The sequence below is a fragment of the Rhamphochromis longiceps genome, linkage group LG23 (assembly GCF_057381845.1).
Source record: "Rhamphochromis longiceps isolate RC_006_pf linkage group LG23, R_longiceps_female_GT1.1, whole genome shotgun sequence".
NCBI lineage: Eukaryota > Metazoa > Chordata > Actinopteri > Cichliformes > Cichlidae > Rhamphochromis > Rhamphochromis longiceps.
In genome coordinates, this window is record NC_140578.1 from 42,378,303 (window position 1) to 42,522,481 (window position 144,179).

Sequence of the window (144,179 nt, forward strand, 5' to 3'; positions counted from 1 at the left end):
TTGAGTTTTGGCCAATATTATGAAAACTCACCCTCCAGACGCCCTCGAGTCAAGATAATAAACCGAGCGGTGGGTTTTTTCCAACCCACCGCTGAGATCTGAACAGTATCCAGGATAATGAGGATGTGTTAGGTGGAAAGACTGAATGGTGATGCTTCTATGACAGGGGTGGGCAATTCCAGGCCTCGAGGGCCGGTGTCCTGCAGGTTTTAGATCTCACCTTGGGTCAACACACCTGAATCACATGATTAGTTCGTTACCAGGCCTCTGGAGAACTTCAGGACATGTTGAGGAGCTAATTTAGCCATTTAAATCAGCTGTGTTGGTTCGAGGACACATCTAAAACCTGCAGGGACACCGGCCCTCGAGGCCTGGAGTTGCCCACCCCTGCTCTATGAGATATTAACCTTTTGATCAATACAAGTGAACGAAGACAAAATGAAGGTTCACTGGTAAACATCCCAGCATCCGATAGATGGATGGATATGGATAGATAGAGTGTGCAAATCAGAAGTAGAGTGTGGTTTGTGCTTCCTCTCCCTGCACAGTGGGAAGTCATTATACATTTTAGCTGTAGTGGGTTGGAAAGAATTTCTATATCAGAGCAAGTTTACAGCAGAAGTAAAGGAGCCTCCTACTGAAAAGACTGCAGCTATTTGACTAGTAGGTCATGCAGGGGATTTGATGTGTTGTCTATTACGCTGTAGCATCCTTCCATGAGTAAGTAAGCCTAAAGGCTCTGGGGCAGTCACCAGAGCAGAGCCAGACTTCCTAATCAGCATGCAGAGCATCCTAGTGTCACTGGATATGATGCTGCTACTTCAACACATGGCTGCAAAGAAAAATGCACCAGCAACAACACGCTTGATAAAAAATGTGCAACAATTTGCTCACACGTACTCGTTCCTCCATAAAGATGACATCTGATGACCTCCCCTCGTCCCTTAATGATGAGTTTTGACACAACAGTATTTATCAATACAGACATGGTTTTTCCAAGGGTAGCTGCACAATCAGAGACAACTCTGTCTTCTGATGCACACTCAGACATTTTATTCTATGAGCAGGCCTGAAACAGGCGTACTGGGGTTAGTCCTAGTAGGCACAGTGCTGTATATGATTTTAAGATCTTTTTTTCTATAGATTTTTGCAATAATATATTATCATGATTGTCTGATGCTGCGACAGCCCTACTAGTACTTATAGCTTGAACAATAAAAGTTGCCATGCCGATATCAGCGCTTGTCTAGGATTGGTCAAAAATCAAACTAAAGCAAATGAAGATGCAAGTGAAATGTAAGAAAATGACTGCAAGGCTACAAGGAAATGCATCACTGAATGCATTTCCTTGTAGGCTTGTGGTTTCAGATTTAATCCGTCTATTTGATCTAATTCGCTTTTTATTTGTTTTCTTTACTTGAAAGCTAGCATTTATTAGGAGGTGTCTGCTTTGACATAATCAGTCCTTTCACATCTAAAGCTCCCATCATTTGGTGTAATCATTTTATTTATAATACACATCCACTTTCTCTGTGTGGACTGCATCTAATATTCAAACAGAGAATAAGAATGACCCAAGAAACTATGAAAAGCATGTTTGATCAAAGCTCTTCACATATGCTTTCCTGAAAGCCAGCTCCAGATCATCAGTGCTGCACTTACACTACATGAATTGTTCTGGAATAAGATTTCATGTCTGTGGAAAAAGTTCCCAGTAATCAACATGAAAACTGAAATACCCAAACAAACCATGAAACGAGATCAGTTGCCACATATAGTTCAATCTGACCTCAACCAGTAAAACCGCAGCACACCAGAAAACTCCTCAACAGCAACGATGGTAACAGAATTATACTCTCCAGGAGAAATAAGTTGTTAAAACCTTGATTTTTTAAATGATATGAGTTCATACATGCAGTTTATATGCCCTGGTGCACAGTGTTAAAGTTAATTTAGATGCTGCTTCAAATAAGTGCCCCAAGAAGTTACCATTTCAGCTGACAGTGCTGAAACTTGCTTTTGGAAAGAGTCGGCATGATAATTATAAATGTAAAAAGTAAAATATAATGAATAATAAACTTTTTAACATTTTGGATTGACACTGATGGCATTTACACCTCTTGCCTGACCACCCCTTCTTTCCTGTGTACCTGATTAATTGATGATTGATTAAAGGCACAGGGAAGAAGTGTGAAAGTAATTCTTGACAATAAACACGACCATTGACACAACCACCATCCTGCTTCTTTTTTCACCCGTCTTTATCCAATTAAGCTGCGCTGGAGCCTTTCCCAGCTGTCATAGGACAGGAGACACTGGGTGTAATTTTTCACGATGTCTGAACATTGGCCGAACTGATCCTTTAATAATAATATCAACAATAACAGCAACAGCGTCGCAGTTCACACGAGCCGCCGACAGATGTCAGTGCAGGATTAGTGACAGCCTGCGCTTCTCGAGAGTGACGTAATCCAGTGAAGCCTAAATGAAATCCAAAGGCATCTCCCTCCCCCCTTGGGCTTAAAGTTGTAAAAGCAAGAGAGTAAATTTTTTATGCTTCAGCCTATATATACCTAACAGGAAAAACAGCTGTTTCAGAACAACAGTAATAAAATTTATAAAATACTAAAAATAGACGTTAAAACCCGGAATGAGGAGGAAGAACTGTATTACAGCTTGGACTGATGGAAAGATAGAAGAGAAAAGTCACACAAGCCACTCACAGCTGCATTAAAGGGTAAACCAATCGGACCTGAGCGCGTGCTACTGGGGTGAGCATCTGGCGCGCGTCTCCGTCACTCTCCTCATCTCGAGCGCTCGCGCCCGCGGTGCTGGAGGATGCGTTGCCGCGGAACGGTCTCGCGCTCCGCCGCTCCAGCTCTCCGTCCTCCGTCACAGAAACCGACAGAATAACCGCACAAGCCGCAACCACGGGACGATGTGAGGCGCAGCGGAGGCCACTTCCATTTTATCTGACTTCGCGGCGTCGCGTGTGGGTTTGTTCCCGGTGAAAATGGCGACGGGGGCAGGCTGGCAGCCTCCGTACAACACCTCGACTAGCAGCACCAAATATCCCCCCTGCACAACCTCCAGCATGCTCTACGACGGGAGCCTAACGCTGGAATACACTCAAGACCTGCATTTGAAGATGAGCAAGAAGATAGCACAGCTGACCAAGGTGCGTGGACGTGAGTGAGTGAAGCTCCGTGGAGTGGTTCAGTCATTTAGAGCATGTAAATGAAGTATAACTGTGTAATAACTGTGCTGGTGCTGCATGCCATTTGTAAACATTGCGCTCATTTTTCCTGTATTTTTCATTGACTTTGGTGTGTTGGCATTTTGAAGCAGGTGCTCTGCACGCCTGCAGGGTTCAGAGGTCACCATTAAATACCCAGGCTGGGTAGTTGATAATCAGTGGCTGTGATTGCTGTGCAGTACTTACACACTTCCCCGTGCATGCCGGTAGTATACCTTACTCTGTGGCCAGGCTGTTTTTCCTATGGGTGTTGATAGCTAAGAGCTTTCCAAATGCCCAGAGGAATGTGTTAATGTGCATCCAGCCTCTCCCCACCACAGTTTAACTGTTTTCTGCCACCACTGGGCTGCCTCTGGTACCCAAGGACTGAGAGAAGTTATGTAATCTCGGAAGGATGCAGAGGTTTTTGCTTTCTTTGTAGTCCACCTGACACCAGGGTAGGATTCAGGGATACTATGCCCTGCAGTTGTAGGAGATTTAAAGTTGCAGCTACATTTTTAGAGCATTTAGGTTTTTGTCAGAGTGGAGCTGAGGATGTAATGTAAACAAAGCTGTTTATGCAGATCAAGGAGAGACAAAAGCAGGAGTAGATGACAGAAGATTTTACATAATACTCGCGGGGAATTAGACACTCTGTAGGGTTGGATAAGCTGTGCAGATATCCACAGTATATCGGGCAGATTGGAAATGTGGACATCCAGGATTAAAATTCAGTGTTTCAGTGGTTGATTAAAATGTATTTGGCGAGAGAGCAGCGGCAGCATTAAGGTCCACATTTTGTCAGCAATCCAACTGCGTGTTTGAACCCGGGGACTTTTTCTCTGTTTATTCTTCACCATGTTTCCCCCTCATGTTTGGTGTTTGTTTATGCGGTTTCAGGTTGTTTCCTGCTCCTCACCCCACTTTAAAAAAAACAAACAGCCACAAGCCACAATCATTGATCCAAATGAAAATGAAAATGAAAGATTCACCTCGCCGGCTGAATTACGAAGAAGATTTAGGACCTGCAATCAATCCCAAACTGGCTGAGGGATGTTTTACTTCACAACTCTAACTTGCAGATTGGATCTTTAAATACTTTGCCTAGTTTTTTGGAAAACAGCAGCTTGGCAAAATCTGTCATCTGCATGCCTCTCAGGCTTTTAAAGTATTTTGTGTAATCGATGTAAAATGTTTGCAGCCAAGCCAGCGGTGGTTTAACTTTTTCAGCAACTTCCAAATGAGCCTATTTTTGAAAAAAAAAAAAAGATTGTGTTGATGGAGTTCCTTAGATCTAATAGCTACACAAATTGGGAAGCAATGCTGCATAATTAGATTGGAGTATGTGTAAAGCGGCATGTTGTGTGAGCAGGATCTGAAGCCGGAACAGTTTGTTGTATTAATAGATTTAACCAGCATAGCTGGTTAAACACTTTCAAGAAGATATGGTGAAAGAGATACTCGGCATTTTCTCCAGCGCAGCATCTGCCATGTAGAAAAACAAGCAAACATAAAAATAATAGTGAGCCGCAGCTTCAGTGCCAGTCAGATTTGTCCTAAGGAGATCTCAGAAATCCCTCTGTGTTTAACTTGGATTTTAACACAGATTTAGAGCTTGTTTTGTTGCATCGTCCGTCCTCCCTTAAAGCAAATAGCACCTTCCTCTGCTGTGAATCCATGTGTCTTTCGTTTTTAAAAATTGAAAGCGTCATGGCAGATTTATGCGTCTCTATTTTGTTTGTGTGAGTGCGTAAGTGTGTGTTTATCTGCAGGCTACCGGTATCTGTGGCACATGTGTTACTCTTCTTTGGAAACATTTTAATTTCAGATGAGTGAGTCAGACATTCCCAGCATTTCTATTCATGTGTTGTTCGTCCACGTAGTAAATCCGAGCTCTCAGCAGTGCTGTTGTGTGTATTTCGGTCATTCTGCCTCTGCCCACAGGACTGCCCACGTCTTTGCAATTGTGCTTCTTTGTTAAATTCACAGGTGCTGCATTGCCTTACCTTTTCATGAGGGTCATGCAGCAGCAGTGTTAGACGAGGAAAGTGGGCCATTTTCAGGCTGCAGCATATTTCTCAAAAAGATCGAACACCCGGTACCATCAGCAAAGAGATCAATGAAATGAAATTAAAATGATACCAAATTACCAAAAATTCATCATCAATCATCCACTGTATAATCCAGGATGAGGTTGTGTTACAGTAGATATGCTGCTGTGCTCTGATTCAGTGCAGTGCTCTGACATGCTTGATTTTTGCCCTAACATTACATCATCTTCACTGAAGAGACGATACAGTGACACGCAGAGCACTAAACTTACTTTCAAGAGCTTACAGCAACAGCTTTGAATAGCTGTATTAAACCAGTCTAATCCTATTGTGAACCTCAAGGTGGAACTGTTTTTATCAGCGAGAATGAGAAATGTCACTTTTACCTGACATTTAAGATGTTAAATCCAGCCTCATAATCAGAGTTGTTGATGCAGTGAACACAAAATTTGCTTTGACCCTAAAAGTCTAAAGGTGATTTAAAAAATCATCACCAAATTAGTGGAAAGTATTGATCATCTTGATGTGAGCAGCATCGCTAACAGCTCACGTTTCAGTGCAAAATCATTTCAGCTGTGTCCTCAGTGCTTAAACATCTGGCCGTGCATATAACCTATTATAAAAGGATTTTTCTGGGAGTACAGCGTTGATTAAATTGAAGGCTGCACTACAATGTCATATGTTACATTAGTTTTATTCTTTAACACTCCAATCTGTTTTAAACATAAGAATTTATTGTAAAGACTCTGTTTGAAACACCTGCTCTACATTCATTTGCTTTCTACTGCTTATCTGGAACCTGGTGGAGAAGGAGATGCCAACATCTCTCTCTCACCAGCTGCCGCCTCCAGCTCTTCTGGGGGAATACTCCCAAGTCATCCAAGAAACATAATCTCCAGCAAGTCCTGGGTCTGCCCGAGGGTTTCCTCCTGATATTTCCAAAACACCTCTCCTGTCCCCGCTTGTCTATTTCTCCCCTATCCATCCGAAACTAATGCTTCATCCCAAAATACAGACACATTTTCAGTTACACTGTAGCCTAGAGAGACTGACAAAACCCACAAATGAGGGATATCGTGATGGTTGGGCCTTAAGAGTCATAAAATGTGGTCAACAGACACACCTGATCTCTTCTGTTTGTATTAATATATGAATTACATATATGCCTTTTGAAGTGTGAAAAAACCTTTACATATTAGGAACCAAAGGTACACAGAGGCAACAGAATTGAAAGTTTGTCCAGTGGAAAAAACATTAAACCTAACTTTACGTTCTGGCAGTCCAATTTACAACAGCTATTGGATTTCAGCTGTTGCAAAGGTAATTTATGCTTCAAAATAAATTATTTGTTGTGTTTAAAATGCCATAGAGCAGCGGTCTCCAAGCTTTTTTGCGCCACGGACCGGTTTATGCCCGACAATATTTTCACGGACCGGCCTTTAACGTGTCGCGGATAAATACAACAGAATAAAACTAGCAGAAGAGAAGATTTATTCATAACAAACATGAAAAGACCCAGGAAAACCGAGTTAACGATAAAAACGATAACAAAATAACGCTGAAAACCGATAAAACCTCTGAAAACCATACATTTCACACTTGAACCTCAACTCTCGCGGCCCGGTACCAAACGACTCACGGACCGGTACCGGTCCGAGGCCCGGGGGTTGGGGACCGCTGCCATAGAGGAATCGGTAAATGACCGAAGGCTGGCTGATAAGACTGCTGGTTGATGTTTATGCCTGGCAGACACTAATGATTCATAACTCTGAAGCTTAGACATTAGTTTGATTGAGTGACCACTTATTAGAAATCCATAATTGCCCGTCTGGGTTTGGCTAATATGCTTTGCAATAACTCTTGCAAACGTAAGTCCGTATTGAAAGATTTATCTAGCCTGAGTTTACAAAAACTAGCTGACAGCAGTGAAAGTGTCAGAATTGAGGACTAATTAGCTAATTAGAGTTTGAATTGATCTGCACATTTGGCTGAAACTCTCAAAACTCTTATCGTCCACCAGGACACTAGCAAACCATCCAGGGTTAGGATTAGGTTTGGGTTTTGTTTTAGCCACATGCTAAATAGGTACGTGTTCAGAAACGTCACGTAATTGCTTTTTAGTCTCATTAAGTCCTCCCAGAATACTCCACCCGACTGTATCCTCAGTTGACGTCAATGATGTCCCACTTGCACTATACATCACATTATTAGAGCGCTGCTTTGCCATAATCCCTCTGAGGCAGTCCAAAAGTCTTTTTCCATGGCCTCACCGAACTCCTCCCACAGCTGACTGGGACCACAGTAGCGGTGATTAGGATGCTCTACAGGTCTGTCATGGAGAAGCGAGAGCTGAATATGAAGCACAGTAGGGCTGGGCGATATGGCCTAAAATCCATATCGCGGTATAATTGGAAGCATGTGCGGTAACGATATATATCGCGATATATTCTTTTCTTTTGTATAACGTATTTCCCACACTATAAGGCACACTTAAAATCCTTTAATTTTCTCAAAAATCAAGAGTGTGCCTTATGTATGAATTCTGGTTATGACCTCGAATCGATTTTGGCGTGCAGAAATCTGTTAAAAAATGTTTTAGTACAACTTTGGTAAGCCGCACTGCTTGATGGATTGTCAGAGCAACTACTGCCGTGGTGAGGAGCTTCGCGGAGTAATCTGGGTCCAAAACTCCGTCACTTCAGGTCCCAAAGTCAAACAAAGACTGAGAGTTAAAAACGGTCTAAATTCTTTCGTCTTTAATAAAATCATCAGCATTGCTGCTTTACCAGGTGTAACAATTAAGTTTAACATCCATGCATCCATGAAAACAGAATTTATTAAATTTAATTTAACAGTTAGAAGTCGCTAGTTTCAACCTAAACATTTCATAGCATGTTCTGACTGAGAGATTTTTGAAACTAATTAAAACGTACAGCTCTGCTACCACTTCCAACATAAATGAAGACAGAAAACTAAACAGCAGTGGCGTTTGAGGGGTTACTGAAGTTGGACTAGCTGGTATATAATGTTGTGCTACGTGATTGCTAGCGACACAGCTATGTTAGCATAACATTAGCACAGTGAAGCTGGAGGATGAAAGCTAAATTTTTTCCCACTCGATAAAAGTTAACGTGAGGGATTCTGGTGGTCAGGGACAAATGCAATTGCATAGCAGGATGCTATACACGGGGCAAACTTCAGTCAGGAGAACAACTAAGATTATTCATCCACAATACAAGATTAGTTGTTAATATACTGCAACAACATGGGAATCGAACAGCTGCGAGAGAATTCAACATTAATGAATCAATGTTACGGAAGTGGAGGAAGCGCAGTTTTTGGCTTTTCCCATATTTCAAAAGTGCTTCATCTCTTTGCTATATAATTATTATGCTATATAATAATATAATGGTTTTAGCCGCTGCGATGCTTTCAACCAAAACAGGCGCAGCTTGATGACATCATCAACATTCACTATCACGATAGAGCGGTATAGTCAAAATCTCTATCGTTTCTATCGTATATCGTTTATATCGCCCACCCCTAAAGCATAGCTGTCCATTTTTCAGTTGGTCTTCGATTGATCTACGACCCCACCCTCCAAAGCTATTCATGTGTTGTTATTCCATGTATTAAATCCCATTTCAGGCACTATCTAAAGCTCTGGTCATAATCTAATCTAAGAATTAGATTATGGATACAAGCGGCTGGAATGAGCTTTCTCAGCTCCACTCTCTCTGAGGATGGCTGGCTTCTCCCTTAGTGAGAGGATGAAGAGTACAGTCATTTGAGGGAGACTCAGAGTAGTGCCGCTGCTCTTCCACATTCAGAGGAGCTAGTTTGGGTGGTTTGGGCATCCGCCTCCTGGGTGAGGTATTCCAAGTAAGAGGAGGCACCGTGGTCGACCCAGGACACACTGGAGAGATTACAGTCCTTGGCTGGCCCAGGAAGCCTTGATGTTCCCCCAGATAAGCTGGAGGAGGAGGCTAAAGAGGGAGGGATCTCTGCTTAGCCTGCTGCCCCCTGCAACCCCGCCCTGGATAAGAAAGAGAAAATGGATGGATGGATGGAGTGCATTCAAAATGTAAAAGATACCTGGATCAGTCCACAGACAGCAGGATCAGTCGAGGCTTACTTTTAGGTTGTAACATGCTGTTATGGCTGTCACAGAAACATTTTTCTGTCAAAGACACAGTGTGCCTTTGTTCTTGCTTTCTGTTTCTGAGGTTGTGATGTAGCCTAGTGATGCTCAGGGAGGAAAAGTGTGCGTGAGCTGAGTGTCCTTGGAGCGCCTGAGCTTCGAAATGAAAACTGAAGGAACAGATGCGAAGTGTCTTTAAACCAGGAAAAAGTAAATGCGCAGTGCTCGTCGGCTAATTGGTAACAGAGCCTGTGTTGCCACTTCATGGCGCGTCTGGTGAAGGAAAACATTGGACTAAAAGCTCAAATGTCGAGGTATCCCATTAAGACTACAGCGCATCTGAGAGCCAGGCTTTCATTAATCCTTTAATTAGTGCATATGATGGTAATCCTCTGAAAATGACAAGAGCAGAGCAACAGAGTTTTGTCAAAGCCAAATGCTGCAGTTGTTCCTCTCCAGGCTTTAGTGACCTTTCTACCGCGGTTTGATCAATAGTGATCGACTTCAGCCTCAGAGAGATCCCTCCTGGGTGCCCCCACTGTCATTTTTAGCATCATCCCTTATCCATCCTGCACACAGAAGCTCTACATTTGAGGCCTCGGTGATAGAGGACTCCGACTGTAAATCCTGTGCATTACTGTTCGGAGGAGAATTTGCTGTTAAACAGTCTGTAATGATAGATGTGGTTCAGTTTGATTGATTTAACGCGTGCTGCGTGGATTTCAGCTGATCGACTTTAATGATACTCTTCTATGATGCTTTAATAGGTGTAAATTTTATACCACTCCGAGAGGAGTAAAAGGACGCAGCAGGAAATAGAGCTGGGCGATAGAACGATAACGATATATATCGCGATATAACTTTTACTCGATAGAGAAATTAAGCTATCGCGATAGACCTCGCCGCTCTTGTCCTCTTAAAAAAAAAAAAAAAAAAAAAAAGGTCAGCCAATCCAAATTAAGTAGCGCAGAGCCGAACCAATCACAGCCGCAGCGTCACGTCGCGTGACTTGTTACGTACAGCACAAGTGCCAAGCCGCACGTGTGTTTGTTTGGGAAGCAGCCAGCGGGTAATGGAGCCAGCGCGTAATGGAGGAAATGAGTGTGCCGACTAGAAAAATCAACCGAGCGTGACCGAAGAGAAAACAGATGACGGTTCCAATGCCGGAGAGATTGTCGAACGGAAGAGCCATAGAAGTTCCGTAGTGTGAAGGTATTTCGGCTATTTCAAGTCTGACAAAAAACAGAGTAGCGTGCACTGTAAATTGTGCCGAAAGCAAGTCTGGAAATACAATAAACTGGTGCATGCGTCACACTGTGCGCCACGTTATTGTTTCGGTGAAATGACTTTCTACAATACTGTTACTGTTAATTCTACTCTCTGCAGTGTTTAAATGCTTACATATACACACAGTTACTGTCCGTCCACACATACGACTCGGTTCTGCTTCTATGCCCCAGCTTTGTTTACTTTTTCCCACCGAGGCTTCTAGACTTCTGATTGGCCAACATTTCTGCACGGTTAGGAATCTAGCGCCACCTGCTGCTTTGGCATGTTCATAGCAGCGTTTTCCTTCATTTCTGCCTTTATGTGTGGACGGGATTATTTTTTAAAACGAAAAAGGAAAATCTCCGTTTTCAAAAATACCCGTGTACGTGTGGACGTAGCCTCAGTCTCTGACTGGAAGCGCTAATTCGTCATTCGGCTTTTGTCAGACTAAAGTAACTGTTAAAACTGTTTGAAAAGCTCAGCTATACAACAAGGAGAGATTGAGAATTTCCTTTTAGTTCTCAGTTTATTTGATATTGACAAAAGTTAGTCAGTTTTGTCTGTTCTTCTGTAAAACAAACTAAGATTTATTTTTAGAATTTCTATTTTGTTTCTAAGTGGAATTGACAATTTAGTCTGTTTCGTTTGTTCTATTTTGAAACTTAAACGCTTTAGCGGCTGCCTTTTGTGTAGTTTGCAATATTTGCCTTTATTTATCTGAAAAAGTCTCATGTTCCTTAAGTACATCTACCCTGTTGAACTTATTATGGGAAATAAATATTTAAATATAAACAAGCTGCTGATTATTTCACATTTTACTTGTGAGCAACGGAACATTTAAATCTTACAAATATAGTTATTTGGCTTATATCGTGATAGATATCGTTATCGCCTGAAATGAAAAAAACATATCGTGATATGAAAAAATCTCATATCGCCCAGCTCTAGCAGGAAACTTTTTTAATCTATTCACACCTAACTCAAAATTATTTTAAGATAATACTCTGAAATTTTGGCTTGCAGAGGGCAAAAAGTGGTGTTAACAAGCTTCTGTAGTTCCCTTTTCCTGTCCAGCTAGTCGATCAGCTTGAGCCTGGATGATTGAAAGTGAGACTTTGGTCAACAACGTCTAGAACAGGGCTGCCCAATCCCAGTCCTCGAGAGCTACTATCCTGCAGCTTTTAGATGCATCCCTACTCCAACACAGCTGAATCAAATGTACCTCTTCAGCATTCCATCATGTTTGGCAAAGGCCTGATAACAAGCCATTCATTTGATTCGGGTGTGTGGGAACAAGGATGCATCTAAAAGCTGCAGGACGGTAGCTCTCGAGGACCGGGATTGGGCACCCCTGGTCTAGAAGAAGTAAAGATCATAGAAGGCTTCTGTAGGTGAACCCCCTTGAAGATTAATTAATGGTTTGCTTCCAAGGCTCTACTTTTGGAAGCACTACCAAGGTGTTGCTCTCCATCACACTCCCAGGTTTCCTCGGGTTCACAGACAACCTGCGGTGGAGGCTGCAGAGCCATTAACAGGGGTTAGGTGTTGCCTTTGAAAGATGAGCTTTTTCACTGTGTTATGAATAATTATGTTAAAATATCAAGGCTAAACTAGAACTAGCATGGTAGGTCATGTTCTTCTCTGCATCTCATGTGCTTTTTGCAGTTTAGTCCACCTGTTGGGTTAATGGGAGATAAATACACTGTGTATCTATCTAGCTGTTCTTGAAGCACACTGTAGTTTTTTATTCCTAATGCCAGTAGAGTGAGATGAGCAACAGTAAAAGTGGTACAAAAAGGTGTTTCATGATGTTTTTGTGTGTTTTTTTTCCAGCACTGAATAACTGTGTGTAGCTGCAGGCTGTTGTATTGCCTTTAGGCTTGTTTTGATTGGAGCTTCGGGACAGAAAATGTTCCTGTGAGACCTCCAGCAGAGAAGAAAAGAAGAAACTATTGGCTGTCGTTCTCTTCCTTTTGTTGTCAAACTTGTCATATTCAGCAGTGGACGTGTGCATGCTCTGCTTCACTTTCATGCATTTCTCTTTGGGAACCTGTTAGGTAAAAATAACACGGAACAAGTGCCGGTGCATGAACTCCACAACCCCCTCCTAATGGCTACATTAAACATATACAGATAAATAGATAGTTGTTATGTATTCAGCTGTGTGTGTTGCTTAAAATCACACAGTCGTGCTACATTTATCATGGCTGGAAGTTCCTCATTTTCTGCTGCTGCAAACATTAATCAGCTTGTTATGGCGTGTCAGGTTGCATCTGTGTGGTAGACAGATGCCAGTGAAGTCTGTTTATTCTGTAGTGCTCTGAGAGTGACACATATCACACCGTGTTTGCTTTTTTCACCCTAAAATCTGAGCCAAGCAAGTTTTACAGTCTGCTTCTATGCAACCACGCACAACATGTTTATCACCTTTGTAAATCTGAACTGCTGCAGATTTGTTTAATGTGGAAAAATTCAGAACAGCTACAGTAAAAATCTTAGGTCTTTTTAAAGCGTAAGAGCAGGCAGTCAAATAGTTTCACGTCATATCAACTATTAGAGCCTTACTGATATATCGGCAGCATTAATATATCAGTATCAACACATATATTGTAAAAAAGCAAATAATAGAAGGAAGAACCACCATGTAATCATGTTATGTGTTGATGTTGATGATGTAGTTTGTCCACCAGAGGACACTTAGATTACACTTAAAATGTCACGAGTAATCCACGACTTGTTGTAACACAACAGTTACATTTTTTTTAACCCGCATTGTCGTATTATATTTAGAGATGGACCGATCCGATATTACGTATCGGTATCGGTCCGATACTGACCTAAATTACTGGATCGGATATCGGAGAAAAATAAAAAATGTAATCCGATCCATTAAATATCACGAAAGCACCTCACAAAACTTGCAACACCCCGTAACTCACCTCAGAACTTTAGCACGTCGAATGTTTGTAAAGCATTCCTGCGTTAAGCTTAACAAGCCACTGCCTCTTCTTGCTGCTACTTCAATCATGAAACTGCTTAACGATCAGCTGATCGGCTTTTCTGTCGCGAGTCCGTCTCTCTTGTTTGCTTTTGGCCCACTTTGTACCAGAAAGAGGAAACCAGCGGCTGAACAACAGCAGCACGTTTAAGCTTGATCAGCTGTTGTTAGAATGTATTTAATATTACTTTCTACTCGAGGATCTTTTTCTACGTAGCTGACGCTGGTAACTGTGCAGGGGCGGATCTAGCAAAGTTTAGCCAGGGGGGCCGATAGGGCATTAACAGGGAAAAGGGGGCACAAAGACATACTTTTCTTTCTTATTCTCATTTAAAATGTCTAGCTTTTAATAAATAATTATCTGACACCCAAAGTTTTAATTTGATGTAAAATGAATAGAAGTCAATTACTGCATATAGTAACTATTAAGTCTAATATATATACCCTAGTAAGCTATAGTACTTTTTCCTTTGGGAAGGTACCATCTGTGCAGTCTGCAGTTCTGTTGAAGAAAGATGTTGAATCTATTTAATATTTCTTGAGAAATAATTGATTTCTGTGCATTTTTTTTCACACTGCATCAAATTAAGGTTGATTACGTCGATTAAGCATCATGAGGTGGAGCGTGAGGGGTGGTTCCCTATTTTTTATTTTTTTATTTTTGTTGTTGCTGGGAGTTGGAATCCTATTAGTTAGGTTGCTTAATATTTACGCTAAGTACTCTTTAAAATACCAGAATAGGGAGGATGGTGTAGGTTTAAGTTTATTAGATTGATCAGTATTGCTGAACTATGAAATATTTTTTTTTGCATACAGGTATAACAGAATAGCTTTAGTGTAGTTGTTGTTTTAAACTTGAGTATGAACTTATACAAAATGCAGCAAGATATTTAAAAAACAGTTTTGTTGAGTTAAAAACACTATATCGGATTCATATCGGTATCGGTAGATATCCAAATTTATGATATCGGTATCGGACATAAAAAAGTGGTATCGTGCCATCTCGAATTATATTAGCAAGGATTTGTCAGATTTTTTAAATTGCCAAATATTGGCTTTGGTCTTGAAAATCCTGTATTGGTCCCGCTCCATGATCGATATCAGATTTAGATACTACTATAGAATAAAGGGCAAAAGTTTAGGTTGGGCAGTTTTACATATTTTTTAATCCACTCTCACATTTAGAAACGCTTGTGTAAATTGAAGCTTTCTTTTAATTCTGGCTGGATGTCTCAAAGATGTTGCACTGAATAAATACATCCTATAATCGCAGAAAATGCTACAAAGCTCATCACAGACTGTCTTCTTATTGGTAATGTTCGCTGGCTAACCTCAAAACCAAAATAATTTTTTATCAGTGTTTCCCAGTGTACTATGTGACCAATAAATTAATGGCCGATATGTGCAGCTGCCTCTTCAGTAAGATTCTTGTCTTGTAGATGAGCTCTAACTCCACTTTCATGGACAGCAGGTAAGTGCAGTAGTCGTTGCTCTGTTCTGCAGCCTCACTGAGCTCAACATAGCAGCTTGTTAACAACCTCTCCACCTCAAATCAAATCAAATCACTTTTATTGTCACATCACATGTGCAGGTACACTGGTACAGTACATGCGAGTGAAATTCTTGTGTGCGAGCTTCACAAGCAACAGAGTTGTGCAAAAAAATAAATAAAGTAAAAGTAAACACAGAAAACAGCTGTTGCTTGGGGGAGCTCGTGACGAGGCTGCCATACTCGGCGCCATCTTATCCGTAACCATCCATCCAGCCACCTGTCACAGGCTCTTTTTACACCTAATTTATACTAAGGTGTAGTCTACACAAGTAGCAGCCACCGTTGCCAGCATTTATACCTGCACATCATCATGTGCAGTTACATTTTTAGGTAGCTTTAAGTCAGATTACGGCATATGTTATGGTAGAGGGTTTCAGAAAGGTATGCGGTCTAAGTTTAAGTATTTAAGTATAAATCCCCTGTTAGAGTAGCCATCCAGTTCACAGAGTGTCTTAAGAGCTGAGCAAGAACTGTCATCACCACAGTAGTTCGAGAAGAGTCTACAACAGAAGAAGAGCCTCTCTAGAGGGGCAGCTGAATGATATCGAGGGCTGCCACAACAGCGACCTGATACATCTGCTGATAGGAAAATAGAAGATGGGCTGGGGCTAGTTGGTTAGAAGTATCCATCCATCCATCCATCCATCATCCATCCATCTTCTTCTGCTTATCCTAATTCCATTTGTCAGCTGAGCAGTATCTTCCAAGCCTCCTTGAGTGGCCAATTATACTTTTCCCACAGTTAATACACCTGGGCAGCGCTCCCAAATAAAGTCTATGAGTAGGAAACACTGTCATCTATTTCATGGTGACACCAAACATTGAAAAGCTGCAAATCATTAAATCTGAAAAGCCGTAATCAGAGAGTGTTTGACAGCTTTGCTAAATGATTTATGTAGCTGAAAAGCTTTGTTGACTTTTCTTTTTCATCAGTAAATTCATCACTCATTAACAGTCCAAGTCAATAACACTATCTAATTACCAAGTAAGGTTTTATCAGTGGTTAATCACAGCAGAATTTCCTTTCCAGCTGGGTTACTTTGACACAATTGCTCCGTGAGAAATTATTTATGGAACTCAAGTCTCACTTTTATACCATAGATACAAATAGAGATGTTAGGTATCTTCATCCCTGCGAGATGGTGAGACAAAGAAGAAAGTGTAAGAGAGAAGGGAGAGAAGAGAGGAGGAGAGATAAAGAACAAAAAAGGGAGATGAAAGGATGGGAGCAAAGAGAGAGGAGGGAAAGAAGGAGATGAAAGCAGCAGGCACAGCAACGTCATTAAAATAATCATGTATAATTGAAGGAACAGTTCCACGGCAGACTTACTGCTGGGAATCAAGGCTCATTCTCAAAGAGAGTGGAGGGTTGAAATCCACCTTCCTCTCACTGATTTTGCTCCCAGCTTAAAAACATAAAATAACCAATGACAAAATTTCAGTTTAGCACCAATAAAAACATTCAGGCGGGATTGTTGTAAAGTGGAAAAACACAAATGAGCAGATGGTATGTCACTCTTTTAGAATACAGTTGTAAAGGATACCAGGCAGTGGTTAAAGGGAAGAGAAATCAATTCTTTTAATTTCATTTTATTTCAGATTAATTCAGATTCAAGGCTTTTTGTTTTATTTTGCAATTCCTCGGCTGCAAGTGTGGGTCCACCCCTTCGCACTATGGCGAGTCAACCATTTTGTAGTGCAGCTCAAAGTCTCAGCTGCAAATTGCATTTATATGGGCTCAAATTGTGGTCATAAATATTTTGTACCTGTAAATCAGTTTTGTATGTGTAAAAAAGATTTGTGTGTGGACTTAGCCAAAAAATACATGTGAAACTCTGCACTCAACTTTCAAGCTTCAAGTACGAATTTTGATCCTACTTTTCTTCCTTTCATCTGATTGGCCAATGTCATGTCAATCACAAATTTAACTATCCAATCAGAGAACAGATGGGTTTGGCTATTGGAGGGGTGCTTTATGGAGCTTCAGGTCCTTGAAGGGAATAAATGTCCTTTTACATGCCAGCCCAGCGTTTTCCTTCATCACCAGGAAGGAAAACAGTCTGTGGTGTCTCAGTTTGGTGATTTTTGTGTCACAGGTTTATGTGCTTAATACAGGGACCTCCAGAGCCTTTTCAACAGCGCTGCGGACCTCGGGGGGGGGGGGGGCAGTGTTGTGGAAATGACAATCTTCACCAGTACAATCAGACCACTACATTTGGCAACAAGTGTGCTTGTAGCTTAAAATACAATGAGGTACAATTATCCTATTTTACCTCAGACACGCAGCTAGATGTTGCTCCAGGTCAGTTGGCTCACTGAAATGATTTCTCTGCCTCCCACGTGGTCCCATGTCAACTTATTTTTTCTTCACGGTGCATTTTTGAGGATGCAACACATTCAGTGTACATACTTTAGACGGCAAGTTTGAAAAATCAAAATAATGCTGCTTTTAAAGGCACTAGGAGATCAAGTGTAATATAGAATATTAAACAGCTGTTATATTGAGTTGCTGTGATACAGTATGTATCACAGCAGTGGTTTTAGTATTTCTTGCTGAGTACAGGGAAGTTTAATAAAGTTGCAAATACCCTGCAGTGATGATTACTCAATTGTTGATCCCAGTGGTCTTTAAAACGTCAGCAGTGTTGCCCATAAAGGATAAATATCCCCCACCACTATACCTTTATGCCCACTTCTTGCTGTAGATTTGTATGTAACCTTTTCCTCTCACCTGTAAATGGAGCAAAAGGTGGACCCGTTCGTCTCGATGCCAGCGGGGCTGTAATTCAGCTGACCGTGACTGAATATTAGCTGCTCTCCCTGCAGGCTTCAATTTGCTGAAGCTTAAGCTTTTTTCTTTTTTTTGCATATCATTTACCTCCAGCACTTGTAAAACCTACTTATATTCCTGGTAGAGAGAGAGCAAGCATGACTGACGAGATGTTATTCACTTAGGCTTGTGCAATGTGCAGCAACCAGTAGAGGGCTTTCCTGTGACCACAGGAACGTCTGTGCTTACTGTGAAATGTTCACTTATCTCCTTTGCACCAAATTTATTATCGAACACCCGACCCCTCGCCCCCCCACCTCCCTTTGTGGGACTTTTGTTGTGTTTTGTGTGTAGCGTAGTCCTGGCTCAGTGTGTGACTGTCTTTAATCAGAACACGAAACATAATTCTCTCCTTTCCTGATGCTGTTGGTATTGATTTTGTTGCACTCTCGATGCAGAGCTGAGCTTAGTCTTCACTTCTATTGATCTGATATTGAAACAGTTAATAAGAGCTTTCTTTCCTGTCTTCTGGCTCAAGAGTTGGGAGTTCGCCTTGTAATTGGAAGGTTGCCGGTTCGAGCCCCGGCTTGGACAGTCTCGGTCGTTGTGTCCTTGGGCAAGACACTTCACCCGTTGCCTACTGGTGGTGGTCAGAGGGCCCGGTGGCGCCAGTGTCCGGTAGCCTCGCCTCTGTCAGTGCGCCCCAGGGTGGCTGTGGCTACAATGTAACTGCCATCACCAGTGTGTGAATGGGTGGATGACTGGTTGTGTAAAGCGCTATACAAATACAGGCCATTTACCATTTTCTTTCTGTGATCTAATTCTGCTCATTTCTCCAGGTAATTTATGCTCTCAACACCAAGAACGATGAGCACGAAGAAGAAATCGAGTCCCTGAAAGAAGCTCACGAGGACGAGGTACAGACACCGAACACCCTGTTATTATGTGGTGGAAAATACTCTGTGATTGATAAACAGCCGTGTGGTTTGTCACTTTTGTGGTGTCAAACTGCTGTGGGAATGAAAGTGTGTTTAAATGGTGTTATTTCATTTACATTATAAAAGTGTGGTGAAGCAGAATTCTCCTTAGTGAGGTTTCCCCATCTTCTGTTTGGTATTTTAGTCACTGGAGAGGAGAGGAGCAAATTCAGTGGCAAACTGCAGTTTTGTTATCAAGGCTAACCATGGTTTTGCTGTCTGCCGCCCTCCTGCAGCGAGCAGGTCAGCACTGCAGACAGGGTTTAATTTGACTGAGGGGTGATTAGGAAAGTTAAACTAAAGATGAACTTAAATCTTAAGAGCATCTGTTACCCACAGCTGTTTCCAGATGCAAAGTTCTGACTTCTCAGCTGATTAATTCGCTTAACAGCTAAATCACCATGGCAGGTACAGATGTTTCCAGTGGTTTGTGGTATAGCTTCCTAAGGGCTGATGATGCTCACTGTTAAACACTTGACTCCAAAAATCTCCCAGAGGTATTAATCTGGGTCAAATCTGTGAAGAAGTCATATTTTACACTCCCTGTTCCCTGATGTCTATAGAAACATCCACATTTATTGGGTTTCTTCGTAATGTGTTCAGCCGTAATGTGCCACAGGTATTGTGAAATTACGTGATTAATCACATCACCAGTACTTTTTATCCCAACCTCACATACAAGAACATAACAGAAGCACAGCACAGCAGAGTTCCCCCAGATTGTCCACTTAATTCAAAGGGTTCAGCTGATTCAGTGTAAGCGGTGTGGATGTTTACTACCAGCTGCCTTATGTTCTAAATGTTACGATTTTCTGAACTGGTTTCAAAGACACAGAACAAGTCTGGCACCAAATCAAAACCCATTATATTCAGTGGTGGGCAGAGTTTATTTGAGGACGTGAACTTGGCCTTTACAAAAGTGGTTTAAACCTACTTAATTTCACTGGTATTTCTTTTAGAGGGAAGCTCTTGTGCACTGTAGTCTGCAAGATTGTTAATTAAATGAGTGTTTCTTTCAAGTTAAATTTTTAAAGTGAGAGTTTTCTCCCCCTGCCAACATTTCTTGGAGTCCACGGTGTTGTGCTGGCACCTTTTTCTTATTTATTTTCACATATTTCTCCTCAGGTCTTATTTCCTGCTACTCTGGTTGTAAATTTATGATATTTTTCCACTTTGGAAAAGAACAAAAAAGTTTTAATCTTGCTCATAATCATCTTAATCGTAATTGCCTAAACCTGAGCTGAACTTTGTTTTAAATTCTGTTTTAAATTTAAGTTCTGTTCTGTTTTAAAGCACTGGCTGCTTTCTTTCCTCTTGCTCAGGTCCAACACATTGTGACAGAAACCAGAGACAAGATCATGCAGTACAAGACTAAAATGGCGGACGAGGTGGATCTGAGGCGGCGGCTTGCCAGTCTGGAGGAATCTGTAGAGCTCCACGAACACATGAAGAGACAGGTCATTCAGCGCTGCCGGGCACCACGTGGCTTCATTTAGTTTGGTTGTATCGAGCCAGGCTTTGCTTAGTTTGTGTATTGCTTCACATATTCCTACGTTGTCATCTTTAAGCAATAGTATGTTTTAATGTTGTAGCCTTTTAATATGGATTATTTAGGTGTAAAAAAACTGGATAGTATCAACTTAACATATAATACAGGAGTGGGTGTGTTATATTGCAGTTGTATGTTTCCATATTTGTCTTTATGTAACACTGTTGTGCTTGTTGTCTTCAGGCTCTAGCAGAGTTCGAGATGTACAGACAGAGGATGGAGGACTCGCAGCTGTGCACAGAGGCCCAGCACACGCAGAGGGTGGTTTCTATGAGCAGAGAGGTAAGGTTGGGCTCATAACAAAAGTAATACCTGATTGTTAACTTTCATGCATGAACCCAATTATGAAAGGTGTTGGGATGCTGTGTAAAATGTAAATGTAATCACACATACACATGCAGAACATGCAAAACTTAGTGAGAAGATGCTGACTGTATGTGATTCTTGTTGTCATTTTTTTTGCTTCATGATACTCCAAATGTTTCACATGCAAGGTCTTACCTGAAAAAGATTGGAGCATATGTTGCTCTAAATCTGTATATAACTTTCAGCATTGCTGGTGCCCTTCCAGATGTGCAAACTGCCAGTCCCCGAGGCACCTATCCACTTACACCTTAAGACATAAGAGAGTTTTGGCCTGAGTGCAAATAGTTCATTTCTCCTTGAGGATAAAGAATCCACTTTTTCAGATGTGAATTCTTCTGACCACAGAACAGTTTTGCAACTCGCCTCAGTCCACTTTAGACCGTTTGCTCAGAGGATCAGCACCCAGGGGACGATAGCGCTCCAGGATCATGTTAACATATGGCTTCTTCTTTGCATATAGAGCTTTAACCGGGTGGCACAGTGAACAGTGGGAGTGTTCCTGAGTCCATGCAGTGATTTCCATGACAGAATCACGTCTGCTTTTAATGCATGCTGCCCGAGGGCCTGATGATCGCGGGCATCCAGTATTGATTTTTGGACATTGGAGATTTCTCCAGATCCTTGGAATCTTGTGATGATGTCATGTACTGGATATAAAAATCCTTTTGCAGTTTCTCTTCTGTTTTCTATTTTGAACAAAAGATGAGTTTATTATATTTGCAAATCTTTTCCTTGTGTGTTTAATTACATATCACACAGCATCCCAATGTTTTTGTATTCGGGCTGTAATTGTAAAAATGTAAAGTGTGTTATGCTCTAAATGCACAACAGGAATGGTTTATTTGTGCTGAATGCAGATTAATCAATCAAACAAGACTGATACAAGCATTAGTGAGTAATACTACTTCACACCACAGACTTTATACCTTAATAGGTTATAACTGGCACATATGATAAAATTGATCAAATATGTTATATTATTGTTTAATTTATAAACTGAAAGACAACTTAAATTGACATCAATTAGATGTTGATGCAGGTAAAGGACGCTCGCTGTCATCAGGCTGTAACGACGGCATCAAAATAATTTAAAAATCTATAATAATGAAGCCCACCGAATTAATTCTGAAGGTGTGTGCTTCAGTCACGTCTTGATTGAAAATAGATTTTTTTTTATATCATTGTCCAAATACTTATGGCCCTAATTTAATATGCACTGTGTAATGCTACAGCCACATTTGGGAAAACAGCCGGTGGAGACTGTGGTGTGACCTGAAAAAGATGTATTGGAAAAATAATTATAACTTTTAAAACTGGGAGCCCGTTTGTGACCACTTGCAGTTAGCTGCCATCTTTAAAGCAACTTCAGTGCATCAAGACAGTCATAAAAGTCTGCAGTCAGTTTGCAATTAAATGGAGTCAAGTTGGCAATTATGTGTAATCTGTTTGTGATTGACTGAGACAAATCTGTTGGCATCTGTTTTAAATATTTTGCTGTCCAAACACACAGAAGTTCACATTAACTCCTTACATCCACAGTTCAGCCAGAATCTCACAGATCTGAAGCAGAAATTTCTCCACATATAGTAGCTGAGGGACATGGCACCCAGCTGAGTTTAGTCCCCGACTGCAGAGAGACGAGTTGCAGACAGGTTGCAGTCATCAGCATAGAAAGACATGCTGGCTGTCCTTATTTTTAAATTAGACAGCAATTATTTGCAAACCTTCATCATCTGAGAGTGATTGCAGTCAGTCTGAGTCAGACCGTGATTGTTTGGAGACAGGTTGCCTCCCACCAGGTAATCTGTGCAGACAGCGTGGAACACCCACAACCTCTGTGTCATTTAGCGCTACCAGTTTCACTATTTTAATTTAACATGTGGTACTAGCAGTCAGAAATGATGAGTTGGAGGGGATAGGTATGAACTCCTCTCTTAGATCAGAAAAATCAGATGCATGTCACGCATACTAGGAGACTGGATCTGTCTGTCGGTGTCTCTCTAGTGGTACAGTGTAGAAATAACAATTGAACAAAGGAAATACTGACAGTGTACATTACATACATAAGGCTATCTTTTACTGACAAAATATTATGTCTTACATACAGACAGATACACACACACACAGTTATGCTTGTAGAGTAGCAGCAACATGTTTTTAGTAATCCAGCATATGACACTAAAACAAGGGTGACACACCAGTCACATGGGCAGGAGCATCTGCCAGTGACACACGAGTGGTAAGCTGTTTACGAGCTGCACACAGCAGGGGGGATGTCATAATCGTTACTGGCATATGCTGATAATGAATACGAATTTAACTTTTAGTGCCACAAACGCGCTCTTCACTGCTGCACTCTTCTTTTGTACGCACCTCGCTCCCAAAATTAAAATTACACTCAGAATGAAGTGCTACTTGGCACGTTTGATTAGGAGAAGGCGGTAGATTGCTTATTTATACAGTAAGTGTTCACTTCATTATAAGGAAGTATGATTTCTACTTGTTATAGTCTGCTGTTACTTCAGTATTGCACAGATTATGTTATGCTACAATAAGATAGATAGAAGATAGAATAATCCTTTAATTGTCCCACAAGGGGAAATTTGTTGTAACAGCAGCCAGAAAGACACATATACAACAAACAGTACACAGAACAGAAACATACACAATTCTTCTTACATATTTACATTAAGGACAGTGGTTACTATAAACAGAGTGCTGTACAGTTATTCAATTAAAAAAATAGATATTAATCTAATATTGTTACATGTATCATGTCATCTGTCATGTCATACGATCATGTGACACAGTTTCATATGCACTGATGAATGTGGGCACAAAGGAACATCTCAGCCCTACTTAGATGTAAAGAGCTGGTGGGTAAATAAACTCAGCTCTTTATCTCTTACATTTGGATTGTTGTGTGTTATCTTTGGACTTTAAATGCTTTCACAGTGTCTGCTTCCAGCTTGAACAAAAAGATCTTTACCAGCACTAACAGTTCGCATTACATGACATATGACATCACATCACACGCTACATGTTTCTACATTTTCTTTTGAACTGTTTCAGATCTTGCGCTGCAAAGAACACTTTGCTCTGCTTAGAGGTGTACATAGAGAAGATTCAAGCTTTTATTTTGGTAATAACAAACAAGTGCTGAAAGGCTTAAGATGCTAGAACTGAATGTTTTGTGCCTCCCTCATTGTTACGGGAGGATTTTGAGGCGATGCTGCGATCAGTTAGCGTGACACCATTAGCGACTGGGCTAGCAGTAACACAAAAACAGAATAGAACATATTCCGTGGTTTCAATAGGTGGAGGAGATGCGTCGGGATTTTGAGGAGAAGCTGCGCTCGTTCAGCCAGGCTCAGGCACAGTTTGAGGCTGAGAAGCGGCGAGCGCTGGAGGAGCTGAGGACCACCCACCGCCAGGAGGTGGAGGAGCTCCTCAACAACCAGCGGAACCAAAGCGCCTCCTCCACAGAAGACCAGGAGAAGCTGGCTGAGCTTCATAGACAAGAGGTGGGCGGAGCTCGATTGAGCGAGGGAGATAGATGAGGTTTGGATCGGAGTGATGCATGTTGGGATTTTTGTAGAAAGTTGATAAAGCAAGTTTCTTTCGAGGGTAACTGCTGTTTTTTAAGGCTTATCAATGAAATGAAAGGATGTAGTGTGTTGTAGTGCAGTTAGCTTATGAGCACAATATAAACCCGGAGTGATAATAATTTGGCTATAGAGATTTGTTGCATGTCATTTTCTTATTTTTCTCCCATTTTTCTTTTCTCTCAACAATAAAAAGACTTAAAACTAACTTAAGACTAAACATAATGTGGTTTAGGGGCTTGATCTATTCAAGACTTGTTGTTTTTAAAAAAGGATTTTGGAATGTGTCTTGACAAGCTCTCTGTTTATCCATCTCTTGGCGTAGGTGGAGGCATTGATGGAGAGGGTGGAGGAGCTAACAAAGGATAAGGTCCGCCTGGTGGAGGAGTATGAGGCCAAGCTGGCCAAGGCTCAGGAGTATTATGAGAGAGAGCTGGAGGCCATGAGGAGAACACACCAGCTCACCACTGAGAACCTGCTGGCCTGGAAGAGGACGGAGGTAAAAGCTTATTCCTCTCCTTTTTATGACAGAGAAGAAGAAAAGCAGAAACCACATTTTAAGTACTAAACTCAGGCATTTAATTTGTTTTCATTTGTTAGGAGTACTGTACCGCTTTATTAAACAGAGTCCGAAACATGGTGTTCTGTATCAGGCCTGTAGCTGTTTATGTTCCTGAGAGAGACACAGTGCTCTCTTTATTAACAGGTGTTGTGTGTCTTAAGACAATTATTCCGTTGCAGTACAGCTACAGGCAATAAAATGTGTTGAAACAAACAGGCTTGTATAAAATTCTTGAAAAAAGTCAAGAAATTGGTCTAGAATAAAGCCGTCAAATAGTGCCGAGGGCTTTATTTCTCTCAATTTTAGTAGGTAGAAGCCCTTTATTGAAACAGTTTTATATTAGATGTGAGACCTTTTCTAATTCCCTCTGTTTGTTAAGTATAATATGTTGCATTAGTACAGTTTCCGCTGCAGGAACAGCTTCATTTTTGGGTCTGTTAATACAAAATCAGCACCTCCTGAATGCATTTCTCGTCATTGCTTAATATGATTTTAATTGTAAATACCATATGTAAGAACAGGCAGATGGTGTTAAAGTTAATAAATCAAACATAAGAGCAGCTGTTGAAAACAGCAGGGTGATATTGTTGTCTTGTAGATGTACTTTTGTGATTAGCTCACTCGCACACTTACACGACCGACGCCATGATGGTGTTTTTGTTTTGATTTTTTTTCTTGCTCATTATTTGGTACATATTCGCTGCTATTTTTCTCAAGCTGCGTAGAGCAGTCTCTCCCAACTTTTGGAGCCAGCGCGTATATATTATTATATTTCACATTAGAAAAATCACACGGCACACCACCAAACTAAAATGCAGTTTTCCCCGCACACCGGGTATAGCAATCGGCTCGGTTTGTCCTCAGTGTACCTTTTTTGCTTTCTTGTGACCACTACTCACGCTAGGGCCTTCATCTGGGTTGAAATGTTCCCCGGGACCCAGGTCAGATTGACTACTTTTTCTTGTCAAATATTTATCTATTTCTAATACACGCTGCGTTGTCTCACTCACAGCATGGCTATATAATTTCTTCTTCATCTTCTGTTTTACTGGACGTTGGCAACCCATTTAATTGGGGCAAAACGTTGTACTGCACTCTAGTGGAAGAGAATGTAATTGTTCTGCCTGTTTCCCATGCCGGTACCGGTCCGTGGCCCAGTGGTTGGGGACCGCTCGCTTAGAGTACTAATCAGGTGAAACCAGATAATTTTCCACAGCACACCTGATCATTTCTCACTATGACACCTTGGCACAGTTGTTGGGAAACACTGACCTAGAGAAAATGACCTCTGAATAACTTTTGTTAATTTAGGGAAGCACAGTATGCCTTTGTGAACACACACAAACTCACCATTAAAGGATTACCTAACATTAAGAATCTAAAAGCAGCATTAGTTGGTTGGTTTACTCACTTCAAACACAATGCTGATAGTTTACATACATTTTTCATGGGAATGTGTTTTTGAATGTGTTATTGTTAGCAAACAGTTCCCCGTTTTTGCCTTTAGTAGATCTACGTTCATTAGAAGTCATGTTTCTGTTTGATTACCAAACACGTTTAAGCTTACATGACTCCAGTGTGTTGATGTGAGTATGTCTTTGCGAGCTTACTTGCCAACTTTGTGTTTGCTGTTGGGCAGGTGGGTTGGGTTTATTCATGGTTTATTGCTCCCTGCTGCTGCTTGAAACGAGGTTAATTAAAGCCCTGAAAGCCAAAACTGTATTTGAAAAGAAGCCTGAGGTAATTACTCACACCTTTTACGTTACATACAGGCGTTTGATCTACTGTTTATATTAAAATATGGATTAATTAGTCCAGCTTTTATTGCGTCTTTGTCAGTGGTGGTGGACTTGCGTGTTATTGATACATGAGTAGCAGTTTTTGAGACACCGCCTTAAAGAAAGCCTCATTTATCTCAATGCACCTCTCAAGGTTGCTTGTGTCGTCTCCTTTTAACTCACACAGGCAGGTGTTGCTGGCTATAAGCGTTGTGTTCTTGTGTCAGAGTGACTAATTTAATTCTGTGTCCTCGTGAAGGTCGAGCTTCGTAAGGAGTTCCAGGCGCAGGAAGTGGCATTGCAGCGTTCACTGTCCAAGCTGAGGAGTGAGCTTCAGAAAGCTCAGGAGGAAGCCAGAGAGAACCGCGACAAGACCAACAGACTGCAGACGTCACTGGCCAACGCAGAGGGAACCATCAAGGTGTGTGGGGTACGAGTGGCTGAACACCATGTTTTATTGTCAAATCAAATGAATAAGACAAAACAATGAAAACCCTCTGGTCCAGATTCCCTTGATGTTTTTGTAATGACAGAAAAATAATGTAGCAGTATGTACTAATGCCGCTACTGCTGGTTTTATCATTCATCTGTTTGCAGGATTTCCCAAAATAGTACAAATAATATGAAGAGTTTTTCTTTGCTTCAGTTTTAAGTACAAAGTGGGATAAATTGAATGGAAAATGTTTTCTGGAAACAGAAAGCCGCGGGGTGGAGAGTGTTTTTAAGAATCTTAAGGTGGTGGGAAATGTAGTGTGCACTGATGGTCCTGCAGGCAGATCTGTTTGGAAGTAGCTGGAGAGTCTGAGCTGAGGTTTTAAAATGCCAAACGTTGTATTGTTGTAACATAGCTGAGCGTGCGTGTGTGTGTTTCTGTGCGTGCTGCAGAACCTTCACAAGCAGCTGGAAGAGGCAATCCAGGACGGAGAGATCTGGGTGATGCAGCTAAAGGACACCGAGTATGAACTAGAGAGCAGCAGGGAACGAGTTCAGCAGCAGGCTACTGAAATCCTGCACAAAGCCAGTAAGATTTGACTGCTGGCGTTCACCACTGTGCAGTGCAGTGCTGTGTGCAGATGTTTCACACATCCATTAAAGAGGAAGTCTGCTATTTGTCATCCTTATTCTCACGATTGTGTTTCATGTTCCCCAATTTGCAAAAGAAATCCTCACACACTGCTGCAAACGAAAGCGATGTTTCACAACGTGTTTTATAATTGATCGTCGCTTGCAAATTTCAGCTAAATTTGCGAGTCCAGCAGAGCTCCTCATGCTTAAATAACCGATGTTGTAAATCTCGGCTTGTATGTTTAAAATTTGATGAGGTATTTCCATTTATTCTAATTGGTCCATTCGTGGCTACGTGTGGCTTTTAGCCTTTTCGTAGACCTCTGTAACCCGTGCAATAAAGTTTGCTAATGACATGATTTAAATTCAGCAGTCAAAACGTGTCTGCGTAGAAACAAATGCATTATAATTTGTTGTAATTTTATCAAAACCGTTGGAGTAAAACAACATTCAAAATCCTCAGACACACTGAAAAACTCTGCTGTTAACTGGACTCAAATTCATGTAAAGATTTTTCTTTTAGTTTGAACAACATTCATAGCCGTTCAGCTGTAGATTTACGAGTTTACATGGTGCACCTGAATGCACCACGAATAGAATATGTTGACTGATTTACAAAGCGGTTTAGACACCCAATTGATTAAAGTGTAGTTGGCAATATGACTGCAGGGAGTTTGTGTGCAGCTTTAGCAGTCACGGTCAACGCCTGTTTGTGAGGATATCACGCAGAGAGTGCGACAGCGGGGTGCCGGGCTCCAAAAATAGAACAAACCATTTCGTGGAGGGCAAAGTTTTATTTTGTCCAGCTGCCACAAACGAATGGTTGAAACACAGTTTTTTGCACCTTGAGGAAATGTATGTGCATGGATAATTTTTTTTCCCTCCAGCATCGGTGCAGCGGAGCATTTTTGTATTATGAAGGGAAAAACAGCTCATGTCTCGTAAGGTCCAGGTTGGTTAGTGATACAGGGCTCAAGCCAAGGGGTGTCTGCGTGTCATGGTGCCTGTGCTCACGCCTTATACTGTGTGATCTCTACAGAAGCGTCTATAGAAACTTTAAAGCTCTCCTATGATTACTAGATTGAAATTGAGCTTTTATGTCATAAATAGTCTGAATAAACTCATCCCACATCTTTTCCTTTGACTGCTTTTCTTTTTAGAACATCTGCTTTCCCTCTGGCTGCTCAGCTAACCACACTGTTGCACCACACTGTTTTTCTTGTTTGTTATTTAAAGTTTTTCCCACCAAGTTTTACAAGCAGCTGATATTTTAAATTAGCAGACTGCCGACTTCCTGTTTAATAACTCTGCTGCAGAGGCCACTTCTTCGTTCAAACAGCAATAACAATAACAAACATCTAGTTTAAACGTTAGCTCAGATTCCTGATTGTAGAGCCTCTTTAACACACACACATGATTTCAATTTGACTGCTTTCAGGTCAGATCGGCTCCTTGCAGGCAACCCAGATGGCCCACGAGGCGACCATCAGGAACTTGGACCAGGAGCAGAGCCGCCTCAAGGAGAAGATCAGCAGGCTGGAGGAGGAGAGGGAGGTTCTGCTCAGCCAGAGCCAGACCGCCAACGACCAGCACAAACAACAAGTGCTCAAACTGGAACAGGTACTTTTTTTTATCCTTTCTTTGTCTGTCACAAAAAGCCTTTTTACTTCCTCTAATCTGCCTCTTGTCCTCAGTCTCTGCGCGAGGAACACCAGGGCTATGAGAAGGAGCTCTCCAGGTTGAGAGCGCACTATGAGGAGGAGACACTTCGCTTCAAGGAGGCGCAGGTCAGAGCATTGGAGGAGCTCGAGGAGAAACACCAGGTGATGAGAGAGGAAGCCCAGCAAGAGAAAGAGGAGGAGAAGAAACTCCTCATCACGGTGAGTCCAGTGTGAAGGTTCGGTGTTGATGTTGAATCTGACGAATGGAAACTTTTTGGTCCAAAAAACTGTCCTAAAATCCTTCACAAGGTTTTCTTCATTATTTTCAAGGATATCAAACACTAAATATGATACAAAAAAGTAAAATATGAGGAGCAAAGTCATCATTTCAACACAGACAGTGTGACAGACAGATGGTATTGTTGCACATGTAAGATGCACACGAGCACAGTCGCAGAAACGTAGCCATGACACAGTAGGTCTGTTTGTACTTCATGATCTTAATTTTTATTAATTGCATTTGTTTGTGGTGTCCTCATTTGGTCATAACATGTTTGGTCAAAGTCTTCACATATTTTTAAAAGCTGAAAACAACATTTCCAACATCCTGATTTTCTCTGCCTCTGGATATAAGAAATTAGGTTCAAGGAACATTTCACCATCAAATTCTGAGTTCACTGCTACTAATAAATTTAAACACTTTGGTAATAATAATGTTGAGAAGAGCCTCTGCAAATGTTAAATGAAAGACATTAATTCTCTGTAGCTCTGAGCTGAACATTACCCGCACCATCATTTTGAAAAGTTGTAAGAGTTGAGGAGGGTATGTGGATGTTTGAGGCGGGAGTACCTCAGCGGTCCTCGGGGCATAGGAAAAATACAGAGTAACACAGAACCTTAAACCATCTGTCACAGAAGTGGACGACTTTTCTCATCCACAACCCGCTGAGTCAGACATCGCTGTGGTGGAGGACCGTGATTGGTCCTGAGCTGTGTCATCAGTTAGCTAAGCCTATAAACTGTAACCCATTGGTTAGCAGCGTCCCGTTGAGACGCCTCGAGCCGTTTCGTCTTGGTGTTTTGAAACCGTTAGTGGAGGTCGGATCCATCACACCCCGATGGTGGGCATACCCAGCTTTACGGTCCTTTCCTCTCCAATGAAGACGGTTAATTACAAAATAAAAATCTTAAATTGAACTCTGCCACACTTTAAACTAGTGACTGAGACTATAAAGTCACCAGGAAGGGTTTGGGTTTTTTTTTCTGCAGCCTTCTTGTTACTATCAGAAGTCTTCACCTGGACGGGATGCAAGAAGGAACAGAGGTTTAAGGCACTTCACATTAGCTTTACAATTCAGAAGTTATGTCCATCATTTATAGAGTGAATGCTCCAGCTCCAGTAACGGCGGAAGCCATGGCTCACTCATTCTTGTCTCCCTCTCGCTATTGAGGGAGTATCCTGCCATCTGCAGTCTGATAAGTCAGAGCTACACGAGGGTCTGGAGAGTGTCATGCGGCGGTGCGTCTATTCCCCTTCAATCACTTTCAACCAAATTGAAAAGCCTTAAGTAGAGGGTTTTTTTTAAAGAAAATTAACACTCGTATGAATGAAGATTATGTTTCATAGACTCCAAGTAAAGGGCACAGGCTGGAGGCGGTGGGTTGGCCATTTCTGATTAGATGGTATTAAAATCTAATGCCATCTAATCATTTCTCTGTCTTTGTGTATTTTTAATCAGTTTTGATCAGACTGACTCTGTTACGTCTTTACTCTGCTGGCTGCATTTCTTTGTGTTGGCACATGACTGAGAATTTACATTTACATACTGCTGTCTTTGGCCAAACACACTGTCAGTGTCACTGCAAGGAAATCACAAACTCAGCAAGTGTTGGTCACTTGGATTATTTTAAGATATTCAAACTAAAGGAAGATTGTTTGTTTTGACTTTTTGCTGTGTAACCATCTTGATCATCATTCTTTATAAAACGATAAAGCATGAAAGAAGCCATAAAGATGTTTTCGGGGGGGGGGATAAAAACAGTAATTGGAACACAAACAGCCGAAGGTTTCTCTCAGGGTTTATGTCTCTCACTTTTTTCACGGAAGCATTTGCAATTAATTTCCCTCAGAGCAAATGGCTTTAGTCATTAAAAAAATATGTATCTCTAAAAGAAACGCGCAGCCCCCCTCAACATTTAATTAGGTCAACATTAAGACTAAAGACATGAAGCGCTGCATCTCTCTGTGCCTGTGTTTTCTCCTCTGCGTCTTTCAGTCTGTCGCCCGCTCTCTTTCTTTCTTCTTCAGCTTTTCTTTTTTTCACTCCTGATTTGCTCTCCTCTCTTTGACTTCAAAGGGGAGGGGTTACGTGAGGAGAATATGAACGGCCTTATTGCCAAAGAAGCAACGACAACTGATGAGATTACCCAGGTTAAATTAATTTAACCTGATCCATTTAATATAACAGCAACAACAAGACTGCTGGGCAGACTCATCTCTTTCTTACTTGTCTCACTTATTCTGGATAGCTAAATAAGCAAAAACAGGCCTTTTTACAATACAATACAATACAGTTTTATTTATATAGCACATTTAAAAACCCAAAGGCACACCAAAGTGCTTCACAGTAATATGGAGAATCAACATAAGTCAATAACAGGGTACAGATCGGGCACTAGCACAGACAGGATAGAGGCACTAACAGACCAGGAGAGTTAGATAAATACAAAATCCACTAAGAAGACAAAAACAGCAGTAAAATTAGTAATAAAATAATAAATTTAATAAAAGATTTAAAGATTTAAAAGTTTAAAATTTAAAAGGGTATTAACTGGTCAGGAAAGCCAAGTCCAATAGATATGCTTTCAATCTTGATTTAAAGGATTGGATAGAGTCCAAGGCTCGAATAGAAGCAGAGAGGCTGCTCCAAAGGTTGGGTGCAGCTGAAGGCACGATCGCCTCTGGTCTTCAGTCCAAACTTAGGTTGGGCCAGGAGTAATTGACCTGATGATCTTAATGCACGACAAGTGTGTACAGATTGAGGAGGTCAGTGAGGTAGCTGGGTGCAATGTTATTCAGGATTTTAAAAGTGAGTAGCAAGATTTTAAACTCAATGCGATATTTGATTGGTAACCAGTGCAGATCAACAAGAGCCGGAGTAATAGGGTCAAATTTTCTAGCTCCAGTAAGAAGGTGAGCCGCAGCATTCTGAAGGAGCTGCAGTCTTCGAAGAGAGAAGGCCTGGAGACCACAGTAGAGAGAATTACAATAATCTAACCTGGAGGTCACAAAAGCGTGGATACGTTTTTCCAGGTCCCCGTGTGGTATATAATGCTTAGCTTTAGAAATCTGGCGCACTTGGAAAAAAAAACAGATTTAACTACAGATGACACTTGCTTATCGAGCTTAAAGGAGCTATCCAAATAGACACCCAGGTTACGCATAGAATCAGAGAGAGAGTTAGCTAGGGGCCCCAGCAGGGCAACAAGCTGGTCTCTCAAGGAATATGGCTGTCGAACACCAGAACTTCAGTTTTTTTCTCATTTAAAACGAGAGAATTATCTGACAGCCAATCTTTAACCTCGCTCAGGCAATCGTACAGGGAGTTCAGTGATGCTGACAAATCATCAGTCAGTTGACAATAGATTTGAATGTCATCAGCGTAAAAGTGATAAGAAATATTGTATTTTTCAAATATGGAGCCCAAGGGTAGCATATACAAAGAGAATAATAAAGGGCCCAATACAGACCCCTGGGGAACACCACAACAGAGAGGGGCAACAGAGGAAGAGTATCCTCCCATCACAACAGAGAAGGATCTATCAGTGAGGTAAGAATTAAACCAGTTAAGGGCAGAACCCTTGATGCCTACAACATGCTCTAGCCTCCTCAAGAGAATATTATGATCAACCATGTCAAAGGCTGAAGACAGATCCAATAAAACTAAAACGGCAGCAAAGAGTCAGCAAATACAAGAAGATCATTATAGACTCTTAGCAGGGCCGTTTCAGTGCTATGGTGTGGCTTAAAGCCAGACTGGTATTTGTCAGTAATATTATTTGGGGCGACCGTGGCTCAGGGGGTTGGGAAGCGTATCTGTAACCGGAAGGTCGCCGGTTTGATCCCTGGGCTCTCTGTCCTGGTCGTTGTGTCCTTGGGCAAGACACTTTACCCTACCGCCTACTGGTGTTGCCCAGAGGGGCCGATGGCAGCCTCGCTTCTGTCAGTCTGCCCCAGGGCAGCTGTGGCTACAACCGTAGCTTGCCTCCACCAGTGAGTGAATGAATAGTGGCATTGTAAAGCACTTTGGGTGCCTTGAAAAGCGCTATATAAATCCAATCCCTTATTATTTGCAACTAAGTAAGCCTGTATTTGGAGAAAGATGGCTTTTTCTAAAATTTTTGAAAAAAACTGAAGTTTTGAGATTGGCCTATAATTGGCAGGGTCTTTCTGATCAAAATTGCTTTTTTTAAGAACGGGGTGCACTACCGCATGTTTTAAAGCAGTCGGGACACAGCCCACTACCAATGATAAATTCATTAAAAATAAGATGCAAGGCCCAATTTCCTCAAAACTTTCTTGATAATTCGGGATGGAAGGATATCGTGCACAGAATTTGAGTTTCTCAATTGTTCAATTATTCCCTTAAGAGTGGGGAGTGATAACACCTCAAAGTGAGAAAAGGTGGACATGCATCCTAAAACTCTTGTGCTGAACAGGATTCAGCACAAGAGAGTGAGAGTGTGAAGCCTTCAGTAATAAAACTTTTCCACTAAAATGATTAAGAAATTGCTCACAGAGAGCCTGAGAGGCTGAGCTCGAAGAGTCTGGACAGGGATTTATCACCGAATTAAAAATTTTGAATAACATTCGGGGGTTGTGGCTATTAGTCTCAATAATGTCTGATAGGAAAGCTGCTTTTACTGAGTTCTGGTAGAGAAAGCGGCTCCTACAAAGAATGTCATAGGATATCTGAAGCCTGTCTTTTTTCCACCTCCTTTCAGATTGACGGCAGACACGACATAAAGCTCGTATAGTGTCATTTAGCCATGGTTGATGAGAAGTTCTGGGACGTTTCATCTTTATAGGGGCCACAGTATCTAAGATGGAACAACAGGTGGATAGCATAGCTTTGGCAAAATCATCAACCAAGGGAGGTGTGTAACAGTTAGTATCAGTGAAGTCTGGATCAAAAAAGGCAAAGTTTAAAAAGGCCGTAATGAAGTTAGCCACAGTCTCAGAGTTAATGATACGTACAGGGCGATGACAGCCTTTAGAATTTAAATCAATTGCACATAGCTCAACATCAAACATGACCAAAAAATGGTCAGAAATACCAGCATTATCAACGTCCATAGTACAAATATCCAAAGCATATGAGAGGACCAAATCCAAGGTATGGCCTTTAAGATGAGTTGGTTCCCTGACCCACTGTGTAAGGTTAAAACAGTCAATTAGGGCATGAAAATCCTTGGCTAGGGGGTCATCAGCACAACAAATATGTATGTTAAAATCTCCAGTAATAAGGGCTTGGTCATAACTTAATAAAAATGACCCCAAGAAGTCAGCAAATTCACAAATAAAAGACCTATTATATTTAGGTGGTCGATAAATCACAGCACATAGAATCGTTGGGGGTCCGGCAAGCTCCAATAGTTGAACCTCAAAACTAGAATAGGTAGGAGAGGGCAGTTGCCGAACTTTTTTAAAAACAGAGGCCACGCCTCCACCTCTTCCCGAGGGTCTCGGTGAACTGAAGAACACACAGTCCGGAGGTAGTAGCTCTGAAAAGGAAGAGGACTCACCAGGACGAATCCAAGTTTCAGTCAATAACAGAGCATCAAGCTGAGAGGTGAGGAAGAGGTCATTTAAGATGAAGGTTTTATTTACCAGTGATCTTGCGTTTAATAAAGCCATCCGAGAGATCGGCATCTTATTTCTGCTGGAAGAACGTCTTAGCTGGCTTAAATGCCTGTGCCGTACACCATCGCTGGGGGACCCAATCCAAACACGAACAGGCAGAGAGACTACCGGAGAAACCGGACAGGCTGTTTACCGACCGGACAGATCCAGCGATGGCTGAGCAGCCTGAAGGACAATGGACAATGGATCCCGAGCGGATGGAAGTCGTATAATCCCCGCGGTGGTGAGGGAATTAGCTGCAGCTGATGTTTTAAGGTAAGCCTTAAAGCGAACCCGAAACCCACTCCGTTTGCCCCGCTTCCTGTAACGCTTCTTAGGTGGGGGGCAGAGAGAGGAACCGTATGAACCAGTGGAGAGATGATACGTGGAAAGGAAGCAGCTCCCAAATTCCAGCCTTGATCCAACCCAGCACAGGGGGGAAAATGAAGATTTAACAGAGTATCCCGGTCATAGGTGATTAATGCATAACCATCTGGGGGGCATAGTGCCAGAAAGATAGCAAATAATAAACAAATATCAAGGAAAAGAGCTGAACAACAGAGACGACGATGGCCTGCCGTACACGCTGGCGCCATCTTACTCTCTGTAGGTATGAACTTATTTTCAACTACAGGGAATAGCTGTCTAATCAATGGGCACAGACACTCGTATTCCCCATGTTCAGTAATAATAATATATACTTTATTGATCCCTGTGGGGAAATTCCTCTCCGCATTTAACCCGTTCACTCAGTGGGCAGCCATTGGGCGCCCGGGGAGCAGTGTGTAGGGATGGTGCTTTGCTCAGAGGTACCTCGGGGGAGCCAGTCAGTGGATTTGAGCTCTCGACCTTCCGATCATGGGGCCACTACTCTACCTACTGAGCTATCCCTGCCCCATCAAGGTAACTCTTAGAATTTCCACCTTTTAGTTATAGCCAAATTAACATCTTTTCAATTCTTTGTGTTTAGCAATAGGTGGGCTTGTGTTTGTTTTTCTCTTTGTTTTTTTCTTTTTTTGTGAGCTCACATCTAAAATTGCTGATCTCCTGTTCTGTGCTAAAGGACAACTGTGGGCAAAGTCCTGTCCAAACCTTGTCTGGGGTTAATCTTACATTTCTAGTATGTTAGCTTGTTGATGCTGAACCTCGGAGAGTGCTGGCAGCGCCGTGGACCAGGTTGCTGCGGCACAGTGTGAAAGTTGTGAAAATCCACCCACACCTTTAGTCACAGGCCTGCTCGTCACATGAGCACAAAATCTAGGATTTCTTGTCAGTTTTTATTCATTGATTTTGATCTCCTGATGATGTACTCGTTCAGCTTCTTTCCAACTAATCATTTGATAAAACGAGTTCAGGATCAGGAAAATGCAGAAGGTCAGTGTTTTTAAAATCACAATAATCTAATTACTTCATAGTGATTTTACTTATTTAAATTTCCTTTAGGGCTAAAAGAAATAATATAGAAAAGTCAAATCAATTAAGAAACCAATTTCAAAGGATATTATCCTATAGATTAAGGATAATAGGATTAAGACCCATAACATTTTAAAGGTTCAACTTTTTAAATGATTTATTTCTGTCTGTGTAAAATTATATAAGCCTATAAGAATTAAGAATTTTGCCTATATTAAAAAATATTATTATAAATTGGTTCTGACACACTATTTCAGATTTCTGCCATCTGGTTATTCTTACACACACACGTATAATATCAGTATCTTCTTTAATATCTGTAACAAATTTCTTTGTTTTAAGCCTCACGTGAGTCATAAGGCGATAAAAGTCACATTAATGATCTGCTTTGACAAAATCTTTTGATCACGCTATTACACTAACTAGCAGATGCCTACGCTGCAGTAATGTTTAGTCTATTGTTATGTGGTTGCTAGGCAACATGACAACGTCTCATAAAATATCACAGATAATCAAAGTTTTGCAGATATGAAGTAGACGTTATTGTGATAACACTGTAAGGTGTTCGAGGTGGAAAAATGTTCAAAGCAAGTCATTTTTGCCCGCTACCCCTAGCAAGGTGGTTGCTAGGCAACATGATGATATCAAAATGTGTGACAGAGATATATAGATGTACCCCTGTACGAAGCTTAGATGATTGTGTAGGAGGAGTCTGTGGACAGACAGACAGAGAGAGGTGTGGCTCAACTGTGGTGGCTCGATCAGACTGAAAATCTGATTTTTCACTTGTTTTGTGTCTTTTAAAATATTGTTAAAAAATTCGAATTGAGAAATAATGAATGAATATTGATTATTTTTTATATGTAAGAAAAACACATGAGTATCAAATTGACTAAAGTTCCTGATTATCCTGAATGTCCAGTAACCTCTAACCTTTCCATCAAACTGTGTCAGGAAGGATAAACTTATATTGAGCAGTATAGTATGACCAAGACATGCCTTACAGCTGCAGCTGGTCCATGGGTGCTGCACGCTGCCTGCCCACTACTCCCAATGCTTAAGATGGGTTAAATGCAAATCACTCTATGGGGCTCGGTAAAGGCTGCACTGCTCTCTTATCTTATTATCCTATAGGCCAGTATGACTGTTTTGCTCTGAAAAGGCAAAAAGTGAGCAGAATAGTAGGTCCTATTGTTCTCTCTTGTTTATATCTGTTGCAGCACATTACACCCCCTTTATTCACGCTCACATGGCTCCAGCTGCATTTAGAGCTGAAGTTCAGCAAAGGACAGCGTACATACTGGAGTTTGCTTCCATCCAATTAAAATGAATTAGCTAAGAGGCATGAAGGCAGTGTAATATATGACTGGCACAGAGTAACACAAAACACTTTGTCTCAAAAGTCATTCCTTTAATATTAAAGCCTGCCGTCCAAAATGAAGACGTATCTTGTTGGTCTGAAACGATTAGACGCTGCATTTTAAATCACTTTGCGCTCGGTGTTTTCTCTCTTCCGTCTCGTCCCATATTTCTCCTCTTTCATAATGTTGCTCTCTCTCTTTTTTCCTTTCTTTTCGCCCCTCGTGAGCTCACACTTCGGATGCTGTTTGAAGCTGACTGCTAATTGGTTGATTTTCATTGACATTAAATCCTGCCTCTAAGCCAAGTGAGAGTCATGCATGAGCGTGTGGGCGTGTGTTTATAGATTCCCTGAAAGACAGAGCGACGGAGAGAATGGATGGAGGGGTTGATGAAAAAGGGAAATATTATGTAAGTCGAAGCTGCGTTTAGATTAATGCCTGCTTTTGTTTGGGCTGAAATGAAAAAGGGGATGCAGGACGAGAGACGGTGAGACAAAGATGCAGACAGAAAAGAAAGAGACAGAAGTGGTCATTTAGAAGAAGAAGAAGAAAAAGGCGATTTATTCTAAAACGTCTTCATCTTTGTACTTGTTAGTTTTACGACTGTCAGCGGATATTAACGAGTTCTTCAACCGAAGCAATAAAGCGACTAACTCTACAAATTGCTTGTGCTGTATTAATTCATAATTCACCACGGTCTACTTAAGGCCAGATGAGACAGCAGTAGAATAAAGACTTTTCATTGGTGTTTCTAATGTCCCTGCACTGCTGCACATGCAGATTCATTCCTCTGATGGGTTTGTTTGCAGGTGAACGCAGCTTCTCTCAGTTTAAAGAGGACAGTCAAAAATGAAAGTGTCCATAATGAAGTGATAGGCTTTTGGCATTGATGCAGCTTTCTACTCAGTGTCAGCAGCGTGTTGTCTTTTAAATATGGCAGCAGCTGAAGCTTACGAAAGCGGCCAACTGTCACTTTCGGCATTGTTTACTGTGCTGATTGTTTTCTAGATCGGGGATGTCAAAGTCATTCATCGAGGTCCACATAGAGCCTGTTTTGAGCTTAAGTGGGTCAGACAGGTGGAAATCCCCTCTCTGTCACTTTGAAGATGTTTAACTACACATTTAATCCCTGAGATATCTCATTATAAGAAGGAGAAGTGCAGTTTCAACAGCTTGTCTCAGTTTTTCTAATAAAGAAATGCTGCTGTAGTTAGAGAATTCTGTCTATCAGTAAAGACAGATCTTGTAAGAAATAGGGCTGGGCCATATCATACCGTTCACGGTAATACCGGTATAATGTTGGGCAACGACAAGAAAATGAAATATCGCGATAGAATATGGGTAAAACGTACATGCGCAGTGCCTTTGTTTACATACATACATGGCGGCAACGCAGAATGAGAAGGGCGAAAGCGGATCGTTAAATGAAACGGATGAACCAGAATTGGTTTGTGAAAATGCTGCAACTTCAGTGGTGTTGAACTGGTTTGGCTTTCGTCCGTCAGATACACAACAAAGCACTATTTTTGGTGGCGCATGCTAGCGGGCCGTCGTTATTACCGTGTTGTTTGGAAAATACGGCACACTTAAAATCAATCCTTTGATTTTTCTGAAAATCAACAGTGCCCCTTATAATCCTGTCTGCCTTATGTTTAAATTCTGGTTGTGTTTACTGACCTCGAAACGATTTTATGTACACGGCGCTCGAAAATCTGTCAAATGTTTCAGTACGACTTTGCTGAGCTACGAAGCCGCACCGCTTGATGGATTGTTGGAGCATTACGGCTATCGTAGTCAGGAGCCTCGCGTAGTGATACGTACTGTGCTTCAACATAATATTACCGTATTGTGTGTTTGTTTAACCTCTTTTAAAGTTTTGTGGTTATGCTGAGGATATGTCGGCCAATTTCCACTGGAAATGCCTTTTGGTCAAACTGTCAGCAAGGAATTTGCACTGTTAAATTTTTATATAACTTTAATGCACATAAAAAAACAGCTGCTTGTTTAAGTGAAAATACATTGATTTTTTTTTGCACTAATAAACTTGTGGAGTTGTAAAGTTTTATTTATTCATTTATTTATTTATTTGACTCTACATTGTAAAAAAATAAAAAATAAAAAAACACATTTTTATAGCCGATATTTAAAAAAACAGGAGCTTTTTTCTATTACGTCATTACTTTAGTGTCGTATGATGGCTCTAGCGGTGGTCTTTATCAGCAGGAAAAGCTGTAAAATTTATGAAAATGTAATTAAAAGTCCAGTATTTTTGCCCTCCTTTACAAAGGGAACATTTCCAAAGATGGAAATAGGCCGGACTGGAGTCTTTTCAGGGCCACCGTATTTTGACACCATAGTTCTAGATGAATTGTTTGGTTTTTAAACAATCGTAAAAATGTCCTTAATCAAATTTCGTGTTCTCTTTTCTATTTGTGAAACTTGAATATGTTTAACTGAGGCAAGGATCGCTGTAGTCAAAGACGATTTCATTTCCACTTGCAGTCATTTCAACACAAACACTATACGCGTGCGTACGGGTGAGGAAGACCCCTCACAGACCAGAGCAGTAACACGAGATTTGACATGGATTGAGTGAAGCACTCTGTGGAAGGTGGTGCTGGATTGCAAAGCAGCTTGTGGATGTGCAGCAACTCTAGGCGGGCTAAAGAAGCTTAAATATTGCAATCCTATATGAGATCATCAGTAGGACGAGCCATCAGCTGGCGTGGGCCGGCATAACTGTTGCCCATTCAGTTTGTTTAAAACCCCTGTACATTATCAAAACAAAGAGTATGAAGAGATTACAAGTTCCAGCAACAGTGCAGTGGCCACAGTGAGGTCCATCCACCAGTTTTCCATCTTAACCATGTAAGAAATCCAGGGAGTTGGAGACGATCCCGCTCTCAACAACATGTGAATCAATATCATATAACTAGGTGACATAAGCTACGCAGCCCTCACTATTCATTTAAAAGTGAAGGGTTTCTTGTCCTTGACCTGCCGATTGATAGAATTATTGCCCCATCCAGGTAAAAAATACTCTTAACCAGCTCTACTTTTATACACTTTCATCCTGCCGTGGTGTCAGCGATGTATGACTCTGCAGGTGATGTTTGACACATCGCTGAGGTGGATCTCTGGCAGAGAGTTGAATGATTGAAATGCTGCGTCTCGCGCTATAAATCATTTCTAAGTTCTCAAAGCTTTCAGTTTGTTCACATGTCTTTGTTTCACTTCTTCTGAGACGTGATCTAAATATTTATTGGCTGAAGACTTGCACTTGCGTGGTGGTGTGACCGGCATGTTGTAATGCTGCAGGTTTTATTTGTTTGCTTGGCTTTTTTTCCCTTCCAAGAGTTTGTGCTTCTCACCTAATTCAAATCTGTGAGTCGGGGCTACAAGAGTACAAGCTCTGATTTAATTTTAATCTTGTGGCTCTAAAGCTGCATGGGAAAGGTGGCTCTCCTGTGAGTGGGTTAAAGAAAGAGGATGTGGATTACTGGGTGGCTCCCATGTGGGAAAGATTAAAAGGGGGGTTGCTTTGTATTTTGCTCACGTCATTGAAGAGATTCTGATGGATACAACTTGCCTCAACCCAACGGGGATGTCAAGATGATAAATAATAGCTGCAAATTAGACACTAATGACTGAACCCTTATTGATCACTGGTAAGGCAATTGCACAGCTGAATAAGTAGATGTACGTGCCCTCTTTTTGTATTCGCCTGTAACGAACATCAGATGATCAGAAGATCCAGAAAATATTCTAAATTCACCTTTACAGTAAAATAATAGTATCTGCAAAGAACGAACAACCAGAAACCTGTTGCTCAGCACTGTTAGTACAAACAGAGCTCAGTATTGTTTAGGTGTATCATAAAGCATAGACAGTAAGGATCTCAGCAATTTACTGAAAAGAGAGACTTAAGAAGTAGATCAAAAGGAGATTTTCATAAGAGAAATCCAGAGTGGCCCAGAAAGGATTTGACGCTCTGGTTTGAAGGATTATAGAAACTGGATGTTTTGAAGAGATGGCCTTTTAAGTGTAAATGACAGTTCACGTGTCTTTTCCTCATTCAGTAGCCCTGCGTCACGCTCAAACGCTGCCATGACTCCACATTGTGGCAGAAATTGGATTTTCAATAGAGTTGCTTTTAAATCTCCTCATTTTTTTTAGAGACTTTAAAAGCAAAAAGCATTTTCATATTGAAAACATGCATTGAGAATTTGTCTCACAAAGACATTTTAGACATGGAAGAATGTAGAATAAATCTCTAGTTTCATGGTCCAGCACTAATCAACTTGCCCAATTTCTTGTCCTATTATCCTTCCCGCTCTTCTCATCCGTCTTTTCATCCAATCTCGTTCCTTTCTTCCTCTCTCTCTTTCTTCCCGTCTCCAGAAAATGAGCCAGGAGTTTGAGATTAAACGGCTGTCATTAGAGGAGCAGAGAGATCGCCTCCAGCAGCAACTCGACAACTTGAAAGAGGAGCTTTCGGCCAAACTCAACATGGCCAATCAGGAAGTATGAGTCAGCTCTTACTGGAGCGCTAACGCATGACCAGCATGACCTGATCGTCTCCATGCATACCGACACGTCTCAATCAACTGAGTGGTTGTCTCCTCAGGTGTCCCACCTTCAGGAGCTGGTGAGAGAGGGGGAACAGAACCTGAATTCAGCTCAGATGCAGATTACCTGTCTGAAGGAAACTCAGGAGAAACTCAAGATAGAGCTAGACGCGACTCGAGCCCGCGTCCGAGAGACGAGCAACCTGCTGACTGACCTACAGGTGAGGAGAAAACAAAGACAGTACTGAGGTTTGGAGAACCTGAAATGAGGGTCCTCCTGCATTAACGCCCCAATAAAATAAAGTCTTACTGAGGATAATCACTTCAATATCAATATCACATTTATTTCTATAGCACATTTATAAGCAACAAAGTCAGTGTAAATTTGCTAAAACTGCAGTGATGTGTTCATACGTTCTAACACCTGTTAGAAGACGCGCAGCAGCACTTTAGATTAACTGATGGAGACATGAGTGCTGAAGACCCAGAGAGAATTGCAGTAGTACTGTCACGGTCTGGCTGGGGCAGACCGTATGTGTTGCAGAGGAGGACTCAAACGCAGACCAAAACGTAGTGTGGATAAACAAAACAAGCCGTTTATTGAGGCTAGCAATGAGGGTAAAAATAATCGGGCATCGGTGAAAACTAAACAATAACCTAAACTGGGTGAACTAATAACAAAACATGAAAAAGCTTAACCATAGTGAACTGACATGGGTACCTGGGGATGAGACATGGATGAGCAGACGACCTGACAAAGAATGGCTGAGAGCACACAGACTAAATGGACACAGGAGGATAATGAGGGAAGTGGCAACACATGGGGAACCAGCTGACACACATGAACATAACGACGTGACAATGGGAGAGTAAAACTGAACACGATGAACACAGACACACCAGACCTCTTCACAATAAGACAGGAAACAGTGGGATATAAACATGACAACCTGGACTGACAACATACGCCACAGACATAAAATACATGAAAGCAGGGGAGACTTAACATAGTGGAAACACGAGGGGAAAATAACTAGTAACACCTAGGCATGATAATGATAAACTTAGGAAACCTGAAGGCTACATAAACTAAACACAAAACGCTAGGTCAGCAGACCCAGGATCATGACAAGTCCAGTGTGATGAAGGCATGAATACGTTTTTCTGCGTCTTTAGGAGGAAGATAAGGCTGAGCTTTGGCAATTTCAGGTAACTGATAAAAAAGTGTTTTTCACAACTGTGGACACTTGCTTCTCTAATTTAAAAGAGCTTTCTAAAAACACTCTGAGATTTCTTACAGTGTGGGAATGATGACGAGCAAGAGGACCAAAGGTATCAGTTAACTTATCCAAAAGGGGCGTGTCTTCCAAAAACAATAACTTCAGCCTTATATTTTAGGGTGAGAAAATTTTGTGTTAACTGGTCTCTAACATCATGTAGACAGTTAAGCAGAGACTGCAGTGGGACAGAAACAGAAGTAAATTTGGATGTCAGCATAACAGTGGAAGGAAATGTTGTATTTCCTTCAGTAGTCACAGATCAGTTCTTAATATTTGTTTTAGAATCCTGTAAGATGTAAACATACAGAGTGTCAAATTACACAGATTGGTTATCAGTGTCACACTCAGATATTCAGATCTAGACAAATGAACAGAGCGTTAAACTGCAGCTGAGAATATGCAAATTCTATCGTCTTTGTTTTGTTTTGTAGAAAGTGTTGAAAGTATTAAAGGTGCAAATACTGAAGTAAACATTTGTATAAGCATAAAATTAATGTAAACGTAAGCCACTGATAGCTTTCTAGTCTGTTTTCTTTCTGAATCAGATTTCCTTATAAGGTCATTGCCCCTCAGTGGGCTTCCAGAAGATGGCCAATCAAAAGAGAGTGGGCTTTTAGGGACTGGAAGAGGACTTTTTATGGCTTTATTTTTGATAGGGACAGTGAAGACTGACAGGAAAGTGGCGGAAAGAGAGAGGGGAAGACATGTGGCAAAGGACCGCGTATCAGACTCTAACCCTGGCCGGCCGCTCTCAGCCGTGGGGCATATGGTCGCCTGCTCATTCCAGTGAGCTAAACCGTCGCTCCCCAAGGATAAACTTAGAGCTGTTAGTTTCTGGCTCTTGTTTTTTTGTCTAATGCACCTTGTTACACACACTCAGTCACTTAAACTTAATGGATTAAATCCCAGCTTTTATTTTACCAACTTTCTGGGACTCAGATTTTACTGAATTGAAGTAACCTTTGCAAAAGTCTTGACAGGTTGGGTCAACCAGTCAAGAGTTTTCAGACCCGACACTGAGACTGGCAGATGGTAATTTGCCTCCTGACATAGTAAGTCAGTGTGACAGCCTGTCTCATAGTCTGACAATAACAGCTCAGTCAGTCAAATAAATGTGGTGATTAAAAAAAAAGCCTTCACTGATGACCGAATACAGAGAGACAGAGAGGGGGGGACACAGGCAAGGATCGGAGGATAGAAGGATGGGAGAGGGGAAGAACATTTTGAAAGCAGGAGAGCAGGAAATGAGAGTTAACTGAGAAACAAGCGCGGTGCTGAAGGCCAGCTGTGAGATAATGATGATGAGGCCATTATGAGCAGAGTGGGCCTATGTTTGAAAAGAGCCCTGCTGGTGTGAGACGCAGGAAGAGCGTTTGTGATAGAGAGCGTGGCTTACTGGCAGGGGGAGGAGGAGGAGGGAGCGACTCGATCCTTTCATTAAAATTATAGCTATTAATACTGTTATTAATAATAGGGATGATATTTGTATTTAAAGGAACTTATTCATGATAATAAGTCATCAAATGAGAATTTGGGAAGGCTGAATCATCATAGGACTGTACAATAAAAAGGTTTAAAGTAGAACAAAAATGCAGAAAGGGACAGAAAAAGTGTGGAAATGTCTTAGCTTCAGTAACAGGAATTAAAACAACTGTTAATAAAGGCAGAAAGAAGAGTTAATAAGAAGCACAGTGCAGAGAGGCTATAAGAAGAGCGATAATTAAATGAAACTGCAGAATGGTGCTCTTTGAATTCCCACCAGGCTTCTTATTTAAAGGGCTATTTAAAGAGCAGGACTGGGGCAGTAAAAAAGCCAAGCTTGACACAGGATTGTATCCTGTGTTCACACTGAGCTCATTAGCATAGACACAAGCTCAACACCAGCAGAGGCCGGCCTCACAGTAAATTTAGACCAGCTATTGTTTAGCACAGAATGAACCTTTAAGTAGATTACTAGGTTAGGAAAAGTAGAACGAGAGATGGTTTCATTTATACTCATGTTTTATTTCTACCTTAAATACAGAAAGTTCACAAAATTAAAAAAAAATTTTATAAACTATGATGTCATTGTAGAGATTACATCATGTGTTCCTCAGACAAGCAGCCTGTTGTTAAGTCATGAGTACTTGAGCATGTTTCGTGCTTTCGATGTGTTGTTAGAAGTTCCACAAAAACAAAATAATTTCATGTTTTTTTTCCAGTATTTGACACAGCGATTGCAAACATGCTGGTTTTATTTTGGATGCTTACACTATTACACTTTGCACAAAGAATCTGAACGTTTGTTTTCAGCAAGTCTCACACATGCCTCCTGATCAGTCTTAGCCCATTTTTCTTTAGTGAATCTCTCAAACTCCTCCAGATTAGGTGGTCAGTGGCAGTTAAGTCAGGGGTTTGTGCAGGACAGTCAGTAACATTCACTTCGGTCTTTGTCGTGTTGAAGACAAAGCGACGGCACAGACCCAGCTTTGCTCCCGACTTTCAGAATCTTCACACATCCTTCGTTTTTCATTGTTCCTTCCACCTTGATGAGATTCCCAGTTCTAGTTTAATCTCATCTGACCAAAGGACATGCTTCCAGTATGAATAGTCTCCTGGTCATCTTTAGCATACTTCAGTCTGGCTTGAAGGCTATTTTTCTTTCCAGAGTCTTTTTTTATTTGATTTTATGAGGTTTAAGCATCACAGAGTTCAAGTAGAACAGTAGTTTGTGCTATGGCTCACTTAAAAAGGTCCGCTTTTAATATTAAGCTTTGTCATTTTGATTTTTTTCTGAAAAAATTCTTCTATTGTGTGCAGAAATGTTTATAAATGCTCTGTTAAAAAAAGAAATTCATAAGGGGGCTAATAGTTTTAACCTCAGCTTTACATTTTCTTGTTATATAGACTCATTTAAATTTATTTTTATTCTTAACAACATATAAATATAGATGTACATTTGTAGTGCAAGATTTATCTTGCGACACTTTGAAGGGCCCCACATGCTGGAGTGAACTGCACCACCCTCACTAACCTCTGATGCAAATCCAGTCATTTTGTCTATAAGCAGCTAAAATATGACGGAAACTGAACAAGGCGATGGTTACTCACAGTTAGCTTTAATGTAGGTGGGTAAGCCTTTACTATAGTCTCTGATTTATCAGAAATGAATGATTCAGAATTATAATTATTCAAGTGAAAGTATAATGAAACAAATACAGACTGTTTAGGATAAAGTAACAAGTGAAACATGAGTCATGTCTGTGGGGGTTTTTTTTGTTCTTTTCTTAATTTGCCGTTGAGCCCATCGGTCGCTTTTTGAGAGAAATCCAGCCCACTGTGGCTTACTGAAGCATATATCTTTATTACTATAAATATCTAGTCCCCAGATAACCTGTGAACTGTTCCTAAAAAAGGCTTTTAAATAATGAACAGTAGCTAGTAAGAGTCACAAACACTCAAATCCAACTGGTCATATGTTTCTTCCTGCATTGCTCCTCCAAAAATCATCTCCACTTGTGAGAAATCTAAAAGCACAGATTTTTTTTAAAATCTTATTTAGATTCCCAGAAATGTAAATTGTCCTCACAGTGGATTTAACCACTCATGTGCTTCCCCTTGCAGCTAAACAAGAGAGCTTTTAGCTCTTCTAATGAGCTCATCAGCACTTACAGCCTGCAGCCTCTTCAGCAGCTGGAAACAGCTGACCCGGTGAAGTTTGTTTCTGCCTTGAAACCAGCACATTATAAATGCCCTGTAGCCATGGCATTATAAATGCATGTGGAAGTGGGCATTACAGTATGAGTCATCCAGCTTCAGCTATTGAAATATGGCATCTGGTCAGAGATACAGACTTGGAGAAAAAAGAAAATGCACTTTTTTACTTTATGCGGCTTTAAACTTACACTATTAGGGCATCAGCACTTTAAAAACACCAAGGTTATTTTAGATATTACCTGCCTGCATTATTATAGATTTTACTCTGAAAGTCTTTTTTTTACATATTTATTGATTGGGGCCTAAAATTATGTCAAACGAACCAATACTGTTACTAGAATCTGCCACAAGACAGTCAGTCTGATGTCACACTATGATTGAATGGGGTCAGGTTGACAATTATAATTACAAATTCACATTCAATTATTACATTTGTGCTCATCAGTCTTCCTGTCCTATAGGAATATAACCAGAATACAGTCCCTTCAAGTTGTGCTTATTGACAAAGGCTCATTCAGCTTATTTGTGCTCTGAATTAGGAGGCAGCTTTGCCAAGCTACCGGTCAGTGTGTCCAGTTGATCAGTTTATCATCAAGTTTTCTCGGCTACCATTATCTCAGGATGGATGCATGAGGAGATGAGCACTCTTGTTTGCAGTAATCTCAGAGTTCTTTAATTTATTTAAAAAATATATATTTGTTGTTTTCCTGTATTGATACAATATTGCAATTTTTTTGTTTTGTTTTTGTTTATTTGCCGACCTGCAAAGAACTCAAACACAAGCTGTGAAACTGAGTCGTCTTGCACACTGGGGTTAGGGACTGGGACTGGGATGCAGTTATTAGTGGAAGAGGTCACATATTCCAAGACTGAAGGTGGCACTTCACGCTGTTAGCAGCAGCAGTTTTTGTTTAGCTGTAAAAAACAAAATCATTAAACGAGGCCCTGAGATAAAATTACCATAAATTGAAAATCTAAATATCAGATCTGTTTATGTTGAGAATGAGTTAAATTTTATAATCTTGAGATGCTTACATATATAATTTATTTGGTAAACGCTTTTTTGGGGGGGTGTTCATTTGATTTCCCCAAAATGAAGTCTGAGCTCAGCCTGCTATGGGTTTAATATGTATTATCTGTGGCGGTGATACAATAAAACATGATGTCTCCTCAAATGTGCAACTCATAAACAGTGCAGATGTTTCTTACCAACTCAATTGCTGATTTCAGACTAAGATAGCAAAAGAAAATATCAGGAATACTGATAGTGTGTGATTTCTGTTGGAGTTCAAATTTGTGCATCGCTTTGTATTTGCAGGAAGAGATTGAAACCCAGAAGCAGCAGCATGAGGCCAGAGTGATGTCCATCAGAACAGAGGAGAAGCAGAAGATGGACAAGATGGCAGATGACTTGGATCGGAAATGGAGAGATGCACTGCGGTAAAAGAGAGAAAAACAGGAAGCCCATCTCCCCTGATGTCTTTTCTCATTCGTCTCTGTCATCTCACAGCCCTCTTCACAATCACACTTATTATCCCAACAAGTCGGCGTCTCCCCAAAACACTCATGTATATTGATGAGAACGAATAGGAAATGAACACAGTCGGAAGCAAGTTTATAAACGCATGCAATATTTACAGATGTCTTTTAGCAGGACAAAACCGAGCAGCGTGAACACACACGCACACTGAATGTACAATGTAATTAATTTAGTCAAACTTTGTGTCTTTCTGTAGGGAAGAAGTGCGTTTGCTAAAGGAGGAGTTGACCGAGGAGTATGAAGCAGACAAACAGGCGGCCATGACTCAGCTCTCCCAGCAAAAAGAGCTGGAGATGATGGCAGCGAGGGAGGGCTGGCAGAGGAAGGTCGAAGACCTGCTGGAGCAGGTAACGCACACATGCGGACACTGACACGTGAGGGTCCGGCCTGTTTTGGTTACCACCAGTGTTGGTCAAGTTACTTGAAAAAAGTAATCAGTAACTAAAAACTGATTACTTCCGCAAAAAAGTAATCCCGTTACTTTGCTGGTTACTTATTTTCAAAAGTAATTAATTACTTAGTTACTTAGTTACTTTTTAAAAACATGATGAGGTGATAAAGCGATAGATCTTTCAGCCTAATTTTACTTTTTCTGCATAATCCATCATACAAAATGTAATCAAATGGAAAAGTCTCTTTTTTTTTAAACTTGTTTTGTTAGTTTTAATCTTTTAACTTTATGCATCAAGCAAAAATTTAATTATATGCAACATTCTCTGACTGGAAGAAATTAGTTTAACATTTAAACCTATTTTCTGTACATTCCAGCACATAAAATAAAATATTTTTTGTGTTTACACTCAGTCTTTCAAATAGATGCAAGTAAAACACAGCAGAAAATAAATAACATCAAAGACTCAGCGGTCCTGTTGCTCTATTTTCACCTGTAAAGCAGGAGTAGGGTAGGCGTAGGTTTACCCTGGTGCAGGTGTGCCACGGTCAGCTGAAGAATCCGCGAGTTTCTCTGTGAGTTTCCCATTACGTGGTAGCGCACTCGGTGCTTGTTTAGGGGTTTTTTTTCGCTGTAAAAAGAAGTTTTCTTCCCACGCACAGCGGACGCTAATGTTTTTGTCACTTTTTATGGAATCAAACTCACAGTAAGGTCAGTACTTCCACGCTTTAAACGCTGCAAGCTCATACTCTCTCCCGCACTCGATATATGAACATTGTTGATCTGCACACAGCTGTTGTCACGAACGTTGCACTTGCTTACGTCACTGTCATGAGACATTCTCGCAAAAAATCACGGTTTTAGTAACGCAGTAACTCAGCGTTCCTACGGGAAAGTAACGGTAATCTAATTACTGTTTTTGCAATAGTAATCCCTTACTTTACTCGTTACTTGAAAAAAGTAATCAGATTACAGTAACGCGTTACAAGTAACGCGTTACTGCCCATCTCTGGTTACCACATACAAGGTTTAAGGGCTTTAACTCCAGAAAGCCTGAACCATAAAATAATTACGAGACATTTGTCTGTTTATCATATCTATTTTATTATTAGAGTGCCCTCCAGGTCGTTGTGAACATTTTAATAAACACTGTTAAAACACAGTTAAAATGTTGATTAATTGACTGTATTTATTTTATTTCACAGACATTGATTTAACTGTAAGGCTAAGTGTAAATGTATTGCATTAAACTATGACATATATGGAACTTTGATATTCTGGATCTTTGTTTTCTCTAACCGGACCTCCTTACTTTTTAATTGAATACCCCTGCTGTTCAACATTTCAGTGATGTCAGCTGTAGACATGTAGACATTTCTCCCCAGACATTGATCAGTTTCATTTTTCTGTCTATCAAACCATACCCACCGACTGTGTCAGGAGGAAGTATTCATCCGCTGATGATGAGACGCTCACATAATTGACAGCAGGGCAAGATTTTAACATTGTAGAGACCCCCCCTCAGCTGAGCTTTCATGTTAGCTAGTCGCGCACTTCTTTTAATTGGCAGGCAGCAGAAAGAGATCTGACGTTGCTGAATCTTTTTTTTCCTTCTTGTGGTGAGAAGGACATGATTTTTACAGATATTTTTAAAACTGCTTTTTTTTTTTTTTTATGTATTTTTAGTGTTTTGAGAACCACAGGGTAAGTACCATTTAGTTTCATCATATACAAGCAAAAGTAGACCTTTATATGGCTGATGGCTCAAAAACTGGGAACGTCACACCAAAACAATCCAGATGGATAAATAGCTCTATAGTAAATATGACTTGCTGTTGACATAGCAACTCTTAAACTCTTATTCTTTTCTTAGAGCTGCCTTACAAACCGACCCCAGTAACTCGTTTACTATGTCAGCTGATGATAACAAAAACACAATGGCAGCCTGAACCAAGAGAAAAGAAAAGGTCATGTCAGTCTGAGAGACGGCGAGAGGCTGATTTGACCAACTTCTTCTTCCATGTAAACGATTGGCTCTCGTCTTATAGTAGTTACTAACCAACGTTGTTAGTATGTTTGACTTTGCCTTTATAGTCAGACCCACAAACAGTAGCTTTCTGAGTTTTCTGTAAACAACCAAAAGCTACAACATGAGGTCGGGAGCACATGCTGGTGATGCTGCAGTCATCACTGTTTGCAGTATGTTATAAAGCATTGATATCACATGCAGGTGAACTCTGTTAGTATCCGGGAATGCAGTTGTTCATTTTTTATGCATTTTTTGTTCTTTGACAAGCAGTTGAAATTATTTATCATTTACTTCAGGTTTCTTGGTCTATTCCAGAGTAAAACTTGATGTAATTCAATGATTTATTTGATAATTGCTTGCGGCTCTTTAGTCCTTAGAGTGCGGCTCCGCGTGGTTTGGGAAAATAAATTAGAAGTATTTAGCTGAAGTGTATTTTATTTATGTTCTTTTTTAAACCTGTACTTCTAAATTGGAAGATTATTGTGATATTGAAATAAAAAAATAAAATTATATTCTATTATTTTTTTCATCGCTCAAAATAAGCTTCAAACTCGCGGAAGCCGGTGTACCCGCCGAAACGCCGTGCATTTATCGAGACTTTCAGCCCCAGGTAGGCCAGTTATGGATCTTCGGATCCACATTATGTCAGCAGCTCCACCATGAACTATGTTAAAACAAACACCGCTCACGCCTCACAGATGACAGCTTACAGTCCTGCGTAAAGATGAAAGTGACTTCTTACAGCCCCGATCTGCAGACGCTGTGCGCAGAGGTTCAGGAGCAGAAGTCCCATTGTAAACTTATCACGGCAGACCCGACGATGTTTCCATGAACAGGCTTTTTAGCATCTCTTTATTGACCACTTTTCACACACGGTTGCTGTACGCACACAGCCGGCTGTAGCTTTTCAGCTCACAGCCCGACAACACAACAGCAGAGAGAGCACAGACTTTAAGGCGGCGAGGCGTGATCGCGGGTGCCGCTCAGGTGCGTCGCCTCCCCTGCAGCGGCGCTGCAGACCACGCCCCGCCACACACATTAACCAAGTAAAATACATATTTAGGCAGAATTTTGCAAATATCTATTTTTCATCTGTTAGCAGCATAGAGCTTTTTTTCCAATTATTTTTTAAAAGTCAGCTCAAGGCTCCAAAAGCACAAAGGAGATATAAGGGTGGCACACAACAGTTTTTGTTTGCTGGATCATTTTAGTTCAGCTGGGTGTCTTTCCTTTTGTTATATTTCTTTAAGAGTTCAAAATGTGTTAATTACATAAATAAAAATGTAATTTTCTCTGCAGCACTTCATGGATTTCATAAGCAACACACCTTAGTTGTTCACACAAAGCATAAAGATAAAAAACAATATATACAGTGTTATCTTCATTTTAGATGTCACAAAGTATTTGCGGCTCTCAGTGTTTTCTTTTGCGTGGAAACCGGGTCCAAATGGCTCTTTGGGTGTTAAAGGTTGCAGACCCCTGACTTAAGGACAGCCTGAAGCAAAAAAAGAAAATCCAAATCAAGTCTCACAGGCATTCCTGTCTTTCAATAACTGTGTGAATGTGATTAACAGCAACGCTGTAAATAGCTTCTTCACCTGCTTCACAACTCATATAACTCCCACAGCAACAGTAAATTGGTATGAAAACAACAAAAGCTGTAACAGTGTTAATTTTGTCCCGTCATAGTGAGGTAGAAGAAAAGGAACAGCCTCTTTTTTTTAAACCAGGTTGTCTCTAAGCCATAGTGATGCTTGAATACATACAGGGAGTGCAGAATTATTAGGCAAGTTGTATTTTTGAGGAATAATTTTATTATTGAACAACAACCATGTTCTCAATGAACCCAAAAAACTCATTAATATTAAAGCTGAATGTTTTTGGAAGTAGTTTTTTATTTGTTTTTAGTTTGAGCTATTTTAGGGGGATATCTGTGTGTGCAGGTGACTATTACTGTGCATAATTATTAGGCAACTTAACAAAAAACAAATATATACCCATTTCAATTATTTATTTTTACCAGTGAAACCAATATAACATCTCCACATTCACAAATATACATTTCTGACATTCAAAAACAAAACAAACAAATCAGCGACCAATATAGCCACCTTTCTTTGCAAGGACACTCAAAAGCCTGCCATCCATGGATTCTGTCAGTGTTTTGATCTGTTCACCATCAACATTGCGTGCAGCAGCAACCACAGCCTCCCAGACACTGTTCAGAGAGGTGTACTGTTTTCCCTCCTTGTAAATCTCACATTTGATGATGGACCACAGGTTCTCAATGGGGTTCAGATCAGGTGAACAAGGAGGCCATGTCATTAGTTTTTCTTCTTTTATACCCTTTCCTGCCAGCCACGCTGTGGAGTACTTGGACGCGTGTGATGGAGCATTGTCCTGCATGAAAATCATGTTTTTCTTGAAGGATGCAGACTTCTTCCTGTACCACTGCTTGAAGAAGGTGTCTTCCAGAAACTGGCAGTAGGACTGGGAGTTGAGCTTGACTCCATCCTCAACCCGAAAAGGCCCCACAAGCTCATCTTTGATGATACCAGCCCAAACCAGTACTCCACCTCCACCTTGCTGGCGTCTGAGTCGGACTGGAGCTCTCTGCCCTTTACCAATCCAGCCACGGGCCCATCCATCTGGCCCATCAAGACTCACTCTCATTTCATCAGTCCATAAAACCTTAGAAAAACCAGTCTTGAGATATTTCTTGGCCCAGTCTTGACGTTTCAGCTTGTGTGTCTTGTTCAGTGGTGGTCGTCTTTCAGCCTTTCTTACCTTGGCCATGTCTCTGAGTATTGCACACCTTGTGCTTTTGGGCACTCCAGTGATGTTGCAGCTCTGAAATATGGCCAAACTGGTGGCAAGTGGCATCTTGGCAGCTGCACGCTTGACTTTTCTCAGTTCATGGGCAGTTATTTTGCGCCTTGGTTTTTCCACATGCTTCTTGCGACCCTGTTGACTATTTTGAATGAAACGCTTGATTGTTCGATGATCACGCTTCAGAAGCTTTGCAATTTTGAGACTGCTGCATCCCTCTGCAAGATATCTCACTATTTTTGACTTTTCTGAGCCTGTCAAGTCCTTCTTTTGACCCATTTTGCCAAAGGAAAGGACGTTGCCTAATAATTATGCACACCTGATATAGGGTGTTGATGTCATTAGACCACACCCCTTCTCATTACAGAGATGCACATCACCTAATATGCTTAATTGGTAGTAGGCTTTCAAGCCTATACAGCTTGGAGTACGACAACATGCATGAAGAGGATGATGTGGACAAAATACTCATTTGCCTAATAATTCTGCACTCCCTGTATGCCCTGTATGCATGCTATGTATTTGCAGCCTTTAAATAGGTTCTTTAAAGAAAGCCTTTGAAATTAATGCTCCTTCAGATGTTCCAGTAGCTACAGTTCGGGAGATTTTATCTTATGAGGACTGAAGTTAGCTGCTAGGGTCAGAATGAAAGCACTGTAGGAACAGAGCGAGCCGTTTGACGCTGGTTTGGGAGCTCAGACGCTCGTCTGCTTAGACTCATGTAGCCGTTCTTGCAGAGCATACTGCCTCTGGGTAATTCAGAGCTGAGTCACAACTGAAACCTCAAAGAGGCTCGTCCTGAGTTTGCCAAGACGCTGGTGGCTCCAGATAAACATTTTCTGACAAGCTGGAGTCACCAGTGCCAGCTTGGCAACTTTTCAGACACCCCCAACCAAAACCGTGACAAAAGCAGCTCACGGCAAAACGAGACAAAGTTAAAGAGTGATCTGACTTTAACTCCAACACAAGATACAAGAGATTCTGTTTCACACAAAGTTTTGTTCTTCTTCATAAAATATTTTCGTTTACCAAAGAAAACTTGTCCTTTGGTTTTGAGACATCTGTTTGTGGTCGGCGGCTCTGCGATGGACCTTTGACCTTTGATATAGCTACTGTGTTGGAGTTTCTTAATTACTCCAGAAATCGTTTGTTCTGCAGACTAAAATGTAAATATTTATTTGCTTAATTGAAAAAAATGTGCAAGCTAAGGTGGCAGTTTTCAAAAGAATCACCAAATATTCAAATAAATGATTGCTACCTATTTGTTTCAGCTATAGATATGGTATCATTTTAAGATGAAAGGAAGCAGTCCTCATTGATGTGGCTGTAATAATTAAGATGGAATTTCATAGTGGGCTCTTTAGGGAGCATCATTTCTTATCTGCAGCATCTGCAGATTATAGATGCCAGATTAGGAATCATGTAAATGTGGGTCACAGTATAAAAAGGAGCATTTTAAAGTTATAGTGCCGAGTGGCTAAAAATAAACTTCAAACAATATCACAGATCAGATATCTAAGGAGCTTACACTGTATGTGTACTATATGTGAGCCTCTGCATGTGTGTCTTTTTTTGCCCTCACAGGGCTGTGTGTGTGTGTGTGTGTGTGTGTGTGTGTGTGGGGGGGGGGGGGGGGGGGGGGGGGGGGGGGGGGTTGGTTTAGGAGCAACAGAAAAGATGGCTAATGTGTGTATATGTAATACTGTAATCCACGGATATTATTAAGTGTATATACACTTACCGGAATCTCTTTAAATGTGCTTTGCTAGTACCTCTTTTGATTTCAGATCTGCATTCATTCCTCGCGGCATAATTTCAACAAAGTGCTGGATAAATTCTTCAGAGATTTTTGTCCATATTCACACGACAGCATCACAGAGTTCCTCATCACAAAGGTGCTCTATTAGATTGGGATCTGGTGATTGTGGAGCCCATTTGGGTTCAGTGAACTGAATGTCCAAAAAAACAGTTTGAGATGATTTGAGCTTTGGGTAAATACGCACGTAGGCTGTGGCAATTAAATGATGCCTACCTGGTACTGACGAGTCCACAGTCTGTAAAGAAAATATTCTCTACTCCATTGCACCACGAGCGTCATAAATCATTGATACAAGGCAGGATGGATCCCTGCTTTCATGTTGTACACACCGGTTTCACACCCTACCATCTAAATGTTGCAGCAGGAGTCAAGATTTATCAAAGCAGGCAGTGTTTTCTAATCTTCTGTTGTCCAATTCTGGAGAATTATAACCTCAGTTTCCTGTTATTAGCTGGCAGGAGCGGCATCCAGTGTGGTCTTCTGCTTTAACATTTGCATGTAGAGATGCTCTTCTGCAGACTCACTTGTTACAAGTGATTATTTACTATAAGTGGTTGCCTCCCTGTCAGTTTAAAGCAGTTTGGCCATTCTCCTCGGACCTCTGGTAGATGGTATTGGCCACCAACCAGAGGTAGAGGATTTCACCCAGAGAACTTCTGGAATTGAATTGCTCTGAGTTTGATATGGCCGGGGGCACCAGTACAGCATTAAAGTGAAGTGCAGATAAGCATAATTTTCAAAATCCAAGACCATGCTTTCAAAGGCTACATGAACATCACCTGAAAAAAACATTCCCAAGTAGTTTAATTCATGCTTAAAAGATCCTTTTCAACCCAAAATATTTAAATTTAATTTGAAAGCCCAGTTAGGAATGTTTTAGCTTATCCCCGTAATACTTTCAATCATAGTCTTGCACAAAGATTAACTAGAAAAAACAGCAGACATGCAAGCTGGGCTACTATGAAGACAAAAGCACGAAAGTATTATTACAGTGATCTGCACGGTATTGACCTACTTACAGCTCTGCAGAAACACCAGCCCTACCGGGGGCTCAGAGACTCATCAGTCACAATGCAAAGAGAAACTCGCAGTCCCCTCAGATATAACACATCACGTTGCATTTTAAGGACAAATCTCAAACTGTTCACACATAAGCCATGATTACAACTAGCATCTGTCAGAGTGATAACGGAAATATGATGGATGTATATTGGTCGATTACCCATTAATAACGCTAAGAATAATAAATTCTCCGCTTTATTTATCAGAGAAGGGGATATTATATTAGATTGTTACTTTCCTGGTGTGGTTTTAAGGCTGTCAGTGCTTCTCTGTGTCTCTGCACCTCTTCTGTATCATCCTTACAAATTCAAGTTATTGTGCATTCAGACAACACCAATCCCATAATTGCATCAACATTCCACCCTCATGGTGTGTACAATTTCTCTTTCAGTCAAAAAGTAATTCCAGTAGCAACTACTGCTCTTCGGCATTTCTTTTGATCAGTGTTAATACTTCATACGCCGACCCTCCAGCCTGCCAGATGCTCAGTTTGCTCAGAACAGCAGAGCAGTGAGCATGGTGGGACTCTGTTCTTGGTTGCTGTGTGATGGATTTAATGGTGGGACAACTGCCATATTGCTGAATTTATTATTTTAATAAATTTCAATACAGATCAAAATTTAAGTAGATGCAGGGCCTTTCCTGGCTAGGAGAGGGTCTTGAGGGGCAGCTACAACTGTCAGCACAATTAGTCTAAAAGTAAGGGTTTGTTTTTCCAGGAAAACCCCTGTGATTGATAGGGTAGTTTTGTTTATTAACTGGAAATGAAGATGCATACCAAATCCAATCAAAATGTTTCCCATTTTTTCAGAAAATCAATTGTGATTTAAAGGTACAGCCATTAATTTTAAGCATTTACTTTTCTTCTGCTACATCAGAGTAAACAGACTAATAAAACATGGTTAATGCATTTGTTCTTTCCATACCAGTCTGCCACAATCACTTATTGTCTGCAGATTAGACAAGCAACTGGCCCATCTCCAGACAGCTGACAACTGTTATGGCTAAACAACAACAGCTAGTTACAAGCTAACGCAGGGGTGGGCAACTCCAGGCCTCGAGGGCCAGTGTCCCTGCAGGTTTTAGATGTGTCCTTGAACCAACACAGCTGATTTAAATGGCTAAATTAGCTCCTCAACATGTCCTGAAGTTCTCCAGAGGCCTGGTAACGAACTAATCATGTGATTCAGGTGTGTTGACCCAAGGTGAGATCTAAAACCTGCAGGACACCGGCCCTCGGGGCCTGGAATTTCCCGCCCCTGGGCTAACGTTACATATGTAATGTTTGGCTCAAGTGTCCTAAAAATCACACTTTCCCTCTGATAAAGAGTTTGATTGCATTCTCACATCGTATCAGCGTTCAGTCATGACGTTCCTGAGTCCTTAAAAGTTGCAACCATTACAAAGACAGTTTCAACAGTTGCTAACAGAGGCTAACAGCTAACAGTGGCAAAAAGGACCTCAGTATTGCTGTCATTATTCACAACTGAGCTTTTTTGACTCCATATTGGACTCCTTTCACAAAGTTTTATAGCCTCTTCCAGAGTAAATAAAGATAGATGCTTCTCACCCGGCTTTGACAGCTGAGGTAAACAGTGGACTGACAGCCTTCCACAGGAGCAAAGACATGCCGGCCGGCTGCATCTCTTATAGCATTCAGTCTCAATTGAATGTTTTTGATCTCTCTTGGCATGTTTCATTGCCAGTGTCAGTGTTATTTCTATTCTAAAGTTAAAAACAACAAAGTATCCAAAGTCTTTACAAGTTAGTTAATGAACAAGCAAGATATAAAAAGAAGCAAATATGATATATTGTGACAACATAAAAAAGCTACAGTGGCTATCCTACAGCAGCCACAGTAACTAGGATTATGCGCTTGAATTGTGAGGGTACAAAAACAGACCCCAGTTGCCTGCAAAATCTGCAATCTACTGACATTTGGCGCTGAATAATTTTACTCACTAACTTTAAAGAATTGCCAAGACTCAACAGGATGAAAAAATTGAATGATTTCCCTTTTGACTGTTTTGTGCAGACACACTAGCAGATGTAGTTAAAAATCACCCCTGATGTCCTGAATTTTTGATTAACCTGTTTCAGTGAAGCCATTTATGCCTTTGCTGCCTTAGCCTCTCATGTTTGATGGACGTGGCAGCTACATGTGCTGTTAAAGTAGAAAAAGACATTCCTGAAAGCCCTTAAGTGAGCGCAGGTCCCGTGCGGTATTGTGCGCCTGGGCGGATGTGCCGTCGTTATCTATAATGACTTCTTTTTCATTAAGATATTTTCATTACCAGGTCCGAGCCCGAGGCTCCAGTTTGTGCGAGCCAAAACTTGTGCGCTTGGGATTGTGTTTAATTAAGTCACAGAGGGCTGGGTGCATGTTTTTGCAAACAAGGTCGCTTAAGGTATTTCCACATTGCTAATCTCACACATCCCATTATTTTGCTGTAAATGTAAAAATGATTAGTTGGAGTAGACAGAGAGGATAAACTGTGCAGGCCATCTTTTTTTATCCGATGTAGAACCTCAGAAACTTCATCCCAGCCCTGCTCCTCATCCTCTCATTTTTAAATCCATCTTACCTTACACTTGCTAATGTGGTACTTCTTCAGCACTAAACCCTGCGGGGGATTTAACTGCAGCGGCTCAGAGAAAGAGTGGCATGTGAAGGGCCGGAGGCGTCTGGCTGAGAGAGTTCTGCCACTCACCGGCAGTTAGGCCTCTGATAGCTGCAGTATCTCCTCGAAACAAAACACTTTGGCGTGCTCTGATGGGGCTTACGCTTGTTGGCTTTTGTTATTGGGCCGTGCGCGCTGTCACTCGTCGTCGTGACGGGCTGTCAGCTCATTGACACGAGTGGAGAAATCTTCATCCGCAGCCCTGAAGTGGTTTTATTACATCTGTGTGTCAATATCACCACCAGGGAGTGGTTGTTAGAAAAAGGGGGAAAAACCTAGGCTCTCTCCCTGGTTAAGAGCGATGCATTGGAAAAAATATAGTGGAGCAAAAGAGAGAGTTTTTTAATTAAATGTGTGTGCTCTGTTAAGTGAGTTGCTTCTTTCCTGGAGGTATGTCTTCCTTGTAAATTAAATGTGATGTCGCCGCACAGTTGGAGATAGAGAACCACCTGGAGAGAGACACAGTGTTGTCCCTGCAGTTCAGCCTGTAATTACTGCTTCTATCGGATGTGGGCACGCTGACCTGTTAACATTTGCTTTTAATCTAATTTGTTCTGTCTTGTTACTTTTTTCTTTTTTTTTTTTGAATAAGCCTTTGCTCATTATAAACACCTAAACACCATATTTTTACTACTTCCCCCTTTACGTCCCTTTTTCCTCAGATCTCTCTGCTGAAACAGTCCCTGGAGCTGCAGCTGTCTCAGTCTCAGTCAGCTCTCCAACAGCTGCAGTCTCAGTTCAACCAGGAGAGAGAGCTCCTGAGCCAACAGCTCAAAGGTATGCACGCGCTTCCTCCACGTGGCGACTGCGGCTACAAGCTGCCGCTGGAGTTTCAACATTTCATCCTAAAATAACTTTCTTAAAGTAGCGATTTTGCATTTGTATGTGATTTTAACTTAAAAACTTAAAAACTTTAAAACAAGAGATTTTTTATTTTTTGATTATGGGAATTTGAAAGAGAAGGAAGGTTGGAGCTGTAACAGCCAGTTTGAGCTGTTAGATGACGAGTTGCAGTCTGACAAGTTTTATCAGGGGAAACCTGCGTGCCTCTAAATCAGCCATTCCCAAATTCAAGAGTGCTGCAGCCCACTTAAAAACCTGAAGATCCATTGGGGCCACCCAATCTTAAATCTTCACTCTAATCAGAATCCATGAGAATGTGATGTATTCCTCGAAAAATGTCTTAAAAATAAATAAACCACACAGGAGGATGTTGGCTATAAATTGCTAATGCTACCTAGTCATATGCAAAGTGGTAAGGCTAACTGGGACATAAACTTTAATACAGGGGAAGTAAATTTAGGTCAAAATAAAGTAATACCACCTCCTATTTCCTGTTTTAATTCCATATTTATATAACTACATTGATATAAATATGTAACTGTGCATACTACTAATTTCAAGTTGAATTTCTGTTATTATTGCAGCCAAGCAGCCATGAAGGGGGCCACTGCTCCCTTAAAAACTTTTGGGAATCACTGCTTCAAAACATCCATGAGGGAAATAACTGAATTCACAGCCCAGGATGTTCACTAGCATGAGATCGTCAGCATGTCGAGACAAATCATGCTGCATTGCACTGTACCACTGCTGAAACCGATTTTTTATTTTGTTGTGAAGAATAAATAAAAATCTGAAATGTAACCTAAATATTTAATACAAATAGTCCGAGCATCGAGTGTGTAAATATTTTGTTGTCACCTTCTGTTCAGCGGCGCATCTCCTGCCGCTGTGCGACTGGCTCAGATTGTCATATTGCCTTATCGTGTCAAACAGAATGGAAACACGTCTGCTGTTGATGCATCTCAGTGTACACGTTGATATCTCTGTGTTTGCAGAGATGCAGAGAGAACATCAGAGGAGAGAGCATCGATTACAGGAGGCTCACTGCTGTGCCCTCAGCACCATGGAGGAAGCCAGGCAGCACCAGATAAGAGTACGACACACACACACACACACACACACACATATTTGCAAGCATGTAGGTTTGCATCGGTTGTCTTGGGATTTGTCACATAGTTGCACGACACTACCTGCCTTTTGTTCTCTCTGAAAAGAAAAGTAGAGCAAGTTCTAACTAACTTCTCGGGGGCTTTTACTAAATACATTACAGTAGCCTTTCTTGTTCCACTGTGGACTTCACTGCAGTCTTCTTTGAACTCATCTGTTTGTACACACAGTAAAAGTGCGACGAGGACAGTTTCAACAGCCTCACTAGTGCAGCAACAACAGCTGCTAAATGCTACCATCGTTCACTAACAAGTGCTGTGACTGAAGCAATAATGTGCTGCAGTAATTCTAGTAGCAAAAATGCCTAACTAAATTAATAAAATCTGTGATTTTAAATATGATTTAAGCAGCAAACCTTTGACTACTGAATGCAGCATTTGAGAGATTTACTGTTGCTTTGTACTGTAGTATTAACGTGACTCTAGAACACTGTATGTTGGTGGATCCTGTATGGCTAGGCTGGAGTTTGGTGTTGCAGAGATTTCAGGGTGACGATTTTTTATAAAATTTGGTTTGATCTGTCACCTCAGCCGAGTCTGGCATCAATAAATGTTCAGTTTAACTCAGTCTTATTTATATAGACCAGCACAAGTCACTTCAAGGCACTTTATATTGTAAGATAAAGAAAATAATACAGAGAAAACCTCAACAATCAAACAACTCCCTTTGAAGAAGCACTCCCTTTGAAGAAGAGGCAAAAGTGGGAAGGAAAAACTCCCTTTTAACAGGAAGAAACCCCCAGCAGAACCAAGCTCAGGCAGGGGCAGCCATCTGCTGCGACTGGTGTGGGTGAATGGATTTGATAGTTAACTCAAAAACAGGATGATGATGTACCGTACTATTAGCTAGTATTTTTTACCTATGTGATTAAAAATGACTACAAGGCAACATTTGAGCAGAAAATATATTTTATATATTTTCTTCAAGTCATCCAAAGCACATGTGACAACTGCAGCAATAAAACTATGAAAAGGTTAGCACTGCATGTGAACCATGATTGGTATTCTGTCCAAAGCTAGCTCTGCTTATAGGTTGATTTAGCTGCTTGAACAGCAGAGTAAGCAGTGACCTTGTGTTGAAGTAATGTTGACTGAGATTTCTTGAAGAAATGTTTTTGACTAAATCCATCAATACAAGAGCGTGAAACAACACGTAAAACAAGACCACTCAGAGAGCGCAACTATCAAAGGGCAGGTTTATTAACACTGATGTTTTATTACAACATGATGATGTCAACCCGTTATGTCATCATGGTGACATCATAGCAACATCATAGGGACAGCAGTCAAGCTCATGTTTAGCCAGCATATGTAATCATGTCCCCCAAGGCCTAATATGTTGCTGTTATCGGTATCACCATCACAGAAAATCTGAAAATGCTGTTTTGAAAACTGTGGACAAACAGACAGAGTACACACTCCCTCCATTAGGGAGGAGAACAAACTAAAAACTTGCTGCTAAACTTAAATTAAAGAATTAAAGTGTCCTTTAGCTGTCTATCGGCAGGAGAGTAGAGAATTGTGCTTCAGTAGCTGATATATCCACAATGTCGCTTCCCGTGAACTTTGTAATACACAAGTAAACGCCTATTACCATTATAAAAAAAATGAAAGAAAAAGACTGACAAAAATAAGAGTTGACCTATCGTTTTACTTTTAAATCATCAAATTAGTTCATGTGCTCCTCTGGCTGTATCCTGTGTCTTTTTATAGTTCTGTAAAAATGTGACTTTCAGTACAGAAATCTGCAGCTGCTGTTCCTCTCTTTTCACCTGTGTTCTTATCTACTTTTTTTTTATGTATGTAGCAGTCTGTGATCAGCAAAAGTCCTTAAAATAGTGCTTTATAAGAGGTACACAACTTGATTTGTCGTCCTGGGAGCTTCTAGTGTCTGACGTTATTTCTTCCAGAGAGGAAATTATAGTGTGGAAGGTGCTGCAATTTGAATTTCCAATATAGTCCACAGCACAGCAATGATTACGTGTAGCAGAGTATCCATTGTGAAGTTCAGCGAGTGCTGGTCAACAAAACTACTTGAGACCAAGTAAAAAAGTTTTTGAGCTTTTCTAATATTGTTTAATGATCCTTTTATGTCTGCCACAGAGTCAAGAAGTGTAGAAGATTCATAGCACAATCAAACCCCTGAGGAAATTCCCGGCTTTCTGAGCCATTTTATTTGGATCATTTACTTTAATTTCACCAATTTTCTTGTTAAGTAATATTAAAATGAGCCAAACGATATAAATTATGGTTGAGGTAGTTTTTTTTTCCGTTATGTGGCACTGAGAGGATGTGTCAAAAAGCTCAGTGATTTTATACTTACACTCTTTAGTCATTTTCAGCCTGTTGATGGATCTCGCTGTCAGTTCTGCTTCCTGAAGCTGAGTAGCTTCCTTTTTTTATGCAGTACATAGTGGGACAGTCTCCAAAAGTCTTTGTGTGTTCTTAATATTGTCACTTTTCCTGTGCCAGTCTGTTACTCAAAACCAGCTTGGAGCTGTGGTTCGATTACACTGTTCATTTTCTCTCTTTGTCTTCTGGCTTTCTTTTTACAACATTTCACTTTTATTTTTCAGCCAAAAATAAAAAGGAAATATTGAGTCAGACATCCAAACTACACTTTTCTCAAAACCATATTTTTCATGTAACATATTGTGTCTTGTCATCTTCGTCCTTTCTCTTCTCCTTCCTTTCCGTCCCTCTATCCTCTTTAATCTCCCTCGCCGTGCCGTCTGCCAGGCCCTCGAGGAACGTCTAAAGCAGGAGCAGCGGGAGGAGGTTCACGCTTTGAAGGAGGCCCACAGGAGGACTTTAGAAATCCTCAGACAGCAGTCGGACCAGGAGCTGCAGACACTGCGATTTGAATTGGAGGACGAGGGGAAAGCAAAGCTGGGTAAATGATGATAGATATAGTAAACGTGGCTTTGACACGTCTAGGTTTGTAGTTATCGATCGGGGTTGTTTCCACACTGCCAGGCTCGCTCTGTGGCGTGGTTTTAAATTGCAGCAATGATTTTTTCCCCACCCTTTGGTGATTGTGTTTCTACCTACTGAGACGTTCTGGTTCTGTTTCGGCCTGCTGTGATGATGTTTTTGTCCATAGTGATTACAACAAAATCACCTTCATTATCTGCCTATTGCTGTTTAGAAGAATAGGAGAAGAAAGAAACATTTGGTGGTTAAATCGTAAGACGCTTTAGGAAACCAGGATGAAATTAACTAATGGTGAAATCAGCTTTCTGAGATCTGTGAACATGTGCTAGGTGATAAAATTGATCTCAGTAGTTGCCTCCAATATTAAACCAACTAAAAGAATAAGTCGTGAAAGTACGATGTAGGAAAGGAGTCACAAAACATGAGAATATCTTTCATTTCTTCGCACTGTTGTCATTTTTCTACATAAACTACATAAGAAATGATCCCTCACATTACCTGTGGCGTCTCTTTCCTGCAGCCTCTCTTCGTGCAGAACTGAACCACCTCCACGCGACAGCCATCGAGCATCTGAAGCAAATCCACCTCAAAGAACACGCTGCCACCAAACGAGAGCTAGAGAAAGCCATGGAGCACAGCCAAAAGCAGGTGACACTGACAGTGGTTTAGTTCTGTTTTTGTTCTTGTCTCTCAGTGTTTCGCCCTAAGTGATCTCAAGGTTTAAAAGCCTTCTAGCAAATAACTGCCTATTCTGTCTTATGTGCATCCTCTAGGAACAAGATCTCTTAATTCGTATCTCAGACCTGCAAGCGGAGCTGTGTTCCCGTAGCAACCGTATCACCGATCTGGACCATGAGATTCACTCTCTGAACGAGACCATCGACACGCTAACCAGAGAGCTGGAGCTGAAGGGCAAAGAGGTGCTGCGGGTCCGCAGCGAAGCTAACCATCAGATAAGGTTCAGTAGCTCAGCAGACATTATCCTCCCATTACCCTTAAATACTCTTGCTTATATAAGAGTATTTAAGTAAATAATATTTGTGAAATTTTTGCATCAACCATCCAATTTTAAATATGCATTCACAGCATAAAACTAGAATTTCACAGCTGCCTTTTAAGTAAAGATGACATCACATTTGTGAAATCATGTTAAACTTGCGTCTGTATTTTTAGTCTTTTTCTGAGGATTTACTGAAAAAAGTCACGTTTATTCATAAGTGCAGTTTTTTCAAGCCACTTTACATTAGACGTGTTTTTCACAGTCTAAAAATATATTTTTATTTCATTTTCACATATGTAAATTTTTTTCCAGTGTAGCTCTGTCTGACCATTTCAGTTAAAACACCAGTACTTTGTTTATTGAAGCCATAGCTATATAATACCCAGTAAAACAACAAAGTCTATAGATGTCCAGATCTATCAGTGTAAGCATTTATTTATATTAATACTGTATTCTGATCAGTTTCTGGTGAACTTTAAACATGTTTTGCTCTAAATCAAGCACAGCGTTATCAGCATCATGCTTTAGATAAAGTGGGTAAAGGACCTCTCAGCTCAGAGTTTCATGTTTTACACGCCTGCTTCCACAACTCCAGCCTATCTGTTCTAAGCCAGCAGAGTTTGTATTGACTTAAAATGAATCAGTGTTGCCTTCCAGCTTTACGACAGGCAGTATAAAAGATGGATGTAGCTACCATGAAGACATTCATGGTATTTAATTGCCATCTTGGTTTGGAGCAGGGCTTGGTCTGTCTGCATATTATACCCTCATTGTCAGTCACAGGTGGCTAGCCAATCAGCATAGCCCAGATAATCCTCCGTTTTGGAACATGGGATGATCAAGATTTACAAAACAGACTTAATTTTTTATTTAATAAGATCCAAAATTGGCTCATAAACTCAGCAGGAAAATGTTTATAGAGGTCAACACACAAACCATAGGTTTCTGTAGGATCCAGTCTTTTTGTAGCCACCACTGTCGCCATCTGGTGGCTAGAATGCAAGTTAAGGCACTCGTGCACTGGTTTCATTTTTCTTGCGTGGAAAAACGCCACAAAGTCTTTTGCCTACCGCATTTTGACTCCCGTGCTCTTTTTTATAACCTAAAGACCACTGTGACTATGTTTGCTTCTCCAGCTTTAATGAAGTATTCCAACAGGGTAAATGTCAGCGTCTTTCAAGCTTAATTTGTTGTTCGTAACACAGACTTTCTGTCATATTTGTCTGCCCCAATGTGAGAAAACACTAATTATATTAGGATAGTTTTTTTTAAATTAAAATTCCTCAAGAATTGCTGAAATGCCCTTTTCTAGTGGTTTGAGTGCTACTGTCCAGGGTTAAGCTTGTAAAAACAGTTACTTTAATGAGTGAGTGATGCTAAAAAGAAAATGTGAAAGCAAAACCACAGCCATTAAAGACGGATGTTCGTCCGCTACTCGTGCAAGCGTTGGCAGCCTGTGCCAGTAACCCTGGCTCTGCTTCTTCACATTTCTTATAGGAAGTTTAATTCTAATGGTCCCCATATGTAAATGAAGCACACTCTTCATTACGTTCTTTAACTTAGATTGCAGACACATAAATTAACACTCTGACATTGACACAGTAAGCACTGAGGGACCGGATGCTCCCTGTACCAGCTGTGCTTTGTGTCCCAGCAGAGTTCACTTTGCAGCTGCACATCTTGCTGTCGGCCTCTATAATTTACTGAAATGCGATGTCAATGTCACAGGTCCCCCTTCCGGGAAATTAAATGTACTGGTATAGAGGCAGAGGAAAAGTCCCAAAGTGATTATTATTTAAGTGTAAACTTGTGATACTTGGTGGCACTTTAGGAAATATGCATCTAGCAGAAAAGTTCGCCTAATGATTTATTCATTTATGACTTCTGTCTTTGCTGCAGAGCTCATGAACAAGACCTTGCAAAGAGACACGAGCGAGAGATGGGGGAGCTCAATGCAATCCATCAGAGAGAAACACAAATCATGCTGGCTGACTTCAACAAGGCCCAGGAGGTCCTCAAAGACAAGATTTCTGCTCTACAAATACTGTAAGACATAAAACCGTGTGATGAAACCTCTTCTGTGGCTCTTTTGGGCTGCTACTGTTTCAAGATAGATCAAAGTTGTCTCTGTTTTGTCTTCCTTTTGTCTCTCTGGTGCCACACTTTGTTCCTGTTTATTTAACTCTTAATGTTTCCTGGGTGCGTCCAGGTTGGAGGGCACAGAGGACAAGTTAAGAAACAGAGAAAGCCGACCAGAAGACCTGCATGTGATCGCAGAGCTCAGAGAGATGGTGACTGAAAGAGAAGCTCTGGTCAAAAAGCTGGTGGTGAGTAGACGCGGGGGTCCATGAGTCCAGATCTTGGCATGGGATAGTCTCTGAGGAGTAAACTGAAAAATAGACATGCAGTTCGTGAGAAAGTCTAAATCAAGGATTAATCGCTGGAAGCGAGGTCAAACATTCAACAGTTCTCAGGGTTAAAAATGTATTTCTTTGAAAGTTCCTTCATCTGACTGCATATAAGGGTCTCGACCAGCAGATGTTGTTTACTTAGGAAAGAAAAGTTAGCGAGCAAGCTGCGTCTTTGGGATTTGATAAAGATCCTGCGATGCAGTTAAATGTTGATAAGCAGAACTCGGTTTGAGCGATGTCTCTACTTCTTCACTCTCACTCCTTGTGCGTGGCCCTTCGAGGCACTGTGGAGGACCTGTGTCTTTGCAGCATGCTGCTGATAACTTCATGAAGTCTTAATGTGGAACCGCCCTTTGTGGTTCTGCTGTGTGTCAGTCGGGATCTCAGTAGACTTTTTTCAAGATGCTGATCCACAAGTCACTTTGTTATTCTTTAAATTATGAATCCATGTGTGTAAACAGGATCGTGTATGTGCGCTTGCTTATCCTTCGAATGCAGGACAGTGAGTCAAGAAATTATTGATTTGGTGTAGTTTTAGTTGAAAATACTGAGGGAATGCAAACTGTGACTATTAAAAATGTGTGTTGGCAAACAGACAGAAGAATAGTGGAGTGTGTTTTGATTGGGGTGGAGTTTGACTGCAACATGTTGTCATTTTTTTATATAGGATGACAAGAAGTTCTACCAGCTGGAGTTGGTCAACCGAGAGACGGGATTCAACAAGGTCTTTAACTCCAGTGCCAATGTCGGTGTCATCAACCCTCTTATTAAGGTGAGTGGGCTCATTCCACACTGCTTTTTTTCACTGTGAATGGTGTGGATGCTTCAGTCTTACAGCATACCAAACTTCTGTACAGCTGAAGTCATCTGCTTCACCTATTTACCCGGTAAGTATTAAGTCGTTTTCACACATGAACTCTGGTGGTCCCTTCTGACATGTAGCGCACAGCAGGACATACGATGCCTGCTCGCTTGCTTTTAACTCTCTAGATAATTGCCTGCATTTAGTTAATTGCCACAAACAAGGACCACACGGGTTAAAAAGAAAACACTGTTTAATGCCGTTCCCACTGCTGATATTGAAAAGTTCAGGCCTGCCGTGCATGTGTGAAAACGGCTTAAATGTATGACTGAGTGTTTTACTGTAAGGATCTATCTTTAACACTGTATGAACTCCAGAGAATGTAAAGACCCACATCCACGTACCAAACACATATTTCTTATCATTTATTACATACTCAAACACCCAACATATGATATATAGTGCAAATGTACTGAGATCATCCTTGAAGATAAATGGAAGTAATCCCCTTGAGTCATAAATTCAAACCAGTGAAACCTGTAAAGGTGAGCTGCACTCTGCAATGAATCAACTCATCCAACAGGCTGAGGATTGGAGAAACACCAGGGCAGTCACTGCATGCGTCTTGGCATAGTTACCCAGCTTTGTTTACAGCCGCCAGATGAAGTTATTGATCATTATCCCGCCTAATGAGGGTAGCAAACATAATTTATCCATATAAACTATGTTTCTTTATTATGTAGAAATAGATTTGCAGCAAGAGAAAAGCACAAGGACACTAAAACCTTCTGTGTTGCTATTGTACCTGATTATCTTCACGCATTGTTCTGCTACCAGCTGTAAGAAAAGAAGAATGTTTGCGGCCCGTGTGCTTGTGTAATCTTCTTGTCTTCCTCTTTATGCTCCCATTTTTTCGTCTGTTGTCTGAGCGCCATTGAGCGTTCTTCCTGAAACCTGGTGCCCATTGCACACGACTCATGATAACTGTTATCTTTGTACAAAGCTGCTCATCATCCTTCATGTGTGAACACAGCTGTCACAGCTTCAGTTTGAGTCATTCAAGAACAATAACACTTGATTTCAGTATCATAACATCAGCTCATCGTCTCCTCATTTCCATCCTCCTCCTCCTCCTAATCGTGCCTGTGTTGCTCGCTGTGGGTTGTTTATATTGAATAACATATGCATCTTCAGTCCTTCGCTCACACGTCTAAGCTTCCAATGTGTAGGAATGGAAAATCTCTCAGTTTGCCAACTAGTGGGGATATCAAGAAAGTGAGGAAGATAGCAGCTCTCTCTCTCCAGCAAGTCCCCTCAGGGAACACTGAGAGATTATTCAAGGCTACTCTGTGCCTATATTTTAATTTATGCTCTTTTTTTCATGCATTCTTTGCTGACTTGCGCTAAACATATTTGGTTGATCCCCTACAAAAATATTGCAATGCCAGTGTGTAGAAAATATATTAATGAGGTTTTGCTGCTGCTTGTTATAATATGTAATCTAGTGCATTGTGCATTTGGCCATATGATAAACCCTTGTGACAGCCGTCCAGTGACAGTCGAGGAAATGTACTTTTCGCCGTACACCGACCAGGCATAACATTATGGCCGCTGACAGCTGAAGTAAATAACACTGATTATCTCTTCATCATGGCACCTGTTAGTGGGAAATATCAGGGAGCAAGTGAATATTTGTCCCCCGAGCTGATGAAGGAGAAAAATGGTCAAGCGTGAGGATTTGAGCGAGTTTAACGAGGGACAAACTGTGATAGCTAGACGAACAGGTTAGAGCATCTCCAAAATTGCAGCTTTTGTGGGGTGTTCCCAGCCTGCAGTGGTCTGTATCTATCAAAAATGGTCCGAGGAAGGAACAGTGGTGAACTAGCAACAGGGTCATGGGTGGCCAAGGCTCACTGATGATTGGGTACAGAAGGCTGTCTGACCTGTGTGGTCCAAAAGATGATCTACTGCACCTCAAACTACAGTGGGGCAAAAAAGTATTTAGTCAGCCACCGATTGTGCAAGTTCCCCCACCTAAAATGATGACAGAGGTCAGTAATTTGCACCAGAGGTACACTTCAACTGTGAGAGACAGAATGTGAAAAAAAAATCCATGAATTCACATGGTAGGATTTGTAAAGAATTTATTCGTAAATCAGGGTGGAAAATAAGTATTTGGTCACCTCAAACAAGGAAAATCTCTGGCTCTCACAGACCTGTAACGTCTTCTGTAAGAAGCTTTTCTGTCCCCCACTCGTTACCTGTATGAATGGCACCTGTTTGAACTCATCATCTGTATAAAAGACACCTGTCCACAGCCTCAAACAGTCAGACTCCAAACTCCGCCATGGCCAAGACCAAAGAGCTTTCGAAGGACACCAGGAAAAGCATTGTAGACCTGCACCAGACTGGGAAGAGTGAATCTACAATAGGCAAGCAGCTTGGTGTGAAAAAATCAACTGTGGGAGCAATCATCAGAAAATGGAAGACATACAAGACCACTGATAATCTCCCTCGATCTGGGGCTCCATGCAAGATCTCATCCCGTGGGGTCAAAATGATCATGAGAACGGTGAGCAAAGATCCCAGAACCACACGGGGGGACCTGGTGAATGACCTGCAGAGAGCTGGGACCAAAGTAACAAAGGTCACCATCAGTAACACACTACAACGGCAGGGAATCAAATCCCGCAGTGCCAGACGTGTTCCGCTGCTGAAGCCAGTGCATGTCCAGGCCCGCCTGAAGTTTGCCAGAGAGCACATGGATGATACAGCAGAGGATTGGGAGAATGTCATGTGGTCAGATGAAACCAAACTAGAACTTTTTGGTATAAACTCAACTCGTCGTGTTTGGAGGAAGAAGAATACTGAGTTGCATCCCAAGAACACCATACCTACTGTGAAGCATGGGGGTGGAAACATCATGCTATAGGGCTGTTTTTCTGCCAAGGGGACAGGACGACTGATCCGTGTTAAGGACAGAATGAATGGGGCCATGTATCATGAGATTTTGAGCCAAAACCTCCTTCCATCAGTGAGAACTTTGAAGATGAAACGAGGCTGGGTCTTCCAACATGACAATGATCCAAAACACACCGCCCGGGCAACAAAGGAGTAGCTACGTAAGAAGCATTTGAAAGTCCTGGAGTGGCCTAGCCAGTCTCCAGACCTCAACCCCATAGAAAATCTGTGGCGGGAGTTGAAAGTCCGTGTTGCTCGGTGACAGCCCCAAAACATCACTGCTCTCGAGAAGATCTGCATGGAGGAATGGGCCAAAATACCAGCTACTGTGTGTGCAAACCTGGTAAAGACCTATAGTAAACGTTTGACCTCTGTTATTGCCAACAAAGGTTATGTTACAAAGTATTGAGTTGTATTTTTGTTATTGACCAAATTACTGACCTCTGTCATCATTTTAGGTGGGGGAACTTGCACAATCGGTGGCTGACTAAATACTTTTTTGCCCCACTGTAGTTGATGCTGATTCTGACAGAAAGGCGTCAGAGCATCACAGTTTGTTGACCAGACACGGTGATCATGGTGTCTTCTGGGAAACATTGTGATAAACGTTGTGTCCTGCCATCCATGTGGATGTTAATTTGACACGCACCACCTACCTAACCACTGTTGCACACCGTGTACATCCTTTCATGGAAACAGTATTCCTTGAAGGCTGTGGCACAGAATAATCTGCCCTGCCACAAAGAAGAAATGGTTTGAGGAGCACAACAAGAAGTTTGAGGTGTTGACTTGGCCTCCAAATTCTGGACCAATGCTGGACAAACTAGTCCAATCCGTGGATGCCCCTCCGCACCACTTACTGGATTTAATTCAAGGGTAGACCAATGCAATATTAGGCTGGTGGTCATAATGTTATGCCTGATCAGTGTATGTTGAAACATTTTAAGGCATAATCTCTGAAGAGACGATAACTAAAAATCTAAAAAAGATTGACGGTTGTGTTAGCAAAAGCTGCCACAAACTGTATTGTATTCCCCTACCATGTGGAAGGCGGTCCTTCCAGGTAAGATAATACAAGGTGTGATCAAAAAGTTCTATAAGCTTTACAAACAAAAAAATAAAAGCCACACATCCCAGATGAAATATTCCTGCTCTCCCACTGTGCACCTCTGGTCTACTTCTAACTTGGACTTTTAGATCACTGGGTGCCGTGTTCTGACCACTTTGTGGTCTCTGCAATTTTTTTGCACACAAAAATCTCAACTTCTGTGTCAAACTCACCAACCTTTTTGGATGAACATCATCACTGGTGATGAGTTGGGTCTCCAGCTATAAGAAGATGTGGTACATCAGGTCACAACCAACACCAGGAGCGTGCTTTTCTCTTTTTTTCCCAGTGTTGACACATCTGAGGGAGAAAAACATGGTGTACCTTAATATACCCACTCAAAGTGCACTGAAAACAGTTTTATTGGCCATACCAATGCAAACTTTGTATGACACTAGTTAGTTTTGACTCCCTCTGTCGTAAAATGAAACTGATATAGTGGAAGAGATCCAACATTAATACCTGAATCGAATAGGACGTAATCTTAAAATACCAGGAATGGTACTGGAGTTAGTCCAGACCTGCACGAGGAGATTCCTTGAAGAGGATCACAGTTCATTTTAAATCAGGTAAGATTTCCGCTTTTTATGAGTGGAATCACAGAACTTTTGATCACACTTAGTAGACTGGAATTTGAAAGATGCGTATAAGCACTTTACTCCTGCTCTTCACTGGATTTGCTTAGGCAGGGATGCAAGTTTAGGTTAAAGGTCATTATCTGAGATGATGCTAATAGCTTTAACCACTTTGGTTACCATGGAAACTACACAGCATGACAGGCACGTTGTTAAAACCAGTTAGTAGTTTGATCTGAGTTAGCTAAAGATAGCCGTTCATGTCTCGCCTCTCTATGTGTGTCTGTAGTCAAAAACAGGCAGCCAATCAGATCACCGCTTCACCAGCTTTCCTAGCCATTCAGCTCTCCGATTCGTCAGCCCTCCCACCATGACTCATGAAGGACAGGAAGAGGAGGGACGGGAGGTGGAGGAGGTAGGATCAGGAGGCCCTTTTGCGCCTCCTAACTCCCCCCTCCAGAGATCCCTCCCCCGACTTAGGAAACCCCTTCCCCTATTCAGCCCTTATCCTCCTGCTCCTCTTCCTCAGCATCCTCCTCCTCCTCCTCCTTCTTCTCCTCATCCTCCACATCATCCCATGCCAAGCCTTGCTCTTCCTCATGCTCCTCATCCTCAGGAATCTGTGGTGCAGCATCAGGGCCTGCAGAGCTTCGGGAGGTGAGAACTAAAGTGCATTTCTGCTACTGCTGCCCACCGTTCACCTTCACTTCACATATTCAAGCAGTGAATTATGTGATGTCTGCTGCTGCTTCCACTATCCCAATCTTTCACCTCACTTCTTAGTTTCCCTCCTTTCTGTCCTCACCCCCTCACCCTCAACCGAGGTGAGGTTTATATTTGATCAGCACTTATGGACCAGCTGTTACTCCTATTTTTTCCTTTTGTTCTGACAATGTCCAGAGATGAAATATGAGAGACAACTTCTTTTTCTTTCTGTTCTCTACTTTTTATCATTTTAATTTAGGCCCGAGCTAATACGAGTGCAGCATTGATCTTTTCATTTCACGGAACACTGCAGCCTCGCTCCATTACATCGGGGTCAACACCCAAAAATAATGAACATGTAATCTCTTTTTGATACATTACGCACATTAACATCACATTTTTCATTTTCTCAATGTGGCGCAATCAAAGACAGAATCATCTTTGAAATGCACTGTAAATCCTCGTAAAAAATATTTTACAAAAAGATGAGAACCAACCCGGAGACAGTGCACTTACAAATCAGTCTCAGTGGGACTTTAAACTGGGAGTGAAGCAAAGAGGCAAACAAATGATTGCTTTGAAAGCTTTGCAGCAACTTGCAAATGTAAAACTTGAAAGAGAAAGAAATAAGAAATAGTTTTGGGCTTTGTTCTCTCCACAGAAGGCAGTGGACAAACAAATGAAGGAGTTCTGTTTGCTGCGGCCGTTGATTAGAAATCATTGGGAGGTCTGAGGCTCGAGGGTATAAACTGCAGCTGAACCGCAGACTTTGTTTGAAAGTTCTCCAACTTTTTCCCATCTCGTAATCGAGCTGCAGTTTAGTTTAAAGCTGAAGTCTGTCATGTTTTTGTGTTGTTTTTTTACTTTACTGCTTCTTTTGTGCTCGTATTGTGCAATCTTGCTATATCTAAACAGTTACCAATCATTGCCACCACCCGTTATGCCATGGATCCTTAAAAGGAGCAGCCAACTATAACAAAAACTGTTTTTGTTCATTTAAAGTGTCCCAAGCTTTATGCAACATGTCCAAACTTCCACTGACCTGTGCACTGATTGCAGGCTCAGGAATAGCATGGAAACTGAAGCACCTGAGTAATATACATATGTGTCCGTACATTTACATCTACAGTGATTTACATTTGGCAGTAACCACTCTGCTCTGGGACTCCATTCTTCTGCTAACACATTCAAGGAAAGCATGGTGACTGTATCAGAGGGGTGGAGGTGGGTTGCAAAGTATCTTCCACAAAATCTGCAGAATAAGCAATGAAAAAACTTACAGGCAAGACAATAAATAAACCGATATTAACTATTTGTCAGTATGTCAGTATTTGCATTTGTAATGGCTTATAAATGTTCAAAAATAAAGAGACAGGAGAAAAAGTCTTTACCATAGTAAGAGTGTTGACATTAAAAGGTTTGTCCACTAGAGGGCAATCTGCAGGTAATCAGAGCACACTTGGGAGAGAATAAACAAGTAAATAAATAACCACTCAAACATTAAGGAAATCTGTTCGCATATTGTATGCCTGAAAGAAAATATCGGCTGATATGTCGGAATATCAGATTTTTTAAATCGCGAGTATTGATATTGATCTTAAAAATCCAATATTGCAGTTATGTTAGTTAAATGGTAAATGGCCTGTATTTATATAGCGCCTTACTAGTCCCTAAGGACCCCAAAGCGCTTTACATATCCAGTCATCCACCCATTCACACACTGGTGATGGCAAGCTACATTGTAGCCACAGCCACCCTGGGGCGCACTGACAGAGGCGAGGCTGCCGGACACTGGCGCCACCGGGCCCTCTGACCACCACCAGTAGGCAACGGGTGAAGTGTCTTGCCCAAGGACACAACGACCAAGACTGTCCAAGCCAGGGCTCGAACCGGCAACCTTCCGATTACAAGACGAACTCCCAACTCTTGAGCCACGATTGCCCCAGTTTCCAGAGGGAAGGGGGTCAGCATTGCTACCTGATAGCAAAAAGGTCCTATTGCTTCTCTTTTAGACTTATTTTGTGAATGAGCATCCCACCTCATCATGGTACACTGGTGGCATGTCCAATTCAGGATGTAGAAAAAGGATTTGGTGATTTGAAGTTTGCGTTATTTATAATTTTAGGTTTGGTGTTTTAGTCCCAAGCTCTCCTTTGTGCATGTGTCCTTAAATGTGGGCAGTCTAAGTCTATGTCCATGCTGGATTTTGGACATTACACCACCACTTCTTCACTTGTATGACATCGAGTAGGAGCACTCACTGGATCTCCCCCATTATGCTCTGACAGTGGCTGCTGCCAACGATCACAACAAACAAGGCAATCACTATTATTTTCTGTTCTGTGAAGCTCCCGAGCTTGTCAGCTAAAAATCTGTGACCATCTGATTGCATACATCTGTAAGCCTGTGAATTCCTGACAGAGCATTTCTCTGTCCTCGAGCTTCTGCCTCCTCATTATTCTAACAGATGTTTTTCTTCCCTCCCTCAGCCTTCCTGAAGCCAACTCTGCGACACCATCGGACCCTGCGCGGATGAATCCAGGAAAAAGCAAAGAATACGTCACAAAAGAAGAGGAGCTGTACGCCCAATACTTCACTTTCTGACTCGCTAAATCCCAACTGTGTCAAAAAAAGGAAGTAATGGGACAGAGAGCTAAAGTTGGACAGCGATCAAACTGCAGGTTTTCACAGTCATTTGGGCGACATGAATATGAGACGTCCTCTCCTCATTGCAGCACTCCCATCTGTCGTGTGCATTGCTGAGTGAATTTAACCTTAGGGCTTCCATACGTGGTGAGCACGATGAGCAGTGTGGCTTATCAGTGCTTCATCATGAAAGTGTGCATGGCAGAAAGAGGTGACATGAAACATTAGTATACAACGATTTGTCTTTTACATTTATGCCATCTGCTATTCTGCAAAAGTGGCCATTTGTATGAGCTCTCATGCTACCCAATGTGAAGAAAATTACAAGTTAGAAAGAATTAATGTCCTCTGAATTTAAATTTAATAATTTATATTACACTGAAGTTTAAATGCGTGGCATGCTCTGCAGAGATTTCCCAAAGGGAGTAGCATGTTTATTGATGGCGAAGCTGGTGCTTTTAATGATTCCATCTCATTCTTTTAAGATTTACCGGTTGCCAAGCGATGTGAAAATGTATCCTGTTGTATTTAAAATCTACAAATCAATATGAAGACTCTGATTAATAATGAGAGTAACTCTACACGGTGCTTTTTTGAACACCGTTCTTAGGGCTGCAGTTAATTACATTTTAATCTTGATCACAATTTTGGCTCCTAACAGCTAAAATGTATCACCTGCAAATCAAGTGCTCACTGAATCACTGCCTGCATGTGCCAATCACAGCTTCCTGGATTGTTCCTGGATGTAACCTGGACGAGTAACAACAAAACATGAACTACACAGACCAGATGTCAATATAAAATTCAAATGTCCGGCATGCTTTAAGCGGATCATCGTTATCATTATTTGGAAACACTTCAGATTTTTGGTTTTAATTGCTACAAAGCGACACAGCTAACTAACACTAGTGTACAGAATGCAGTAGTTTGTCATGACCCTACAGATGAATCATTAAATCATTAACTCCTTAATGCAAATCCAGAGCACATTTTAATGACCACTAAATCACTGTGACTTTTACTTTCAACAATATATTAAAACTAGAGATGGACCGATCCGATATTACGTATCGGTCCGATACTGACCTAAATTACTGGATCGGATATCGGAGGGAAATAAAAAATGTAATCCGATACGAAGTATCACAAAATCACCTCACAAAACGCGCTACTTGGCGTAACCCAGCTTGTCGCATGGGAGTAGTATGTGTCACGTGACAGAGCGGCTGTTGTCTGCGAGACCTGTCGGCGGTCTGTTGGCGCATTTGGAGCCTCGGTACATGCTTCCTAACTGCAGCATTTGATCTCAGAGAAAACTATTCCAGAAAAGTAAGTGTGTAAGTTCATCCCTGAATGTTTGCAGAGTATTTCCACGTTAAGCTTAACAACTGATATAGTGAGCCACAGCTGGACTGGCCATTGGAGTTCCATATTGAGGTGAAAAGGCAGCGATTTGTCCGGTACTTCAGCTAGAATTAAAAAAATAGACACAAAGCTGGAGTTATTCTGTCTTTGCTCCACAGTTGCATCTACTTCTCTCATTCGCTCCCCTTCCCTCTCCTGTTATTACTTCAAACATGAAACTGATCATGATCAGCTGATCGGCTTTTCTGTCGCAAGTCCCGTCTTTCTTATTTGTTTATCGCCCACTTTGTGCCAGAAAGAGGAGACCAGCGGGTAAACAACAGCAGCACGTTTAAGCGTGATAAGCTGTTGTTAGAATGTATTTAATATTAATTTCTAGTATCAGCTGATGTTTGCTGGAGCCACAGCTGTAAAGCTGCTGGTCATGATATTGGTTTGGTTATGTGGTGAGAGGGAAACATGAAGATGAAACCAGGAGATGTCCTTACTGAATCATCAGAGCTGAACAGGTGATGGAGAAACAGGTTTACCTTTTAGGTGACAGGAATGAGTTGAAGTTATGAACTGTTTCTGAGAGACAAATAACACCAGGATCCTTTTCTATGTAGCTGACAGCTGGTAACTGTGCAGGGGCGGGTCTAGCAAAGTTTTGTCAGGGGCCAGGTTGGACATTAACAGGGAAAAGGGGGGCACAAGGAAATACTTTTCTTTGTTATGTCATATATTCCTTTTTTAAAATTTTTACAGTTCAGTAAGTTATTTTTTTTTAAAACGTTTAAGCAGGATTTTAAACATAAATCACTTAGTTATGTTTAAAAACTTTGAATAAATAATTATCTGAATCTTACAACCAAAGTGGTCATCTGATTAAATGTATAGAAATACATTATTGTATATAGTAACTATTAAGTCTAATATACATCCTAGTAAGCTATAGTACTTTTTCCTTTGGGAAGGTACCATCTGTGCAGTCTGCAATTCTGTTGAAGAAAGATGTTGAATCTATTTAATTATTGTAGAAAAATAATTGATTTCTGTGCATTTGCTTTACACGTGCATTAAAGTTGATTATGTCGATTAAGCATCATGAGGTGGAGGGCGAGGGGTGGTTCCCTAATATTTTTGCTGGGAGTTGGCAACCCTATTAGTTAGGTTGCTTAATATTTCCACTAAGTACTCTTTAAAATACCAGAATAGGGAGGATGGTGTAGGTTTAAATTTATTAGATTGATCAGTGTTGCTGAACTATAAAATGTTTTGGGTGGAGTGTATTTTTTGCATACAGGTATAACTGAATAACTTCAGTCTCTTGTTTTTTTAAAACTTGAGTATGAACTTCTACAAAATGCAGCAAGATATTTATAAAAAAAAAAGTTTTATTGATTACAAAATACACTATATCGGATTCATGTCGGTATCGGCAGATATCCAAATTTATGATATCGGAATCGTTATCGGACATTAAAAAGTGGTATCGTGCCATCTCTAATTAAAACACACCTTTCACCTTTTGGTCACATCAAAATAAAACAGATGTGACGGTCAACACAAAAGTTTTCAGACATTTTTCATGGTGCATGTTGGAGGTTTATTTTTTCATTTCCAAAAACATAATTTGTTTATCACAATTCAGTGGGCTACATAGTGGAAACAAAAGTATCCATTCTATCACGCTAGTATCAATAGCGGGGTTGGTATCAATACTATCGATGTTTGATGATCCACCCTACCAAAATCAAATCTTTAAAATTAAAAAAGCATTTTAATGTTGGATTCAGTGGGCATTGACTTGATTTTGGAGCCAGCCCCAAGTGGCCATTTGGGGGACTGCTATTTTTACAATTTGGGGAGCTGCTTTGTTATTATTCAGCAGTCTAACTCAATGGGTTTTTTTTCCAACAAATATGATGAAATAACTTAACTGTAATAATCCTTAAATGTTCTGAACCCTTACCGATTTCAAACATTCAGAAAGTTTAGATAAACACTTGGTCTATATAAAATTATCATTTGAGCTCATGTAAATGTTCACGGTGTTGCAGGTACAATTGGTGCGTTAAACAAAGTTTGTCTTCACAGCTCATTAATGTGTCTTACAATTTGTTGTCTGACTAGAAGTGCTTTCAGAGTTCGGACAGGACAAAGTGATAATGCCTTGATACTTGCCTTTAGTCTTTAATACTGTAGGTCCATCTGTTGTATAAATATGCATTTGTCATTCAGACGTGATCTTGAGGGGATTGGCCTTGCTGTTCATTCAAGTTGTGTTTTTGGCATCTGCAGTATGATAAACTGGAGTGCGCCACAATAACGACACCAGCAAAAAGAAAAAGACTAACTTTAGCTTGCTGTCCCAACACTTTGACCGTGTACATACAATAAATGTTTGAAAGTCCTTTTCAGATCTCTGAGCTATCTGAGGGGTGCTTGATTTACCACTTCAGACGCCTCAACAGTCTCAGGAGGGGAAACATCAAGGTAAAGTGAATCAAGCACCCCTTATCTTTTTATTATTCAAGTATTTATATTGTAATAAGCTACTGTTTTTCTACGGTCTGTTTGTGACAATGGTAGCCCTGAGACGTTCAGAGGAAGAGTTCTGTCAGCGACACGCAGACATTGGTTGACTCCTAGAAACTTTTTTAATGCCAAGGAGTGTTTAGTTCATTACCAGCTAGGAGTTTGTGTCAGTGGCACAACTCTTGTTGCTGCACGTCTCTGCCTGCAGAGCAGACCGTAGAGCATGTGAAAACAGGAACACTATCATAATGCTGCTGTTGCTCACTTGAAATCTTTTCTTTGGTGTACTGTCTTGTTTTTTTGTTTCGTTTTTTGTTTTTTTTTACTTGACTTGAAAGTTTACATAGTTCCTTGTGATGAAGTCCATTCAGTAATCTGTACAGTTTCCAAACTGCATGGTCGTCATCAGCCTGAAAGAGGCTCTATTTGTTACTTCTTAAAAAGCGGATGGAGACAGTAATCTGAAGAGCTTACTTCCTCTCACAGTGAGTTCCACCTAACCACAGAGACACGTTTCAGCTCAGTGTGATCGATGATCGATGCTCGTCTTCCATAACAGGCTCGACTGAGGCTGCAGGTTTCAGGAAGTGTTTGGTCTTTCACCGTTTGAATTCATTGTTTAGGTGATGTAGGACGGGGGCAGATGAAAGGAAAAATCAACACCGAGTGTCATAATAGAACAATCTGTTGTGTGTGTAAAACTTATATATATTAATTCCATTTTAAAGTCTTTGCATATATTTGAAAGAAAGATTTAAGCAAAGGTTTATATTAACTTTGCTTTTGACTGGAAACTCCCAGTTTAAGATTATCTGTACCTCTGGGACTCACTTATTGACTTGTTTTGTCTTGCATCTCATGTGTTTGTTGGGTTTTTTTTCTGAGCCTGGCACAATAATTTCCAAGATTGTCATTCCCATCTCCTGGCTGGGGTTTCTGAGCTGGGCACACATTTAGTTTCAGTTAATTATGAACGCAGTCTGGACTGACTGTACAAGAAGAGAACAGGCATGACCCATGATAAATCATTGCGTTCATATTAAGATTTTTTTTTTAAATAATTATAATATTAGTGTCACCAGCGATCAGTCCTATCAGGGACGCAGAGGCCTTGTATTTACTTAAAACATCACTCCTATCTAAATTTACCCCAACTGCAGATTGTGGAAGCAGTCTATAATACCCTCAGTTTTTTAGTATGTGTGTGTAAGGTGTAAAAACTTTCATTTGTCAACAAAGCTTCTATAATGTGTGACATGTTGTGGAAAACTCATATTGTGAGAGTAGATGTTTGCAATCTGTCCATGAGGAGAAAGGTCCTCGATTATTAGTTCTCGCTGTCTCTCGAAGACCAGAATTGGCTCCAGAAGGTCTCATGTTTCTGCTCTCAGTGAAGCAACTACCAAGCATAAACAAGAAAAGCAATAATCAGTAATCAGCTCTTTTTTTGCGTGATATATATGTGTGTATCCATTTTCCTTTGCTCGTAATCATCATTCTGTTTTTGAATGTCCTTTAAGATCACACTACCCTTGATATCTGCAGATGCTCAGAGTTCAGGTGTAGTTAGTGGATCATTCATAAGAAACACTCAGTGTTCTTTCATTCTGCTCACTTAGGTGTATTTACCAAGCGTGACTGAAAGCAAGCTCGCAATTACAGCCTGGTCTATATCAATCTTCTCGTTTGATTGAAGCTAATATGACAGACAGGCTGTCTCATTAAAGTGAAGAGTTAAACACTTCCTGAAACCAGATTGAGACATGGTTGTCTGTATTTGTGGCATATGGGAAGGATGGCAAAAATGAGCCATTACATAAAGGAATGTGACAGAAAGTACTGCAGAGCATTCTGTGGCTGACCCTGATTCATTTTCATCAGGTTGAGAAAATAGATTTCTATAAACAGAGAACTGATCAAATGAGAAGTTTGGCGGTGGCGGCATAGTGTCCAACTGTCCCATATGACAAGAATGCAGCGTCATGACACCGAGGCTTTAGTTACGCCGAATGTCATCATTAATTACACTAAAAGGTCCCACTGTAAATACTGACCCATGACAAACCCCAGCAACGGACCAATACGTGAACGTAAACTGGCCATATCCTTCCTGGGATCCTGGCCACGGTACACCGAACCACAGCTGGTTCGTTCCTCCATGCACACTGTGAAGATTTATTCAGATAACTCTGCTTTGAAATCTCCATCCAACAATGCAGAAGCCTTCTGTTTCTTCTTAGAGCTAAGTTCTAATACATTTTCCTCACAATCACATCTGATTTTACTGCCTCTCCTTTCATTTTGCTTGAGCTCACAGCTCTTTCACTCTTTCAGTGCACACTTTAGTTGCATTGTTAACCCCAGCTGCAACCAAGAGGCACACCTTGGGGGACTGTCCTGATAGTTAGAAGATCGTTCCGGCACTTAGAGGCGTTTCACTCTCCAATCAGTTTTAAATTATTATACTATGGTTTAAAATCATAGAGAGACTTGAAAAATGCTCAAGAGAGGTAGCCGGTGGCTTGAAGCAGCTGTTGAGGAAGTAGTCAAAGATTTAATTCTTAGAAAATGATTTTCCTCATCAAGAGGAATTTTTCTGTTTGTTGCACAATTTATTTTTTTTAAATTGTTTTCTGAGCACTTTACGGACTTTTTGTCCATGTTTGTTTGAAAGTTGAGACGTGGAGATCGTTCAGCAGTTTCACCAGGTCCATTAAGTGGTATTTCTGGAGTTCTCAGATGTTCATATAGACGAATCCAGAACTAAATGGACATTATGGTGAGACTGATTAATTTTAATGAATGAACATATGGTACGGTCCTTTAAGTTTGACGTTATTTAGTGGTTTGACATAACCTAAAGGGATTATTTATTTATTTATTGCTGTTTTGTTTTTAGATTCAACATTATGTCCGTGTATTTGGTTTTGTCATTAAATGTACTATTTGTTTTGTACATTTTTTGTATATGCTTATATATTACTTTACTGAGTTGATACTTTAATTTGTTCTTACATGTCCTGCCTCTTCCATTACACATTTTCTTGGCTAATATAAGATATTGTCTTTAAAATTTTAGCTTTTCAAAATGAATTGGGATTCCTTGGTAATATCAAGCAGCCATTGGAGACCCATAGAAACTGCAGAATCTGCAGAGAAATTGAAGTAAGTCTGACATCGGTCCAGTTACAGGTAAATACAACAAATGTGTTGCACTTTGTAACAACTGAATTAAAAGGTAAATTAATGTCTCCCCTGTAATCTGTCACCTAATGATGTCTGTCTTGTCATTCTTTTGGAAGTAAAAAATATATACCAGTAATAACAATAACAATATTTATTTATATTTATATTAATTTCTGTTGTATGTTACAAAACAGTAAAATTATGATTGTGAGATAAAAAGCTGTTGTTGTGCAATTCTTATAAGATTTGTGTTGAATCTACATCTAAATATTAATGGTACTTTTTTGTACTCTGCACATATCTGAACTTGCAGTATTTGAGGATTTTGAAATACACAATTGGATATTACAGATATTTGTCTTTTCTGTTTCTATAAAAAAGAAAAAGTAATTTAGATCTTTTTACTTTTGTAAGCCACCAAATGAGGAACTTACTTTGGCTAGCTGCTAGCATGCACTGTATGCTAGGTTAGAAAAAGTTGGGGACAACTGCTCTTTACTTTTTTACTTATATAAACATGTCTTTTTATATTTGTTTAAGACTGCAAAGCATTTTTCAGTTGTTATTTAACCTACATATGTAGATTTTTAAATGTCAACACTTTTTTCAGAGTCTTGTTTTTTTTTCAGTGGCCATGACAAAAGCTAGCAGATTTTGTTGCTAACACTATGCTCAAAACAATTGTTCGGCATATGGTGTTCAGATTTATTGTTTTTTTGATTGACACTACAAGTAACTATGATCCAGTTAAGACAACAAATGGTGAAACAACTAAGAGAAAACTGGTCAAGGGAGATTTTCAGAAGGCTTTTTCACCCAGGTATTTTTCAACATTACTGAAATTATTACGGAAATTATCCATCTATAAACATTAATATGCATATTCTCAATATGTTTTGGGGCTTAAAAATCAAACATTTCTTCAGACTTGCAGACTGTTTTTCACAATAATAATAATAATAATAATAATGAATAATGTAATGAGTGTTTTTAAGCATTACTGATAAATCAATGCATTTTTTCAATTTCTGAGTATTTGATAAATAGAACATCTATAATAAATGAGTAAATGAAACAACATTTAAATTTTTTTTAAATAGAATTCAATTCACATCTGGGTAAATAGTCCCTTGGCTGTGGGTGGCAGTGGAGATTTCTCTATGTTCTTGTGATCGCAGGTCAAGAGAAAACAAGCTCTTGGATGTAGGCAGGCGTTCAAAGAGCTGTAAAACCAAAACAGTATGCACATGGACTCTACGGACAGATAAACACAAAGGATTTCACTTAAGTCAGACGCTACTTTTAATTGTTTTGACATGCAGTTTATTTGGTGTTCCACAGTTTAAAAATCAGGTGGAAGTTTTTCTAACGTACATACAAGACAACAAAAAACAACTAATTCATACTCACCTATGTGCATCTCATTTTTTTTAAACATTTTTAGTCATAGTACGTTTCAAAAGCAATGACATGATTTTATAATTAGGTATTTTATTCCAGCGCTGAAAACAAACAGAGTCTAGCTGCAGTAAAGAAAGTGGCACTACGTGTAATCACACCATGCAAAGTGAGCTTTCTTTCACAACTGATAGTGTATAGACTGCATGTACCTGTAAAGCAAACCTTTCACTGTCACTTTCAGGCTGTGCTTCACACACGCTCGTTAAAGGTCTGCAGTACTTAGAAACGTTCCTAAGTATCATATCAAGTATGTTTATATATGTTAATTAAGAGTAAGAAACGCACTGAATAAAATGGCAGACATGCTGCACCTTTGGGAGTGAGCTGACTGGCTCAGCATTATTAGTTCAGACAGTGATAACAGAGCTTCATTTTATAAATAATGCCATGTATATTTAAGATATGTGTCAAATTTCTCAGCAGAATTGATGAAAAACAGGGTAAAAATAATTTTACATTTAAAATGATCCACCATGTCTTTTGTGATTTAACCACTGGGCGGCGCCAGAGGTTGAAATTTCAATAGAATTCCAAATTTTTTAATTTTTTCATCTTCTTCTCTTCTGAAGACGTCCTCAGTGAAGAAATCTGAGTGTCAGTGATAGTGAAACCAGTAGGTTTACATTGTTAGGCGAAAGCAGGTTTAGCAGCGTATGTAAGTGAATTGTAGCCTCCATGATTGGGTCTATGCCCATCTGTTGTAACTGTGGACCAATAAAGAGTGGCAACAACTCAACTACTCAACGGACATCACACATGGCAGCTTTTCTAGGGCAGCAACATTACATTTTGAGGCTCATCTCAGACTTTCTCCCTGCTACCTTTTGCTAAACTTGTGTTGCTGAAAGCTTCTTTTTTTTTAAAACAATAAGCAGTTTCAGGAAACCTCAGCGAAACCTCAGTGTTTTCCTGGTTTCTGTCAGCGGCACACCAAGAAAGACGTGAAAACGCTCATGGAAAAAAAACATTTCCAGCCTGTTTATCTTTCTGCTGGGGGGTTTGGGTTGGGCGGGGGTTTACAGGAAGTAAAGGGGGGCAGGCTTGTGGGAAATAGAAGTCAAACATTGGTGATGTATTGATATTTCAGCATCGCTGCACTTACTCGTGCTTATGCGTGCATGGCGGGAGTCGCTGTCCTCTGCAAGCGAGCACAGTGTGAATCTGAATGAGCAGCAGGAAGAGGTGAAGGTTACAAACTGCTGGAGTCGGGTCACTTTTGATCGTTCCCTTGAGACACAAACAGCGCAGCTGATTCCCGATCAGCTCCCACATCACCCTTGAGCTTTGCTGTGAGTTGAGAGTTTGGCCAATGCCTCTGTGATCCTTCCCTGCGCCTTGCTGGTAAACGGGGTTAAGCTGATACATGCCAATTATATTATTGCTTCATATCTTTTTTAAAAAATAGATCTGCATGTATCAGTGAAACCCTCATCTTTGCCCAAACTCTCTCTCTGCACGTGTCTCTCAGCTGCTCAGCAGGACGATGATGTAGATGAGAAGCAGGCAGATGAGGATGAGGGTGAAGTTGACGAACAGCTCCTGCAGGTTCCTCTTGGCCTGCGGGTTCACCTCGATCTGAGACGCTCGGCGAATGGCCGATTTGGTCATGTGCTGAACGCGCTCCATGGAGGCCGGTTACAGTTTGATCCGCTCGATTGGGAGGCGAGGGAGTTCAGGTCAGGCTGCTGGGGCCTGTTGTTGTAGAGATGGGGGGGAGGTGTTGATCTGAAGATGAGCTCGGGTCAGATGGCAGTCACTTTATCTTCTCCTTTCTAGTGGCGAAATAAAAAAAGACTGTTAAACACACATGAAAAATGGGATTTCAGAATCACCCCAGGCCCTCGTCCCCTCATGTGACCTTTCCATATCAGCACTACAGAGTGTGATGATAAGACGGGTGCTCAAGAGGCGCCAGCTGAGGCCTGATGATGTGTTAAGCTGGAGTGTAGTCTGAGTGGCGGCAAGACAACTGTCATGACCACAGTCCTGGGACATGTTTGCAAAGAGGGAGGAGGAAACAAAAGAAGTTTTTCATGACTTTATAATATGTTTTGTCCTCCCTCTGTCATTACATCCCTATCAGCTGGGGGTCGTAGATTGTAAGCAGAGTGCGTAAGCAGGAAATAAAAGCACATCACACAGTGCAGCTGCAGGCTCTCGACACTGGCTTAAATCCCCCTTTGTCATCTGATCTGTGACTTTCCCCAGATCAGAGGCACCGTGACAAGGTCACCGTGCTCTCGCATTAGAGGCTCCTGCACACAGCGAAAAAAAAGAAAAGAAAAATCTTCCCACTTGTGCATCGGCTGTGCCAAGTTCTTTTCTATTTTTAACAAGATTAAAATCCACGCAGGCGCACCCCTGCTGGGTACATTGTACATTACATCCCACATTACAAAAAGAGGCTCAGCTTTTAATACCATCCGGCCATACAAACTCCGTCCCAAACTCCACCAACTGGGACTTAACTCCTCTCTGTGCAACTGGATTGTGGACTTCCTCACTAACCGTAGACAGAGTGTCAGAGTGGGTAAGAACACCTCTTCCACCCTTGTGGTCAAAACCGGTGCCCCTCAGGGGTGTGTTCTGAGCCCTCTGCTATACACTCTCTTCACCCATGACTGTATTTCCTCCTGCGCGTCCAATCTCATTGTTAAGTTTGCAGATGACACTACAGTGCTCGGACTTATATCCAACAATGATGAGACAAACTATAGGACAGAGGTGCAACAACTAGAGTCATGGTGCCACGACAATAACTTGGTCTTAAACACCAAAAAGACCAAGGAGATCATTGTAGATTTCCGGAAGAGGGGCCATAACAACCATCTGCCTCTCTTCATTGGCAGTGAGGCGGTGGAGAGGGTGAGCAGTTTTAAATTCTTGGGGGTAACTGTGACCGAGGACCTGTCCTGGGGCAACCATATCACCTCAGTTGTACGGAAGGCCCAACAGCGCCTCTACTACCTGAGGAGACTGCGGAGCGCACACATTCCCAGATCTCTGATGTTGAACTTCTACAACTGTGCCATCAGCAGCGTTCTGACGTATGGATTTCTAGTGTGGTTCCCCAGCTGCACCAAGGCCGATCAGCAAGCACTCCAGCGGGTGGTGAAAGAAGCTGGCAGAATTATTGGAACAAGTCTGCCAGAGATCAGTAATATCTTCCCCACTCGCTGTCTGAGGAGGGTGCACAGTATCCTGCGGGACCAACATCACCCTGCGCGCCACCTTTTCCATCTGCTGCCCTCAGGGAGAAGGTACAGGTCTATACAGGCCAGAACATCCAGACTGGCCAACAGCCTGTATCCACAGGCTGTGAGGCTCCTGAACTCTCTGCCCCCCTCTCACGGACAATAACCATATCCAACTTCTTAATAGCAATGAACTGGTCTGCATTGGTGCATCATATCTTTATTCTCTTCCCCCTCCTGCCCCCCCCCCCCTCTTTCTTAAATAGATAACTATCATATCTGATATCATATCTCACAGTACAATAATATTGAATGGGTTGCATTGTTGTATTTTGTCATGTTTCTCAGGTCTTTGTCTGAATTTCTACGAACATTATTGCTAAGGATTGTCTTATTGCATTGGAGTCACACTGGGTTAAATATGTACACTTGGGTTTTAAGGGGTATTTATTATTTTCTTCTTTTTTGGGGGTTGTATGGAAGCCCCAAACGCAATTTCATTGTTCTTGACAATGACAATAAATAAATAAATACTCAGCAATCTACACACAGCTTAGGAACCTGAGAGCTTTGCTGCTAGAAGGTGTAGGTGTTAGGGTGGTAATCCAGGAGTTTGGAGGTCCTCTGTGCAAAGTTTGAAGTTTATCCTCAGGGTGGCGCTAAAGGAAACGTGCCCCATACTGCATATATTATGACTTATGCTTATGATACTTGAATTGCACTTTCAAACTCTAATGTGCCATTTTTATTAAAAAAAAAAATCTTGTTTCCTTGTGTCTGTAAAAATAAAAATAAAAAGGCAGCCATGGCTATTTTTAATCATTTCACTTTTGTTCCTTCCACCCCCGTAATCTTCCTCTGAGTCACTCATTATCACTTCACATGTTGACATTTGAGCACACAGTTTCTCAAACCCCACGGGTTAACTCTCCAGCTCGCTTGCTTCAGACCTCACTGAAGTGGAGCGTAGAGTGGCTCTGGAAGAAGGAGGTTTGAGGGGTCTGATTTCTGGAGTGATCGACCGGTACACGGTCGTGTCTTAGCTTTAGATGACCTGTGTGTGGAGGCGTACTGACAGAGTTCATTAATTCAGCGTATTAACCTGATTAAAGAGTACATATGGTGTTTAATCAACACAAGCAATCACTGTTACTCATAAATCCTTCAAAGTCTCTGTATGTCCTCGAACAAATGCACCAAGAATGATCAGAAAGTAATCATGCTGAACTTTTCCTGTCATCTGTTTATGAGTTTTCTTCTTTTCTTCCACCTCACAGAAGCAGCCAGCGAAACTCCTCTTCCTATCAGTGTGAAGAGGTTTAACTACACATTGAACCCCTGACATATATAAACGAGGAGTGGTTTCAACAGTACGTCTCTTTATCTACGTGATAAAATAATGCTGCTGTAGTAAATGAAAGAAATCTGTCTGTGCTGAGTCTGTGCTTAGACAAATCTGGTCCTCAGGCCTTATCTTTGACACCCATGATTTAGAGCGTTTGCGTTCAGTCTGGACTTTTAAACTCATTAGATTCTAAATATTTTGCTCCACATAGAAGTAGCCTTTGACTTTATCAGCTGTGGAGCTTCAGGGTGGCCTGAAAGGGTCAGGCTGAAAGTCCTGTTTGGTTTGGGTAAACAGGTGGCGCTCTTTCAGCTCATTATTTGTGGTTAAGGGCTATTGTTTTGAGGTATTTTCTGTAAGCACAACACCTCAAAATGTTTTGTATTCATGCTGGTAAAACGTTGTATGGGTGTAGAGCGGGGTCATGTCGTCCACTGCGGTCTTTAAGGTCAACTCAAAGATTTATTGGTTGAAAATCAACAAAAAGCCTTAAAACTTACTGAAAACGTACTGATTCTTACAAGTCAACATATAAAAAGTACAGTATAAAGATTTAAAATGTCTTGTCACATTTGACCTCTGACCTCTTCTTCAAGGTCAGCAGATTGATCTGAAGGTCAAAGTGCTAATAATGCTAAATAGAACTGTGACAATGACAGAAAGCTTTCAGACTGACACAACTATGCTTTTTGAGTACAGTTGATACAGGTTATAAAATAACTCTTTAAATACACGTGCAATCCTCCTGAATAAGTATTATGTTTGGCGTTTCTTTTTTAAACCAAATAAACTTTTTTTTCACTTCGTATTTATCACTAAAAATGTCAATTTTTACTAAACAGTAAAATGAAATCTACACATCTCTGTGTATTTCCTCAGCTCCATCTAGTGGTCTGCAGACAAACTGCTTGGACTGAAGCAATCAAGAAAAATCTTTGCTTGTGCGTCTTCTGCACAGACAGTTTGTATTCTGGGCTTCCCTCTGACAGCAGCTCAAACTACACCTAAAGAAATTAATATTCATCCGCCCCGGTGTTTCCCTGCCCGGCTCTGTTCCTCTCAATCATCCTGTGCCCGAGGTCATGAGCCTTCCACTCATCTTTCTCTCCTCCGTGCCTCCTTTTCTCACTTTTTATATGAGAAATTGACATTTTTGTGCAGCTTGTAGTTTGATCTTTGAGGTGAAATTACATTCACTCTGTATGTCAGTCTGCACACCGCATGTCTGATAACAAGCGAGCCAACGCTGCTCAGCTTCATCCTCGGCTGGTCAGCCAGGCTGTGCTTTTCTTTCTTGTGTCTAGAGTGCAAATAACCCTCATTTGCACTGCATGAAATTAATGAAAATGAAATGTTGACAGTAGATATAAAGCTTTCCTCTTTTTTGGTCCACATAGGCACACCTACACCCTGATGCAGTGCATTCATCTATTTTCTTATTTTCAGCAAACTCTTTCCTACTTTGCTTCTTAGCCTGTAGCCTGTGGAGAAGGCCCCAAAAAGTAAGCAGTAGATCATTTGGGTGATATTATTTTTCCTCCTGCAGTTTCAGTAAAGCAGGTTAGGAAATGAACCCAAGAAGAATCTATGTTTTCATTCTGCTGCTACTTTTAAAATGTATCTAATAGGCCTCATGCAAAAAACACAGTCCATTTAATCATTTGATTGTATTTACCGTGCAAAGCTCGAGGAGAAGCCTGTTTTTATTTTTAGATTATCACCGTTAAAGTGCAGATTGCTCCTCTGGGCTGCTGAAAGGACCGCATTGTCCTATAAACACAATCAGCTGTTGTTAGCTGTTCTTGCCAAGCATTAGATTTCTCCAGTGTGACCAACACAGAAGTGGAAAATAATGGTGCTGATGTTACTGGTAATAAAGTTTTTAGAGATGGAAATAGTTTATAAATAAACTGAAATTTTTCTCCTGTGAGTTTTGTCGCTGTGTGCCAGATCGCGCAGGTACACGCACGCCACTTTCTGCCCACTTTAGAGTCTAAAGTGACGCTAAAAATAAGTCATTAGCGATGCTTTTTGTCTTTGCAATCAATGTCAGCACTTGCAAGAGAGGTAGCTGGTTGGCATTTCCTCTTAGAAAATGATTGACAGCTGTGAAGTATGTAGGTTAGACAGATGCATAGGCTTACTGATGTTGACCTGCTACTCTAATTGGGTCATGGCTAGCTGCGCCCACTCTTTGATAGCAGCTGTTGGGAGCCAATACCTCACATAAATCACTTTAAATTTGGGGGCATATATATATATATATTACTCTAAAACATTAAATAGATATAGTGTCTGAATATAGGCGTAATTATACGTCTATTAAAACAACAACATAATGTCAAAAAATTTAAGGACTTTATCATAAATATACATATGTAACAATATATACATGTGTAAAATTGCATTGTATAGCGTGATATAAACATAGTTAGTTTCACAGTCTTAAATATAATTGATTTCTTTTTTTACCAACTGTTTTTTGTATTTGTCACATGTCAGAAAGAAAATCTTACCACCCTCTTCTTTCTAGTGTTGCCTTTTTATGCGTAACTCGCTCCATGTACCGTATCTCCTTGAGAGGTCATTGTGAAGTAAAGATACATCTAAAAGTAGCTTAAAAATCTTCCTCTTATTATTTTTTAATGGAAAGGCATCTAGAAATAGAATAAGATTATCAAATGGAGCAAAAACAAAGAAAAAAGAAATACAGTGAATTCTCCTGGACCACACTGGGAAATATTGTATATCGTACTGTAGCATTAAGTATTATTAAGATAGAGTTGATTTGACTCTTGAGTGCTTTTAAATGAAATCATGTGTTTGAGATAGGAATGTAAGAAGCTGGGATGAGTGTTTATCCCTCTGGGAGTTTTAGCCCAGTCCCTGTTCCCCTGCTTCTTTCTACAAAGCTTTATTTACTGTAAGTGAGCAGTGACTTTATAAGAAGCAGTGATTCACATCGTGCTCCTTAATATCTTAACATCAAACATCTCCTGTAACCGTTTAACTTCTGCAAGTACAAATGTCCTTTATGTCCCCAACCAGTTAAGTACCTGACTCAAATAACTAATCTCAGCTACCAATAATAATACGTTTTAATGACTCTTCTTATCACAAGATCCACCCTACTGGGCTTTTATCCTGTCTGTATCATCATTTATCATCATCGACTCTCTGTCAGCCTTCCTAAGGAGCAGCTCAGAGGATGCTGGCTCTTACCTGTCAGATGAGAAGAGAGCTGGTTGGAGTTTGAGAGAGAAATGTCAGATATGCCGTCCTCTCCAAGGCTGTAAACACAGTGAGAGATGGAGAGGGAGGGAGGGAGGGGAGAAATAAAGGAGAGAGAGAGAAAGAGGCAGGACATCCCAGCAAAGATTTCAAGAGAGTGGGGATACCAAATTTGTATTAGGGCTTCTGAATTATACATGCAGCCACCGGCACGTACTGCTGCATTTCAGGGTTCAAGTTTGGGTGAGAGTTCTGAAAGCTGAGATTGTGAGGTCATTCCCTCGTTTAAAACAACTCAGTCATATACACAGACGTTACAGTATTTTTTGTTTCTGGCTCCGTAATAGATCCAGTATTACTGTTCATTTAAGAGTTTTCAGGGAAAGCATGGTAATGCTCTTAAGCTCTCTGGGCTGAATGGCTAACGTATTAGCCACACTCCTAGAGCAGATTTCTTTTCTGGGAAAATTTTTTGGGAAATGTGGAAGCCTGCTTTAGAAAGACACCAGTACTGATGCACTGTGCCCATCTGAGAAGAAAGAGATGCTTTATGTGTTACTGCCATGCCATTTTATCCTTTGTTTAATGCATTAATGACGTGGCTGCTGGGAGGGGCCAAACACGTCCCTGCGATCACTTGAAATCTGGCTTCCGATCAAATACCACACCTAGACCATCCCTATTGTCTTCATTATCCTGGCAGCCTGATATACACTTGGCACATGTGTTGTACTTTTGAACAGCTGATGACACCTCTAAATTTATAGTATACATTTGGCCATGACCACATCATTGAAGAGCCCGGGTATTGATCCTCCAGGACCTTGAAATTGTTGAAGCAGCCACGGGAAAGTTATTTCTCTTCTATTGCTTAACTCGCTAACTCTGTCTTTTGCAGCTGGTGGAGAACAAAAAACAGATTTGTTTGCCTGGATGTGAATTTAACGTGTCACAGTAATACTTGTGAAAGCTAGTCTGCTTATCAGATCCATTCATTTTGAAGCTATTTTAAATTTGTTAGCTGTGAAGTTGGGACTACCTGACATTATATGAATTTCATTAAAAAAAACTATTTTTATCATTTTGTGTATGTGTTTACGAAGTGTGTGAAGTCCTGGACAGCATCCTCCACTTTGGAGAAATCAGTCGAGACAAGGTTTCAAAAAGAAGTCTGTAAAAAGTAAAAATAACCCCCCTGCTGTGGCCCAGAAAGCATTGCATCTGCCTTATATGGGGAATCAGCATGTAAACAGGCTGTCAGTCACGTACTGGGAAGTCTGCTTTGTTGATGTTGCTGGTCTCTACTCCACACGGATACACACTTCAAACAGTCCAAGAACACGGGTAAGCAGATAGTTCTATCTTTTATGACAGCTGTATTTTTCCCAAACATGAAGTGGAACCTTGATCCTCCCTCTGGGAGACAGCGCCACTGTTTCAGGAACATTTGTAAATAGAAAATTAACATAATAATAAAATAATATTAGCCGAGAGTCAAAAGCACAGTCAGAACTGTTCGGATGAAGAAGAATTTGTTGTGCACAAAATCATAAGAAAAGGAAGTTTAGCAAGAAAACAGACTGAAATTAAATCTAAGGAGTAGTGGACGTGCTGTACTTGGGACATTATTTCCTGATACATTCTGAAATCCAAAATTAGCCATTTATCCTGGGACTAAATGTGTCCAGATGTTGTTGAATGTGCAGATTAAAAACAACAGATTGTTCTTAAGCCTGCTTGTCGTGAGTCATGCGGGGATAGTAACCTCTGAAAGTCTTTCGTTAGAACCATTTAACCTGCAGGACTGTCTGGAGGCACCTGTGACATCCTTTGCTACCTTGGATGAAAACTTTTGGTGACCCCGATTTCGTAACAGTGGAGAAAACTTGTCAAACAGTCAAAAATTATGACTGTCATCTCCAAAAGGCAGTCTGGGAAATATCAGGTGGAGAAACCGGCTGCGCTGACCGCAACGGTGACGGGAAATTTTCAGAAGAGCTGATTGTTTTTCAAAGCCAGTAGCCAGATGATAATGCACTGTCCAGCAGCTGTGGATAGATAAACAGGGCTGGTTGTCAAAACTATAATGGCACAAAGTAATATGGAAATCAATACATTCAATTTTCTTGGGTTATATTCGATCACCTGAATTTTAAAGGTGTCCAAACACTTGACAGACTATCACGTTTGGATAGCCTATAGCAGTAACGCTCATGAAATCAAGGACAGATGAATTAACCCCTGCCAGCAACACTAAAATTGAAGCCTAAAAGGTATTTTTTCCAATAACTATGTAGTTAGAGGAATGAGAGATACAGTGCAGATTGTCTTTTTAGAGTTGTTGAAGTTGCCATAAAGGTAGATTTCAAACTACTAACTAAAAATCTATCAGTAATTGCTCTAAAAAGTCAGTATTGATCTAGTCGACTGACCGACTTTGGCACATGTAGGACAAAAAAGAATTTGGTATCAAGCTGATGTATTCATGTGAAATATATTTGACATACGCTTGATATAGACAGATTTTTGGCAGCAGAATATTACTGCTGATAATCTGCAGGCAGTGGTGAGGTGCCAGTAGCCGACTGAGGGTTAGAGCTCATCGTGTCTTTGTGTTTGTTTGATGCCAGGACTGAAGGGATAAATCTAAGTCTGGAATGCACAAATCAGTTGCAGCTCCAAGGTGCTCTTGAGCGAGGCTGTCGCACATCTGAGAAAGCTCTTCAGCTGTGGACAGATCCAGCTCCTGCTGCACTGGACAGCCTCCAGGTGTGGAAGTGTGGGAGTGGGAACACTCCTAAAACCGAGCCCACTGCTGTCACTGGAAGTCTAAAAATAACACTCTTGGCAAAAATAATCACTTCTCTCCTGTTATGTAAAGTCCTTTGAAAGTGATGATAAATATTTGCGTTTATCTGGTAGATTAAGTGTCTCTGCACTTAATTTTCATTGTCATCATGTTCTGTCTTGCCTTCATGAGCACACAGAGCCTTTATGTCCAGCTGAAAAGTAATTATAAAATCTCTTACGCTAGGAAAATAGTTTCCTCCTTTTTTTTTTTTAAAATCCCTAGAGTGGTGCAGCTCTGCAGCCTTACATGGTGAAATACCAGACTGCTCTAACCCAAGACTAGCAAGACAGAAAGATTCAGAGGGAAAGAAACAACTTGACTCGAGATATTAAAACAGAAAACCCAGCAGGGCAGAGAAAACAGACAGAGCTGCTGCTGCTACCAGTCAGAATCAGAGATTTGCTCTTCAGAGACGCAAAAAGAAAATACTGCACTTAAAGCTTTTTTTGTGGTTAAACCTGTAATGAACACACCTGGGCCTTTCTCTAGCAGTCTAAGGTTTTACACTCACTCAAAATTCTCGCTGCACACATACAAAGAAAATATATTTGAGTAGAAGCTTCCGTGTTCCCCAGAGGATGAGCTTCTTGTATTATAGATTTTTTTCATAAACTGTATAATGAATTTTAATGCTCTGAAGGACACCCACAGGTCCTGAGTGTTGGATCTGAATGACAGCAGCTCAAAGACAACAACAACATATGCAAGTTTTGACACTTGGCAGCCATCTTGAAATGTAACCTGGCAATTAATTATGAGATATTTTGAAGCATTTTCCAAATTAACAACAGCATGTGTAGAATCCGTCAAGGGTCTAACACATAGAGACAGACAGACATTCACACTCACGTTTGCACCTTCCAGAGACTTCAGTGGAGGCGCTTGTGGTTAAACCTGTAATGAACACACTTGTCCTTGAGCAGATCTCATCACCACTGCAGTTATTTCTGTTACATTCTGCTAGCCACCAAAATCAAATAAAGGGCGACAGGTATGCCCATACCTTGCACTTAGGCAAAATACAGCCCACTGGTTGGAGCTATGGACTATTTTAATCCAGGCGAAGATCCCCTAAAAAAGGAAAAAACAAAACAAAACCCAACAATATCCAGAAGACAACAGAAAGTCAGTACCAGGCCTCAGTCACACAGGTAAGAGACTAATCCGAGACCCCCTGCTCAATATTTCCTGATTGTTTGATAAGAGAAATTGGTGATAAAGAGGTATTTAGTGGTGCCCTAAGAATCTCTTTGCAATTGCTTTAGTTGCTTGCAAATTGCTGCAGATTTGTCTGCAAACACTTGTCAACTATTCACAGTGGTAAAACTTTGAAAGTTGCAACTCAAACCAGAAACAGAGATTGTCTCTCTTCGGAGTACAAGTTGCGCTTTTTGATTAAAGTGTTGGTTTCTGTTGTAAAGCACAACATTTGCTTTCAAGGCTAACAGTCTCAATTTCTGGTTTGTGTCACACTTTTCATTGTTTCACTATCACTTGGCGTCTTCCCTGCAAACTTCGGGTACCCACAGCAATCTGCCGCTGATCAAAGTAATGAAAAAAGAGGTTTTAGGTCCAGCGGCTTCTTTGAAAATTTGCTACATTAACAATTAATGATTTCATATGATAATAGTCAGCAACCCCAAACCCCCACTGTCCAATGCACAAGTTTTACCTGCTGACCAGAGATTTCCAGGCAGTCTGAGACCAGTCCTCGGGTCAGTAAACCTAAACGGTAGTAACCAGACTGAAAAGCAATGCACATTTCGGTGCTTTTTTTCCCCCTGAGATGTCACACACTTTGAATTCTAGCCAATCATTTTACGTTTCCGAGGATAGTAGGCGGGTCCAGGTACGTACGTTCTTTTGGAGCACAGCTACAGATTAAAAATACCCAAGGCGAAGCGGTCAAAAGTCTGGCTGTACTTCACAGCAAAAGATGCAAACTCAGCAGCCTGCAACAAGTGCTTTAAGGTGATACTGTGCAAAGGAGGTAACTCCTCGAATCTGACGAAACGCCTGGCGACGCATAGCATTTTTTTAAAAGCCGAGAAATGTACCGTATCTGATAGCTTGCTGCAAGACCTCACACCGTGCCCATCTACTACGGGTGGGTTGCCTGTTATCGGACCCGGAGTTAGCAACATCCCCCAAGAACCCGAAGAGGAGAGTCCTGGCCCCTAGCCCTGGCAGTGTAGCAGAAATGAAGACGGATGATGATGGCAGCAGCCGTTCTTCTCTGCGTGAGTCGCTTAATGTTGTTCGTGTGTAATTTACTTTGAGTAGGCTAACCATGTTATTAAATTAAAGCCAAAAAGGCTAAAATGACCAAAGAAAAAGTGGAAAACAGCTAAACATGAGAGGGTTTAAGTTTGTGTTTTTTCCATTGTTTAAGCACTGCTTCCAGCCAAGAGTGATACCATATATGTCCTATAGCTGCAGAAAAGGCTAACATTGTTACCTTTTTACAAAAAAACAGCTAAACATGAGAGGTTTTTGGACAAAGTTTGTGTTCTCCATTCTTTAAGCACCGGTTCGAGCACCATTTAACCACCAGTACTGTTTCAAAAGTACCGGTTTGGCACCGGAATCGGATAAAACCTAAAGAATACCCATCCCTAAGTAAACCTGGGCATGAATAACTGCAGTGAACATGAACAGCAGCAATGTTTGTAGGGTTATTGACGTTGGGCTAGCTGGCATACAATGGTCTGCTACCTGGTGTCCTGCGACAGAGCTATAGTTAGGACAATATAAACACATTAGCAGAGCAAAGATGGAGGACGAATGGGAAGTCAATGGGAAGGTTCTGAGGGGCAGAGACGAGTGGCAGGAAAAAGATGCTAAAAACAGACCAAACTTCAGTCAGCTTCATCTGCGATGATCCATCTGTCACACCAGGTGAGTCACTAGTACATGAAAAATTCATATACATATTGAGCTATAGGACCCAGAAGCACGGCTGATATGTCATCACTTAACAAGCGGATGGTCCATGTCATCCAAGAGTGACCACTTCTTGATGTGCACAACAAAGCTCCAGTTACTCACTCATCTCACAGCTACTTCACACATAATAACCACACATTGTTGAAAACAAGTATGTAAGTGGAATTCCTGAAATACTGCACACACAGTGGTTTGTGGATGTTAGCCGAACTGGGAGGATGATGAAATGACTGTGCTGTGAAGTTTGTACTGGAACCAGGAGAAGAATTCTATAACATGCTGTGGATAAGTCTATAATATATACTTATATACTTCATAGAATAAGTATTGCCTAAGCATTCACTAACAAAAGGCAGCTGCCTTTCATCATAGAGCTAATATACATGCTAACTGATTACATATTAGCAGATTTTCCTAGCATTCATTAGGCTTTCAAAACGTTCTTTGTTATTCTGTCAATAAAGTTGTCCTAATTATGCATTTTGATGTATGGATGCATGCATAGATGGGCAAATAGAGGATAACAGAGGGTGAGAGCATTTTAGGGGTGAGGAGGGATGGTTTACCCCATCAGCTGTGTTTACACTGGAAGACTTAATGCAGCTGTTGGCGGCTTCACACACATTCTCTCGCTCTTTCTTTCTTCCTGCTCTCTGTTCTCCAGATATAGCCAGCTATGCGGAGAAGCCCACAACTAGCTTTTCCTCAGAGGCCCTGTCTAAGAGCAGGCTTTATCTGATATGGGCTTCTGAGGAACAATGCTAACAACTGACACACAGCAACAGCTCTCTTCTCTGACTCACTCTAACGACATTAACATGTTTCTGAAGCCAAGATTAGATTTCGAAAAATCACATTTAGAAACTCAGGTGGGTTAAAGAGATCCTTGGGTGGTGTTGGGAAAGTTTTCTTGAGCATTTGCAGACAATATATACTCGAATCCTTTGTCACCAGTGGGGCTAAATATGTGAAATGCCTTGCTTTCAATAGCGGATGAAGTACACCTCAAAGATCTTGAAAGGACTGCCAAGCTCAGGTTTTAGCCAAGTTAAAATTAATCATCAATCTTTTACTGAGCAGGGTTGCAAAGCATGTCCTGGCATTTCTCACACAGCGATTTCTTCATCAGTATTCACGCTAACGCACTCAGCCTAATGTGATTACAAGACTGCTCCAAATGCACAGACCACACACACCTTGGTCTCATCTAATTTTAATGACTTGTTTGGATCTTTAATGTCTGCAATTAAGACATGCAGTGATTTTGATATTTAAATGGCAGTGGGAGATGCATGTTTGGGTGAGTGTGACTGTGTGTAGGTGCTGATGTCACATGTTATATATATGAGCTGTCAGCTGAACAGCAAAAAAACTGCGTCATTTAAATACACTTGATCCAGTAGTTTCTTTACATTTTAGTGGTTGTAGAAGGTGCAAGGCAACACAGTTGCTGAATGTGTGACATGATCGGTCCTGACATGAAGGAAGGGAAAGCCTGTTTGAGCCTGTAGGGAAACATGTCAGCCTGAATGATCAACAAATGACACATACAGGAAAGTTCCTGTGATGCATTGATTGTGAAATTCTGAGCTAATGCTGTTGTTAGGAATTGCAATTTGTTCACTGTCAATGCTAATATATTTTCTGAGTATTTAGTATGTTTTTGTTGATCCCTATTCCTCTCTTTGTTATTATTATTATTATTATTATTATTATTATTATTATTATTATTATTATTATTATTATTATTATTATTATTCCATCTTAATAATTAATATCTGTTGGAAAAAACTCATGTTCAGACCGAATATCTGTGGAAGTTCTGTGTGGAATTTGATACTGATGTTACAGCAGTACACCCTATATCAGTTCTAAAGTTTTACATATCAGGACATAATAAAACATTATCTGGTCCTTTCCTTGAAATGAGATAAATACAACCTGAGATGAACAACAACACCCCTACTGGTTCCATAGGAACTAGGAGGGTGAGCGTTAGTGAATTTCCCATAATGCATTGTGCCACATCTGGCAAATGTCAAACATAGCATATGAGCACAAACACCTCATACCAACCAAATATTCCAGAGTCAAACTGAGATCATCTGCCCAACAAACAAAGCTTTGTCAAAACTGAGTCATGCAAGAGGACAGTGATACCAAGCACAGCAGCAAATCTACAATGAAAGAAAAGAAAAGAATGAAGGTAAAGTCCAGACCTCAACCCAGTTGAAATGCTGTGTGTGATGTTAAGAGAGCTCAATGAAATGAGGCAACAATGTAAAGAAGAGTCTGCTGAAAGTTAAAGACCTGGTAAGAACTAACTAATGTTTTGTCTCTTGATATGTAAAACCTTAGAAGTTGGGTTATTTTTTCACCCATTAGGCAAGGCAAGTTCATTTGTATAGCACAATTCAACAACAAGGTGATTCAAAGTGTTTTACAGAGACATTAAAGAACAAAAACAAATAAAAAGCATGATTTAAAATTGATTAAAAAACAGTAGATAAAATCAGAACAGTAGATAAAATCAGTAGTTAAAATGTAAGTTTTGAAATTTAAGCTTAAAAGTGTGGATTTGGTGTTTTATTCAAATGCAGCTGAGAACAGGTGAGTCTTCAACCTGGATTTAAATAAACTGAGTGTTTCAGCTGATCTGAGGCTTTCTGGGAGTTTGTTCCAGATATAAGGAGCATAAAAGCTGAATGCAGCTTCTCCGGGTCTGGTTCTGACTCTGGGAACTGATAAAAAGCCGGATCCAGATGACCTGAGGGATCTGGAAGGTTCATACTGGGTCAGGAGGTCATTGATGTATTTTGGTCCTAAACCATTCAGAGCTTTATAGGCCAGCATCAGAACTTTAAAGTCTATCCTCTGACGGACAGGCAGCCAGTGTAAAGACCTCAGAGCTGGACTGATGTGGTCCACTTTTTTGGTCTTAGTGAGGACTCGAGCAGCAGAGTTCTGAATGAGCTGTAGTTGTCTGACTGATTTTTTAGGTAGACCTGTAAAGATGCTGTTACAGTAATCAAGCCTACTAAAAATGAATGATGAATGGACTAGTTTTTCCAGGTCCTGTTGAGACATCAGATCTTTTATCCTTGAAATATTCTTGAGGTGATAGTAAGCTGACTTTGTTATTGTCTTAATGTGTTTTTCTAAGTTTAGGTCTGCATCCATCACTACACCCAAATTTCCCGCATGGTTGGTGGTTTTTAGGTGTATAGATTGAAGTTCTCTGGTGACCATTAATAATGTTTTGTATTTTTTAACTATATATTTATATATTTAAACTCTAAGTTTCACTCTGAGTTCTTGGCTGGCAAAGTTTAATCTCTTAGCTTTCTTAAAGAGTAATTTTACTCATGGCCTTATAGGCTTATGCCAGCGGGTGTACTAGTGTAGCACATGTCCCACAGTTAAACATGTGTTCAACCCTACCCTGAACCATGAGTGCACAAGGCGTCAAAGACCCCACAGGGTAAATCCTGCAGACGCCATGTTTTTGTAGCCAAAAGCACTGATGTGAGATTGATGTTAGATTTCAGTGATTTTTGATTTGGTTCTTTTGACCTTTTCCAGAGTGTGACTCAGAACATTTGGCTGGAGACACCATAGTGTACATCTTAATCTCATAACTCTCTCAGCCTGCTGAGGCATCCTCAAGCAAAACACTGAATCCTTCACATCCCAGGGATACTGCACCGCTTAGATAAAGAGTTTCCTCCTCAGGGATCAAAAGTCCCACTGAAGAGCTACTAAACTCAGATACCAGTGGTGTCAGTGTTAAATTACTGTGAATCAAAAGCTCCCGATCTACTTAAATCAGTCTGTAACGGTGGACCCAAGAAATACCAGCCGGAGCGACTTTGACAATGCAGAAACCTTTTATTAAACTCGGGGTAACGTGGACACATATACTCCGCGCTCTCTTTCTCTGCTGTCACCTCCGTCTCCGTCTGTCACTGCCAACACATAAAGAGACACAATCACTGTCAGATCCCAGCACACCTGTTCACCCCGCCCCTGCGCCGCCCCGGGAGCTCACTGCGTCACGCCTCCTCTGCAGCTGGCCAAGGACCACACCCACGCCACACATCCCCACCGCCCGACTGAGGCCGGGGCCCATCCGGCCGAACCTACTCCCCCCCCCGCGAGCGAGAGAGGAAATCGGCCACGACCATCTGCGCGCCCGGCCTATGGATCACCTTGAACTTAAAGGGCTGCATGGCCAGATACCACCGAGTGATCCGGGCGTTGGCATCCTTCATGCGGTGGAGCCACTGCAGCGGGGCGTGGTCCGAGCAGAGGGTGAACGGGCGGCCCAGGAGGTAGTAGCGAAGGGAGTCGACCGCCCACCGGATCGCCAGGCACTCCTTCTCCACGGTGCTGTACCGTGACTCGCGGTCCGTGAGCTTCCGGCTGATGTAAGCGACCGGCCGGTCAACTCCCCCCACCTGCTGGGACAAAACGGCCCCCAGCCCTCTGCTCGAGGCGTCAGTCTGCAGACAGAAAGGGAGGGAGAAGTTAGGTGTGAACAGCAGCGGCTCTCCACAGAGAGCCCGTTTCACCTGCACAAACGCCGCCTGGCACCGCTCCGTCCACTGGACCAGATCTGGGGCACCCTTGCGGGTGAGATCAGTCAGGGGGCTGGTCAGGTCCGCGAACCCTGGGACGAACCGTCGGTAATAGCCGGCCAGCCCCAGAAACCGTCTCACCTCTTTTTTCGTCTTGGGACGCGGGCAGGATGCAATCGCCGCCGTCTTCTCCACTTGAGGTCGCACCTGCCCGCTCCCCAAGTGGTACCCCAAATACTGTACCTCCCTCCGTCCAACCGCACACTTCTTCGGGTTGGCCGTGAGCCCCGCCTGCCTCAGGGACTCCAGCACCGCGGCCACACACCGCACATGCCCCGCCCACGTGTCACTGTAAATGATGACGTCGTCTAGGTAGGCGGCAGCATAGGCAGCGTGGGGCCGCAGCACCCGGTCCATGAGGCGCTGAAAAGTGGCAGGGGCGCCGAACAAGCCGAACGGAAGCGTCACGAATTGGTACAACCCATACGGAGTGGAGAAGGCCGTCTTTTCCCGGGACTCTGTAGACAAGGGAATCTGCCAGTAGCCCTTGGTTAAATCCAGAGTCGTAAAAAAGCGAGCGGTGCCCAACCGGTCCAGGAGCTCGTCGACCCGGGGCATGGGATAAGCATCAAAACGTGACACCTCATTCACTCTGCGATAATCGACACAGAACCGTATAGACCCATCCTTCTTTACTACAAGGACGATGGGGCTACACCAAGCACTGTGTGACTCTTCTATTACTCCCAGCCTCAGCATTTCCTTCAATTCCCGGAAAACAATTTGCCTTCTATGCTCCGGCAGCCTGTAGGGCCGTGAACGCACCGTCACGCCAGGCCGCGTCTCAAAATGGTGCTCTATGAGAGAAGTACGGCCGGGCAAGGGGGAGAACACGTCGGCAAAGCGCTGTTGCAATGCAGCAACATCCGCCCTCTGGGCCTGTGTGAGATGGTCACTGCAATGGAGGGAGGCGGGGATGCTAGACTTTGGCGCCTCCGGCCCCAACTCATCTCTCCCTCTTACCAAGCTCACTAGAGAAGCGGTCTCCGCCTCCCTCCAGGCTTTGAGGAGGTTGAGGTGGTAAATCTGCGTGGCCCCGCCCCTGTCCGACCGTACCACTTCATAATCAACGTCCCCCACTCGCTGTGTGACCACGAAGGGTCCTTGCCACTTGGCGAGTAATTTAGAGCTGGAAGAAGGAAGTAACACAAGCACCTTATCTCCCGGTGAAAATTGCCTGAGTCTAGCCCCTCTGTCATACAGGCGTCGCTGCCGCTGCTGGGCCTGGAGCAAATTCTCCCGTGAGAGCCTCCCCAGTGTGTGCAGCTTTGCTCGCAGGTCCAGCACGTACTGAATTTCACTTTTCGCAGGGCTCGGACCTTCCTCCCAGTTTTCCTTAATCAGGTCGAGCACCCCCCGCGGCTTCCTGCCGTATAACAGCTCGAAGGGAGAAAATCCCGTGGAGGCCTGGGGCACCTCCCGCACTGCAAACAACAGAGGGTCTAACCAGCGATCCCAATTGCGTTCATCCTCGCGAATGAACTTACGAATCATGGATTTTAAAGTCTTATTCAGCCTCTCCACCAACCCATCAGTCTGAGGGTGGTAGACGCTGGTCCGAATAGATTTAATACCCAGTAATTCGTACAGTTCCCGCAATGTGCGCGACATGAACGACGTGCCCTGGTCAGTCAGTATTTCTTTCGGAATACCGACTCGGGAGATGACCTGAAACAGTGCCTGCGCCACGCTCTTCGCTGAAATGGTGCGTAGCGGCACTGCTTCCGGGTACCGCGTTGCGTAGTCCACCAGGACCAGCACAAAGCGATAGCCGCGTGCACTCCGGTGCAATGGCCCGATGAGATCCATGCCAATACGCTCAAACGGGATCTCCATCAGCGGTAATGGGCGCAACGGCGCCTTTGGCACGGCCGGCTGGTTAACCAGCTGGCATTCGGGGCACGACGCACACCAGCGGCGCACGTCGGCCCAAATGCCCGGCCAATAGAATCGGGCCATTATGCGCTCCAGAGTTTTCTCGCCACCCACGAACTGCTCGAGGACGACCATGTTCAGCATCCGCGTCTCCCCAGCCGAGGGGCCCGGTCGCAGCCACCTCGCTGCCGCATCCTCCAGCTGCCGAGCCCAGGCAAACGGCCGCTCCCCCCCCGACATCCTGCTGGCCCGGAACTGACGGCGGTAATCCTCCGGGGAGAGCCCCAACCGATCCAGCACCGCCCGGCACACGTCCTCGAACACCCCCCGCGAGCCGGGGGGCAGGCTCAGCGCCGCCGTCTGGGCCTCACCCGACAGAAGCGGCAGCAGCCGGGCGGCCCACTCCTCCTCCGGCCACCGACAGGCCACCGCCGTGGCCTGGAAAGCCTCGATGAAAACCAGCGGGTCCTCCCCATCCCGCATCCGGTGCAACGTCACCGACAGCGGAGGGGCGGGAGCCGGCGCGGCCGCATTCCCCAGCAGCCGCCCCAGAGCCGCGGTCTGCTGCTCCGATTGCAGGCGAAGCAACGCCAACTGTTGGTCCTGCGTGGCCGCCTGACGAGCCGCCATCGCCGCCATGTCCACCATCATCTGGCCCAAGATCTGCAGCGGCTGGGCGGGCGGTGGGGCGGGCGGCGGCGCCGCCGGGGGAGCAGGGGGAGCCGGCAGGGGACCGGACATCACGCGTGGGTTTCGGCACCAGTGTAACGGTGGACCCAAGAAATACCAGCCGGAGCGACTTTGACAATGCAGAAACCTTTTATTAAACTCGGGGTAACGTGGACACATATACTCCGCGCTCTCTTTCTCTGCTGTCACCTCCGTCTCCGTCTGTCACTGCCAACACATAAAGAGACACAATCACTGTCAGATCCCAGCACACCTGTTCACCCCGCCCCTGCGCCGCCCCGGGAGCTCACTGCGTCACGCCTCCTCTGCAGCTGGCCAAGGACCACACCCACGCCACACAGTCGTTTAAAACTAGACTAGCCATCATCCATCCCTATGACCCAATATAAAAAATACACTCAGTCTGAAGTATCTATCTGTCACATTGCCTTATATAGTCAACAAAGCCACCTCATCTAGCCAACTAAAATAAATCAGACACACTCAACCTTCTAAGAATGACACACCACAAATCCATCAGTGACAATAGCTGGCATCCTGCAGCCATACAAATCCGGCCCACCTAAAGTGACTCAAATGACTTCTAACCGTTGATGGACCAAAAAGGCCAAAAGTAAACACAGCAGGCTACTGTTGTAGCACTAATCTGGCGCACTCATGGTCGGGCATCATACTTTTCAATAAACCTCATAAAATAAATGCTGCCAGGTCTCCCGATATAAATACCCCACAAATCCGCAGCACCTGATCGGCGCTGTCCCCTCTGTCACGTATCCAAAATAATGGTAAATGGCCTGCATTTGTATAGCGCTTTACTAGTCCCTAAGGACCCCAAAGCGCTTTACACTACATTCAGTCATTCACCCATTCACACACACATTCACACACTGGCAATGGCAAGCTACATTGTAGCCACAGCTGCCCTGAGGCGCACTGACAGAGGCGAGGCTGCCGGACACTGGCGCCACCGGGCCCTCTGACCACCACCAGTAGGCAAACATGGGGTTAGTATCTTGCCCAAGGATAATCACTCAAATCCAGTGAGTCCAAAGGACGGCATTCCCTGGAGATACCCGCGGACAATCGCTTAAATTCAGAATGTCCTGGGACACTCGTTCCTCTAAAAATAACGCAAATCCAGTACACTGGAGTTTTGTGCGCACTTGTCAGGCATCTGAAAATGGAAACCCAGATTGGCCTACTGTATCCACTCTGATATCAGGACTGCAGTTTGGATTTTATACAAAGCGCTCGTCTGTGTCTGAAACACAGAAGTGAATTCATCTTCATATTTTAAGATTAAAAGCAGCTGGGACACTTTAGTGACTGTTCCTTTCTTACTCCACACATTCGCCCCTGCTCTGTTTATCCCTCCACAAACACACGGCTGTTTTAAGATTTGTCTCATAATCTCCTCTCAGCAATGCCAATAAAACCTAAAATTATCCCACTTTTTGCTTCTCTTCGAGCGCCTCGCGAGGGAAGTTGAGAGCTAAATGGTGGAGGAGCTGCTTAGATTACAAGGGAAAAATAGGAAAGATGATGACTAAACAATCATGTACCACCAGAATACAGACCTTCTTCGTGGCTTCACTTTTCTTGTGTGCTCATACATTAAACAGTGTTTATCTTTGTTGCAGACAAATGGGATTCGGGGCCAAAAACAAGGCTTGTAGTTTATATTTCCAGAAAACACAGAAAGGAAGCGACAGCTACTTTTCAGAATGGGACCCTCATTTCGGCAGGAGTGCACTGAGTCACAGAAACTAGTGAAAGCGCTGATGTCACCACTGATGTTGTTGTTGTTACTGTTGCTAATGTTACTTGGCACTAAAATCTCCTCTATCAGTCTGCCTCCTCGTCCTCCTCTCTTCTCTTCCTTTTTTAGGGAACAATCAAAGATTTTGCAGACATGGTATAAGTTTCTTAAGCACTGGTTTTAGGTAAGACCTGCAAACATCCTTGATATTACAATGACGTGATTCAGTTTAATTTAGTTTTATTTATATAGCAATAAATAAGAAAAAAAAAAAAGTCAAATCGAGGTGCTTTATATTGTAAGATATATACCGTAGAATAATACAGAAAAAACTCCAACAGTTAGATGAGCAAGCACTTGGCAACAGTGGAGGGTGAAACTCAATTTTAACAGGAAGAAACCTCCAGCAGAACCAGGCTTCAAGAGGGGCGGCCATCTGCCTCAATGCATTGGTGGTTAGGGGAAGGAGACAGGACAATAGACACGCTGTCGCAGACAGAGAGAGATTATTAATAATTAATGATTCAATGCAGAGCGATTTAATAAACACACAGAGAGTGAAGAGGAAACACTCAGTATGTCAGATGTCTTCTGTGTTTTTAGGTGCTTAGCTATTGCTATTCTTTTTAGGTGAAAGAATAGCAATAAGCTAGCAATAAGCTATCCCCACACCCACCTGTGTGAGTCTGAAACCCAACAAGCAGCAAGCTGAGGGAAAAAGATGCATCTTGACATGTAGTTAATTGACCCAATAGTTCAACAAAAGAAGTCTCTGATCCAGTTTTGAAAAAAAATCTATTATTACCAGTGATTACAGGTAGTACGTGCCATACTTCCCACAAGCATAACTAAATGTCCTTATCACTGGGCGTCATTAGCGCTCTGTGGGTGTTGTTTCCACTGGTACAATATCGTGTCTTCACATGGAGTCTATAAAAAGACTCTACAAAGGCCTCTTCAAAAGTATAGCAGACCTGACTGAACAGCTCTCTGACAGGGGTTCTCTGAAAAGACTTCCCTGTAATTTAGATGCCACAGCGTCTGTCTTTTACTTTCATGCTAATGAAGTGATGCATGATACGTACGAGCCCGCTGAAGCAGAGGCTTAGCTGTGTGGCAGGAAATGTGGGCTGACTCTTCAAACCTCCCCGGCGACTCCCTGCACTCTAAAGCCTCACACTGCACATGTGATGTGCATGACGGATTTATATTTCACTTAATATCACAGGGATCTCTGCTGTTTAGGTCACACGCTCAGAGTATGTGCTTGTCGAAGGTCATGCACCTCTGGGACTCTGGGATCCACTTAAAAAAGGGGCCCAGGTGCTGCAGTTTAAATGTTCTCTTTAGTTTTAGGACAGTCTGTTCATCCCCCCCCCCCCCCATGATCCAAAAGTGATGACCACTCTGGTTTGACGCAGAACAGATGAAATAAATGATTGGCTGCGGTTATTTAAAGTATTTTCATATGATGATGAACTCATCCGAAATGCTCTGATTGGCTGTTGCAATCAATGTAGTGGATTGCGATTGGATGCTGGGGTGTCTAAAGGGGTTTGTGTCCATCTGATGTACAGACGTGTTGGACCGGAGCAGCGGAAAAATAACTGATCTATTTATAAAGGCCCATTTAACGGCAGAGGGTCATCTGTGCCCCTCAGAGGAAACGAGTCAGTCTGTCTCCATCACAAGATCACATCAGGACTCGTGGAAAGAAGAGAAAAGCTGTGTTTCAAGTTGACAACAAATCAATTTTAACCACATATTAAACTGGGAATAATATAACCAGAAGCTGTTTTTACCTAAACCTCTGTTCTTCTTTTATATAAGCAAAACATTTCTACCGTTAAAAGCCTTGCAGAATAATAGATTTAAGAGTCATTAAATCGTTTAAAGTCTCTGGGTTTTAAAAATGCAGAATTTTCCTGTCCGATTTTGCACAGTGCAGGCATTACGGGGTCAAAAGTGTACAAGGAAACCTCTGTGGTTCCAAAGACTGAAACAACCACACACTGACACAAAGTGACAACATGAAACAAAAGCTTGTAAATGTTATTAATATGATTTAAGCCTACTGGTTTCTCATTGTGAGAAGTGGACGCGGTTTTACACCAATTTATTCAGCTACTCACATAAATCCTGTTTGTGTAAATGTATAATTTATCCAGTATTAAAATCATAATACCTTATAGGTTCTTCATGTTTTCAGCAGCTGTTTGTACTGCATGCATGTGTAATGTAATGGCGCCACCCTGTGGACAACTGCGGCACTGTTAGAGCATCACTCTTTAGAGCTTTGTGTATTCTTATTAAAAGCTTTGTTGTCTTTACAGTTATGAGGAAAGATATTAAGTTCTTATGTTGCAAAGCATCAGCAGTAACCGAGCATTTGTCAAACTGTGAGTGTTTTTATGTCATCTTCAAAGCTACATTAATATTAACAGTCACACAGTGGAACAGCTGTGGAAACTGAAAACAGTGCAGGATGCTCAGCTGGCACCTTTTCTACTAGATCAGTAAACAAACCCGGGAAGATTTTTACAACTGCACATATTTTTTCTCAAGCTAGAAAAAGTTTGACAACCGCTGACCTAATTTAAGGTCTTTTCTTTTTGTTTTGTTTTGTTTTCATGGTATTTTTGATAAGCGATACGTGATATTGCTGTTGCTTCTTGTGGTTTTGGCTGACACAATGAGCTGTGCAAATGTTCACAAACGGTGACCCATCATGTTGAATTCACGTTATGTGAAAACATTTTAATCTGATAAATAGTTATGGAGATAAAAGTACTTCTAAAACTCTAAATGCTACTTAAAAAATACTTCAAACAGCAGGATTCAGTATTGGAAAAAAAACCATCAAAAGCAAAAACTGATGACATTTAACCTTGGACCCATTTCCTGTGATGCATGTTCAGTAATAGCTTTTCAAGATGTTATCAACTGACCAAATGTGATGTGCATATGCAGTTTACTACATAGGACGGACTGCTTTTTCTCCTGAGGTCTCGATACAAACTCAAAGGTTGTGTAACTGAGTGAACTTAGACACTGGAGACCAACTTCTTCTTCATTTTGCCTTCCATGCCAACTGATATACTTGAAATTTGGGGATAATTGTATTGCACAAGGCACTGGAAATAATGGTTTTAGGATTGCAACAGTCATTTTGTCAAATCATGCTTAATGTTTCTGCAAAAAGCAGAGTTTAGTTCCCACACCAGCTGCATGTAAACACAGTTAAACGAAGTAACAAGTTTAAGTACAAAAAACAAAACCAAAAACAAACTGTCAGTGCTCTGTGATGTGAAACCCACACACTGAAACCAGTATATACAGGTACCTGTTAACCACAAGTGAGAAGTGACATTTTTTACCAAGTAATACTTTTCTACTCAAACGACTACAGGAAGGATTCTCACAGTATGCACACAGAGATGTTTATTTGTCTTAAATACACATAAAATACATCTGATCATAACTGGAAAAAGTCCTGACATTCCTAACATGCTCAAAAAAAGGAAATGACAAGATAATCATGTTTCACTGATATGGCTCAGAACAGGTAGTTATCAAAGAGCTGCAAGAACTGGTATAATGTAGTCGCTTCCTTTGTTATGTGTTTTGAGAATTGTAGCCTGCACACTGTAAACTACATTACAGTAGTTAAGTATAAAAGAAATAATAGCATGTATGACCTTTTCTAAGTTAGAATGAAACCGAAATTAACACAGTTGACATACCTGTCAAAGCTGAATAAAAGAGGACTGGAGAATTTTAAAGCACCTGTGGTGGTCTGTGGCTTGACAAACCTGAGAGCTAACAGGTGTCTAACCTAGATTTCCCCTTGGTTTGCAGACATTTTTGGGTACAAACCCCAGATTAAAGGAAACATCAACGGTGCTGGGCAGAGAATGTGTAACTACAATTATTTTAGTTTTAGAAAATGTATTAGGTCTTATTATCATAGTAGGCCAGACAAAACCTAATATGAGAGCCATCACTAGTGATGTAGGGTTGTGCATTGTCCGTGTAGCAGAGAACATCCAAGCTATATCAGCACAGAATTTGTCCAAAGTGCAGCATGTAGATCATAAATAAAAGTGGACCCAAAATAGACCCCTGTGGAACTCCACAAGAAGTAGCAGCACAGGAACATGAGGCATGAGGCACCACATCACTGATGCCAGCACTGCTTCTCAGACATGTGAAGAAAATATTTTGGTCCACAGTATCAAAGGCTGAACTGAAGTCAAGAAAAATGAAAACAGAGAAGAACCCAGAGTCAGCAGCAAGCAGCAAACCTTTTGAGACCTTGACCTGAGAGTTTTCAGACCTACAATGAGAGCAAAGATCTGCTTTCTATTCATCAAATGAGTCTGCTAAGTCAGCGGTACCCAACCTTTTTTGGACCATGGACTGGTTTATGTCCAACAATATTTTCACGGACAAGCCTTTAAGGTGTTGCGGATAAATACAACAAATAAAAACAGTACCGGTACCAGTAAAAGGAAGATTTATTCATAACACATGGGAAAAGACCCATGTGTCCCATAACAATAAAATCTGATAAAACCATAAATTTCACACTCGAGCCTCAACTCTCGCGGCCCGGTACCAAACTACTCATGGACCGGTACCGGTGCGGATCGCTGCGTCAAGTGACAACAATCTTTTTTGAGATTTCTGGATAAAAATCAAATCTTGAACATAAACTCAGGGGATCGAGAGAGGGTTTCTTCAAAAAGGTAGACTGATATTTCAAATAGGAAAATCCCAGATCACAGAAAGTAGTTTATAATAATTAAAATATCAGAACCAGCTGTCCAGAACACACCTTTTAAAAACCAAGCAGTGCTACAGTTTGACAGGCAGGTGGAAGAATTAGAAAGCGTCATAGCATCTTCCAAGGTTTCTCTGAACTGATTTAAGATTTGGCTTTGTTGACTCAGCCTCAAACTTGGGATGGAATTCTGGAATTTTGTGATTAAATTAATCACTTTCACACTTTACTATGGAAGGACCAACGACTGATTTTTATTGATGGATAGCCTTGGTTAGCGATGAACTGTGACAGACTGATGTTCCTCGCTTCCCTAGTTATGGCAGAAGCAATTAATTTGCCCTTTTGCACTTCCTCTTGGCCTTTCTGCATTTCCTCTTCAAAATTCTTAATTCCTCATTGACATTCCTCCAGAATGGGGATATCAAAATCAAAATGCTTGTTAAATGATTGTTAAACGTGCTTACAAGCTCGTCTGTGGTGAAGTTGTGTTCGCTGTTGCTGAGATAAATGTAACATAACATAAATGTAACTCGAATTTAGTGAACAGGAGCAAATCATTGCAGATGATTTTGGGGTTTTGAGAAATAACTGGAATCTGGAAAGAGTGACATCATCCACACACACATCAGGAGATCACCAACTCAAATGTGTTCCCATCTTCATGGGCGAACATGCTTCCCCTGTTGCGTCTGATTAAAAGACTCTAAAGGTTCGATGAAATCAGAGCCAGATTCAGATGATGAAAGGAAACACAGATTGGCATTGAAATCTCTGAATAAGCACTGTCATAGTTTGTCATGATAAACCTGATCTGAAAATCCCCGCAGCAAACCAGAAGTCATCTGTATATTTACGTTTTTTTAAAAAAAAACAACAACAACAATGCATTCAAATGAGTTTGTCACACAGTGGAAAATTGTGTTTTTATGTTTTGTTGTTTTGGACCATACTGTGTATTGGTACATAGTGTTGATTTTATTTGCATGATTTTATTGTGATATTTATATTGCATGGTTTTATCCTGATATTTATATTGAGTATTTTAGTGTTGTTGCATAATATTCTTTTAATCCACTGTGGACTGGCTGTGCATGGGACAAATTAGCTGATAGGGATCACATGCTGAGGCATGGGTGTGTCCAGAGGTGGCCTATCAGCTGTGTAAAGACCTTTTAAAAGCAGGCTAGCTGAGCACTGGAGGAGGAATGCTAGACGGCCAACGTGACATGGCGACCCAGTCCTGACAGCAAGGAACAGTAGGAGACAACGCGTGTGATTGGCAGCAGAGTCTCCACTGTCGTTTACTGGTTGCAGCTGGGTTGGTAGAGGGTTGCCATGGCTATAAGCCAGGGCCACTTCTGGGACCATTGTTCTGGCCTCCAGTTGTTATTTTACCTGGCACCAAAGCAAGGGGAGCTGTGGTGGCATCGCATGACAGATTCGGGTGCAGAACGCAAGCTGGGCTGGGATGTGATGGGCCCAGTGGAAGGGCAAGAGGATGGGAGGCTCCTCCTCGTCTGCCAAAGACAAGGCTGGAGTGGACTCTGCTCTAAAGAAGGAATTCCTGGCCTGCTGGTGGACCCATAATGAACATGTGGCATAATTATATCAGGGGGGTTTAGTGAATGTAGAAAATGGTAGTTTTATGGGTTTTATTTAGTAGATTTTAAGCGTGTTTTTATTTGTGCTTTCTGGCTGGGAAATAAACTGTTTCCGATCAGACCTGCTTCATCTCTGTGCCCTTGGTATCTGACTCGCTTGCTCCCCCTTGGATTTTAAAGAATCGTTCTTTTTAGCATGACATTCTGGCGGGACCGCTTTAGTGTCTGCGTGTTACAAGTATACAACAAAACACGTAAAAATACAGGATGGCAACATCCTTGCAGCTAGGAAAACAATCTGTGGATGCTTCGTGATTGCACTGAACATCTTTGCATTTGCCAAGTAGTTGCAGTGAAAAAGTGGCCGCTCAGAGGTTGAGTGTGCAGTACAATCTCTGTATGAACACTTTTGATTGCAAGGCAATTGTAAGTCACAATTCACAATTGTGACTTGGTTCCAACCTAATACCAAGTAAGCACCACTTGCCACCTCCAACATCTTACTGCACATGCTAAAGGATCTGAGCTTCTCCAAGAAACAGTCCTGTCGCCCACTTCTTGTACACAACATCACTGTTGGTCCTTGAATCAAGTTTGTCATTTGTGAGTAAAAGTTAACAATAAGTACCTGTAGCTGGCCACTGTTTCCAGATCCTCACCCGTGGTATTAATGGGCTTTGTTTTTTTCCTCCAGTAGTTAACCACCATCTGTTTACCTCGTTGACATTCAGAAGTAGGTGACTGCAACCACCACAGTGTCATCAGAGAACTTCTGCAGGTGGCATGTGCTAGTGTTATGCCGGAAATTTGAGGTTTACAGACTAAACGAGAATGAGACCAGTACCATCCTCTGTGATGCCCCAGTAAAGCTAACTAACCACACCAGACAGGGAAGCCCACATTTGTACAAACTGAGGCCTCTCTCACTGACAGTTAGTAACCCAGGAGACAGTAGATGTGGTGACACCAATCCTGAGCAGTAAAAGTGGTTAGAAGGTACATAAGGCAGTAGAAACACCCCCAAAACAAGTTCCTCACAATGGCACCAGCAACATGCAGGTGAGAGTGAGCACAGGTAAATAACAGCATCATCCACCCCCATAAGATGCTGGTAAGCAAACTGATGGGACACCAAAATGACCTTAAATTTAAAAACAAAATTCCATAACTTTATTTAACATATTAAAACACTTTTTTAGTTTATAACATCATAATGGGATATTCAATTTCATCTCTAGTTTCATTTCATTTACTTTCCTTACAGAGTGATAATTAAAAAACTAAATTTATCACCCAAATTAGGACAGGACAGGACCTCTTGAACATCTCTAACTGGAGATCACAGATTATATTTAAATATATTTGCTGAGGCAAGAAAACTTAAAAAAGCACAGTCTTTGTTCTAAGTGTCACATTTGCTTTGTTCTTTATCTATGAAAGCAGACGAGGCCTCTTGTATCACGCACATGTGATGATGCCATGCTCTGACAGGAAACAGCCTCTAAAATGGAAAGCGGCTGTTAGCTGAATGTGATGAGAATGGTGAAGAAGAAGATGGCTTCTGCTGCCACCATCGCTGTGGTTCTGCTCTGCTGCTTCATCACTGCCTCCACAGGTACGCTACACTTCATCTCTGTATGCTGTCAGGTGTAATTTTTGCAGACTGAATAATGTTTTAACACATCACAGACACTTGATCTGTTGTTATGTAGCATGCAGTGTTTTATTACTGCACTGCATGAGTAATTCTACTTATTTTTAAAATATCAGTCTTTACATAAAGGCATTCGATTCCATAAAAAATACATTTACATGTTGAGTAACATAATCCATGTAGTTTATAGTCAACCACACACAGTGTTCCTCTGCTTCACCTCCATGTGTGGAATCTATAAGTCATGAACTGCATCACTTCACTTCTTCTTAGTTTTACTTTGAATGTTTTGATTATGCAGCTGTAAAACTTTGGCATTTTTCAGGAAACACATTTTCATGCAGGAGTTACAGGGAAGTGGTAATGGTCGTTGGCAGGCATTCAGAGGCCTCAATGGTTCGCACTGTTGAGTACCACTTGTGGTTAAGATCATTAAGGGGCGGGTTAAGAAGAACAAACTGAAGTCATGTTTAGCTTACGTTTAAATGAGCATGGTGGTCAGAAGAGAAACAACAATAAGATGCGGCTGAAACAGCAAGGTTTGACTTTGTATGTCTTCATTATTTTATTACATAAGATGGAAAATAATCCCGAGTGTAAAACAAAATAAACCGAGTTGTTAATTTAGCCACACTTGACTGCTGTTGGCAATCATTCTCTTTTTCTCGTGTTTTAAAGTTAAGCTCGATAATAAGTTGAGATGTTTACAAAACACTCAGAGCCTCGACCCACTGATTAAAAATATGAAATATGTTTAAGAATCATAATTCTGCTATTATAAATGTGTTTACTGATTTTTATTAGTTCTTAATGTTGTGTTCATTAATTGTCACCACACACAAAATGAAAAAGAACAAAAACATTCATATATTTTGGCTGAACTTTGCACTGGAAAACCCAAAACGAAAAACAAAACGAATAAAACAAAATACACCCACAAACAAGCATTGGATAATTAAACAATCAAACCCTGGGACAATTGTATGTTCTTTATAGGACTGTTTTGTTGTTGAACTCTGAGCCTTCAAATAATCCACAAATTGTGGGGTTTTTTTCCCACAGAATGAAAACATTTGTATGATCAAATGATTTATGGATGGTAAACAGTTGGCAGAAAAAGACAAGACGCTGACGAGAGTAGGCAAAGACGTGGTAAACGCCCATTTCTCTTGCAATATTTCTAATACCATCGGCTCTGAGATCAGTCTGCCTGTTCAACAAATCTGCTATAAGCCCGGTAAGTATTACTTAATTACTATCAGCTGTACAAATGTTCAAATTTGCCTTTTTCAAATCTTCATGAACTGAAGTAGTCATTGTATTGAGCTCATATCATATTAAGATTCTTTTCTTCTTCTCTTGTTTTATTCCTGAAGTTTTTCCCTGAAACAATGACAGAAATCTGGCTTTTACTGGGTTGTGGAGCAGGTATGTTGTGTCTTCTGTGTAATCCTTACATTTTAACATGTGTGGCATTGCTGAAATGCAGAGCAATTAAGCTTGAAGCAATGAACACAGGATTCAAATACATAAACTCTTTACTTTACATGTCTAATACAATTTATTTTCATCCTCATCAGTTACTCTTCTGATCATCCTAATTGTCATCGTTTGTTGTGTCAGCACCAGACCAAAAGAGCATGTGCTGCCAAACGGTGAGAATTTATTTGTTTATTTTTAGTTATTTTAAAACCACTGCATATAATATGTTAGTTACTTAAGAAGCTTCATTTCAGTCTAATCTTCTGAAAGGTTACTTGTGGAGCTCCCCAAGGTGCAGTGCTAGGACCACTATATTTATATTTAGACTTAAGGTAGCAGGTTAAAACATTTCAGACTGCAGATGATTTAAATATATTTTGAAAATATTGTTAAATTATGGACGAGGCATCTAAACCTGATCTTTCAAAAAACCCATGCTGCAAATGGAAGCAATGCTCTTACTTATTCAAAATGATAACACTTAAATGGAAGGTTTATTTTTTTAAAATTTTACTGACATAATGATTGAGCGGCCTAAAACTGCAGGGTCACATAGCTACAGAAATCACCTCTGTCGTGTCACATAGGATGGGTGGGGGTGTCGGGGTCTGATCCAAATTCCACATGAACCATGTAACTCCAGCACACCACAACATTGTCTTAGTTGTGTATGTTTACTGCAAAGGAGATCAAATTATTTTTATTTATCCTTTTTAAAAAAAAATCCTTTTGTGTTTAGTTGACACAACCCCATCAAAGCCATTTTCTCAGTAATACCAACACTTTAAGAGATGATGATATATTTGTTGCTGATTTTGTACCACTGGACATAATATAAAATAAATCTAATATAAGATTCGTATAACCAAAGTTCAGACGATGTGCAGACGCTTGCAGTGATTAAAAACTGCACGGGGAAGTCATAAGTCACATTTATAGTAGTAGAACGTGTGGGCCGCCTCCCAAAACCTCTTCAGTGATTCCCTTTAAAAATGTCAAACCTAAAATGACACAACTGTATATTTCTGGATTTATAATTCATTTATTATTACAGAGGGTTCTGCTGCTGACACACAGTCTGGCAATGCGTCCAATCAAAGGCTCTGGACCTTCATGAAGATATATATGAATCTCCAGTAAGTGTTCCTCAACCTCACCCCCACCTACCTCAGGCTCCTTCTCCATCAGAGAGGTGATGCTCTGGGTATTTAAAGCCAGTGTTACCACCCGGAGATCGGACCAGAGCCTCCACCCCAAACTGCTGCTGAACACCTGCAATAGCTCCTGTTGGTGGTCGGTCCACCAGAGATTAATTTTAATAATAATTTCTAATTTAACAGTCATTTTATTTTTTTAATACAAATTTTTGAATATGATGGCACATAAAGGTCTTTAAATGTATGAAATGTGTATGTATGTCTGTAAATTATTAAGTGACCTGTACAGTGATTGATTTACATCTTAAGATGTATGTTTTATCTTTGTTTTAATTAAGTTAAATTAAGTTAAATCATTATTACTTTTTCTGACATTAAACATAAGTAAACAAGTAATAAAACACAGATTTAGATTTTTTTTTAATGCAAAAAAAATTGGATAATTACAAGTGTGCCTAATTTAGCAGTTTCTGTCTATTTTAAAATGTAAACTGTGACGTGTATATAAATAAAATGAATGGGTACACACAAAATCCAAATAAGATTTTGAAATCCATAATAATCTGTTTTAAGCAGGAATAAATAACAAGTTAATGTTTCAACTCATTGTTGGGTGTCTTCCTCTCGTGTACTCACATGTATTAGAATTGTTACATAGGACATTTTTGTCAGCCTCAAAAAGGCAGTTTCGGACGTCCTTTCGCGCTTACGGCCATACCACCCTGAACAAGCCCGATCTCGTCTGATCTCGGAAGCTAAGCAGGGTCGGGCCTTGTCAGGACTTGGATGGGAGACCGCCTGGGAATACCAGGTGCTGTAAGCTTTTGCACTTACACACAAACTGCAGAGGGCAAAGCTACTCACTCCCTACCTCAATAACAATCATTAGTACTCAGTTGGTATCCTTCATGATAACATTTTCTGCATCAACGTCCAAACAGGAGTACTTAAAAGTTTCAGTGACAACATGATGCAGAGTTTGAGCTCTGACTCACATTCAGCTTATCTCAATAACCCATTAATCTTGCTTCATGGGACACCCCGAATCTCCTGAAATTAAGAATACACACTTTATTGGCCACATTACACTCACAGAGGTGTTTATTTTCAATTATTTAAAATAAAATACACTTTTAATTTTACAAAATAATGATGGAATATTCATTTTCTTTGCTTGACAGTGAAAGGAAAAACACCAACAAAAAGGACGCTGTAGCAGTAACAAGAAAAATCAGTTTGTATTATCAGATTTTAAGAGGAAGTCATTTCAGAAAAACATACATTTATATTTTATGTCTAAATTACAAATTATCACCCAAATTAGGACAGTTTGTATTTGAGTTTTCGGTTACCTCTTGAACATCTCTAACTGGAGATTATATTTAAATATATTTGCTGAAGCAAGAAACCTAAAAAAGCAAAGTCTTTGTTCTAAGTGTCACACTTACTTTGTTCTTTATCTGTGAAAGCAGACGAGGCCTCTTGGATCACTTCCCTTCAAAACCATACATGCGCACACACGTAAACGTGATGATACCATGCTCTGACAGGAAACAACCTCTAAAATGGAAAGAGGCTGTTAGCTGAATGTGATGACAACAGTGAAGAAGAAGATGGCTTCTGCTGCCACCATCGCTGTGGTTCTGCTCTGCTGCTTCATCACTGCCTCCACAGGTACGCTACACTTCATCTCTGTATGCTGTCAGGTGTAGTTTTTGGTGAACTGTATAAGCAATTAGCTTTAAAATCCAAAGTTTATGGCTTTAATTTCAAATGTTAAGTGTCAAAATTCAAATTTTTTTGAAAGATAAAATCATTTATGTGTTTAGCTGCACACTGAATAATTTTTTAACATATCACAGACATTTGATCTGTTGCTATGTAGCATGCAGTCCTTTTTTTCTGTACGAAGCTCCCACTAAAAAGCTCCCACGTAAAAATGCCTTCATTTAATTGTAGTTGATGAACTAAAGCATAAATATAATTATTTTATTTAAAAACTTAGATTCAATTTCATCTCGTTAACTGTTTGTTATTCTGCGCTGTCATTTACCATCATTAACAGTTTCTTACTTATGAAATGCAAATTTGGCTTCATTCCTCAATAGAGGACTCAGAAACTGAACAGTGCTGACTAAAAAGAAAAACTAGTTTGTCTTCACTGGACTGGACTTAATTAAAGTTATCACTGTCTTTACATAAAGACTTTTGAATTTAAAAAAAAATCATTTAAATGATGAGTAACAAAATCCACGTAGGTTGAAGTCAACCACACACAGAGTGGGGCGTAGCGCTGCAGCGCTTCACCCCCATCTGTGGAATCTATAAGTCATAAACTGCATCACTTCACTTCTTCTTAGTTTTACATTGAATGTTGTGATTATTTCAGCACTATTTACAAGAATAAGTGATCTTCACACGATGTCAGTGATGCCTTTTGACAGTTTTCTTTGCAGGTCATGCATCATGTTGACTGGTTGTGTTTGAATTTTACAATCTTTACAATTTTTACAAAAAAAAAAAAAGACATTCTCACATGACAGTTATAAAGATAAATGCCTTTTTGTCTTTTCTGCAACTGTAAAGTTGTGAGAGGCATTTTTTAGGAAAGGCATGCAAGAGTCACAGGGAAGTGGTAACGGTCACGGGCAGACGCTCAGAGCTCTCTGGGTTAGAGTCTTGAGAACCGCTTGTGGTTAAGATGGAGAGAAACAGAAAACTTATGGTTAAAATTTTAAAAGATAATGCGTTTTCTCTTCCTTTTTTGCTACATGAAAGGTGTGGGGCAATTACCCACTTTGTGACTGCCTCTGAACAAAGGCACTCAACCAGCTTGGACTAGTGTCTCAAAATTAGTGATAACAAGAAGCTTATTTTCTTGTTATCACTTTGGAAAATATTAATGTTGTGACTCTTGAGCAGACGACTGATATAACCTCTGATTTCCTGTGGGTTCCCCTAATAGAAAATGAAACTGTCAAGTTGTTCAGTGATTGCAAAATCCATTTTACTGAGTACGTCTAATTGTCTTCTCAGTGTCTCATAATCATGAAGAAATGCCATGTGCCTTTAAAAAATATTATCTGGTGCTCACAACTGACGACAAACTAAAGTTAGGTTTAGTTTATGTTTAAATGTGCACGGTGGTCTGAAGAGAAACAACAGGATATGAGATAACAATCATTGAGCCTCAGTGATCTGTCCTATCATAGACATTTGTCAGCTACACAGCGAGTGTATAAACTTGTTGTAGCGCACGCACAAATGTAGCAGATTAAAAGAACTCAACCTACACAGAGATCAATCTAAAAACGTGATCATCTTCTACAGTAGTCGACTTTTATTGGGAAGACCAAAAAAGACAAAAACCTTATTCTGAAATATCAGCTGATTGTCAGTGATTTATCAAATTAAAACAACGTATCGAACATCTCCTGATGGGTTTTTAGTAATTTCTTACAAAAAAGCCACTCAGAGACATTTGGACATGCAGGAAATGTGTTTAATGCTGTGCACAAAGTCATTAGTTTTGGTATATTTATGTTTACAGCCTGCTAATGTCCCCTCTAAGTTAGAAATATTTTACAATTTGCAAACAGAATGTAAATGTTAGTGCCTGATACTTTCTTTGTGCATTGTGATCTCTTTACAGCTAACATGGCTAATCTCTTTCTTCATCTTTCTGTTTCAAAGGCTCTCAGGATGATTGTGTGTACGCTGCAACAGGATCAAGCTTTACTGTGCCACTTAGATATAAGTTGAAGGAATCAGATAACCTGAGATGGTTCAAGGACACAAGCGTAATCTTTAGTCGCAGACAGAAACAGGTGATCACAGGGAAAAATGATGATGTTGATTCAACTGGATCACTAAAGCTGACAAAACTGACCAAAGACAAGTCAGGACGATACATCCCACGGGTTTACAGTGCAGAGGGAATATTTATGGGGGGAAATTTACAAAGTGTGCTTTTGTGTGTATTAGGTAAGTAACAACACATTATACATACATTCATTTTGGTAATACAAATGTATAGCAAATGTTTTATCTGTTTCTATGTTAGTCACGCATTTAACCCACAGAAAACTGCTGGCTCATTGATATACTAAAGTTACTGTCTAATTTTGTGATGCAGTCTTATTACTTTTTTAATGTATTATCAGCAGTTCATATAATGTTGATATAATCAAATTTTCTTTACTCAGACCGTGTGCAGAAGCCCAATGTGACGATGACGTGTACAGGCGATAAGACAAGAGTCAGTTTTACTTGCAGTGTTGGTCAGGTGAGGACAATATTTCATGTTTTATTGACATTTCCATGTAGTGAGTTCCTCAAACAACTTATAATTAAGCTGCTGAAGAATCTGTGGACAAAGGTCTCATTTCCCCTCCACTGAAACCAAGCAGTTGAACTGTGTTGACTGTAAAATGCAGCTGAAACAGCAAGATTTATGTGCACATATTATTTTAATATATAAAATGGGATACAGCTAATCTAATTTCAGCTGAATTTGGCTTCTGTTGGCAATCATTCTCTTTGCCTCATGTTTTAAAGTTTGATTAATTAAGTTTAGTTTAGTTTTTTACAAAAGACACAAAGACAACGACCCACTGATTAAAATGCTGAAATGTATTTAAGAATTTGTCTGTCAAATTATTAATTCCACAGTTAATTGTACAGAGTCACCACACACACAAAAAGAAAAATACTCTTATATTCTGAGCCGTGCACTGGAAAAACAAGAAAAACAAAATGAAACAAAAAACTACACACACACACACACACACACACACACACACACACACACACACACACACACACACACACACACACTCTAAGCCTTCAACTAATCTACTAATTGTGTTTTCTCCCACAGAATGAGAAGATTGAATGGTATAAGGATGGTAAACAGTTGGCAGAAAAAGGGAAGACGGTGACGAAAGTAGCCAAAGACGTGGCAAACTCCCATTTCTCTTGCAATGTTTCTAACACCATCGGCTCTGAGATCAGTCTGCCTGTTCAACAAATCTGCTATAAGCCTGGTAAGTATTACTTGCTGTCAACTCTGCAAACGTTTAAATTTGCCTTTTTCCAAATGTTCGTGAGCTCATATCATAATAAGATTCTTTTCTTCTTCTCTTGTTTTATTCCTGAAGTTTTCTCTGAAACAATATTTGGAATTAGCATCTGGGTTTTAGTGGGTGGTGGAGCAGGTATGTTGTGTCTTCTGTGTAATCCTTACATTTTAACATGTGTGGCATTGCTGAAATGCAGAGCAATTAAGCTTGAAGCAATGAACACAGGATTCAAATACATAAACTCTTTACTTTACATGTCTAATACAATTTATTTTCATCCTCATCAGGTATTGTTCTGATTTTGATCCTAATTGTCATCGTTTGTTGTATCCGGATCAGACGAAAAAAGCATGTGCGACTAAACGGTGAGATTTTATTTTTATTTTTTTAGTTATTTTAAAACCACTGCATATAATCTGTTAGTTACTTAAGAAGCTTCATTTCAGTCTAAACTTCTGAAAGGTTACTTGTGGAGCTCCCCAAGGTGCAGTGCTAGGACCACTATATTTATATTTAGACTTAAGTTAATGTAATGGTAGCAGGTTAAAGACATTTCAAACTGCAGATGACTTCAAAATATATTTTGAAAATATTGTTAAATTATGGACGAGGCATCTAAACCTGATCTTTCAAAAAAAGCCATGCTGCAAATGCAAGCAATGCTCTTTCTTATTTAAGATGATAACACTTAACTGGAGCCTTTTTTAAAATTTTACTGACATAATGATTGAGCGGCCTAAAACTGCAGGGTCACATGCAGTCTGATCCAAACTCCACATGAACCATGTAACTCCGGCACACCACAACGTTGTCTTAGTTGTGTACGTTTACTGCAAAGGAGATCAACTTATTTTTATTTATCCTTTTATTTATCCTTTTGTGTTTAGTTGACACAACCCCATCAAAGCCATTTTCTCAGTAATAGCAGGCTTTACCTTTTTTCTTACCAACACTTTAACAGAGGATGGTGTTTCTCCGGGTCTGATTTGTAATATATGCTTATTTTAACAGATGAGAGGGAGCTTTATTTGCAGTGGAGCAATCAAGAACAGGAACAGCCTGATTATTATGACCACCGCTACCTGCAGCAACTACCTGGCAATACCAGCAATATGGCTGAAAACAGCAACTCGCCGAGCAACATCCCGAAACCTGGCATCTGTACACACTGTGGCCTGAAGAGAGACGACTTGAAATAATGCAATCACCAGCATCCAGCCTCAGCTATAAGTCATTTATGTTTTTCAGCTTCGTGTTAAATGGATAAACTGGCTGCACACAACAAATTGGCAGATTAAAGGAAATGACCTCAAATACACAGTCTGAATAAATAATAATGAGCATGTGGTTGACATGAAGTGACTAAACCAGATGTACGAACCTTAATCTGAAATACCAGCTGATTATCAATAATTTATTGAACTAAAACACCATCAAAACATCTCCAGACTTTGTTGTTTTGTAAGTAGATTTAAAAAAAAAAAAAGTTACCCAGAGAAAGTGGGACAGACAGGAAGTCGGACTGTTTACATCTTCTGTAGTAACTCAGGCCGTACAATGTGGGCGCCTTTGTAAAGAATGACTGTTTAATCTTTGTGTCAGTACATTAAGAGCTTTCTGCTCTCTTTGCTCCTTGTTTTGAGGGAAAATATGCTCTTCTCGGTGGGAAGGGTTCATGCTGTATATTTGCTGTGAGAGTGAAAGTTCAGGACTTGCGTATTTTCATGTGTTTTTTCTTCTTTCAGATTTAAAGATTCCCACAACTGTGCACTGGACAATATATTTGTTGCTGCTTCTGTACCACATGCTGGATGTATATAAAATCCATATAATCAAAGTTCAGATCATGTGCAGATGCTTGCAGTGATTAAAAAGTGCACGGGGAAGTCATAAGTCACATTTATAGTAGTAGAACGTGTGGGCCGACTCCCAAAACCCTTCCAGTGATTCCCTTCACTGTAAAACATCAAACTCCAGGTGTGATGTGAATTGTAAAATGTCACAACTGTGTTTGTAGTAGCCTATGTGCACGTGCATGTGTAATGTAATGATGCCACCTTGTGGACATCTGCATATACTGACAGCGTATCACTGTTTATGACTTGATGCATTGCTCAATGATCCAGGTAAGGAAATCCCAAAAAGTTGATTCTGTTCATCTGGACGTAGCGTTGTCGGTGGAAGAAACGTTTCGTCACTCATCCAAGTGACTTTTTACATTTGATCCAGTTTAAATAAAAAATGAGACAGAAAACAGATTGAGACTCAGAGTTTGCTGCACATAGAGAGAGGAGGAGTGCTTCAGGATTAAAGGATGAAAGGATGTGGACAGAGTAGTTGGACAGTACACTACAGGACACACATCATGGAAAAGAGGGATTTGAATTGAACAGACAGCTCAGATTAGACTTCATGGATCTACAGGTTGATCTACGTATACATGAAGTATGAATTCCTCACTCACTGTCTTACTTATCTGAGGAGGGGAAGGGTCTGTCAGCTAATAACAGTCACACTTATTTGATTTCAGTTAGTGTTGCAACTCAAAGTGTTTAGGAAGCACGGGCACATAATGAGGCTAACTTTCTGTCCTACAATACACACTAGAATAACTGTAAATGTCTCTCAGATTTCCAGGTTAAAATAAATAATGTCTGTGTATTTGTTTTGAATATATCATGATTAAACACATAGATAGACAGTTGTACTAGCTGATATTTTGGGTTTTATACACCAAAATATAAGAATACATTATAAACTTATATCAAATCACTGTGCAGACTCTGTGCTCTCGGCCACTTTGACTCTGTCCTGTAATAAATTACTATCTTTTAATAATGATACATTTACTACTTTATCACAGCTAAGTGCTGAAACTACTAATTACTAAATAACTTTATTTTGTACTTTCACATCAAACTGATAACAATAATAATAATTTCGGATAACTTTATCATTTATGGTGGACTTCTTTCCATGGATACTGTTACCGATAAAATAACTGTTTCACTGGTTTCTCTTGCCTCACACTAAAACGCTAACACAAATGTTAGAAATTTGATTATTTATTTTGTTGGGCTGATTATCATGCGGAATACAAATTTAATAGCATAGAGTAATGTTGAGAGACTGAGTGAACACCCGCGCCCTCTGCAGTTTGTGTGTGTAAGTGCAAAAGCTTACAGCACCTGGTATTCCCAGGCGGTCTCCCATCCAAGTACTGACCAGGCCTGACCCTGCTTAGCTTCCGAGATCAGACGGTATGGCCGTAAGCGAGAGCATAGCTACATAAAAGACCTTTTATAGCTGGCAAATGTCACACACTTTGATATATATTATTGTGCTAAGCTTCATAGTGTGTGAATGTGTGTGTGAATGGGTGGATGACTGGATGTGTAAAGCGCTTTGGGGTCCTTAGGGACTAGTAAAGCGCAAATACAGGCCATTTACCATATGTTACAGCGAAACATGCAAACCTTAACTGCAGCTTCAAATTTGAGCTGCAAAAACGCTTTTCCAGCAGTAATATCACGATAAGAAGACATGTTCAGTGTTAAAGTGACAGAGGACGATTTGGAAGTCAAACATTTTTGTCGCTTTTTCTAGACTTTCACTTATATATAGAACATAAAAATGTAAGTGCGTACGTGTGTGTGTCATCACAGCATGTTTAAAAAGGCTGTTTCTGTGCTCTTCTCTCGCTTACGGCCATACCACCCTGAACACGCCCGATCTCGTCTGATCTCGGAAGCTAAGCAGGGTCGGGCCTGGTCAGTACTTGGATGGGAGACCGCCTGGGAATACCAGGTGCTGTAAGCTTTTGCACTTCGACACGCAAACTGCAGAGGGCGCTGATGCTCACTTCCTCAACACCACTTACATCACACCCATTCACATCACATGTTAACATGAGGTGGAACGAAATTATGTACTTTATCTATGAGAGCAGACGAGGCCTCTTCCCTTCAAAACCACACATGCCCACTCACATAAACATGATGATGCCATGCTCTGACAGGAAACAGCCTCTAAAATGGAAAGCGGCTGTTAGTTTAATGTGATGAGAACGGTGAAGAAGATGGCTTCTGCTGCCACCATCGCTGTTTCTGCTCTGCTGCTTCATCACTGCCTCCACAGGTACGCTACACTTCATCTCTGTATGCTGTCAGGTGTAGTTTTGTTGTATTTGAGGGAGTTTTAAATGAGCGATCAGGTTGACATTTCAAAGTTCATGTAGATGCAGTAAATGAGATAAAACATCAAACAATTGTGCTTCTTTTAAAAAACTGATCATTATATTTACAAATTACAAGTATCATTCACCCAAAAGTGACCCACCAAATAAACTGTAGTAATCCTGTACTACACAAAGAATGAAAGTGTTCATTATTGGACTAAATGAGTAACTCTAATTATTTGAAACATCACACTGCCTCATCATAGTTCTTGTGATTACAGTCACTTGTCTCCCTGTCAAGCAAAAACGTTTATATGCGATCTTCACGTGATGTATTGTTGTCTGTCATCGCTGATGCTTTTTTGACTGTTTTCTTGGTGAGACCATGCATTACTTGGGCTTCATGAAATTAAGCACATTCCCACATGACAGTTATAAAGATAAATACTTTAATTCTTTTCTGCACATGTAAAGTTATGAAAGGGATTTTCCAGAAAACAACATTTCATGCTAAATGAAAGGTTTAGAGCAAGTGGCTCTGAAAAAAGACACCCAACCAGTTTTGAGTAGTGTGTCAGAATGAACGTAGAGGCTTACTTTCTTATTATTACTGAGGAAAATAATCATAAGATGATTGATTTCCTGTTCCCTTGACAGAAAGTGAAACTCTGATAAAGCGACTTAGTGATTGCAAAATTCATTTTACTGAGAACTGTTTTTGCACATTTGGTATATTTGTTTTCTTTGCAATGTCATGATGATTGTCGTGATCTCAAAAAGTTCCAGTCAATCTAAAAGTAGTCAGCTTCTAAAGTAGTCGACATTATTGAGAAGAATGTGAAATATCAGCTGATTGTCAATGATTTATCAAATTAAAACACGATATAACATCTCTATGGAGATTTTGAAAATTCTCACAAAGATATTTGTACATGCAGAAAATGTGTTTACATGCTGTGTACTAACTCAAGCTATGCTATGTGGACACCTTTGCAAAGCAGCGTTGCTCATGCACACAGAAATTAAATGTTAGTGTCTGACACTTTTTATCTGCATCGTGATTTCTTGGCAGCTACTTTGGAAATTTGTAAGAAGTCTGCAGATGGAACAAAGTTTAGGTACAGCCCTGAATTTAGTATGAATAACACAATGTCCTTCAAATGTTATAAATTGACATACAATCGTTCAGAGCCTTTCTAACATGGCTAATCTCATCTTTCTGTTTCAAAGGCTCTCAGGATGATTGTGTGTACGCTGCAACAGGCTCAAACTTCACTGTGTCACTTAAATATAAGTTAAAGGCATCAGAGAGCCTGAGATGGCTCAAGGACACAAGGATAATCTTTCATCGCAGACAGAAACAGGTGACCACAGGGGAAAATGATGATGCTGATTCAACTGGATGAAGACGAGTCAGGACGATACAGACCAGAGATTCACAGCACAGAGGGAATAAATGTGGGGGGAAATTTACCGAGTGTGCATTTGTGTGTATCAGGTAAGTAACAACACATTATACATACATTTATTCTGGTAATACAAATGTACTTTATAGTAAATGTTCTGCCTGTTTCTATGTTAGTCACACATTTAACCCACAGAAAACTGCTGGTTTATTAATGTACTAAAGTTACTGTCTAGCTTTCCCATACAGCATTATTATTATTTTTAATGTATTATCAAGATTATTTCTTGACGGGCGACCGTGGATCAGGGAGGTTGGGAAGCTCATCTGTAACCGGAAGGTCGCCGGTTCGATTCCCGGGCTCTCTGTCCTGGCCGTTGTGTCCTTGGGCAAGACACTTTACCCTACCGCCTACTGGTGGTGGCCAGAGGGGCCGATGGTGCGATATGGCAGCCTGGCTTCTGTCAGTCAATAAGACAAATGTCAGTTTTACTTGCAGTGTAAAAAGTTAGCATAACTCACACTCCTAGTTGTTTAATGTTTGTGGGACCATGAGTTGACTTGTTTTGTTTGATTTCTTGACAGTATATCATTATTATTAATAACGATGCAGGTTGGACATCTGGTGTTGGATTATGCTAAAAATTATATCTGGGCTTCGCAATATTTTATGCTGCTTGTTTAAATTGTGTCACTTACGGTGTGTTGATATAAGCAAATTGGTTAAACGTTTTGAATAATTCAGAAGAACTATATTTTAAATAAAAGCACCACCAACAACCAATTTAAACAACATGAATTAAATGAAAGGTTTTAAAATGAGCAGGGTAGGGATTCTACAAAGCTCAAAGGTCCCATATACTGAATCTCATCTGCCTCCACTATCTCTGCTCCTTGTAGGTTCACACCTGCCTCCCACACATTCATTTCTGATGTAGATAGACTCCACAAAGTAGTTCAGACAGATTTAAACCTGCTCTGCTGATGTAATGACTGTCTTAAGACAAGATTAAAAATAAAATACCATTATTAGTTACACAAATAGCAGTGGCATTAGCATAGATTAGCTGACATCAAATACACTTGGAGCTTTGAGATCAGTTGCTCCCGATGCATTCACTTCAGTGTGAATGTTAGATAGAAAGCACTTAGAAATAGAAAAAAGTGCTTTTTCTGTGCTGTTTAAAGCACTATATAAGAATGTGTCAGTTTACCATTGAGCTGTCTACAGTATATTGACTACAAAGGAGATCTAATTCTTTCTATTTATCCTTGTGTAGCTGACACAATCCTGTCTGAAAACATTAGGAGATGACCGGTGATTCTCCAGGTCTGATCTTTCATCTGTCCTTATTTTAACAGATTTGAGGGAGCTTTATTTGCAGTGGACTGATCAAGAACAGGAAAAGCCTCGTTGTTATGAGCATCGCTACCAGCAGCAGCCAGCTGTCAACACCAACAAAGAGGCTGAAAACAGCAGCGTCCCACAACCTGGCACCTGGGCACACTGTGATCTGAAGAGACATAACAGAAAATAACATTATCATCACCGTCTGGCCTTAGTGATGAAGTCATGTGATCTGTGCAGGATGCCTATAATATGTTATAATTAAAAAAAATTTAAACAGAGAGCCGTTTCTGCCGCATATATTAAAATAAACTGATATTTCATTCATTATTACCGTAATATTACCGTAAGGACCAGAATTTGTACCATGTACATGTGTATGGAATGGTGCCACCTTGTGGACATCTGCAAATACTGACAGAGTCACTGTTCATGTTTCTGAATATCAGCGATAACCAACTAATTAGGCCTACCATAAATAAAAACAGGGAAGAGGATGAAAAAAAAAAACAATTTACAATTTAAACAAAATTGAAGGAATGAATCAGAATTTGCCCACGGCTGAGACAGTTGCTCAGACCTAGAATCTTTGTGTGGTGTGTCACAAGTGGCAGAAAAAAAGAGGAACGATGCTGATGAGAACTTGTACTTTAAAAAACAAACAAACAAACAAACACAGAAGAGAGCTTGGACAAAAAGCAACTAAAAAACTTTTTTATTTTTATTTTTTTAATTAATGAATTAAAACCTTCACATTTAGACAGAGACATTGTTACTCTGCTTCCTCTTATTTTATAAGCAGAATTGGCTTCATTCATTCACTCATTCAATCATATGACTTTTATTCACTTACTTCCACTTTTGTTCATTTTAACCAGCATGTTTTGTGTTTTTGTCTGAAGGCGGCATGTATGACATGACCTGCTGCCAGGTTAATAAACTGCTATCAGTGGAAAACGAAGAATCTGCAGTGGAATATGTAATCAATAGTTGCCAGAGTGACACTGCTTCTTTCATAAGAAATATCCAAACTTTTATACAGCTGTCTGAATGGCCAGATGTTTTTTTTTTAATTTATACTTCAGTATGTTTATGAAGGCATTTTGAAAACATGCCACCACGATGATCCCAAACAGATCCTGGAAATGACAGTTCAGGGGGCGGATCGGGTCCGCAGTCGCTTCCGCTTTGATAATCACAGTTCCCAGGATCACACCGCCTCCACCCTGAGTCAGAAGAAATCTTTTTAATTCATGATTCTTTTCTTTTTTTTTAATGGATCACATGGACTTTATTAATCATCATCTGCTGTCTGATAGCCTCACTGCAACTTAGGCTTCGTCCACATCCACACTGCTTTGGGTGGGTCTAAGCTTTGTGATCACAGAATCATTGTTTTCTAATACGCGCGTGTAAGAAATCGATGCAAATCTATCAACGTTATGTGTGCTGTGAACCCCGAAGACGAACGCGGTCAGTATCCATGATTGCTGTGATAAAGAGGAGCTAAAGAGAGAGTGGGTGAGCTGGGCTGACTTATAACTGCGGAAAGAGAGAGAGAGCGAGAGAGCTGCGCAGTAAATTCCTTCCTTTAAATAAAAGACATTTCAGCTCTAACCACAGTCTGGTCTATTGTTCAATTAGTTCAATTGTTGTTTTTGTTTTTTTTTTTACTTTCACTTTCTATTTACTGTGTTCGGTGACGTCATCCTCACTCTCTATAGCCAGAAATTGAGGCAATATTCCTGTTTGAATATAATATGTTGGTAACCAAAAGGGAAACTTAAGAACATGCTAGACAGTCTGGATTGCATCAGTTGGCTCAACAATTTCCCGAAAACACATCTGCTTTGTTTGCAGCTGTTTTTGTTTGTTTGATACATTTTGTTCATTTTTGCTCACTTTTGTATTTTTTCACGTCGTTAGAAGGCCTTTGGATATTCATCTACCCCTGATTTGGACTGAGTAACTGTTTGGACCTGAATGTGATGAGAAGAGTGAAGAAGATGTCTTCTTCTTCCATTATCACCGCTGTGTTTCTGCTCTGCTGCTTAGCCAACGGCTCCACAGGTACAAATACAATTTAATGAATCTCATTATTAATTCCTCAGGCTTTATTAAAGGAAAAGTTCATTTTAACTTTTCAAATCGTTCTTTAAGATGCCACTTGTGATTGGCCAGATGTTCTATGTGATTTAGTGATCGTGCAGTTTTATTTCTTTTTCAATTTCTTTTTTTTCTTTATGAGGCTGTCAGTGGAAATGTGCTTTACCATCAAAAAACCTAGAATTTAGCAATAATTACTGAACTAAAGTATCTCTGCTGTCACTGAAGCTTTGCAAAATCCTCTTGGAGGATTGCCTTTTCACATCTCTGATGCAGCGCGATGGCTTTGCCCTTGCTGTTCTTAGGCTCACCACATCCAGCCATGGTTTCTGATTGGCCCGGACAGTGACAGTCCTGGTCTCTGTGACATCACTGATGCACTTTGAAATGTAGGCAATGACAGTTTGTCTGTGAAGGTTCTCAGTCATCTGGGTAATCGCAGTCTAAGGAGCTGGGAAAGAAAAATTTCTTCAAGTTTCTTGAACACGTTTCACCTCATATGAGAAGCTTCTTCAGTTCTAAGACCAATTGGTGGAGAGTCCCAGATTTAAGCCCTTTGGGGGAGACCCTCAAGAGGGTCATGGACCCCCTATTGATCCCCTACCTAATCACATGATCCAAGGTGTGAAAACAGGTGTAGGTGACAGCCAAGGTTTTGGGTGAGCTCATTGTGAAACCTGGCCCCACCCTATCATGTGATTTCCTGAGGTTAGATGGCCCAGGATGTGAGTGGGCGTTAAGGTGCCTGGGAAGGGATCTCAAAACTGGATCATAGATGGCAGACAGTTGGTGTCGTAAACCCCCGCCTCTGTTCAAAGATGGTCGCTCACAGTGGACATAAATGGCTTCTTTCACTCCTTTCAAACCATCTGTCTTCTCTGTCCAAAATGTGAACATTGGCATGCTCAAAAGAGTGACCTTTGACCTTTAGATGCAGATGGACAGCAGAGTCTTGTCCCGTGGAGGTGGCTCTTCTATGTTGATCCAGCTTGTTGTCCAGGGAGAGCACGTTGGACAGTACGATGGGGGAAATAGCAGGTTTGTGTGAATTAGCTGCTAGCCTACTCCGGATGCCTCCACACTTACCCGTCTTCTTCCTCTTGCACTGCCTGACACGTTCCATCTGTGTGCGAGATCTAGTAGCAGGGCTCGCTGAATGTAGGTGCCTCCGAAGCAGTCCACAGTCCCTCAGTGTAATTCATAGCTCTTCCGTGATTAATAAAGTCAGTTTGCTTTTCTTGATTTTGAGAAGGAGCTCATGACAGTGTGGGCCTTGTTTCACAAGAAAAAGAGCAAAACAAAGACACTGTTTTGTCGGGACAGAGAGCAGCCGCCCTGTGTGTCCATGTCGGGATAAGATGGTGAAAGATGAACCTTTAGGCCCTCCCTCGATTCAGAGATGGTCTTTCCCTTTTCACGTAAATGGCCTCCTTGACGCCGTGCTCAAACCAGCGTTCCTCCCTGTCCAGGATGGGAACATCCTCATGCTTGAAAGAGTGTCCACTGGCCTGTAGCTGTAAATAGACTGCAGAGTCCGGCCTAACGAGGTAGTTCTTCTGTGTTGTGCCATCCTCTTTGCCAGAGGTTGTTTGGTTTCTCCGATGTATAAATCCTGGCAATCCTCCTGGCACTCAACAGCGTACACTATGTTACTCTGTTTGTGTCGGGGGACCTGATCCTTGGGTGGACCAATTTTTGGCGCAGCGTGTTTTGGGATTTGAAACCCACAAAGATTCAGTGTTTAGAAAAAATGCGTCTCAACTGCTCCGACACTCCTGACACATACAGGATCACTACGAGTCTTCGCTTAGGCAGCGTTCGTCCTTCTCTCCTGGATTGCCTGGAGCTTTCTGGTTGGGGAAACCTACAGTCAGCTGAGACCAGTGTTGGGCAAGTTACTTTGAAAAAGTAATTATAGTTACTAGTTACTACTTCAAAAAAGTAACTGAGTTAGTAACTGAGTTACATGATTCTAAAAGTAATTAATTACTTGAAAAGTAACGATTGCGTTACTTTAAAAAAATGTTTAACCCTCTGGGGTCCAGCTTATAATTGTCCATTTTTAGCTACTTTTGATTTTTGATCAAAAACCAGACAAAAAACATAAAATCAGAGTAGAAAAAGTTATATTTTTTACTGTAACAACCACAAACATGTTTATTGAATCATATTTCATAACTTTAAATGCAAATAAAAATTGTCAATTTTAAAATCATATGCACAAGTTTTGCAAACAACAAAGTTATTTGCATCCATTTACCTTTTACCCTTTTTAAAATAACCATTTCAAATTATTTACATAACCATCAGCTGTTCTGCATTCAATAAGTGTTCCCACACCATATAGAAGAAATCCAAAAAAAGCCTGATACCTGCAGGTCTGACAGCAGCAGGTGTATCACTCCTGATAGCAGTCGCCTCATTGTTCTGACACACAACACAAAACTCTCTCTCGCTCACTCTCTCACTCACTCGATTGTTTTATAGCTGTTTGTGGTTGTGTAGTTTGTAATGCTGTTAGTCCCATCACTGGGACTGAAGAAGTCACTTGGATGAGTGACGAAACATTTCTCCCAAACAAAACGCTACGTCCAGTTGAACAGAATTAACTTTTTGGGATTACCTGGATGCACTTTTGTTTCTTCTTGACACCAGGTTTTCATTCACCTTTTAAACATTAAAAAAAAACACACCAAGAAGTAATAAAAATAATAATTTCCTTCAAATTTGATGAATTGACATGTAGTTGTTGAGAGCTTTTCTAGCATGACTATTCTTCATTTCTTTATCTTTCAGGCTCTCAGGATGATTGTGTTTATGCTGCAACAGGATCAAACTTCACTGTGCCACTTAGATATGAGCTGAAGGAATCAGATAGCCTGACATGGATCAAGGACACAAGTCTAATCTTTTATCGCAGACAGAAACAGGTGATCATAGGGAAAAATGATGATGTTGATTCAACTGGATCACTAAAGCTGACACAACTCACCAAAGACAAGTCAGGACGATACAGACCAGAGGTTTACAACACAGAGGGACTAAATGTGGGGGGAGATTTACAGAGTGTGCGTTTGTGTGTATTAGGTAAGTAAAACACATTATATGTGTATTTATTGTGTTTGTACTACTTATATCACAACAAGCAAGTGTGCTAAGCTGTCTTAGTCATACTTTGTCATTAAGAGTGTTTGGTTTTATTATGACGTCACTTTTCAGTCTTATTAATCAACAGTGTTGATTATTGTAGAAAAGCATTATCAGCAGTAGTTTATATAATGTTGATATAAAGAAATTTTCTGTACTCAGACCCTGTGCAGAAGCCCAAAGTAACAGTGATGTGTACAGGTGACAAGACAAAAGTCTCTTTTACTTGCAATGTTATTAAGGTGAGTACAATATTTATTGTTTCAGGTGCAATTAAGTTAGAGTACTCTACCAATAACTGACTCATAATTAAGCTGTTGAAGAATCTGTAGTTTGCAGTGTGCATTTCCTCAGATGTTGTTTCAGTGAGGCTTGGGTCTCTATGTATGTATTATTTAATTATATAGGCTGGAAAATTACCCAAAATGTATGAAAAGATTATTATATTTCTAATTTTGGCGAAGTTTAACTTTTTATGTTAGACTTAAAATCTGAACCTTCCAATAAATCCACTAATTGTCTGTTTGTCTACAGAGTGAAAATAATTTTCAGATCAAATGGTTTATGGGTGATAAACCTGTGGCAGAAAAAGAGACTGGCAAGGAGCTGACAAGGCCAGCCGAAGACGTGCTAAATGCTCGTTTCTCTTGCAATGTTTCTAACGCCGTCAGCTCTGAGATCAGTCAGCCTGTTCAACAAGACTGCATTAAGCCCTGTAAGTAGTCAAGTCAGTGACACTGGGTTGTGCAAGTATGATGTGCTATCACGTGTCACCTGTCACTCATCTCCAAATAAATACATTTCTGCTCCTGTTGTTTTAAGCTGATCACAGTGGCATCTGGATCGCTGTGGGTATGTTTCACATCTTATATGAAATGTGGAGGAATTAAACTTCACACAATCATTTGTCTATTTCTAGTCCCACTTTAACATGTCAAACACAATTTGCTGTTATTCTTCACCATCAGGCATTTGTATTTGTTTGGTGGTAATCCTTGTTGTCGTCATTTGCTGTGTCCAGTCCAGACGGAAAAAGCGGATTAAAAAAATCCGTAAGATTTCTTTTCAAAAATGTCGTCTCCTTTTTATTTTGTTGCTGGGTTGTTTTGGCTGGTGTTTGGTGGCAGGGCGTATACTTCACTGAAAGCTCAATAACGTTTCTTCCTTGAGTATTGAGACAATAAGTTCATTTTTCTTTAGGTTTAGCCATTGTAATGAATTTCACAGTGCGGTATTGACATTAAGACTGAACAAACCAGGCTGAACATGTAATGCTGGATTAGGCTACAGATGACACAAATTATTGTGTCAAAGAAGGAAATTAAGTTTTTAATGTTTTGAGCAGTTTCTTATCTTTTACTACATGGTCAGAAATCATCACGTGTTGCTGAAATGACCTTTTTTGTGACTGGGTGGTCTGTGGTCTGGATTTGATTTGATTTTTATTTTTTTTAAATCTGAGTGACACCTCCAACATGTGTTGAGCTTTTACATTTTGTTGATTGCAAAGCAGATGAAGTTTGATTCTAGCTCATCTTTGTTTAGCTGGCAACACCACATCAAAGCCAGGGTCTTAGTATGAGCAGGTTTTGCGAGAAATGATGAGAGATGATTGTGATGTGAAGACACAGGATGTCTTTTGTCCTGTTTCCCTCCTCTCACCCTAACCGGTGGCGGCTGATGGCTCCTCCTCCCTGAGCTGGTGGTTTCTTCCTTAAAGGGAGTTTTTCCTTCTCACTGTCACTAAAGCTCTTACTCATAGGGGGTCATATGATTGTTGGGGTTTTCTGTTTCTTTGGATTACTGTAAGGTCTTGACAATATAAAGTGTCTCGCATCAACTATTGTTGTGATTTGGCGCAGTATTGACACAACTGAACTGAGCTGATTCTCCCTCTGACCTGTCGTCTATGCTTATTTTAACAGAGGAGGAGGAGCTTCGTTTGCAGATCACTCAGGAACAGCAGCAACATCAGCAGCAGCTGTAGTGAGCTGGCCTGCAACACTCAAATAACTGATCACCACCATCACGACCAGCAGCATCCCAGAACCTCTGAGTGAGACAACAGAAAAAATACAATCATTATCCAGCCTCAGTGCTGAGATGAAACGGTGTGTTTAGGACCCCTCGTTTGTTTACACTGACTGTATAAACTGGGTTAAATGTGCACACAATAATGGAGCAGGTTAATAAACCCATATAGACGATCAGTCTAAACAAGTGCTAATCAGTATTTGATCAACATTGATGGACTCATTTTTATTAAAGACTCATGTGTTACAGTGTTTTTAAAAGATGTGGAAAAACTAGATTATTCTTGGAATACTGTCGTCTACTTGTCTGTGTGGAAAAGCTTGTTCTTGTAAAAATGTGATGACACTTATATTTTGACTTTTTTAACATTTTTTCTACTTTTGTTTTTCCTGTAGGTTTTTTAAAATGTTACCTTTAAACAGTTGTAATTTAGCATAGCATAGCATGGCCATCTCTGTAGTCCTCTTGCTTGTGAACTCTGGGATTTGTATTACAACCAAAGTATCTCAAAGCCATGGCAGTCCTTTACTGTTTCTGTTTTAAACTGCTTGAAAGGGACTGACTTGTATTTTCAGACCTATGAATTCTGCCATAAACATCTGTTTGAAATGTTTTGTGTTCCTCTTCTGTTTGACAAAAAGTTCTGCTTCTATTTTTTTAATCAGTAATACTCTAATGTGAATAATAAGCATGGCCTTCCTTATGAACGCATTAACAGTTCATGTCCTCGGATAGTTTTGCCACGTGTGGAAAAAGTGTATAATTATATTTGGATATATTTTTGCAAAAGGCTGTGATTTTTCCTGCTGAAGTATTTCTTCAGCTTTCCAAGGATTTACCCATGAACTCCTGCAGCTAGATGGTACCAGAAGGTATATTTTGCTATCTGATCACATGGTTGTATAACATATTGACACTGGTCTCACTTCTGCCCTTGGATTCTGTTATTCGTGTTTTTTGTTTATCATTACTGATAAAATAAAGTATTTTACTCTTTTCTCTCGCCTCACAGTTCATTATTTCAAAACCACTACCAGGTGAAGAAAAGTGAAACAGTATTCTCTCCCGAGAAAGCAGCAGCGCCCTCTGCAGTTTGTGTGTTGAAGTGAAAAAGCTTACAGGACTGCAAGTACTGACGAGGACCAACCCTGCTCAGCTTCCAGGATCAGGCGTGTTCAGGGTGGTATGGCCATAAACGAGAGGACAGTGCAGAAACTGCCTTTTTATACGTGCTGTGATGACACACACATGCTTATATTCTTATGTTCTCTATATAAGTGAAAGTCTCCAAAAGACAAAAATGTTTGACCTACAAATCGTCCTAACACACTGTGTGCTCTCTGTCAATTTAACACTGCTGAAATAAACGAACGTGTTCTTAAGGTGATGTTACTGCGGGAAAAGCAATTTTGCAGCTCAAATTTGAAGCTGCAGCTAATAAAGAAGGTTTGCATGTTTTTGTTGTAACATATGCAGTTTAGCACAATAATATATATATAGGCTTTTTATGTAGTGGCTCTCTCGCTTAGGGCCATACCACCCTGAACACACCCGACCTTCAGGAGCAGGACTACACCTTGACACCTCCCCTTCCTGTTCTGTATATATATTAACCCCCCCTTAAGTAACCTTTCAAATTCAACCAGTACCTCCAAAACTGATACATCACCTTTATTTGTTATGGAATCAATCAGTAGTCCCTGTACCTTACTCAAATGAAGCAAACTAGCCAGCCTGGTAACCCGTCTGCATCATCCAGCTTAAGTGAAACTCACCCTTAAGCCTTTAGCTGTCAGCAATTATCTCCTGCCTAAAAATTCCCAGCATGCTTCACCGCCAGAGCCTCTGTTCAGACCCCGACCAAGTCACTACCTGATTCAGGTTCCCTCACTCTTTCATCAAGTTTTCTCATCATCTGCACTTTCTTCTGATCTCTTTTCCTGGCGTTCCTTTTTCATGTTTGTTGGCACATTCAATAATGCTGGCACTTCATTCAGTGCAATCCCTGACAACCTGATTGAGGTCACGAGCCGCTCGTCATCTTAAGCCTGCCTACCAGTTAGAGTCTTCGACCTTTGTAGCAGACAGTCATCAATGCTTCTTGGGGATGGGCCATCAGTCTCCTCTGAGGGCTTCTCCAAACTGCAGCCTCAGTTCCTGCTCAGGCATCTGCCATTACCAACTAGAAACGCTGTCAAACCTGAATGAGGATGAGGTGTCAGCTGGTGAATTCTAGTGTTAGCCACATTGAGCTGCTGTGGGCAACAAGTTTCTTTTTCTCATATATATATATATTTAAAAGGTTCAAATCATGCATTTTAACATGTCTATACAAACAGGATTTTTGATGTTTGTGTTCCCACACCACCATGCAAACAGGTATAGAAGAAACCAGTTTAATGCAACAAAAACAGGAATACTGCTGTAAAACCATACAGAGGAGTTTTCTCTAGCACAAACAACTTCTGTGTATTTCCCCCTTCTTATCAGGCGTTCAGTTTCTGCAGTAAGTGTTAAACCACACATGAGAAGTGGCATGTTATTGACGACAAACTTGTTTTTTTCTTTTTAAAAACAAACAGCTGCAGGGTACAGTACACACACAGTCCCAGAGAGCCGTTTTTGTCTTAAATGCACATAAAACATTTGGTTGCACTCACACACATCTATATTTCACTCCAGTTAAATTCATTTACCAGTCTTATCATGTTTAACATCAATCTTTCATCTGGGTCCTCTTCCATCACTGCTGACAGCAGGACAAAAACAGTTCTTCGTGCTTGTGTTTTCATTTTGTTCGTTTGTTTCGTTTTTATGTTTTTAGCAGTTTTGAACTTCAACATCAGAGTGAAACCAAGATGCCGCCTTATTAGGCAGAGAGGGTCTAACAAAACAGACTGTTGTGTTCCATTAATGTTAGAGTCTGAGGTAAAATGTATGAACCAAAAGTGTTTTTTCTTACCTTTCATCGTGCCAAACCTTCAGAGGTAAGATATATTTTAATCTTCTCATCATTATAGTTTTGGCCTTTTTAACTGCAGGTGTTCTATTGTACAGAAATGCTGATGTAATAAAAATTACATAACTTTTTCATGTAATACTCATGGAAGTTTTCATTCTCGCTCATTTTTTATATGTAAAGCATCTAAATTACTAAATCCATTTTTACTGGAGGAACAGCATGAGCAGTGGCAGAACTACAGAATGACCTCCAGCAGGACGCTGGTGTGAATGTCTCTGATCAAACAATCAGAAACAGACTTTATGAGGGTGGTCTGAGGGCCCAGTGTCCTCTAGTGGGTCCTGTGCTCAGTGCTCAGCCATAAAGAACATTATGCTGCCTGTTACATCGTTCAGTATGACCAAGTTTGGAGGTGGGTCAAAGATGGTCTGTGGAGCCATATTCATTGAGGGACTGACCTCTACAGCCTAGGCAATGGTACCCTTACTGCCATTAGATATCAGGATGAAATCCTTGGATCCACAGACTGTAGTTGGTCCCGAGTTCCTCCTGGTGCACAACAGTGCACATCCTCATCCTGCAAGCTGTATGCAGACAGTTGATCTGCATACAGTGGGTAAAATGAGTCTTGAACAAGTCACAAATTTTCTAAGTAAATATTATATTTCTATATTTCTAATGGTGCTATTGACATGAAATTAATTCAATTATTAGTCAATCAATTATTAATAAAAAAATAAATTTAAATAAAAGCATCTTAAATTGTTATTTTATCACATACATTGTCCTCACAGGTGTCAGCATTAGTATCCACAGGCCCTAAAATCTTTGATTGATTGATCCAGTCTTATGACATTTGAGCACATTCCAGTAATCTTCCACGAAGTGAGCAGCTGTTGCTGTCCCTCTTTTCATGCTTTGCTTTTGCTCTTAGAGCTTTCTGGCACTGACACAGTATTCATCTCACAGGCAACGATAATTTGCATCTTGATTAAGTTGGACTGATAAGCTACACTAATATCTTTCTTCAGGGTTAAGTTCAACTCCAGCTGCAGCCTCTGGGCCACTTTACTGTCGGCTATATTGCAATTAGATATTTGTTTTCTTTATTGTAACCAAAGTCATAATGCTCTGCTAGCTGATAGAGATTTCTGACAAAGGCTTTTACACTCTCACCATGTCGTTGGGAACTTTGATGGAAATTCACACGTTCATGAATCGTGTTGTTCTTCTTTAACATTTTGTAGGAATTATCGTTTGCATATCGCCGTCCTCTTGGTTGAGTTTAGCAGCAACTCAGAAGTGGGATAAACGTTGCCTCCAGACCAGCCATTGCGCTGGTTTAGTGAAGTCAAACAAATCAGGTGCATTAACCTTTGCCATTATCACTGCTTGCATCTTCTCCCTTCTGCTTCTACACCTTTGGTGGGCAACTTCTTCTGACACCGTGCCATGAAAAGTCACGGGAACTGCACAAAAACTGCACTAAAACTTTATTACTCTCAGAATCCATAGCCATTCATTCTCACTACAGATGTAATACCTTGTGTAAACTAGGGACAGCTACACTTACAGACCAGATTGTAAACAACACATCACAGCAGTGTCCTGTTTCAACTGAAAACAATGAGGAAACAACAAATAATATTCAACAAATAAAATCAGTTTGTACATTCAGGTTTATGAAAACAATTTAATTCAAAACAACAGTCATTTGTATTTTATAGCAATTTAGCATTTGATTTCAAGGTTCAAGGTTCTTTATTTGTCATATGCATAGTTATACAAGTATAAAACACAGTGAAATGTAGCCTGACACGCTCCTCGACATGTGCAAAAATTGGGGGGGGAGGGGGGGGGTGTAGAGGAAGAACATGTATGTATATATATATATATATATATATATATATATATATATATATATATATATATATATATATATATATATATATATATATATATATACACACATACAGTATATACACTGGGTGAATGTGCAGTAGTAGCAGCAAGCAGGTGAATTCTGTACATTAATATGAATAGACATCTGACTATTTTACAGGATAGACAATATGAACATATTTAAAATTAAAGGAATTGAAATGTACATTGTGCCTTGGTTTAGTGTCTGGAAGAGTCCTGTCTCAGTCAATTATAGATGATGTGAGAGGGCAGGTGTGTGTGTTTAGGGCACGGATGGCTTGGGGATAGAAGCTCCTCTTGAGTATCTCTGTCCTTGCCCGGAAGATGCGGAACCTTCTACCAGATTGCAGAAGTTGGAACAGTTTGTTGCCAGGATGGGACGGGTCCTTCAGTATCTGCGCTGCTCTAGTCCGGCATCTCCTGGTGTAGGTGTCCTGAAGCGGGGGGAGAGCAATCCTGCAGCAGTGTTCTGCTGTACGGATCACTCTCTGGAGAGCTTTTTGGTCCTTCACACAGCTGTTCCCAAACCACGATGTCATGTTCTGTGTGAGGATGCTCTCCACAGCGCCTGTATAGAAAATCCTGAGGATCTTTGGAGAGACCCTGAACTTCCTCAGTTGTCGTAGGTGATACAGGCGCTGCCTAGCCTTTTTGGTCTGGACCTGAATGTGGGCAGCCCATGTCAGGTCTGAGGAGATGTGGACACCAAGATACTTGAAGGACTGCACCCTCTCCACTGGAGCTCCATTGATGATAATGGGCTTGTAGTCTCTGTGCTGACCCCTTCTGAAGTCCACCACCAGCTCCTTGGTCTTGCTGACGTTCAGCTGGAGGTGGTTGTCCTGGCACCACGATGCCAGATTCTTCACTTCATCCATGTAGGCCGCCTCATCGTTGTTGGAGATGGCACCCAACACCACTGTGTCGTCAGCAAACTTCACAATGGTGTTGGAGC

The 144,179-nt window shown here is 40.9% G+C and overlaps 4 protein-coding genes, 1 non-coding gene and 1 pseudogene across 7 annotated transcripts; 5 read left to right on the forward strand and 1 right to left on the reverse strand.

Annotated features, from left to right (window-relative positions):
- Positions 1-2,758: 2,758 nt before the first annotated feature.
- Positions 2,759-84,578, forward strand: LOC146642693 (protein FAM184A-like). 2 transcript variants are annotated; one of them, XM_085398892.1, is made up of 24 exons: positions 2,759-3,178; positions 18,856-18,933; positions 20,316-20,450; positions 20,726-20,824; positions 24,226-24,432; positions 24,839-25,012; positions 27,113-27,274; positions 27,739-27,874; positions 29,357-29,538; positions 29,613-29,798; positions 42,657-42,779; positions 42,883-43,044; positions 49,118-49,239; positions 49,536-49,686; positions 60,813-60,927; positions 61,989-62,086; positions 64,899-65,052; positions 65,614-65,741; positions 65,867-66,051; positions 67,993-68,139; positions 68,303-68,420; positions 69,172-69,276; positions 74,240-74,607; positions 77,145-84,578. In XM_085398892.1, the coding sequence occupies exons 1-24, from the start codon at positions 3,014-3,016 to the stop codon at positions 77,257-77,259; spliced, it is 3,615 nt and encodes a 1,204-aa protein (XP_085255018.1). In that variant the 5' UTR covers positions 2,759-3,013; the 3' UTR covers positions 77,260-84,578. The 2 variants fall into 2 exon arrangements, with proteins under 2 accessions (XP_085255018.1, XP_085255019.1); XM_085398893.1 differs by lacking the exon at positions 74,240-74,607 and having other exon boundaries at positions 27,113-27,283; positions 77,145-77,275.
- Positions 84,579-85,696: 1,118 nt separating this feature from the next.
- On the reverse strand, positions 85,697-93,700 carry pln2 (phospholamban 2). The gene is made up of 2 exons (XM_085399353.1): positions 93,595-93,700; positions 85,697-87,605 (listed from the first exon to the last, which is right to left on the reverse strand). Exon 2 carries the CDS (start codon positions 87,457-87,459, stop codon positions 87,298-87,300), a length of 162 nt encoding a protein of 53 aa, XP_085255479.1. The 5' UTR covers positions 87,460-87,605; positions 93,595-93,700; the 3' UTR covers positions 85,697-87,297.
- A 26,045-nt stretch (positions 93,701-119,745) lies between these two features.
- LOC146642695 (5S ribosomal RNA) lies at positions 119,746-119,864 on the forward strand (annotated as a pseudogene).
- Positions 119,865-120,633: 769 nt separating this feature from the next.
- Positions 120,634-126,412, forward strand: LOC146642696 (uncharacterized). Its single transcript, XM_085397888.1, has 7 exons — positions 120,634-120,715; positions 122,735-123,025; positions 123,247-123,326; positions 123,921-124,086; positions 124,201-124,257; positions 124,410-124,487; positions 125,134-126,412. The coding sequence occupies exons 1-7, from the start codon at positions 120,634-120,636 to the stop codon at positions 125,319-125,321; spliced, it is 942 nt and encodes a 313-aa protein (XP_085254014.1). The 3' UTR covers positions 125,322-126,412.
- Positions 126,413-127,822: 1,410 nt separating this feature from the next.
- LOC146642697 (5S ribosomal RNA) lies at positions 127,823-127,941 on the forward strand. The gene has a single exon (XR_014909844.1). It is a non-coding gene; the product is annotated as a 5S ribosomal RNA (ribosomal RNA).
- Positions 127,942-132,241: 4,300 nt separating this feature from the next.
- LOC146642698 (T-cell surface antigen CD2-like) lies at positions 132,242-139,328 on the forward strand. Of its 2 annotated transcripts, XM_085397890.1 has the most exons (8): positions 132,242-132,414; positions 132,979-133,122; positions 135,955-136,245; positions 136,468-136,547; positions 136,840-137,020; positions 137,128-137,157; positions 137,274-137,357; positions 138,231-139,328. In XM_085397890.1, the coding sequence occupies exons 2-8, from the start codon at positions 133,041-133,043 to the stop codon at positions 138,290-138,292; spliced, it is 810 nt and encodes a 269-aa protein (XP_085254016.1). In that variant the 5' UTR covers positions 132,242-132,414; positions 132,979-133,040; the 3' UTR covers positions 138,293-139,328. The 2 variants fall into 2 exon arrangements, with proteins under 2 accessions (XP_085254016.1, XP_085254017.1); XM_085397891.1 differs by lacking the exon at positions 137,274-137,357 and having other exon boundaries at positions 138,231-139,326.
- Positions 139,329-144,179: the final 4,851 nt, after the last annotated feature.

What these genes read in the sequence shown, in the direction of transcription:
- LOC146642693 (XM_085398892.1), top strand. Translation starts at nt 3,014, where the DNA reads ATGGCGACGGGGGCAGGCTGGCAGCCTCCGTACAACACCTCGACTAGC. An exon ending in CTGAGCTTCATAGACAAGAG is followed by an intron (nt 24,433 to 24,838) that starts GTGGGCGGAGCT and finishes CTCTTGGCGTAG; the next exon opens with GTGGAGGCATTGATGGAGAG. An exon ending in AAATGGAGAGATGCACTGCG is followed by an intron (nt 49,240 to 49,535) that starts GTAAAAGAGAGA and finishes GTCTTTCTGTAG; the next exon opens with GGAAGAAGTGCGTTTGCTAA.
- pln2 (XM_085399353.1), bottom strand. Translation starts at nt 87,459, where the DNA reads ATGGAGCGCGTTCAGCACATGACCAAATCGGCCATTCGCCGAGCGTCT.
- LOC146642696 (XM_085397888.1), top strand. Translation starts at nt 120,634, where the DNA reads ATGACAACAGTGAAGAAGAAGATGGCTTCTGCTGCCACCATCGCTGTG. An exon ending in ACAAATCTGCTATAAGCCTG is followed by an intron (nt 124,087 to 124,200) that starts GTAAGTATTACT and finishes TTATTCCTGAAG; the next exon opens with TTTTCTCTGAAACAATATTT. An exon ending in TTTAGTGGGTGGTGGAGCAG is followed by an intron (nt 124,258 to 124,409) that starts GTATGTTGTGTC and finishes CATCCTCATCAG; the next exon opens with GTATTGTTCTGATTTTGATC.
- LOC146642698 (XM_085397890.1), top strand. Translation starts at nt 133,041, where the DNA reads ATGAGAAGAGTGAAGAAGATGTCTTCTTCTTCCATTATCACCGCTGTG. An exon ending in TTACTTGCAATGTTATTAAG is followed by an intron (nt 136,548 to 136,839) that starts GTGAGTACAATA and finishes GTTTGTCTACAG; the next exon opens with AGTGAAAATAATTTTCAGAT. An exon ending in AAAGCGGATTAAAAAAATCC is followed by an intron (nt 137,358 to 138,230) that starts GTAAGATTTCTT and finishes TTATTTTAACAG; the next exon opens with AGGAGGAGGAGCTTCGTTTG.